The sequence below is a fragment of the Larus michahellis genome, chromosome 12, assembly GCF_964199755.1.
Source record: "Larus michahellis chromosome 12, bLarMic1.1, whole genome shotgun sequence".
NCBI lineage: Eukaryota > Metazoa > Chordata > Aves > Charadriiformes > Laridae > Larus > Larus michahellis.
In genome coordinates, this window is record NC_133907.1 from 11,327,311 (window position 1) to 11,452,619 (window position 125,309).

Sequence of the window (125,309 nt, forward strand, 5' to 3'; positions counted from 1 at the left end):
GCAGGAAAAAATGGAGAAGAGAAATATGTGAGCCCTAACACAATACTCCAGCGCAGCAGAAGGCTTCATACAAGCAGAGATATGGTCTCAAGGCATCGTCATAAAGATTGTTCAGAGGAGAAGAGCTAGCAAAGAATAGTGTGCAGGAGGTTAAACAGGATGAAGGAGGCCTTGTGGGTACTGGGATGTTGGAAAAGTGTTTGTTTCTCAAACGCTTTTGTGGGAAGGACCATCACCCATACATGAGCCATTTTCTGTTTCTTTCCTCTTAGTGGGCTGTTCACAACTTTTTCCTGGGTTGCGTGCAGAATCAGAAAACCTTCCGAACTTTAAGGCAAAGCAATCAAATGAAGGGAAAGCCAGCGGGCACAAAACGGCGTATGTGTGTATCGAAACTGGCATCATTGCAGCCTGCTGAGAAAAGCCACTAAACCACAAATGAGGAAGAGGAACAGAAAAGCAACTTGACATTGCACCTTTATATGACCCGGCACATGCGGATCACGTGGTTACACCAGCTTGGCAAGAGCAGAAACACTTCTGCTCTTCCATATTGTTACTCTGAGGAGCTTATACATGCTCAAATGTTGGCTTGCCCATCTCACTTTGCTTTCCTATTGTGGCAGTAGTGTTCTGTACCCCAGTTTAAGGTAATAATAAATGAAGCAAGACCAACTTTGGGCTGTAGAAGCCCTTCTTCAGATCCACCTGTCCAGATTCCTTATTCCCTCACACCACCACAGCTACAATCCCACTAGGCCTACAAAGCTACAGAAGGGCATACGTGCTCGAAAGCTCATCTGGGGATTCCAGCTCAATCAGTTAGTCTGCTAGAGAATATTGTTCCTCCGGCCCCGCCGAGTTTGCCCGTCCTCTGTCCCTGCAGCTGATGGGCTGCAGGTTTAAGCGCAGCTCTGGGACATCTAGTGGCTGGTAGCACTTGCAGCTCCAAGGCTCACGGCAATTTTGCGATGCTTCCTGCAAGAAATCTGGCAGAAAACTCGTTTAAAACAAAAAGACGCACACTGTCTCAGTTCCTGGACCTACAACTACAGATGACTTCATTCCTTGACACATTTATGTTTGCAAAATGTTTAGGTATGCCTTTATGATGGTTTTGTTATCCCTTTGCATCTCAGACTTGCCCAGCTTGGGGAACCGTCTTCTGCTATTTTCATTTCGTCATTTTTATACCACAGTTGCTTCTTTATTAAGGGCTTTTTCTGTTCCAAGGCAGCTGGCACTAACATAGATAATGAGATAATGTTTTGGCAATCCAAGGGTAAATGCATTAACACGTTCCCATATACTGTCCTGGCCTTTGGCTGATCTGTGAATATTTGATAAATGAATCAGGGATGAAATAAAGATGTTTTACAGAACCAGGCAGATTTTTAATATGAATAGGGAAGTGTCAGCTGGGATTATCAAGAAAGCCCCAGGCTGTTATGGGCCCTAGTCCTTATTCCTGCAGGATTCACCTTAGGCAAGAACTTAGAGGAGTCAAAAAAGAAGCAACACTTCTGGTGTGTTTTTCTGAACCTGGAAAGTCTCAGAGCAGCTGTAGCATCCTGGCCAGAGGTCTGGTGACAGTTGGTGGCTTTCTGGGAATTTGAGCAAAGATTCAGCTACGTCTTCTCTTCAGCCTTCAATGCAGCCTGTTCCTTTTCATCCCTGGTGATACCTATTAACCCTGCGCAGAGGAAAGAGTCTGTCTCAAGCAAGGGGACTGCCAGCCTACCAGGGGAAACAATCCGGCACTGAGAGGAGCTGTGTAACTGTGCCAATCTGTTCTGATTTTGTGTTTGTGTCTGCACCGCTCCAAAAAGGTGACCTGAGGCAGAGCTGAAAGGCCAGCAGATGACCCACAGCAGCCCCCGCCTGCTCTTACCCACGCCGAAGCTTTGGGCAACCCGTTGGGAACCTCCTGCAGTGCCTCCAGGCCCACAACAGCCAACTAACGGCGAATTAAACTCCCGGGTGTCCTGTGTTCTCCAGAGTATGCTCTCTGCTGGGTTACAATTTTTTCATCTATACAAAAGCGAAGAAGAGGATCAATTTTCCCTGTTTCTCACCTAGGAATCCTGCTGAGGAAACTCGGGTGGCCCGTGAGCAGCCCCACTGACTTTTTCCTTGCTCTCCTCCTGGAAAGTGGGACTACCCCATACTGTTGGGAGAACAGTGCTCGTGATGTTAAGGGGTTCATTAAAAGGCAGGTGTCAAAAATGACTCATTTGGGGAGTTTCTGCTAGAGTCAAAGGGCAGTTTAAATTGTTTCTTAAAAAACACAAGTGAATGTGCAAAAGCTGACTTGCACAGAAGACAAAGCTCAGGCCACCTCAACTGTCCCACCGTTCTCATCAAGAAGTTGCCAAGAAGGAACTTTTGGGTCACAGTGTTCTTCGCTTGTGCCTGGGATAAAAATATGGTCTGTGCTTGGAAATCATACCCTGGTTTCCAAATGCTTGTCACTAGAGAAACCTCAAAGCTAAAGTGAATCTTGGTTTTGGTTTCTCGTCCTTGTTTTGCCAGATGAGACTGTCTTACAGTTCAGCAGGGAGGTGACATTTTGTTTTGTAAATACCCACAGACAGAACTTGAGGTTTCCCCGAAAGACTTTACCATTCTGTGAAAAAAGTAGATCCATTCTAGTAACATATTGAATTTGGTTACTGAAATTTCAGGAAGATGGGTGTGATGAAATGTCCTTAGTTTGCCCTTGGGAGAAACGGTACCTTCATTATAACAAAACAGCTTTTGCATATGGAAATAGCAGGTGGCAGGAGTAAAAACAGACTTTCATTTTCAGAGAAACAGACGGAACAATTCCAAGAAAAGTGGAATAGCAGAGCTAGGTTGGAACTGTTTGCAGTTTCATCCTGCAAAAATATTCTGATTTTGCCATGATGGAAGTGTGAAAAGGTGCCATCCCATAGCCTCTGTGTTTATCAGTCCAATCAGTCTACCTCAAACACAAGAGTCTGCTCTAAAGAGCAGAGTTTAAATATAAATTAGGAAGAAATCTAGTTCAGTTTGCTTGGGAAAGCTCTAGAAAGCCTATCCCAGAGCTACACACTGAACTTCTGGGGAGAAAAAGCAATTAAGAGCACTGAATATAGGAAATAATCCTTAGTGCCAGTGTCAGACAAAACAACTCACGGCTCTCGGTGCTGTGATTTATTAATCCTTTTATCAGACCTATGCCATCCTCTGAGTTATTTTCCAGCTCTGACCGCTGGTAAGCATTTCCCTGGAAGCTGTGGACTGTTAAACTATCAGTGGTCTAGAGGTAGGTGCTTATTAAGAAAAAGACATCTTGAACCACAAAGGAGAATAAAGAACAGAAATCCAGTTGGAGACGTGCTGCTTCAGAGCTCTCACCCTGACTTCTCTGAGAAAAATGAACTTTTTGAGAGTCATTTGCACAGGAACGGTCATCTCCTCTTCTGCAATTGATTCATTGCACACTGGAATTTGAGATTTGGGGTAGAAATGGAAGGAGGGAAATTGTTGTCCTATTTAGGAGCAGATAAAACCCCACCCTGTGCTGTAAATTCTTTTTTGAAAGCCATGGTTTGCACAGGATGAAGGCTAAATATTTCATGCATTTATTCTGATTATAAAGAAACTCTTCAGAGCTCCAGGCAGCTTGCATAGCTCTTTAAGCTTCCAATTTTTAAGCCTTCAGATAGTTTCTATTTAAAAGGAGCAAAGCAAACACCAAAAAAGCAGGTTTAACTTTGAAGTATGGCCTGAAACAGGTACATATTGCTGTGAGAGAAGCTGCCCTTCCCCAGAGAAATTCAGAGAAAACATCATGCCAGGCTCCCCGAGGCTTTATACCAAAGAAGGAGCTCCATCACTCCGTGCATTAGGGAGAGGTTTCTCCCATATTTGCCATAAGGGGCCCAGACTTGTCTAAGTTGATCTCATCGAACCCCAAAGGGACCCATCCTCCTGCCAAATGGAGGTTTTTCCTTTGGCTGCGTCTCCCCAGGAAGAGGTCCAGCTGACCTGCACCCGCTGAGGGGTGAAATATTATCACCATTTTAACAGACCTAACTGTGATTACAACATGGAGGTATATTTCTTCCATAGCTACTTTTCTAGCAGAAATCGCACTTCAAAGGAAGCTGGAAGATAGCTGGTTCTGAGGAAGCTGGAGCTCTGTGAGCCCCAGGCAGCCAAGCCCTGGAACCGACACCGGCTTGGAAGAGCTATGCAGCAGACTGGTATTAAATACCAAGGGAGAAAAAGAATGAGAAATCAGGAAATGGAATAGTATTGGTATTTCCTAAAGATCAGAGTTTCCTATAAAATGAACGCTTGCCATGCAATTTCAAAATATCAAGACATTTGCCTTTCTTTAGGGCTTGTCAGAAACAGCTAATAAATAAAGATCAGGCCTTGGGAAATTACCTCTTCATACCTCTCTTAACATGCTGCTTTGAAACTGGATTTCCTTAAGGTCGTTGAGTTGGCAGCTTTGAAGGGCTTGCTATGTGTTCCTTGCCTGGAACTTTTTTTTAGGCATTACCTGGCATCAGATGTACACGACAGCTCTACAGGTCTCAACGGCTACAAAAGTCACAGCAATATATTCGGTTCCATTTCTGCTTGGTTTTTTGCACTGCCACTATTTACGAGCTGAACATAAATTACCTGAGTTTAATCCATGACCCAGAGTTCAGTGCATTTCCCCAGAAATAGCATTCTCTGTTTGGGACGCTACTGCCAAAATTGCATTCCTGGAACTGAATTCCTATCCCATCCAAGGCATTTCTTCTACCCATATTTCCCAACACACTATTTTATGCTGTTTGTGTCATTTATATTTTCATGCTCTCACAGTTTCTTCTTATATGTTGCTTTGTTGCTTTGCAATTATGCTCTTAACTCTGTTCTCTAAAGTCACCTTCAGACCTCTAAACACCTTCAAAATTAAAATAGCCATTTGACTTCAGTCCAAATTGCATTTAATAGAAAAGCTGTACTAACCCACTTGCATTCCTTGGACAGAAGGAAGAACTGAAAGATGCCCAAACAAAGTATTATTTAGTCTAGCATTTAGCTGGCAGGGTCCATGAGGAAAACCTGCTGCTCTTTGCTTTAAATATTGCTTTAATTAAAGTTAACAACAATGCTAATATTAATTCTATCCTCTGCAAGATGTTTATCCCTGATCCCAGTTTGGTTGTAAATTTAATTCTAACTAACCTAATTTTAGTTTTAACTTCATCGCAGCTGTCTGTAATGTCACAGTTTATGTACAGAGAAAATACAAGACAGACATGAAACGTAGAAATTCTTCCATTGAGGCTTTTTTTATTTCCCATTGTAGAAATATTAATGAAAAAAATACCGATTGTTTTCCTTTCTGTGTGTTCTGTGTTGCTTCCTTAACTCCATCATGTACAGTTCAAAGCAGCACCACAACCAGCCCTGACAATTGATGAAATTCTTAATTTCAGACCAGACTTCTGCTGGCCATCCCAGCCACCAGTTCCAGCAGGGCAGCCACGACAGCTGTCACAGACCGCTACGCTAATTCCATTTGGGATCCATCACCTAATACATTATTTAGTGATCTGTGAGATCCAGCTCAAGAACAACTGAAACGTCCAGGCTGTAGACTCTCATACATAGAGCAGAAGATAGAGAAAATAAGTAACAGAAGAAGACAGAAATAAAGTCTGCTTGATAGGTAACGATTACATTTTGTGAGTGTTTTTCCTACAGCATGAAAGTGTAACACCTTCCCTTTTCATTCAGAGAAAGGCTGTTGGGTGGCCAGGGAGACATCGATTGCAGGGACACAGTGATCGTGCAGTGCCATCAACTGTCTGCTTCTGGTATCCACATCACCTGACATCTCTCGCTTTCAGCAAAAAATGACGGAAAAAAATTACGAAAATTGAGCAACTCATCAGGATTTTATTTCTGAACGAAAGTTTATCGATTTAAATACAACATTTTGCTACAAGTCTCTTTTCTTGTGCCAGAAGCCGGACCCCTGAGGGCAGGTACCTGCTGTTTGGAGCAGCAATGGAAGCAGCACTTGTGCCATCTGCTGGGAACAACTGCAGGGGGGCTGCTTGCAGAGGGAGCAGAACCAGCCCTCCTTGTTCGGCAACAGGCCGCCTTTGACAAAGAGGTTGTTCCGCTTCTTTCAACTATTACCGATGCTAAGTAAATTAATGCTAGAGAAGCATTTTGAAGACAGGAACAAACCGTCCTTGCACACCTCAGCTGTCTGCAGAGGCTTCTTCTACAGGTGAAGCCTATTATGTGGCCAGGAAAGAGCATGGGTCTCGGTTCTTGTAATGAACCACTCCTCAAATGAGAGGACTCCTTCTCAGCCACGAGCTGTCTCCTTTTTTTGAGCAGAATCCTGTGCTTTTCGTCCTTGTGGTTTTACTCGGCGCCTGCCTGCAGCTCCCGGTGAGCAGGCCAACAAGTGTGCCCTCAGCGCAGGCGTTCTGCACCCCCCCCAGAGCCACGGTGGGGTTAACGCTGCTAAAGTCAAATACGATTTGCTCTTCATGCTTATTTACCTGAAGAGTGTCTCCAGGAAAATGCAGAGCAGTGCGTCTGCTACGGGAGAGCCAGGTAGGTTGCTCTCTGTGCTGAACTTGTTTATTCATGGATCGAGTCTGTCCCTGAGATAAGGGCTGTTCCTTCACAAAGGTTTGGATCTCCTGTCTCAGATGCTTTGAGACGCCTCAAGCCGATCTGTGCTTCCTCCTCTGAAAGGTGACACTTAAAACACTTGCTGTGGTCGCGACATGTTTCAGAGCTGAGGTTTTTGGTGTTAGTTCCAGCCTTCACCCTTCTGTGCCTGGAGAAACTGCAGGACACATTGCTTATCTCTCCCACCGAGCCAGGCATACAAGGACTAGCAAGACGCCAGAGTAGGACGAGCTCACAGAGGAATGAACTGTATTATTAAGAGTTGTCTCTCGGTGGCCTCTGGCCCAACAGGGACCCAGTGTCAGGAGCAGCAGTGTGCTCTGTAAAAGCAGAAGGTGGTATTTTCACCTCTGTGCCTACACAGCGCTGAACTGCTCTGCCTGGATAGTGGGATGGAGAATGCATGGTCCAAAAATACCAGCGAAGAAGGGTTACCAGCAAGCACTTCGGAGGTGCTGTCGGAATTTGATCTGGACAAGTCGGAGGAGCAGCATGAAGGGAGCTGGGTGCACCTCGCTGGAAGCAGGAGCCTTGAGCTGCGACAACACGGGCAGGGCAGTGAGGAGCTGGAGCACGCAGCGAGGAGGGAAGGTCGAGGGAGGTACAGCAGGCAACAAAATGAACAGGCGTCGACAGCACACTTCTGCAAACCCAGGACTGTATGCAGATATACATGAAAGGAGTGCTGAATGTAAGGAATTCTGCTGTGAATCAGCACTGCCAAGGCCTCAGCAGGAACACTGGGAACAGTCCAGGTGTAAACCTGGAGAATAGGGGCTATGGAGAACATCAGGGGAAAAAACAAGTTTAGCCCAGAAAAGAAAAAAACAAGACAGAGAGAGAGAGAGAGATGACAACTGATCTAGCTGAATCAGTGTTTGCAGCTTAAGATAACTTGTGGGTGCCAAGTAATTTTCCTCCTGACTTTCCACAAGTAATTAACCTTTGGACCAAGGCTAAGCAGGAAACTAATGAAGTCCTTCCATCACCGAAAAGGAATCCGAGAGTGACTTTGACAGGACCAGGATTGTATCTGAAAGTGTAAGAGAAAATCGGGCTCCAAGATACTGTAATTGAAGAGGCTGCCTTTCAGCCCCAATAATAACGCTTTGACAAGCGGTGCTGCTGTAAACTTGAGACTTGGGAGCGGGGGGATTGTGTGTTCAGTCAGTTCCTATCCAAAAGGATTATAAAATAGAACTCTTTTCCTTGGATTCCTTCTTGGAGACCAAGCTAGACTTTTCCTCATGCCCCAAAAATGCTCACTCTCTCTCCATTTCTATAATAAATGTCATTTATTACACTTGCATAAAACTTATCTAGCTGACAAGGATCTTGTTTTTTTCAGTGAAAACATGCAATTTAAATTGTAGGGAGGAGCCACTACTGGAACAGTGTTTAAAGGTGACCTTGCAATTCAAAGTATTTGTGAACTTTTACTGATATGACAGAGCGCAGAATGGCACCCACTGTCTGTGGTCTGCGGAGACGTCCCTTATCGTGAGGTTCAGCCAGAGAACGGTACTGAGAAATGGGAAGAAAACCAGAAATGCTGTTTTCTGGTTGCTGGAGAAGTTGCTGCGCTTCCCAGCCAGCGCGGCTCTCTGCCCTAGAAACCCACCCACCTCGTCATTGCAGCGTTGGCCAGGAACGCAACAGGGATTGCCCTACGTGTGTGACACGAGCTCAAACAAGACAAAGAGCTCACCGTCTAAAGAGTGACAAGGTGTGACAGAATAAGCAGGCCCTCCCTGCTCTGCAGCCTGGGGTGGGTTCACGCAGCAGGCGGGGGCCACCAGGCCTTTGGCTACCTCGGGCCCCCTGTGGGACTGTCACGCTCAGGAGAGCCGTGCTTCCCCCGGCCTGGCCCAGCTCCCTCCGCCGGGCACTGGGCGATGGAGCCGAGGGGGCTGAGGGGATGGCGGAGGCTGAGGGGATGGTGACTGCTGGGGGGGCTGAGGGGGGTGGTGGCTGCTGAGGGGCCTGAGGCGACCGTGGGGGGCTAAGGGGGTTTGAGGGGACGGCGGGGACTCAGGGGACGGCGGGGACTGACGGGATGGCGGGAGCTGGCACATCGCGGGGGGGACGCGCCCGGCTCCCCCCATGGAGGCGGGTGTGCCGGGGAGAACGGAGAGGGCTCAGCCCGCCCCCCCCCCCCCCCCCGCCCGTCGCTACGGCAACCGGGAGCCGTGCGGCGCCCGGCGGCCCAATGGGGAGGCGGGAGGGGCGGTGGCGCCCCCTGGCGCCGGAAGGGGCGTGTCGGCGCGGCCGGAAGCGGGTCCGCAACGCCGCAGGGTGTGTGTGCGTGCGCCGAGCGGCCGCCGCGCTCCCAGTCGCCTCGCCCGCCGGGATCCAGGCCGCCGCCCCGCCGCCGCCCCCGCCAGGTGAGGGTCCCGGGCCGCTCCCCGCCGCCACCGCCCGGGCTTCCCCCCGCCCTCTTTTCCCCGCCGCTGGGGTTGGGCCGCCGCGGCCCCGCGGGAGCGTGCGGGGAAGGCTTCCCCGGCCTGCCCTTCCCGCCCCCCTCCCCCCCCGCCCCCCTCCCCCCCCGCCCCCGGCCGGGCCGGCGCAGCCCCGCGGCGGGGAGGGGCGTCGGAGGCCGCGGGGGCTGCCTGCCTCCCTCCTCCGCGCTCCGAGTAACGGTGTGACCCTCCCTCGGCTGCCGCTGCGGAGCCCCGGCGGGCGGTGCCGCCCCCTCCCCGAGCGGCCGGCCCTGCCACGCCCGGGGTGAGTCACGGGCTCCCCCGGAGGGCGAGGCCGGCCGCGCACACCTGTACCGTGAAGGGCTCCCCTGCCCGACCGCCGGGGAGATGGGGAGGTGAGCCCCGCCACGGGGCAGGGCCAGTGCCGGTCACGGCCCAGGCCTCCAGCACACCGTATCGGGAGAGGGCTTGGGGCGACCCCCGGCTTCACCAGAGCGGGAGCGCTGTGCCCAGCCGAAACGCGGGGCCCTTTCCGTGCCGGTCGGTCTGAGCCTGCTCACCTAGGAGCAGAGGCGATCACAGCAATGCCGGGAGCGCTTTAGAAGGAAACAAAACGATTTTATTGTTATCTTCCAGTTGTGATCACTTGTGTCCTTTTGGGAATAGAGGTGTGTTTAGGGAGGACTCCAGAGGGAAAGAAGGTTGCTTCAAGTCAGCCCCAGCCCACAAGAAGGCTGGGCAGTAACCCCAAACTAACCACCATAGGTTTTATTTGAGGTAGGTATAATCAGATATTAACTGAGATGATCAAATGTCAGTGGCGTACACTCCCTGTGTTAGCATATGGGAGCAAAAAATGCATCAAATGCAAAGATAACAATATAAATCGATTGCTTTCAGCTAAATTCCTTGTTAATAGTTAAAATAACTTTTCTGGTGGTAGGAAAACCAATTGCACATCATCCAGCACCATAAAAGCTAAATTCCTACATAAAAATATCAAAGAGTTTGAGAACATTTGTACAGTTTTGTAACTTCAGTGGCTGTGGGAATATTTGTGTCTTTACACATTCGCTGCTGCAGGACACCTCAGTCAGAAATTTTAATACGTCTTTATTAAAAGAAAATCTTGTTTTTGTTTTAAAATAATAATGAGACATAAACTGTTCTAGAAAAGAAAAAAAGAAAGAATGCTCGTGCCTTTTTCACCCTTCATGTTAAAGGACTGCAAAAATGAACCCTGTATAATATTTTGTTTATTAAATTGGTACCGATAAAGTGATAGGCTCGTTGCACAGATGGGCCTAGTGCAGTTTTCTCAACCTCATTATGTCAGTACCGCATGTTCTGATCTCTGCTATTTTGATGTTGAGTCTTTTTTTTTTTTTCTAAGCAGGCCTTTGCCAGTATGCAGCTTTTTGTGCTGCATGTGAATAAACTCAGATGAGGAGGAGTTAAGTAAATAATTATTTGAATAATGAGGTAAAAAGCTAGCGCTCTAATCTGTCTGGTATCCTAATACATCCCAGTAAGACTAGGCGTTATAGTAGTGTGTCTTTTATATGGCCACACTTTTTGCCCCACCCTGTAATATAAATACTCTCAGTTTATTATTAACAAAAGCGATTTACTTGTGATATGAATACATTAGTTTGGCATGAACTTTATGCCTGGGGGAAGATTTTTTGGGATAACTCACTATTTCCACCTGGACTCTAGCCAAAAACAATTCTGCTAGTTGAAACAAAAAGGTGTTACCATGTAAGTATATTGTACTTTGGAACTGCGTGCTTGTCTCCACCTGCCACTCTCCTGTGCGAAGTGCCATAGGTATGTAGCAGTGCAGTGCTTTTCAGCCTGCAGTCCCTCGTTTAAATGACGTGAAGAATAAGGCTACTACTGTCACTAAATTTAAGTTGTCCATACAATATCGGTATCCCTACATACTATTTCTGCTTGTCATAGAAATTTAACAATTGTCTGTTGAGATTGAAAACCGTTGAATGTCGTTTTATTCAAAAATTATATTGGTCAGTTTTAGGAAGCAGTAAGTAATGATGGCAGAAGATGGCCAGCGCATGTTTAGGCACGGCTTCATAGAATGTTAATTTTATCTGAACATTTGCATAAAGATTTGAGCTGAAGGCCAGGGCATACGGTTAATCAGTAGATGCAGAGGAGGCTAAAGTTACGTGCTGCACAAGGTCAGCAAGAATATCACAACTATGAAGTCATTTTCCTTTTTCCCTCATTGTGTTTGCAGTATATTTTACTGAACTTGCTCTTTACGGTTGTGGAAGATTTCACTGTTCAGATCTCACCAGACACGTTCGTTTTCTAATCAGTTATTTAACAGTATATGGTAGCCTTTGAGGGAACCAAAATAGAGAAACGCAACTAATGAAGTCAAATGCCTAGTACTACAATAAAGCAAGGAAGGTTCCTTGCACTCCATTTGAAGAGAGTTGGTTCCTTTCCTGTAAAGAATATCTACTGGGAGCAATGTCTACTTGACAGTGAATGCCATCAACATCATGCAGATTCTTGTGTCAGTGTGTGTGTACCTGAATTTTGGAGAAGGATTTTCCATTTGTTTTAGAACTAGTATCTCCAAAGCTCTTACTCTGTAATTATAGAACTGTAACTTGAAATACCACTTACCTCATGTGAATGTTTAATTTCGGAATGATTTGCCTATCCAGAAATCAAATAGGGTGTGTTCGCAGATTGTTGGAAGATTGAACTACAAATTCTGTACCAGTCTGCTGCTTTTCCTGTTATAATTTGAATGGACTCACAGAGTTCGTGGCTGAGAAGTACGATTGCATCCCATTTCACCAAATCTGATTTTACATTCATTTCTCACAGTGAAACACGTGGCTCTCTTAACCTGCATCTCTACTTGACTCATTAGGGACCAGTACATCAGACCGGTAACCACACTGCTTTTACTCCAATTTTTTTACAAAGTGGAAGTGTTTGTCTGATAGATTCTAATGCTTGCTATAAAGAGAAAAACAGTACACAAAAATCAATTACTTAATTAGCATCAGAAGAACAGGTCATTGAGAGCAGCAGACTTCAGGCCATCGTAGGCTTATTAGTATTGTCTTGTCAGTTCAATATGTTACATAAGCCAGATTTTTTTTCAGTGTCAGTTTTTGTTTGATTTCTGCAGACTTTAAACACAGTTACTTCTGATCTCTTTTGGCTTTGTCCTAAACAGCTCATCGAGATTGGAAATGATAAAGGCCACGAAGCAGATGTAGTAACTGCTGAGCAGTAAGATGTAGTTCTCGAGCTCCTGCAGTCTTCTGAAGACAGTTATCTGTATGTTTTACTCCTCAGCTGGTACTGAGATGTAAACCTCCAGTTCTCTGTGTCCATCCACTCTTGAAAGATCCGTGGGCGTACTGACTTCAGGTGCTGTTCCCAGGATGGTCGCACCATCCCCTTCTTTCTGCCTCTTCCACTAAAAGTAGCAAGGCAGTTACAAACTACTGTGTTTTACTGGTTCTGACCTTCGCTTCTTTACCTTTGATGCTTTGTAATATGTTTCAGAGTCTTGTCTACACAGGTGTAAAGCTTTTCTGGGGGCTGGAAGTAAGCACTTGTAACTTTTAGTACCTGTATACGTGCTATTCTGCATTTGTAAGGGAGATTGAAAGAACTGAGGCTGTATGGGAGGTAGAGAAAAAAATAATAATAAAAAAAAATTACATTTCGAGTGTGGAATTTAGGGTGATTCAAATTTCTGGCAGCTGGTACTATTGGCTGCAACTGCTGGCTAGTGGTTGGCATTCCTTATTGTAAATAGTGTCCAGCCACTTCTTTTTGGAGGGCTACTAAGTTGTGATTTGACAGATTCTTAAGAAGACAGAATCTTAAGAATTTGAAATGTGTTAACGCATGTAATATGAGAATCTTCTGCTTAGAACAGGCAATTGTCAGGACTCCTCCATGGCTGTGATCTGCACGTCTCCGCTCCTTTCTCCATCTTCCCTCTTTCCCCCTTGCCGACATGGCATGGCTTCCTTAGTGCTAGAATAGATCGTTCCTGTCGGCCTCCCGTTCGTCACCTCTGTGTGTTTTGCTCCTAGCTGCAGGTAACCTTTGTTAGATGGCTTCTGTTTGTGGCCTAGGAGTATTTTTAGCTGTAGGCTTTGCTTGTTTCAGCCTGTGGCACACTGATCCATTGTTAGAGCGTGGCTTTCATCCCCTCTATGGGAGGGACCAGTTATAACTGATAGTTGCTTCTTTGCCTTTTCAAACATCACTCCTTTCCTTGTATCTTTTTTCCTTCTGGCAAACACTTCCCTCTTTTGGAGCTCAAGCCAGCATAGCTCTGCAAAGCTCTCTCCAGGCTTCTAACAAGGTAAGCAATGGAGAATCCAATAAGGATTTTAAGTGTTCCTTTATGCACCACCCTGTGAACGAAATAATGGTAGGCTTTTTGTCTATTGCAGGTATTTTTGGTGTGGACAATGATTTTCTTACTGCATTTAAGTTCTGTTAAATCCATGTTATTGAATAATACTTTGTGTTTCATAGCAAACTTGCTAACAGTACGGGTATTAAGATGAGTTAACTACACAGCTCAAGCTCCTGTATACTGAATTTTTATGTCAAAACTAAGCCAGTGAAGTTCAGAGGAACTCCATCTTCAGTAATCAGTTTGAATTACATTTAAGATGTGCATAAATTAGTTACATTACTAAGGAAAGTTGTTTGGTGAGGAACAACATTCTAATGCTTTGTGCTGGTATTTTGCCTGTATAATTGATATGTTAAACTGGTTTTTGGATCTCTTTTGTCCACTAGGTCTTTATGCCCTTGCAGTTCCCTCTGTGATTTCCTTCATGTGTCCTTATATGAACCCATTGACTGCTGTGAACTGACTTGCATCTAAAGATAAATATGTCAGTGAGCTTGATAAAACAAACTCTGCACTATCTCTAAACTAAACTCTCTATTTTTGTAAACATAATTCTGCACAGATTACTTGTCTACAAATTCGACCGCTATTGGCAAAGTGCAGATCAAAGATAAAACTGACCTTTCAGTGGCAAAATGTAAATTCTGTTGGAGCTACTTGCCTCTGGACTTCAACAAGCAGGCTTTTTCTACATAATAATCACATTCCATAAGAAGGAAAGAGAAGATAAGACAGTTGCAGTGGAAATGCTTCTTGGAGCTGTGCAGACTGCGAGGAAACTAGAACTGCTCTGAAACTGTTTTGTTTAAATGGCCGGTTCTTTAAAGTTGGCTCTTGTAACTTAAAAAGCATTCTTCAGGTGTACTTTGTTCATGTTCAGATTTTAGTTGAGTGAGTAGAGAAATGCCACTCACAAATTACTTCCTGCGCTAAGCACATAGTCTAAATTTAGTGCTGAGTTAAGGGAATGGTTTACGAGGTTTGATAGACTCAACAGTGAAAAGTGGGATGGGTTCTATCAATGGTAAACGGTCTGATGATTTCCTTAGGCTTGTTATGCGTTGGTATTGTGATACACTTCAGAGTAGGGAGAAAAAAAATGCACATCACAAATTCCACTTATGCCTTTCCATCCTCAGGAGCTATCCTTTTGATAAATCTGCAGAAGCCAATGATAATATAGCATATCCCCGTGGTAGAAGCCTCTTGGGGAAGAGAGAGCCAAATTAATCATGCCTTACAAGAACTTGTCACACTACTACCCACAGTCATTCTGTCTTGTTGAGGGCTTCGATCTGAAGTCTGTGTGTCACCTTTTAATATATGCCAGAATCCACTAGTTTATGGCAGTATTTGAGATGGAACTGAACTGCAGCCCAACTTTACTTACGAGTCTGCAAGAGGTCTCTTTCCCGGAGGCTGGTTTTAGCATTGCATATCCTTACTTGAGTGCCTTTCGTGGATGAATGCATTAGGCTAGATCTACAAAGGATCAAATGCAAGCAGGAGCAAGTGTGACTTGAAAAGATATAGCAGGTAGGACATTTGGTTGCTGTGTTTACTTCAGGAACTTTCATGTGATATAGCAATGTTTGGCTTGATTTCTTGGGTGATTTTTATTTTTTTTTTTGCTGAAGTGGAGTATCCTCAGGAGGAGGGATTGAATATGCTCATCTCAAAATAATTTTGTAGTTAGGAGTCCGTCCTTGAAACTCTGAAGCTGTTCATACTCATGATGGGAATTTGGGTCTGCATCTCGTTGTGCTGGTTAAGGATTTAGTATAGGGGGCTAGTTTCCCTGTATAATAGTGGTAGGTGATACTTGGATTAAAATACAAGCTGAGCAGTGTGTGCGAGACGTTCTCCATCAGGAGCCTGTCAGACTGGGATCTTCAAAGGAGAGAGCCAGGGAGAAGGCTACAGCAATCGCTTTCAGCCTATTGGTTCTTTCTAATAGGGCTGTAGATGTTTGTCTAATGAACAGAAGCCTATGAAAGACAGTTGTGAGCTTACTGTACTTGTTTGCTTTTTATTGTTCTTTTGGAAGTTGTTCTTAGGCTGTTAGGTCTCAGCCTGAAAACTCCTCATCTGGACAGTGAGAGTCCTGGTTGGGATTTAGGAAGTAGGAGAGAAACATTATTGCTCGGTACTGCCAATAATTACAGTCCTGGGTCTGTCCAGAAGTAAACCTATGCCCCTGAAGAAATTTTACAGTTGAATTTGGGGCGTCTGGGAGTTTGTGAGGTACCACTTACTTTGATAAAGGCAAAGAAACTTGTTTAAATTCTCCTGTGAACCTGGGCCTAGGTGGTTGAGTATAAGGTTGGTAGCTCAATGGCTGAGTTAACTATATGTTAGCATTGTCTTGTAGAAGTAAGCAACACTCAAGCTGCCTCAGTGGCACGTTCCTTACTAACTTCATTTTTCATTGCTTAAGCTCTTCAGGGGCCTTGTGCTCATGCGATGTGTTTTTCTTGGCTTCGGTTGCTAAACTGCATTATCAGAAATGATAAACAAGTGGTTTCCATATAAGCAATTAGTTTTGCAGTAGTGACCATCCCGTGGGCCACGTCCTATTCGGGTTTTTTGAATGTCCATGTTATTTAGAAGGTTTTGAAAACCTGAGGCTGCAGCCGTCCTAGCTGTGTAGAATTGTCTATTACATGTACGTTGATGCAGGTATAAAACCGCCCAGTTTTCTGGCAGAACAGTATAAATGTATTTTCCATAGTTGCCAACAGCTACATCTCCTGTAGTGTGCAAAAGATCTTCAGTGCCATTTGGTGCTGTCCAGTGCTTCAGTGCTCCGGGGTAGTTGCTGTTGGATAATAGTGGGGGAAAACAAATGAAAGAAAAAAAACCAAAACAAAACAACAAAACCAAAAAAAACCCACTGAAAACCAACCCAAAGTGGTGGTTTCTGAGTTAGAACACGCAGCGTCTCCCAGGCTGGGCTGTGGCCAGTATAGGGAAGGGGAGGGATTTACATAGGGAACATGCTGATGTGCTGTGCTTAATGCCAATAGGAATTTTGCTGCGTTTTGAAGAATAATGCTTCCATATCTTCAGGATTGTGATTAGTTACATACACACAGAAATTACAAATATTTGGCAAAAGGTCAAATAAATTTTTAAAAAGAAGCCTTTCACGTCACTTTATTAGAGTTGATAGATTTCCTACTTATTAGTGACTGTGAGTTCTGCTTCACCCTTCAACACTAACTTCCACAGTGCAGAGAATCAAGAGATGTTTTTCTCTATTTTTATCCCCCACTAACTACAGGAAAGCCATGGATAAAAGTGAGTTGGTACAGAAAGCCAAACTGGCTGAACAGGCTGAGCGTTACGATGACATGGCTGCTGCTATGAAGGCTGTCACCGAGCAGGGGCATGAACTGTCCAATGAAGAAAGGAATCTACTCTCAGTTGCCTACAAGAATGTGGTCGGTGCCCGTCGCTCGTCCTGGCGTGTAATTTCCAGCATTGAACAGAAAACAGAGAGGAATGAGAAGAAACAGCAGATGGGAAGAGAATATCGTGAGAAAATTGAGGCTGAATTGCAGGATATCTGCAATGATGTTCTGGTAATCATCCAACAGCAAAAATAACAGTAGTTAGTACTGCAGCATTCTTCAGGGAGGCTTAAGAAATCTTACTAGTGCTGTAGACACTGCAGCACCTTAGCAGGGGAATAATTTTGCATAGCCACATGCTTGGGTCCAATTCTAGCTCCTGAGTCATCCAGTTTGTTTCTTAGGGAATTTGTTATAAAAGAGCATTTGTGTTTTTTTAATAGAGAGAAACAAACAAGGCAATGTTGAAGACCCCTAGCTGCTGGCTGGGGGTCACCATGAAAACAAACTTAGATCTGGGGCATTGGCATGAGTTTTGCTAAAAGGCCTACCATTTAAATTCTGTCGTGAATGAATGCTGACATCCTGAGGCTGGTTTAGTACTTTCTTTTTCTTTTTGGATGGAGAAGATGTGTACTTCTTCCTGCAAACTGGTTTTAAAAATCAGTCATGAGAAGTTGCTGTCAGTCTCTGCATCTCTTTCTGAATGCTGCAGTCACAGATAGAACCAGTTTGCTGCGGATAATTTCACTGCTTTGTGTAGAATTCAAGTTTGTGGCAGGAAAAGCAACCAGGCTTGTGCTAATGCCAGGCTGCGGCTTTTTGTTGACTTGGTTGTGGACACAGGTTTGCATCAGTTTATTTCAAGGAAAATCTCTGCAGTCTTAAGCCCTGATAGCCATTAGATTCTGCAGGAGGGGGTTGTGGGTAGCCTCAACACAGCAAGTTCTCTGCTTTCCAGGAATTAGGTTGCAAGTAGTTTCGTTGTTTGTTTTTTTTTTCCCCTGAGTTTAGACAACAGTAGGCAAAGTGATTAACACATGAGTATAAGTCATTGTTAATGTGTTTTAACAGTTCATGCTTACCATTGTAACGCAGGCTCTGATTCAGACATTATTTTTATGACTTCGGGGGGAAAAAAAAGTTGATATTTCCTTTCACAGGAACTCCTGGATAAATACCTTATTGTCAATGCCACGCAGCCAGAAAGCAAGGTCTTCTATTTGAAAATGAAAGGCGATTACTACAGATACCTCTCAGAGGTGGCATCTGGGGACAATAAGCAAAGTAAGTAGAGATGAAGTCTCTCATTCTGCTGAGGGCTGAGCAGAATAAACTATAAAAAATACTTGTGTTCTTTTGCCCTAACATTAAGTATTTATTTCTTTTCACTACTGCTCTGTAGTATTGAAGTACAGTGCAAGTCGCTTTTAGAGAAAGACTTCACTGAAATTAATAGAAATGATTCACAGACGTTCATTAAACCAGTCAAATTCTGCTTGCAGCCCCAACCTCAGCGACTGATTCTCAGGCATATTTGGCAGTGTAAAATCCATTCTCTGGAGAATGCGTCTTTTTCTCCTGGAGAATGCTTTGTTCCTGTCATCTCTTGTTTAAACTATGAATTTAGCTCACGAGTCTTCGCTGTTTGCAAGCTTTCTGCATGCAGATATGGGATGTTGGGTTACTGGTCCTAAGTCAATTAATCCCGAAATGTTAAAGCAATGCTGAACTGTGCCTGAATTCCTGTGGAGCGTCTGATGTAGTCCACGTCTGGCAAACTTAGTTTGATGCCATTCTGGAGCTTATTATTACCCATTAGCCAGGAAGGGACTGTTGTTTTTCCTCTGAAACCCCAAAGTGAAATATAAAGTTCATGATCTACCTGCTAAATGTTTCCTTAAGTTTAAATAGGTAATTTAGATACCTCTTCTTCCCCGTATGTTTTTTTCTGGATTTATAATTCAGAACTAATGCTTCTTCAGCTAGGCTGGAAGTGAGTGTTTAATCGCAGTACGCTTTGACTTAGGTAGAGCTTGTATGTATTAAGATTGGTTGGAATTTATTTTGAACAAATTTCATTTTAAGTCTCTATTAAAATGTTGAACTTAATTTCTGTATCTCAAAGCTTATAACTGAACAAATATTTCTGCTTTAATAGCTCACCCAGTGGTAGGCTTTTACGTCTAAAAACACTGAAAGAAGTGTCTGTGTGTATGTAATTGTATGAATTCCTGGTGGCATAATCTAGACCAAAATTATAATCGTTTCCCCCATGAAGTACAGTGGTGTACTGTGCACTAATATGATTGTAATTACTTCTTGCAGCAACGGTAGCAAACTCTCAGCAAGCTTACCAGGAGGCATTTGAAATTAGCAAGAAAGAGATGCAGCCAACACATCCCATTCGACTCGGTTTGGCTCTAAATTTCTCTGTCTTCTACTATGAGATACTAAATTCTCCTGAAAAAGCCTGTAATCTGGCAAAGACGGTAAGCAGACTTTTCATATTACCATTTTTTGTGGATGCTAAGGAGATAATTACACAGTTGCAGCAGCACTTTGTAGATGATTACGCTTTTGCATATAAAATTCCTTTAAAATGCTGTCATCTTTAAACTATTGTCATCATAGTATATTTTCAGGTAAGTTAGTTAAGCTATCTTACCTTTAAGAAAAGCTAATTTGCTAATGCAGTTGATCCCTTGAAAGGGGAGACAAAGTGCCTCTTATGTCCAGGTTATTCTCTTGGAATGCACTTGTGTCAAATTTGAAATTTGATTAATTTAGCACTTCTGAAGTGAAATACTGACTTGAATTTGAACACTTAGCGAATACATGAAGTGTTGTCTTTGTGACTATGGTTGTAGCCCTAAACGCCCTTGTGTATCTGCGTGCGTGTGTACCTGCCTCTCCAAAAAGGGCTTGTGTGATGGGTTGTACCGAGCAAATAGCTAGTCACTTTTTTCCTTAGCCTCCTTCTCCCTAAAATAGGCTTTAGAGCCTTCTAAAACAGAGCTTTTTACATCTGTGAAAATTGTCAGTAGTAACTTGAATAATACTGCATTAGGTGAATCTTTGTGTTCTTAATATGCGCTTCAGTAATATTTCGTAACAGAAGTGACGTTTTGCTGTGTAAAATGCTACTGCTGTTCCTTCTTTTTTAGTTAATATGCTTACATCTGTTTGAAACCTGAATGAAGAAATACCACTTATTCGTGGCTTGCAGCTCTGAAGATTGCTGCATGGGTTGTCATGTGTAACAGATTGATGGGGAGAATGCCTTTATTAATCTCTAATCTGATTTCCTGTGCTGTTTTGAAAAGAAATCCAAAACCTTCCACCCACTGTCAAAATACCCATGTCTTCCATTTTCTTGCCTACTTACTCATGTACGATATATATACCAAATGTTACCTTTGTCTTTTACTGCCAATTTGGACCAGTGAGACCTTCATTTTTAATGAAAGTGTTGCTTTTAAGTGTTGTTCTTAGACCTGTGTGAATCATTTTTCAGTGTGATGGAGAGTGCATTTGCCTCTTCACTCCTTGCTGTTGGCACGGTAGTAAAGTCGTTCTAGGCTTTCATCTGGGTCCCCTGAAGACTTCTGTTTTCCCACCGGTTGTCTAGTGTTTTGGTGCTCCCTTTGGTTTACATTTCTTCTCTTGGTGGAAAAGAAAAATACCGGAAGCTTTTGTCACAGGATTTGCATAGTAATGTGGCAAATTTGTAAGCTGTGTGTAAGCAGAGGTGAATTCAGAGAGCAGAGTGTGAAAGTCTTGTGTATTTTTAGGCATTTGATGAAGCGATAGCAGAGCTGGACACGCTGAATGAAGAGTCGTACAAAGACAGCACTCTGATCATGCAGCTGCTTAGGGACAACCTCACTGTAAGTATCACGGGGCAAACCACGGCACTGTGCGCTCTTCATTCTTTAGGCTGCAGGACTCCACTAAGTGGGACTCAGCAACTTAGGCAGTTCTGTGCCATTAAAAGCCTTTTTTGAGGCATTAACTGCATGTCTTAACTGCACTGCTTTTTGTAACCACGCCGGTTAGACTTGCTTGTTTAAAGCTGAGATCACTTGTTAACCACTGTAACAAACTCGGCTTTTTTGTAAGAGAAAGTGCAGTTTGTCTGTTGTCAACAGCCAGCTTGTTGTTGTGTTGAGCTTGCAGACTTTTTCTGGCCTTTTAGTTGTCCGTTTCCTAGTTCATTATTCTTTAGCTTTACTGTTAAGTTCAGTTCTGTGTTGCTCTTAGCTGAGAAAATTGCACAGCTACTGCTAATAATGCCGTCTTCCCTTTCCTGACAGTTGTGATTAACTGCCTGCCCTCAGCATAAACGTGTGTTTGTGTTTTCTTACAGCTATGGACGTCGGAAAACCAGGGAGATGAAGGGGATGCTGGGGAGGGAGAGAACTAATGGCTGTCACGCTTCACTATATGTTCAATGTCACCCTGTATCCTACACATATATCCCTTTGTGCGACAAGCAAAAAGAATAGTACATCGACTTTCACAACCTCAACGTAGCAAAAACTGTCTGTGGGGTAAAAACGGTTGGTTGGTGTTTTGTGTACTTAAAGCGGAGGTCGGTTATTATAATGGCATTCCGAACTTTCCTATTCTGAACATTTACAGTTATGATTACCGTGTTTATATTTTTAACTGAACACTGTGATTATGGGTTTTGTGATCGCAATTGACTTTACAAAACTCTTATTGGTAGAAAAGTAGACATCAATTATGTAACTCTGGCGAGCTTAATTTGGCACCAAAATAGTCGAAGTACAATTCTCTTGTAAAGTTGTACAGAAAGTTATAGAGATTCTATTGTGACACTGGGGCATGGAAGGAAAACAGTCCGATGTATGGCATTCCAGTTAGTGACACTGCTATGGGTTAGTTTACCGGGCACACTCTGTAGACATTTGTAACCAAGTCTGAGGCACCGCTTTCAGTCAAAAGCTCACTTTGTCAATCCTGTCTTTCTGGGGATGGGGTTTGTTTGCGGGAGGAGGAGGGCGATGGGGGAGTTAGCAGCTCGATTTCCAAACTCTTTACACTGGCAGATAACTGGGATTTGACTTCTAAAAGCGCTTTCATGCTCATACAACATGCATGACTAAGCCCCTTCCCACAGCAATAACGTACCTAATTATACCTTAGATATTCTTCAGTAGTGAGAATTCTTGGTTCGCTACCATGGACTTGCAATAGGAGAAGATTCAATTTTTTGAATGGCCTTATTAGTTTGGATGATACCATGAAGTGATCTCCCGCTTTTGCATTACTTTACTCTTAGCTGAATTGAAATCTCCATGGTATTCCCGTTTTGAATTTATCCTGAAAACTTCTTAAGTAACCCACTGGACTCTGTTCATCCTTGACCCTCTCACCTGTTTAAACTCCATTAAAGCAATTTTGGACTCCCACGTACGCGTCATCCTTTCTTTGATTAGGGGTGATGTCAGGATGGTGGGTGAGACCTGAGCCTGCTCGAGGACAGGTTTCTTTCTTGGATGTTTGAGAGCTGCCAGTGCTGTTGCAGTCTTCAGCTCTTGTCTGCCATTTTTTTTTGGTAGTACTAGGATCTGTCTCAAATATTCAGGATTTCCCATTTATTGTACTGGAATGCAGACCTACACATTCGCAACGCTTGTAACTTGTGATATTTGAGCTCCAGACGTCCTCACCTAGTTACGTTTCAAACATGTCCCATTAAAGCAAACCTAATAAGAGTTGCGTGAATAATGCAGTGGAAAAGATTAGGAATAGTCACCTATCAGTCTCGCGGTCTCATCCCCCTGCCTTCACATTCCACTTAGGTATAGGATCCATCTGTTTGTCTGTCCATCTGTCTGCTGAAGAGAATTTCATGCACTGATTTTAAAACTCCCCTCTACTAGCTGAACAAATTGTGCAGTTAATACTTGGCGCTTGATAAATGCAGTAGTGAATGTGGAACCGAGCCTGTCTGTATATCTGGTAGCTCTTTTCGCTTTGTTTTTACTGACCAGTATTCTGCCTAAAGTTTGCTTCTGTGACGGTTATATTGCCTAGCACACACGTGGTTGTGAGAATAGTATAGCAAAAAGAAATACCTGGTTATTGATGTACTAGATTTGTGTATGTCTTTTAAACAGTTCTAGTTTCACCTTACACGAAATAATCAGGAAAGTGTAAAAGAATTCAAAAGTGAATAATAAAAAAAAATTTTATCAGTTGTGTGTGTCTGTTATCTTTGCCATACCAGTGGCAAAAAAACTCGTGGTAGTAAAATCACTTTATTAAATGCCCAGATCTTGGTTTGTGTGAGTTGATTCATGGTTTCCAAATGGTACCAATACTTAATTACTCATTCCTTTGCAGGGAGACTTTCCCGCACACCCTCCCAGATTTGTAGTAGAGAACGCTGCTTCTCTTCATTGCTGTTCAGGTCATACTTACAATATAGTGTCATTGCGAGACTTAAAAGAAATGCAGCTATAAATATCTATTTAACTTGCTGTGAGTCACTGCACATTGTAGGGTTGGACACGGCATGCATGAGAAAAGCCTGGCGGTTACATTTAAAGGTTTTTCCTCAGGGAATCCTTTAAATGCACCCTTGGGAACGCAGGGTTAGCTCTTCTGCTGGCCCTCCATCAGTCTCCCGCACAGCCGCCGGCTCTGGTGAGCTATACCCTGCCGACGCTCCGGGTAACCGCTCTGCTCGGATGGTGGTGCAAGCACACTACTGGGAGTGTAAAAGCACATTGAAGTGGAGGTCTCTTCCTGGAAATAAAGTGCTTTAAGAGATGGGTAGCCAGAGCCAGGTTAGTTGGTACCAGTCACCCTAAAAGCACCGAGGAGGTTGGCTGGAAGCAAGTGTCCTGCCTGCTCCGGGAGCCTCCCACTTGCAGTGAGGCGATACAGAACTGTGCTCAGTGGATGATGTCTCTCAACTACTTTAGATCAAGCACTGCAAAGGCGTTACACCAAAATCTAACTGGCTGCTGATCAAGCCCTAATCTGTCCTGTGCCATGGCTTCAAATGGTGGTCCTTCTGTTTAGGTCTATAATAACTGCTACTTTGTCATTTTCTTCAGCCTTTACAGACATATGCGCTGTTAAATGATTTTATAGTGTACGCTGTTTCCCAGTCCGATTTATGCTGGTGACATTGTCAGCTCCAAGAAGAAAAAATCCCTTGTCCTGCCTCAGTTCTTTCAGATAACATCTCCCATCCTTGCTGTCTCTCTTGGGGCAAATGATGAGACTAGGAAACTGGTCTGCAGCAGTCATGAGTTAAGGGACTATCTTAATTTCTCTAGTAATTATATCTTTTGGGGAGAGGGCATTCCAGCCAGCCCAGCCACATTAAGAGTCCAGGTGTACTCTACGTGTTTAAACTGATGTAATTGGTGCTGCTGTGGCTTCTCTGTCCTGGCACTGATGCTCATCTGACCCCTGGGTTGAGGCAGTTCAGTGTGGGAAACCACCAGAAGGCTTTTGGGTAAGGTTTTTCCTGATCTGTGCTGCAGCTGACCCTTATGAGAGTACAGGGTGGGATGGAGCTGAGGACACTTGGATTCGTTTTGCTTTAACGCGTGGGAGTGGGGTGCTGCGTGGCGGGTGCTGCCCAGAGCAGGCTGCTGCGGGAGAAGCTGAGTCTCCTGAGCAGCATTCAAGGACACCACGGTAGCAGAGGAGTTGCCTTTTTTCATGAAATCCAGCAGACCTGTTCAGCTGAAGTCAACATGAGACACTTGTCCTGCTGCGCTAACTTCCCTGCTTAAAAGCTTGGAAGCAGAGGGAGCGTGGACATGAGGAATGGGTCTGGCTGAAACCTGGAGGTGCTGGTGGCTCAAACACAGCCCTGCTGGGGAAGCTGCTGGTGGAACCGCCCTGCCTGTCACCCCAGGCTCCTGAGCTTCATCCAGCGTTTCAAGTTGTTTAATGACAAACCATCACCCCTCACACACGTACGATTATGTCCAGCGCATAATGGTGGGATCTGTGGATGAAGGTGACCTTACAACACTCATCTGTCATCAAAGGTAATGGCAGAGGCCGGGTTCTGTACCCTGTGGGTCTCTGCTGGGCGCGGAAGGAGCTCGCTGTGGGGTTTGGGAGTGTGTAAGTGCCTAACGATGAGGCGTTTGTACCAAGCTGTGTGTGTCTTAGAATTGCTGAGGTTGGAAGGGACCTTTCAGATCATTGAGTCCAACCATCGACCTAACTCTGACAAAACCCATCACTAAACCGTGTCCCTTGGCACCACGTCTGCCCATCTTTTAAATACCTCCAGGGATGCCGATTCCACCACTTCGCTGTTCCAATGCTTGATAACCCTTTGGGTGAAGAAATTTTTCCTGGTATCCAATCTTATCGGCTCCCGCCTGGATTTCTCAACTTCAGGGAATCCCCTACGGGAAAATTGCAGGTGATTTCCTAAAAATGCGTGGGTGGGACCCGCGGTGCTGGCAGCGCTGCAGGGCGAAACGCGGGGCCGTTACCCCGCCGTTAATTTGAGAAGACCCGACCTGCCATATGCAGAAATTAGGAGCCGCAACCGCTGGCCCTCTGCCCAAACCCCGGAGCCCCGCGGGGCCGGGGACTACCGCGGGGCTCCCGCTGGCCACCCGGGCCGCCGGGGGCCGCCCTCCCCGCCGGGGGCGGTGCCGGGCCGGGCCGCAGCTGGCGGAGGGCGGGGAGGGCCCGTCCCGCCCCCGGGGCCGCCGGGGGAAGAGGCGGCGGGTGCCGGCAGCCGCAGCGGTGCCCGCCGGAGCCCTCGGCGTGAGTGCGGGGCCGGGGCGGCTTCTCCCGGGGGCGTCGGTGGCCGGTCGGTCCCCGCCGGCGGAGGGGGGTCGGGCGGGGCGAGCAGCTCCTCCTTCCTCCGCCGCCGCCGCTCCCCCGGCTCTGCCCGGCCCCCGGCGGGTGGGCTCAGCCCCTCCGCTCCTGCCGCTGGGGGCTCGGCGGGGAGGGGGCTCCCACCGCATCCCTGCGGGCTCCCACCGCATCCCTGCGGGCTCCCACCGCATCCCTGCGGGCTCCCACCGCATCCCTGCGGGCTCCCGCCTGGCCCTGGCCCGGGCCCGGCTCCGGCTCTGACTCTCTGCCCGGGCCCCACCGCTCCGGTTCCGTCCTCCCTTCCCTCCCTTCCCTCGCCCTTTGCCCCCACCAGCTGCAGGGGAGCGCTGTGTTTGCTCTCTTGACCTGTGGGGCTTTTTGCTGGGAGGGCCTTGGGAGGCTCGTTTCGGTTAATGGTTGGACTCCACGATCTTAAAGGTCCCTTCCAACCTAGACGATTCTATGGCCTTGGCTGTGTGAGGGGCCTCACGGAGCTGGCGCACGGCTCTCCCGTGTTCTGCCCTCGATGTTGACTTGCCTTTGACTGAGGGATTCCTTAATGCACCTCGCCTACGTGCGTGCATTTATTTGGGGCACCAATAAGGCACCTTAACAGGTGTCTCGGGTCTTTTGTGCTTTAAAGTAAGAGCCCCAAGGATGGTTTATAAGCTTTAAGGGCAGAAGCTGCATTTCTGTTTTCCTGGGCAGTCCCTCGGAGGTCTCAAGCAACGACCGACATCTTCACGCACAACTTCATACCCAACTGAAAACAGTGGGAGACGGAGCATCGCTTTTCCTGCTTCGGGGGCCTCGTCAGCAAGCTGAGGCTTGTTGCTGTGGGAAAGGCCGGCTAAAAACCTGCGTTTCCCTTGTTAGAGGTGGAGGCGGTTGCTGGGAGCGCTGGCTGCAGCAGTGGGGGCTGCTGGGGGGAGCTTCTCCCCTGGCAGGGCAGCTCTGCTGTATAAAAGCAAACCCGTGCTCCTTGGGCCTGCTCTGGCCGAGCAGCCGGCTGGAGGGAGCCGTCTAGGAGGAATTAAAATGGAAGTCTCTGGTGGGGAAGGGCTGTTTACCTTCTGAGTAATTAAACCCTATTTTATTTCTTTTGGGGTCTGAGTGTTGAAAGGAACCAATCGGGGGGTGCGCGGTGTGTTGTGTCCCTCTGGCTGTTCCCCAGGTTTGCGGGGGCTCTGACGTGTGCAGGTTGCCCCAGCTCGGCTTTTGCACCAACGTTGAAATGGCCCTGAAAAATCTGGGAACTGCAGCATCCTTGGGGCATTCCTGGTCCTACCACTGCTGGTGGGGAGGGCACGGCTCGCGGTGGGGACAGCCCCAGTGGGGGTCTGTGGTTGCTGCAGGTGATCCGAAACCCCCGTCCTGCAGCCTTGGCTCTGTCTTCTTCCACAGCTGAGCTTTGTGGTTGACCATGAACGCTAGCGGTCCTGGCTACCCATTAGCCTCCCTCTATGTGGGAGACCTCCACCCGGACGTGACCGAAGCCATGCTCTACGAGAAGTTCTCGCCTGCTGGGCCCATCATGTCCATCCGAGTCTGTCGGGACGTTGCCACACGCCGATCGCTGGGCTATGCCTACATAAACTTCCAGCAGCCCGCGGATGGTAAGCTCCCCGTAACACAGCCCCGAGGGGCTGCCTCGCAGCGGGGGCTTGGGGCAGTGTAAGAGAAGGAAGGGTAGGTGGTAGAAATGTGGGGAGCAGTTGTTTGAGTGGATGTATCAGCTCTTGGGGCTGGGGCAATATGCTCCTAATATTGGGTTTTGGTTGTAACTAATCCCAGTCTGTGCTCAGATGGTGACCCATCCCACTCCCGTCTCTGCTCTGACTGGGTTTTGGGCTTGTAGGGGGGAAGAAGGTGACTTGGAAGAGTTGCCTCCCTCCATGAGGTTATGGAGAAGGGCACCACAACCCCTTCTGCCCTTCCCCAGGGCAGCCGGCTCGCTGTGGGCTCGCAGCATGGGTACGCAAGGCCGCTCTCCTGGCAGGCATCGCGGCGATACAGCGCCGCATGGAGCGGTACTCGACAGGCGTTTCATGGTGGAGCCAGGCAGCGGTGATGGGGAAGGTGTTGGGTTAGTTGCCCTGGAGACCAAAATCCTTACTGGGTAAATGAGCTGGGCACCTGCCAAACTGGAGCTTGCAGTGAAACGGATGATCCCGTGGGAGTTGGACATGCTTTGGAGAGGGGAAAAATAAAAAAAAATTTAAAAAAAAAAAAAAAAGGAATGAGTGTTGTGGCTGGAGGGGAGGGTAGGGGAGGAGACCAGCCCCAGCCTGGCCCTGCTGCCCTGGGAGGCAGCGCTGCCTGTCTCACTTAGGTTAACGAGCCCCTGTCCAACAGTATCCCTGATTTCTGTGCCCATCTCAGCTGCTGTAGGATGTGAAGGGGATCTGTCTCTGTTACCCTCCTCTCTCCCCATATCTTGGCTTCTTTGCCAGCTGAGCGAGCCCTGGACACCATGAACTTTGAAGTGATCAAAGGCCGTCCCATCCGCATCATGTGGTCCCAACGGGACCCCGGGCTCAGGAAATCAGGAGTTGGAAACGTCTTCATCAAGAACCTGGATGACTCTATTGATAACAAAGCCCTGTACGACACGTTCTCCGCCTTTGGAAACATCCTGTCGTGCAAGGTACGTGGGCCCTGCCGGAAAGGGCTGGCTGCAGAGCTGCCCCGTGTTCTTGGCAGCGTGCTCTGGCCAGCTGAAATCCACTTTCTTCTTTCACTTCCTACAAAGTTTCCTCTAAATTCCCACCTGCTTTGAAGCCAAAAGGCCTTGCTGCGTTTCCCCTGGGAGTGGGGGCTGTTCCCCTGTCCCCGCTTCTTCCCAGTCCTTTGCACCAGAGGGGTTGTGTGTTGTCCTCTCTGAGCTTGGTGCAGTGATGGCGCTTGGCTCTTGGTGAGCCACAAGCTCTTGGGCATCATATAAGGCACCAGGTGTCTGCCCTGGACTCACCAGGCTCCCTGCCCTGCCGGCAGCACCCAAACATGGCTCAGCCGCTGCAGGAGCAGGATGTCGGAGAGGGCAAATGCACTGGAAAACGAGGGTGGGTTTTCCTGTGACTTACTTAAGAACAAGTGTGGAGAAAACTACTATCTATCTGGTTTGGTTGCTTGGGTTTTTTTCTCCCTCCTCCTTTCTCTGCGTTTGTAGGTGGTTTGTGATGAAAACGGATCCCGTGGCTATGGCTTTGTTCACTTTGAGACTCACGAGGCAGCGACTCGGGCCATCGAGACCATGAATGGGATGTTGCTCAACGACCGGAAGGTGTAAGTGCCGGAGGGGAGAGTGTCTCCTCGGCTCTGCTCTTCCCTTGCCTTGGTGCACTCTTGGGAGCAAACGCCTGCCCTGCTGGGGCTCTCCCCTCCTGCCGCACTCTTTCTCCTCTCTTCCCACCCATCCTCGCTGGGCACGGCGGCTCCGCTGCTTTCCGGGGCAGTGAGTCACTCGTGGTCGGTGCTGGTGGAAGTGTGATAATGGTTTGGAGCCGCTCCTGACGCTGGGGAAGGAGTCCAGCCCCGGGCTGTGTTTTGTTGCTGAGGCGGTGTGACGAGCACCCGCAAAGCAGGGCTGGTCCTCCACCTCGGCTGTCAGCATCAGATAAACCGGGCAGGAAGAGGTTTTGTTGTTCTTCAGCTCTGCTTACATTGCATCACCTTATTCTCTACATCCCTGTTGCCACAGTGGCAAGCAACTGCCCAAGGGGCTTGGGGGTACCTTGGAGGAAGAGAGCTGGTACTTGGTGGCATCTCTTGGGGGTCTTTTGGGGTCTCCTGAGTTGACACCCCCAGTCGCCCCCTGTGTTACCACTCTCCCTGTTTCAGTAGAGCCAAGTGGGGTCTAGGTAGGGGAACCTGGGTGGGGCATCATCAAGCTGCTGGATTTGAAAAACATGGTGGGTTTACGGGCGAGCAAAGCACGGCCTGAGGTGACAGGGTCACTCTTGGCCTCTACCGGGACAGATGTGCTTGTGTCCATCTTCCCTCTGCAGAGGACACGGAGGGTCTCATGTCCCTTTCCTTGCTTCCTGCAGGTTTGTTGGCCACTTCAAATCCCGCAAAGAGCGTGAGGCCGAGTTTGGGGCTCGGGCGATGGAGTTCACCAATGTCTACATCAAAAACTTTGGGGATGACATGGATGACGACAGACTGCGGGAAATATTCTCCAAGTTTGGTGAGTAGAGTTGCTGAAGCAAAATATCCTCGTGTCTGATAAACTGGAGTTGGCGCAACTGCAAAGAAAGCTGGGGAGAGTGCTTGATGGAAACACCGAGCCCCTTCTCTGGGGCCACCCTTCTTCAGATGGATATTTTCCTTTCCTCTTGCAGGAAAGACACTAAGTGTCAAAGTCATGATGGACAATACTGGCCGCTCGAAGGGCTTCGGGTTTGTCAACTTTGAGAAGCACGAAGAAGCCCAGAAGGCAAGAGGCTCCTCACTATCCTTCTCCTGTCTTGGCCCCGATCTCGTTGCCTGTTGATGTTCCCACCTCTCCTCGAGGGGAAACTTACTGGCTTTGATCTTGCCTGGGAGCTTGGATGGGCAGGACCTGGTGAAGGGGAGCAGAGCTGATGTCCTGTCCTCAGTCGGGGGGGGTCTCAGCTCACTGTAGGGCTGGACTGGGGTGGTGGGTGAAGAGTAGACCTATGGCCGTTGGCTTCCCTCAGCACTCAGAGCCCTTCCCTCCATTGGCAGGCCGTGGCTGACATGAATGGGAAGGAGATCAATGGGCGGATGGTGTACGTGGGCCGAGCCCAGAAGCGACTAGAACGTCAGAGCGAGCTGAAGCGGAAATTTGAGCAGATCAAGCAGGAGCGAGTGAGCAGGTACCAGGTAAGGGGAGAGCAGGATGCTCCATCCTGCAGGTCCACACCGGGGACATGCTCCCAAGGGCATCCAGGAAAATCCTCAGCCTGGGGACAGATCAGTGTGCTGGGTCCCTTCTGTCCCTTCTGCAATTAAAGAACACCCATGCAGGGGTCCAGTCATTGCCTGATAATGTCCTGAGAAGCAGTATCAGGAGAGGAGAGAGATCTAAACCCAGGATGATGTCGGCAGGTGAAGAAACATGTCTGCTCTTTTCCGAAAGTCAAAATATTAGCCTGGAAATGAGGCAGCTTCCTGAGGTCTTGGAGCAGCTCCGTAGTGATGGTCTGTGTGCCCCTTTCACTTGGGGTGTCCCGCCTACAAGTGGAGCAGACACGTGGTCCTGGTTCTTCACCATGCCGCTGGTCCTGCAGCAGCTCTGGGGAAGGACACGTTTGGGTCCCCGCCCTCTGGCTGAGCTGCTGGTGAAAGATGCATCCAGCTTGAAAACCACTGTAAGCTTTGGGAGCTCGTTGTGCCTTTGGGAGGAGGCTAAGTCGCTTTTCTGCCCATTTGCAGGGGGTTAACCTGTATGTGAAGAACCTGGATGACGGGATAGATGACGAGAGGCTGAGGAAGGAGTTCTCTCCCTACGGCACCATCACCAGTGCCAAGGTGAGGGAATGGGGCTCTCGCTGGGGCTCCCAGGATCAGCCGTTGGAAGTGGATCGGGATTATCATCCTGCTGAGTTATGGTTCCCTGCTGATGGCTTTGTATTTCAAGCCAAGTCTGAAGGACATGCCCCTTGTACGCCACGCTGTCCTGAGGAGCTTATTGATTCAGCAAATATTTTATATCTTTGCTGAGTTACCCCAGCCCCGGTGAGGTGCAGGGTATGGGACCTTAAAGCCATGTCACTCTGAACATTGCACAGCCGGTCTGTGGTTCAGGACCAATGTGGCACTGGTCAAGGAAATGGAAATGACCCAAAAGTCACCTTGCTCAGGGGAGAGCGGGGTTTGCCTGGCTGACAGGCTGGTGTTTTGCCTTTTGGAAAAACTTGAAAAGTGTCAGTCCTGCCACCAGGACTGGTGTCGAGCTTCTCTTGAAAGCTGGGGTTATGGGTGCAGAGGGATGGTCTGGCTTTAAGGTCGGATACTGGTAACCTGCCAGCTGCTGGGGACAGACACTGCCTGGCCCTCGGGCAGGGCACAGTGTCCCACTGGTCCCCACCCCTTGATGGCTTCTGTGGCATTAAGCACCAGAGCATTGCTGGCCCGTGGGGCGGGGGCACAGACCCCTGGAAGATCACAGGCTGTATGTCTTGGGCTTGCCCAGACTCTGCCACCTTAATTTCCCAAACCTACTGTTTTTGCCCGAGAAAATCCTCCCCTTCCCCGGAGAAACCTCTCCTCGGAGCCCCGTGGGCGCAGCCCCATCCGTCCCACCCTGGGTGTGGGGGCTGCAGTGGGGTGCCTGCGGGTCCCACGCATCCCCCCGCCATGCTGCGCTTTGCGGGTGCTGCGGCGACCTGTGGACTTAGCTGTCTTGTTCTGATCCACTTTTAGGTGATGACAGAGGGTGGCCACAGCAAAGGGTTTGGGTTTGTATGTTTTTCCTCCCCAGAAGAGGCTACCAAGGCCGTGACGGAAATGAACGGGCGGATTGTCAGCACCAAGCCTCTCTACGTCGCGCTCGCTCAAAGGAAAGAGGAGAGGAAAGCAATCCTCACCAACCAGTACATGCAGAGATTAGCCACCATGAGGGCCCTGCCTGGCCCTCTCCTGGGCTCCTTCCAGCCCCCCCCGGGGTATTTCCTACCCCCCATCCCCCAGGTGAGTCCCCGTTCCCGAATGGCAGCCTCGCACGGGGACCCCAGTTTGCCCTGGGCTGGAGGAGGCGGGTGGCAGTGGGGCAGAGGACCTCATGTATCTCCAGTTTGTGCAGACCCAAGCACGCTGGTCTGGTGTGGGCTCAGTGCCAGGCTCCTGCGCAAGCGGCAGGGCTTGCCAAAATGCTGGTGGGGTGCGGATGCTCCAGGCAATGGGCTGGGCATTGAATAGCCACCGGCTGCTCCTCAGAAGAGGGAACCAAGGAGGAGTTTGGTGGGAGGGTGTGAGCATGGAGAAGGAGTCCCCTGATGAAAGGAGGGGAAGGAGAAAGCTTACAGAGGTGCAAAAGCTGGTGGGGAGGAAATTAGGGGAGCTGCTGGAGGACGCACAGGCAGTACGTTGGGGTGTTAACCTTAAAAGCCCTCTGCCACGCTGCAGAGCGTGGCTTTGGCTCGCCTGTCTGTGCACAGCGGCTGCTGAAATACTTTGCGTTTAGATCTGTCTCAGCTCAGCTCCCAAGTCACCTCGGATAACGTGTTCTCCTTTCCCAGCCACAAACCAGAGCTACCTTCTACAGCCCCAGCCCAGTTGTCCCAGTCCGTCCTGCCACTCGCTGGAGTGCGCAGCCTTCCCGGCCTCCCCGTGAGTCCGCCTGCCTCTCCCCAGGGACTCTCTGTGCGAGCTGGGCTTGGTCAGGGACTGAGGGTCTCTAAAAGCAGCAGGAAGCATGTAACCATGGGGGGGCATCACCTGGAGAAGTGCATGGGTGTTTGGTGCAGGGGTCACGGTGATGGGCACTGGGTGATGAACCATTGGGGTTGACCCCAGAGGTGAGGTGCTCCTGAGCTTTCCCCGGCCGTGGTCAATCCCCCGCCACGTCTCCTTCCACACCTTTGCTACCAAGAAGCTTTATTAATCGTGCTCCATCTCTACAGCAGCGTATCCTGCCGCTACCCCCATCCTGAGGGCTCCCGTGCCACCCCGACGCCTGGTGTCCAACATCAGCACCATGAGACAGGCCTCCACGCAGGTGCCCCGCGTGCCCGCCCAGGCCCAGAGAGTGGGTGAGTGGGGGAAGGACCCAGCTTGGACATCGCCATAGCAGCCGGGTGCTTGCGGCAAGCTTGGGTCTGCCTCTGAAGACGGATCGGTCTGTGGGATTGCTCGTGGAGGAGTGTGGATGGTGCCGTTGGGTGTGATGGGACTGGAGCAGTGTCTGTAGTAAATAAGTGTGTAATTTTTGGGGAAGGTTGTGGTCTTTCAGGTAATGGGACAGGTCTCTGACAGGCAGATTGGTCTTGATGGCTGTTGCTCCTTGAATATGTTCATTAAAGATGATGCTGATGCAGCCATGGCAACCTAGGCTTAGTGTTCAGACTGAGGTGAGGTTGGGAAAGGACCTCTTGGGCAGAAACAAAGGTTCTTACACGCTCTGGTGAAACCACTGCCAAGGCCAAGCCTCCAGTAAAAGATGCTCTTGTTAGAGGTGTTTGGAGCCCAAGAACCAGACCTCGCTGGCATCCCCTAATGCCTGGCTGTGCTGGGGCTGTCCCTGTGTCCTGGGGTGTCCCCTTCACCTTGCCAGGACAACACAGCCATGCTCCTGCAGGGCTGGCAGGGTGGTGACAAAGCTGATGTCCCACACGTGGAGTCTAGAGCATTCCTCACCCTGAGAGTGCTTCAACCCCACGTCTATCCCATCACCCCTCTGCCTTTTGTGTGAGTGAGGGAGAGGACGATGCTTGCCAGGGTTTGCAGTGTAGCCCCCTCTGAGGCTCCCCCATGGATGGGCTTTGAGGAGAGGTAGAAGGAGCCCAGGGTGGAAGCTGCTCACCTGGTGAGCAGGTGAAGGTCTGAGGTCCACCAAAACATCTGGTGGGGCAGTGTCTACCTACAACCCTCATGGCTTCGCACCATTTAGCCCAACGTGGTCTTTGGCATTGAGTCTCTTGTCACTGAGGGAGTGACCAGGAAGGCTGGTCCTGGTTTGTCCCCTCTACTTTTGTCCTCGCCCTCTCGTTCCTCTGCCCTTGCCTCCCTGCAGGAGAGGGGCCAGGATGGGCTGGGGGCACTTGTTCTTGCAGCCCGCCCTCCTCGGTGCTGTGCCCATCCTCCGGCTACTGATGCAGACGGGTGTTTCTGGAGGAGAGACAACCAGGCGTAGGTGCCCTTGCCAGCTCTCCTGCCCTCTGCACAAAATCAGCCCAACACGGGGGACAGGACGGCAGTGCCCTGCCGGTCCCATGGAAGATGCCTTTGACCTGGGGACATTTTTCAGGCTCTCTGGTTGAGCACGCTGCCCTTCTGGCTTCAGCCTTCCTGGTGCAGGCATGTGTTTAAGGGGCTCCTCCTTAGAAATGTTCCTGTCCCCATTGCAGCCAACATCGGGACGCAGACGGTCAGCGCTCGGGTGCCCTCCTCACCCACCCTGCCGCGGGGTGCCCCACAGTACAAGTACTCCTCGGCCGTCAGGAACGTCCAGCCGATGGGGCACATGCCGCCCGTGGCGGCTCCGCAGGTAAACAACGCTCTGCGGGCTTCGGCGTGGCCACCGCACCGAGCATCCGTCCTGGTCCCGCTCTGGGCTGGTGTGGCTAATGGCCCCAGGCCAACCCATGGATCCATTTATGACTGGTGTTATGGGGACCATTCCCAGTGGCTGCAGGGGTAACTGGGGCTATGGATCCTGTCTCCGGCTTTCCTGGAAACTGGTGTTTGGATACAAGCGGGCAATGCTGGGTTCTGCATCAGCATCTCGGAAGGGTGAAATGCCCCACTGGGTTTGGGGACCAGCACCGTTCCTGCAAGCCAGGCAGCTTGTGCATCGCTTACAGCCTGATTGCTGCTTTTCTCCATGTTTGTTGTCTTTTCTTCCAGGTGGGGGAAGCTGCTGTGCACATCCAGGGGCAGGAGCCGCTGACGGCATCCATGCTTGCAGCAGCCCCTCCTCAGGAGCAGAAGCAAATGATAGGTGAGTGTCAGGGCTGCCCTGCTGGAGTAAGACCGGCTGTGGGGCTGTGTGGGCGTGCGAGGGCACACGGACTTGCAGGCACCAGGGAAAACTCAGCTGCTAGGAGAAGCTGTAAGCCTTTGTGGGATTGCTCTGATATTATGCTACTTTAACAAAAACTAATCTGGGCCGTGCTGGAAGTGTATGGAAGCAGCAGGACCACTCTCTGTCTATATTACCTGCCTGGCGGTGAGTCTGGCGAAGCTCTGTAGGAGAGGGAGCTCCGTCCTGCCCAGGCCGCACCAGGGCACTCACGATTCCCCTGAGCTCTGAGCCATCCTGCATCGCCGCTCTGGGTGGCCGTAGGGGATAGGGTCAGCCCCAGGTGGGGCTGGGAGCAGAGCAATTTGGGAAGAGGGAGGCATACGCGCAGGGCCAAGGCACCCTGGCGAAACTGTGGTGGGAAAGCTGGCAGTGAAATAATCTGTGTGCTGGAGGATGGGATGGCGGGAGGAGGGCGGTTAGCGTTGTCTCGGGACAGTCAAAGGTGGCTTTCCTCCTCCACACCACTTTCCTTGTATGGCTTTCCTTCCTGGTAAGCGTGCTGCACAGGTAGGGCTAATTCTCCCAGTTGTATGGGACTGGGAGCGTTTTGCCTGCAGACACTATGGCCGTGACGTGCCGCAGCAGGTTTGCACGGGAGCAGTGCTTTTCCCACCACCGTCACCATCCTTGTGTCCCTCCTCAGTTGAAAGGACGGAGCTGGGAGGGCAGGAGGGCTCGCACCAGGTTTGAAAACGCGGGAGGTCCTGCATAGTGCTGATGTCCTCCCTGGTGTTCGGAGCAGGTGAGCGCCTCTACCCTCTGATCCACACGCTGCATCCCTCGCTGGCCGGCAAGATCACCGGGATGCTGCTGGAGATCGACAACTCCGAGCTGCTGCTGCTCCTGGAGTCCCCCGACTCCCTGCACTCCAAGGTAGGAGGCACTCAATGCCCAAACAAATCACATCCCAGAGGGCTAACGACCTGCTGCTGCTGACTGTGGCCCAGAAGATGGGCCAAGGACAGGGATAGCTATGGGAAAAGCAAGTAGCTCCTTTTTCTTAGTGAAAAATGTGCAGCAAGGGCCCCGGGTTGATGGCACCGCACTCAGTGCCTGAAGGCCTGCCTGCCTTCAGCAGAAGAAGCTCGAAGCAGCTCCCTGAGAGAACGGACAAAGCTCTGGGGGTGGTTTGAGGTGGTTTGGGAAGTGGGAGGGGGGGAGAAGGAGGCTGGGTGTCGCTCCCTGGAAGGAGATAGGGAGACGCTCTTTTCTGAGAATAGAAACCAGATAAACACTGCCTTTCTGCAGCATTTCTTCAGTTTCTTCCTTAATCCCAGTGAATATTCAGCTTTAGTTCCCATCAAAACGGTTGCAGTGAATCGACTGCATCTCCTTGTTGCTCCTGGGAGACAGGATTCACTTTCACCCTTTCACCGATGGCTTCTGAAGGAGCCTGGGCTCTGCTGGGTGGCGTCAGGTGGCTTCACCTACGGAGGAGTCTGGTTTCTCTCCATCAAGTTCTGACTCCTATAGAAAAGGAGACATGCCCCAGCATTTCCCTAGGGATGAGACAGAATAGGTCTTTGGACTGCTCAGTCTCCAGCAGAAGCAGCAGACTTGGATTTTTTTAATTATTATGAAGTCCTTTACCTTTTGGAAGTGAGTCTGTGCGGAGGCGCGAGTGGGACCTGGTCCGTTGGATTTCCTGTGCAGTGCGCTCCTGCGTCGGAGCACTCAACTGCTTCTCCCCTGCCTTGTGCTCTCTGTCCTAAGATTGAGGAGGCGGTTGCTGTTCTCCAGGCACACCAGGCTACCGAGACCTCGCACAAGAGCAGCGCCGCGGCGTTCCTGCCGTGACCCCGGGTAGGTGCGGGGACGCGTTCCGAGTGTCGAGGTGCGCGTGGTGGGATCGGGATCTCTGCTTTCTGCCTCTGAAACTGGGGATTGGGTTTCTTGTCCAGACCAGGTATGGCTTGACGAGCAACGCATGTATCTCTGACTGTAATATTCCACTTCTTAAATCACATCCTCCCTTTTCCAGATTTAATTGTACTGCAGAGACATGGTTCTGTGTGTTGTTTGATTGGTTTTGGTTTGTGTTTTTTTTTTTTTCCTATGTTCGGGATGGCAATGACTGCAACCAGAAAGGAAGACAGGGAAGGACCTTGCTTTTCTGTAGGTCCACCAGGGACTGGCACAATCTTTCCTGGGATCTCCCAGTGTTTTTTTGCAGAACTGTGGCAGTAGATACCCTATAAATTGTTGGCGGCCTTGTGTGGGCTCGGGGAGGAGGCCCTGCTGCTGGCTGGGGGGGGACAGACCTGTTAACAAGCAATTCAGACTCTCACACACCCCTTTGAAAACAATATTTATAATATTTTCTTGGCTTGTGATCACAAGGGAACTGTGTGCTGAATCCAAGTTCAGGTGAATTCTTGTCTGGATGAAGGTGTTCCTCTAGCAGTTGAAAATTGCATATGTGGGTTCTTTGGGGTTGTTTTGTTTTGGTTTTTTTTGGTTTTGTTTTTTTTTGTTTTGTTTTGTAGACCTCAGGACTGAGCGTGAGCCCTGTGAACTTTGCCTTTGAAGAACAGCAGCAGTAGCCCCACCGTGCTTGTGGAATCATGCCCGTAGAGTGACCCTGGCTTGTCTTCAATGCCCTGTCCTATTTTTTTTTTTTGTGTGTATTGTAAACCTCGCAGAATTGCTCCCTCCTGCACCTGCGTAAAAATATCCCCACGTTAATTCTCTTCTTGCTACTGAAAGGATCTTGCGAAATGTCGTGTGGAACCCAGCCCGGTTCAGTTGCCCAGGAAATGACAAGTGCTGATGAATCATCACTTTTAGTGAATTTATTGGGTTCTGTAGTTTTATTTGTTCCTGTAGCTTGCACTAATAAAACAACCTGATGCTTCCACCCCCAAAGCATGGGTTAGTTCCCTCTGCAGAAAGACAAGCAAAGAGTTTTCCTCTGTTTCATGCGGGTGGAGGGACGGACTCAGGCCAGGCTGCTGTAATTAGTGTTTGAAGCTTGTGATGCTGGTGGGGCAGCAGTCCTGACGGCTGACTGGAAGGGACGTATAGGATTCAAGGGACAAATTGCCAACAGTCCCTCCTGATCATTCCCGACTCTCTAGGAAGATGGATTTAAGCGAATTTCACACCACCTACCTGGATTTCATCCTTTCTAGCTAGCCATTTTTAAATTCCTTTTAAAAGGCGTCATTTTCCTGTGGTTCTCCTTTGTAATGGACCACGTATGCCTGCAGGAGTACTGGCACCGAGTGTCTTCTGCTGGTCACCACGCTGTGCGTGTATGTCTGTGGTGCACAAGACCCAGCTCTTGAGGTATTATGGAACAGCTGTAACTCAAAAGCTGCTTCTCCAATGTGTGTTCCTGACCAGGGGTTTCAAGGAGTCGCTGATGGGACTGAAAACATTCATAATGGCATTGTGTCCTACTGGGACGCTCCCTGCTCGCAGGAGTAGCTGGGACCCATTATTACTCTGCTCTGCTCTCTTCCAGAGCACGTCGCTGTCGTCATCCTGGCCTTGATGCTCTGCTCTTCCTATTTAGGAAAGGAATTTCAGTCCCTAGAGGCTCCTTGGGACTTGAGACTGGCCAAGTATTGACCTTACTTGACTGCTTCCTTGGGCTGGCAGGAGCGCACCTCCACCGGCACCACCTACCTCCTTTCTGTCCAACTTGTGTGATGCTGCCGCCGCCGTCTCGTCCTCCCTCCCGTGCTGTATCATGCTCTCGCTCCAGCTCGCTGCTGAGTCACCCCTCCTACCTCTTGTTTTCCTTCCAGCATTTTAATAGAATCGCTTACACATCTGCTCCTGCGTGGTGTCTGTTCTGCTCCGCTGGGACTCTTCCCTGGGGCTTTTCATCATTTCTTTTTCTTGTTGGTTTTTTTTTTTATTTGTTCCTCCCCCTGCCCCAGTTCTTCCTCTGAGCTCCCTAAATATTTCTTTTCATAGAAGTTCACAGCCTCAGCTGTGCACTATTTAGAGATCTCCTTCCCAGTGAGATGCTTATAAAGGACTTTAATCCATTTAATATACAGGACCTTCATTTAAGTTGTTGTTTCTCCCAAAGTGTAACTGGCTGGAAGCTTTTATGCTTGGTCTTTAGAGGAAAAATGTATATTTGGATGAGTGTAATGCATATAAGGAGCTAGAATGGAACTGTGCAGGTAAACTTTAATTTGGCTGCTGGCTAGTTTGTCTGCAACCTTTATTCAGGTGTAACGGGCAAGTTCAGCTGTGCTTGTGCCACCATCTGCAATGCCAGATGTCTTGGCTTGAGAAGACAGCCATAAAGCTACAGGGAATTCAGAGTGGGGCCAAGGAACACCGGGACAGCAGCAAAGCCCATGAAAGGATGTGAATGAAGACCAGGGTCTTTAAGATGCTTATCAGAAAAGGGGAAGTTGGAGCTTGGATCCCCAGGTACGCTGGAGGATACTGGAAGCTTTTCAGGGTAGCTCCCTGGCTGAACTGCTCGGGGATGCCTGAGGCTTTAGGGAATTGAGGCAGGAGCAGAAATGCAAAAGTGAATCCGGAGTCTCCGGTCTGGAATAGCTGCTGTGGCTTTTGAAAGGGGGGCATGAAGCTGTGGCTCTGACCCGCGCTCCTCAGCTGCCCATGGGGACAGCACTGCCTGTGCGTGCCTGGGAAGCGTCCTGCTCTGACAGCAGCAGGGGACATCGAGCTGAAGTCACCCTGGGCTGGGGTTAGTGTGTTATTGCTGTGCTTGATCTCTGCCTGCTTGGTGATATTGCTGGGGAAAGTCTCAGAGATAAGGTAGAAAAATGCACTGCCCTTACTGAGAGGGGAAGGAGACAGTGACTGCTGCTGCTTGGAGGTGTTGTAACGAGCTGTGGTTGAACCGGGCAGGTATCTGCTGCTCCAGATAGATAACAGCAGGGCTCTTAAAAGGATAGCTCTTAACTCAGTGAAGCCAGTCTTCCCCTTGTGTTCTGTGACCTTCCTCTGCTTATCAGTGTACCGCTGGCTTGTGCTTCCCCACCCTGAGATCCATCGCACTTCCTCGCTAAGAGCTGGGGCCGCGCTGCCTGCGGGATCGATGGAGCTGTGGCCTTAGAAGTGGGAGCGGAGCAATTCGTGTCCCTCAGGGATGAGTGGTCTCAAGTCCTGGCCCATTATGGCTGATGGAGTACAGCCCTGGGACCTACAAAAAAGCTACTTAATGTCAGGCTAAGGCAAGAAGTCTTTGTCTGTAATGGCATTAGAGAGATTGCTTTTGAAATTCAGTTCAGTGGGGTACCTGCCTGAAACGCTGACTGCAGGGAGAAGTCAGGTGGGAAATGAAGACATTTGAGCCCTGATTTATGGACTAGCGTCTAGCTCCTGGCCTGTACCGAGGTCTAGTGGTGTCCAGTATCTTGACTGTAACAATAATGGTTTTAAAATGAAAGAGGGGAGATTCAGATTAGATATTTGGAAGAAATTCTTTCCTGTGGGGGTGATGAGACACTAGCCCAGGTTGCCCAGAGAAGCTGTGGCTGCCCCATCCCTGGAGGGGTTCAAGGCCAGGCTGGATGGGGCTTTGAACAACCCGGTCTAGTGGGAGGTGTCCCTGCCCAGGGCAGGGGGTGGAACTGGATGATCCTTAAAGTCCCTTCCAACCCAAACCGTTCTATGATTTCCTAGTTAAAGCACTCTACCCCTGCACAGTGTGCAAGGCTGAGCTGCGGTTACAGACCCTGACACATTGTCACCAGCTGACGGATGGCTTCCAAAGCAAGGCTTTGTACAGCAGCGCTTGAAGCCCTCTGACAAAAAGGGGGGACAATGTGAAGTAAAGCGGTTAAAGTGTTCCGGTTCCCCTATATACCGTCCATCACGGAAAAAACACAGCTCTAAAGTGAAAATAAACATGGCTTTAATGAGAACTGGTTTTAACAGTTTGTAAAGTAACACCAAATGTCTCTTTACCTACCCTTTCAAGTCAGTGCCACCACTACCAGATAAGGAGAAGATCAAAAAGTATAAACATGCATTGAAGTAATAAGCCAGACCTCAGCTGGGATGTTACTGCATATCTTCCACCCTGTAACACCCTGTAGCAACTGTTCCAAAAGGCACAGAGGAGCTAAAGTGGTTTTTAAAAAAACAACACAAAAAAACAACACAAAAAACACCCAATTGTAAAATCCCCAAGCACCCAGAATCTCAAAGTAGTAGTGCAGAGTGTAACAAGGCAGGCTTAACTTGCTGCTGTTTTCTTAAATGTGCAGAATAATTAAAAATAAAAGAAAACGGCTACTGCAAACATCTGCCCAGCCACTCTGAGCAGCAGAAACTCAGCTGAGGGCCAGCAGGTGTCAAGAGGGAACATGCTCAGCCCTGTGCAAGTAACTGTCCCGCTGTTACAAGAACAGTATGTGGTGCTGGGGCAACCACAGATGTTCCGGCATCAACCTTCCTTAAGTAATAGCAGCACAAACGCAGCAAAACTGTCACCTGAATAAGGACTAAAAAAACCCAACTCTGCTTGTAGCTCTTCAGAAAGAGAATAGCCACTTCACATGCGTCTTAGCCAACATGGAAAGAGTCCCTGAGGCCAAGAGTTATAGGCAAGCTGCCTTCAGCCAGGGAAGTTAACCTAGATGCCTCTCGGGGAGGAGCATTAAATCTTTGAATCGTCTTGGAGCCAGATAATAGAGTTTGATACAGATTGTGTGTCTTAACATTCACTGTGCTGGCACAGAACCTGTTACATCTTAGCAGCAGTGGGAAGTTGCGTTTCAGTACCCATCCTGCATTAAGACTGGTCCCTGTAACAACATAGAAGAGAAAAAGCGTTCTTCTGCAGTGAAAAACAAAGCTTTCCTTGTTGCTTGGTTACCCTAGGCTCTGTTCAGTTCTTGCAGTAATCTCAGTGCAGCTGTGTTCTTTGGTTCAGTTTTCAACAAGCTCTTGATATCAGCAATACTTGATTTGTAATCCTAGGAGGAGAATATTTTTTTAAGTGTTAACAGATTGAAAATGCAGTCTCTAGCTGCAGAATTACTATGCTGCAACACAACTAAGCCCGTGACTCCCTCTGTATAATTGCTTAAGCACTGGCATCAATGTGGCTGTTATAAAACATGCTTAAATGAGGGCTGAGAAGACCGTTTCATTACTCAAGTGGTTTCTGAGTCCAGCATCAATGCATTAAGTCTTCCAGTACTGCCTAGAGAATCTCTCTCCAGACACAAAAAGATAAAGCTCAGTGCAACACACAGCTGCTGCCAGCATCTCCAGAAATGGGACCTGTGAAAACTCACGAGATCCAACCATCAAATGGTGATGTGAAAGAGAAACCCCCCAAGTCCACACAGGTCTCGGCCATCTGATGGCGGATGCTGTCTAGCACAGAAATGAGTTCTAAAGGGCATCTCTTGCCCTGATCATGCATGAACAGGCTTCTCGTCCTGGCCTAAAACTCTTCAAAACCTCCTGACTTACCTTCAGTTCTTTAAGTGCTTGAGCACGTCTGTAGAGCGCCTTAACGTTTTTAGGATCTAATCTCAGAGCTTCCGTGCAGTCCTGCGCTGCTTCCTTGTACTGCTTCAGGGTCAGGTAACAGAGGGCTCTGCAATACGGATACCTGGTTAGAGACCCTTGGCTAACAGCAGCATCTACTGCTGCAATGAAAGTAGCAGACCTCAGCCAACCCCTGAGCAGCACAAAGCTGGACTCCAAAAACAGTCTTTATCCTCATATGGTGTGTAATCTTATTTCTTGAGCTCAAGTTTGTTTCACTTACACGAGTGGGGGAAAAGAAAACATTTTTTCAGACTGAAAAAAAAAAAAAAGAATTCTTAGAGCAACCTGCTCTAAATCTAAGGACCTGCACCTGAAGGGTGCTATACCTGTCCTGGATATGCTCTGCCTGCTGCAATTGCCTTAGAAGTACTTCAAGTACAGCAGTCTGCAATTTGTGGTTCATGGGGCAGCAGACACTACGCAAAATACCTGAGTCCTGGCAGAGAAGCAGCAAAGGGGGAAAACTCTTCGCAGCCCTAAGCTGAGAGTCTCCAAGAGTTTTTGCAGTACTTGATCAAAGAACGTTATACAAGCTGCGGGGAAGACTGCACTTGGGGCAAATATGTGGGTGGTTTTGTTTTATTCATTTGTTTAGGAGCAAGCAGTAGACAGCTCTGTCAGAAGTACCACGGTCGCTTTTATAAAGGTACTTTTATAAAGAAGGACTTGGGCAAAGAGACGAGTAGTACCTGTTGGTGTAAGTCGCACATTCCTGGCTGAGCTGTAAACTCTGGCTGTACTTCTCCACTGCTTTTTTATGGTTTCCTTTCTTTACAAGTTCATTTCCTTCTTCCTTCAGAGTTCGAGCTCTCTCCGTGCCAGCAGCAGTCTGGTCTGGAAACAGCATGAAAGAACACAGAAGGCTATAAAACTGACAAGATCAGCACAGCCCCTCGGAAAGCAAATATCCCCATACCAGCGGCAAGACACAGAGACATCAAAGGAGCCAGAATCAACCAAAAAAGGCTGTGGCAGAACCAGGCCCAGGTTTCTCCTGGCCTCAGCCCCAGCTGCAGACACACCATGCAGGTGTGGCAGCTGCCACCTTCGTCACTCGTCTGAGCCACGGGGCTCCATGCCGGGCCCCAGGGCACGTTCTCACCTGGTTCTCCCCGCGGTGCAGTCGCAGGAGGAGTGTTTGCCCCGGGGGCTGCGGCAGAAGGAACGCTCCACCTCGTCTGGGCAGAAACAGGGACCGTGGGGATTGGCGGAAGCTTCTGGCGCCAGTTCACACCATCCTTCTCCAGCAGGGCTTTAGTCATCCTGGAAGAGATGGCTGGCCGTCACCCCATCGTTGGCTGGACAGGCCATGCAGCAGGCAGTAGGGTGACTTTTTAACCTGGCTCACGTATCGGGATGGCATCTCTCCACTAACCCCTTTACATGCATCTAAACTAAGCTCCTTCTACAGACAGGACACTGATGAAAGGACCATCTTTGTGTCAGCAAGGCTAAAAATACCATAGGACGAGAGCTGGGACTGTCGGAGCAAGAGATGTGTGGGTCCCTCCTCAGCCTGGCAAGCGATGAAGTGAAGCAGAGAGCTCCAGGATGAGAAAAGGACCACAGCAGCCTGTAAACCCAGTCGGCATAGGGAGGCTTAATGGATAGGGTGCTGGAGCCTGTAGTTTATTATTTGGTTTAAAATAGGCCCTGAGCAAAGCAGAAACAGTCCCTGGGGAACCATTCCCAGCCTGCAACCAGCATCTCGAAGGGAACAGACACAGGGAGCTGGGTCAGGCCTTGCCTGAAGCATCCGAGACCTCAGGTGTCTCATCCCTGTGGCTCAGGACCCTGCTCGCTCCTGCCACGGCTGCAGACGCAGCACAGGGCCCGCAGCCGTGGCTAACGAACCTGCCATACCCCCAAGCCCTCTGGCGTGACCCGCAGCCATGGCTAGCCAACCTGCCGTACCCCCGAGCCCTCCCGCGTGACCTGCCAAGGGCATGGTGTTACCTGTTGACGCCGTCGTGTGCCGCCTGTACGGTGCAGTCCACCTGCAGCACGGTCTTGTAGTCCACGTAGGCCAGCCGGTAGCTCTCCAGGGCCTCGTAGGCGGCCGCCCGCCTGAGGAGGGGCTTGATCCCGAAGGGGACCAGCTCCAGGGCGCTGCAGCAGAGGGGAGAGAGATGGCCGGGGCGGTTTAGGGATGGCGGGCAGCCTCGGAGCCCTGTCAGGGCGCGGCCCCCGTTGCTCCGGGGCTGTCACCGCCGCAGCCGCACCTCCCGCCAGACCCTAACGGCGGGGGGAGCAACGAGACCCCCGCCTCCGCCGGTCCCCCGGCCCCGCCGCCGCTCACCCGCTGCAGTCGGCGACGCAGAGGCGGCAGGCGCCGTCCTTGAGGTGGCAGGCGGCGCGGTTGGCCAGCAGCACGCTGCGCTCCTCGGCGGCGGCCTCCCCTGCACCGGGACACAAGCGGGAGAGAGATTCAGCCTGGATCCTCCCGCCGCCCGCCCGGCCCGGGGCCGCGCCGTACCTGAGGCCTCCAGCAGCGCCAGGGCGCGGGTGTAGAGCGCGGCGGCCGGCCCATACTGCCCGCGGCGGAACTCCTCGTTGCCGGCCCGACGCAGGGCACCGGGCGACGCCGCCATCGCCGCGCCGGGCCGGGACCGGAACAGGCCACGCCCCTCGTACCAGACGGATGGGGGGGGGCCTGTGTAGACCACGCCCCCAGGGGATGAGGGGCGTGGTCTCTGCACGGCCACGCCCCCCAGCCAGGCAGCGGGGCGGGAGCTCCCCGCTGGCTTCCGGCGGCGGGCGGAAGTGGCGGCGCGGCGCGGAGCGGAGCGGCGGGCTGCCATGGAGGGGTGAGGGGTTCGACTGATCCATCGACCGCCGCCCCGCAGCGCCATGGAGACAGTGCAGCTGCGGAACCCCCGCCGGTAAGCAGTGGGGAGTGTATCCGCCGCGGGAACTAGAGGTACTGTGGTCCGGCCCACCCCTGTGTGCGTGCGCGTCGCGGCCCTCCTCTCGCCGGCGGGCCCCGGGCCTGAGGCGGCGGTGAGGGGCCTGAGGCGGCGGGAGCGAGGCAGCCGGGCGGGAGCGGGGCAGCCGGCCGCGCTCAGCTTCTGCCCCTCCGCCTCTCCGGGGCCCGGCCGGTGCTCCCCGCCCGGGCAGACAGCGGCTGACAGAGGGCCGAGGTCGCTTCGTACCGGAGCGAGCCGTGCAGCGCCGTGCGGTGACAGCGCCGAGCTCAGGTGGTGGAAAAGTGGCATAAATTGAAGTACCGGCGCCCGCGGAGGAGGCGCTGGCCCCGGCGGCCGCGGGAGCTCGGTACACTCGCTGTACCGAGGGATGTCCCGGTGGTGACAGAGCCCCCAGGAGCTTATTCTTCCCTCTTTTGGGCGAGTTCCGTGCGGGTTGGTCACCCTCTCGCAGCGGCCTGCTTTTCGGGCACGGCGGCGAGGGCCGAGCCCGGCTCGGCCGGGGGCTTCGGGGCCACCTCGGAGCGAAGCCGTGAGGCACCCGCCTCCGAGCGGCGGTGTGGAGCGGGGCGGCGGGGGTGGGAATGGGGCACCGGGCGGTCGGAGCGCTATCGGTGGTTTGCAGCTGGGGCCCTTTGGGCCGCCCGGAGGAAACAGCCTGCTCTGGGCTTCAGCAACACGGTCTCTTTTTGTTAAACATCACACATGTGGCTTCTGTTTTAAAATAAATTCCTCTGTATTTATTTATAATTGCTTATGCCAGTTTTTAATTGGAAGGTGATTCTGATTAGATCTGAATAGCAACTCAGGGGAGGTGGGGTTTGTGTTGCTTATGTGTACATATAAATATATATCTGTAAACATACACATATTTATTGTATGTTGGGTAAACATACAGTAAAAAGGCAGAGCGTGTCTGACAGCAGCGGCTGCACTGGGCAAACTGGGCAGTGCACAGTAATCGTGCTCCTGGATTATGGCAGAAATGAGGGACTTTGATGCAAGTGCAGGACTTGTCTGTCTGTTGTGTTTAGGTATGTGAAAAGCTGCTTTTTTTTTTTTTAAATAGCATTTAGGCCTTATCTTAACTTCAGCAAGAAGGATCTGCCTCTTGCATCGCCACTTTTTGGGCTCCTTGGAAATGGCAGCTTGTGCGGTTACAGATACATCTTTATTTTTCCCCCTTTTCTTCTCTTCCCACACCTCCCTGTTTTCACAAGGACAAGTGACATTCTGTTGGTTAACACTTATCTTTGCAGGGAAGCTAGTGACTACTTTCAGTATTTCACCACTTCCTGAGTCTGCTGCTTTATAATGTTTCCTTTGCTTCAGGAAGCCATTGTGTGTGCCCCATGCGTGAGCAGCTTCTCCTGTGTGGCTTTTGTGCATAATAGCCAGGGATTAATGAGTGATTTCTCACTCTGTTTCTGAGGAAATTGTTGGGAAAAAATACATATTTAGTATCAAAATTAGCCTGATAGTGGCTGGAGCTGTGATCCTTAGCAGCAGCGATAAGAGCTTTGTGTTGTAATTTGCAGTTCAAGTGACCACGCACATTTCATTTTAAACACTGCTTACTGTGTGACCAGTAAGTTCTGAAAACTCCGAGACTAATAAGTTTCTGTGTTTCAAAAACTTGTATGAGCTGGTTTGAGGAGTTGGTAGGTTTTTTTGTTTGTGTGGTTTTTGTGTTTTTTGTTGTTTCGGTTTATTTTTTTTTTTTTAGTTAGTGTGAGGGTGAAAGAGCGTTTGTTTGTGGTCTGTTGGTTACTGTTTGTTTGACAGTAAAATACTTTGTTTTCAGAACTTTTTTTCTTTAGGTAGTCTTCAGCTATTCGAAGAGGTTTCCTGGTGAACTGCCCTCTGTTGTGGTAGTGGTGGACTGAAACAAATGAGGTTGATCTCATGGCGTTTTGTACGGAATCTCCCTGAAAGTTGTTCTGGGGGTGAGGGGCCCGAAGTGAAGGATCACAGTACAGAGCATGGTAGCAATGCATTTAAAAGAGGGTTGAACCAAGCAGTGTTAAGATCCTGAAAGAGTCAGGTTATCAGTTTCCTTTCTTTTTATTTTTTTTCGCCCTGATAGAATTTTCCTAGTATCTGTCCAGGCCTGCAAAGTTAATATCTGAACTTCTGATGTTAAAAAAGTACAGGCAAGATCAGTATTGCCTCCTTCCTCCCAACAAATGTATTCCATGCATGCTCTGAGGCATCAGGGAAGATGATGTTTCTTTTTGCATGGCTTTAGTATGTATCCTTCCATTCAAGATATTGAGCTTTAGCAGGTAGGTGCAATAGTTGCAAGACTCTGCAGTGCTGTGTTGGGATTTGACCACCAGTGTACAGATTCTGAGATGCGTTTCCACCAAAAGGAACTGTAAATTTGTGTGCCTGGTCAGATTCTGTTCTCTGTAATTCCCAGTCCTCTTTTGCTGTCGGATGTTAATAATATTCGGTCTCCTGGTCAGGTGAAATAAACTTTCTTCATAATCAATTTGCTTCATGCTAAGCCTTGTGTATGTTTAAGTGGTGCTATTTACTCTTCTGTTTCAGCAAAGCCCAAACTGCTCTAAAATTAGATGTAATAATTTCTCTATTCTCACTTATACAGGCAGCTGAAGAAGTTAGATGAAGACAGTTTAACCAAACAACCTGAAGAAGTATTTGATGTATTGGAGAAGCTTGGAGAAGGGTAAGTGTTCTATTCCGGTGTGCCCAATGGACGTTTCTCTAAGAAAAAAATCTATGTAACAGGGATGTGTTCAGTGGTCTCTGATTTTTTCACTTTTGTTATGATCCTGTTACTGCGAAGGTAAGTATTAATGTAGTGACCATGTTTGGTTAGTAACAGAATAAGGAATTTCTTTCCCAAAAGTAAGATATCGTAATCCAAACAGTAGCTTATGGTTCAGCAGCGGGGAGTCAACACTGTTGAAAAATGCCAGCCTAGAGTTGATAGGGCTCTGTGGAAACTCAAGAGGTTTTGTAGTTCATCCCTGGTACCTCTTGTGGAAGACCTGTGTGGTGGAAATGAACTTCTGTTGCATCGTGCCACTTGGTAAGGCAGAGCAGCGTGGGAATGCTCATGTTTTCTGCCTTAAGCAGTTCATTTGAAAGACCCAAGTTGTAAATCTGCCTGGCTGCTGTAAGTAAAGAAGCTGGCAATAAGACAGATAACATCTGACAAGAACAAGCAAACCTCTTTGATCAGAGCCAAAGTAGACAGACGAAGTAGTTCTTACTGATGCTCAGCTGGTACTGTATGCTGGAAAAAGGGAGAATTGTATTTGGTTTTGTGTAAAAGGCCCTTCCAAAGACATGAGCAGCATAATGATGGTTGGCTCATTTCTGACTGCCTCAGTGTGCTGTGACTTACTTGTATTATTACAGTGTTTAGAAGTTAGTGGATTGATTATTTACATTAGAATACAAAATATGTTTAGCAGGATAGTTAATTTTTACCTGATGTCTGCACTTGCAAAAAACAAACCCGTAACATTTGCATTTTTAAAATGTTATTATATTCAGTGTTTGTTTAATATTTTGTTTCATAGTTCCTATGGCAGTGTGTTCAAAGCCATTCATAAAGAAACGGGTCAAGTTGTTGCAATTAAACAAGTTCCTGTGGAATCTGACCTGCAAGAGATTATAAAGGAAATATCCATAATGCAGCAATGTGACAGGTAAACGTATACTACAAAACCCATTATTGGTATGCAAAAAAAAGTATTGTCTGTGATTTGGCATTTAATCAAATAAAAGCCATGATGTTGCCTTAAATGTTTTTTAAAAGGCTGGACTTGTACCATCAAGTTACTTCATATCAGCTGAGTCATGTTAACTGACCATTTGGGTAGTGTTAACCCAGGTAAAGGTAAGACAACAAAAATTCAGCTTCCACCAAGAGAGCGTTAAGCCAAGTCGAATAACCTTGCACTTGCTGCCAGCAACAAGCCACGCGTGCGAGCAGTGACTGCAGTTCCCCCTGTGCGCCATCGCTTGTTGAACAGTGGTAACTTGATTGTGTGCTACAGCAGCAGTTCCCATGCCCAAAGGGGTGATGACTTCTAAATAAGTTTTGGTATGAACATAGAAAACTGATAGAAGTGGGGGTTTTGTTTGTTTTTAAGAGGCACGTGGATGAGAGCCACTAATGCATGACTGCTCTTGCATGTGCGTAATCTACGTGCTGTCATCTGCTTGGGTGGCAGAGTTGTCCTTCCCGGCCGTTTTCTGCCTGTGCAGGTTCTAGTGCGGTACGAGCTGTCTGCTGATCTGAGCATCCCCAGAATAACTCACTGGCAGCTCTGCAGGCTGGTGGTTGGCTCTCTGGGTTGCCTTTGCATGGTTCTTTTGGGAAAAGATGTTGTACTAACTTTGCTAATGAAGAGCTCATGGGTGCAGAAGACCTCCTCTCCAAGTGTGTCCTAGGCCGAAAGTTTAAAATATGCTAAGAAGCCTTAAGAAACACTACTTTGATGGAATTCAGGCATGGAAAACCATTTAAAATAAATTCCATTCGCAATATAAAACTATGGTCCCAGTCCCTTACCTCTATTGCACTTCACTCTCACTATCTTTAAATGAAGGTGACTGTGTGTCAGAGAACAAAATGTAACTTTAAAAGAATTTGTTCGTGAAAAATCTTACTGCGTAACTTGAAAAGCATTACTAGGTGTCTGTTTCTTAAAAGAAATTAAATATTAACCTTGTAAGGCCTAAAATGAGAGCTTACGGTTATGAACAGCAGAGGGAGTTGATCACTGGAGCATCGCATTTTCTGTGCAAGCATTAAGGGACACAGCGCAGTGTGACTGACTTGCTAGTTTTACGGTTTCTCGTTAGAAAATACTCAGTGGATAATAGATTAAGTGCACTTTTGTTCCTTAGCTCCATTCCCATAAAATCAGGAAAAGTCTTTCTGTTAGTTTTCTGCTTTACCTTTCCAGAGGACAGATGGTTATTCTGACCAACATACTTTACTAGGTTATTTGCTTTCTGGGCAGCCAGATACAAGAAGCAGTCTTAGGTTGTACTGGATTCCTAACATACATTGTCAACTAAATTGTAGGAACAAGTAGGTCCATGTGGTAGTGGGGGAACATTCCTCTTAATGAACATTATAGCCGTTTTCCAGCAAACTTTGGACCCTGTTTAATGTTTCCATTTGGTTGCAAATGCTCTGCAGCAGCTTTACCAGGGACTGCCATGGTCCGTTTCTCATTGCCTTCTCCTGCCTTCTTGCTTGCCACAGTGCTGACCTTGTTGTAATGCGGTTCAGGGAGTTAAACCAGGTTGAAGACTAATAACTCCTTATTTCTATAGGATTTATTTTCAGTTTAGCTCTCTGAATTGCCTTACTGGCAGCTCGGATGAGCAGCGCTGTGGGGAAGAGGCTTGGCAGGACTGCAGTAGCCCTGGGCAAGTTCAAATTGTTTTGGAATACTTTCAATCAGGGTTCCAGTGGCACTTCAGCTCTGAATTTCTAAAACATAGGTAGGGACTCTGCAGTTTTTTTGGGTTTTCACTTATGCTGGTTACTGGTATTTGACCCTTTGTTTTCTTCTCCTTTTTTCACACTTCATAGTCCTCATGTGGTGAAATATTACGGCAGCTATTTTAAGAACACCGACCTGTGGATAGTCATGGAATACTGCGGCGCTGGATCTGTGTCTGATATTATTCGATTACGAAATAAAACTGTACGTCACTTCTCCTTTGAGCGTATGAATGTGAAGTACGAGTGTCCAGCAGCTCAAGGAAGCAGAGTAGTTTGGGCATAATTCTCCCGGGGTTCAATGTCTGACACAACCAGTGGCCATGGCTTGAGGTGCTTGTCCTTTGTTCCTCCGAAAATGGGAGAGATGATTGCACTGACTGAGTTTTGGTTATCTGGATAATGTAATTGGTGGAGCAGATTTTTGTTTGTTGGCTTTCCTGAAAACCCAGACTGATTCTGAATAACAGACTGCACTTTGCCTTGCTGTGGTTATTGCAGGGTAGGAATTAATAGTTGAGAAGAAGTTTTGGTGTGTGAAACATGGTACGTGTGTATATGTATGCTGATTGTAATCTAATTCTTCTGCATAGTGCTGTAAGTCGCTAACTGATTTCACAGTAGTGTGGCAACCTTTAGTGAAGGCAATTAAATGGTAATTAGTGAATCTCAGGAAAACACGCTGAAACACCATAGTGTTACACCTCAGCGACTGAGAGGTTGGCGGTAACTCTTCTTTTCCTTAGCTCACAGAAGAAGAAATTGCTACAATAGTGCAATCAACACTGAAAGGACTAGAGTACCTGCATTTTATGAGGAAAATACACAGGGACATCAAAGCTGGAAATATATTACTAAATACAGAGGGACACGCTAAACTTGCAGATTTTGGAGTGGCAGGACAGCTTACAGTAAGTAAACCCAAGATGGTTGTGTACCCTTCAGTTTATCTTCTTAACTTGTATGCAAGTGTGGTGTGCTTGCGAATACTTTGAGAAATTGTTCTAAACTGTTTTTTAGCACTTTATATCAACATAATGAGATACTAAAACAGCAGAACATTAGAGCAGAGCTTCCTCTGTGGAAGCTGCTGTACCTGCGTAATGGTTTGCAATAGCATTTGCTGTTTTCTTCAGGATATTTTTAACTTCTGTAAGCACATTTCAGTTCCTCTTTGCAGCCCCCCTGTATCCCAGTCTTGCTGAATCTAATAACGTGCATCGTGTGCAAGTGAAAGATAATTAGAGTGATAACTCATTAGTGAGTGTTTGTGGCTAATACAATTACTGTTGTCTGGATCTTTATCCTGCTCTTCTCAGGACACCATGGCGAAGCGGAACACAGTTATAGGGACCCCATTTTGGATGGCTCCAGAAGTGATTCAAGAAATTGGGTATAATTGTGTTGCAGACATCTGGTCCTTGGGAATCACTGCAATAGAAATGGCTGAAGGCAAGCCACCGTACGCAGATATTCATCCTATGAGGGTAAGGACTGTGGTCTCTTGAAATGTATTGCTGTATGGAAAGGATTTGCTATTCTAGCTGGCTGAACATCAACGTAACGTCTTGCTTTTAATTTAGAGTAAATGATTTGTTTTCTGTCAGTTCTTTTTACTGTTGATTAAATGAAAAACAGGTCTTTGAGAAGGAAAATCTTAATGGGGAGGAAAATCATGTTCCTCTTTTGCTAAGACGTAGCTGAAGCTCCTTGTGTTGGGTGTGAAGAAACATATTTTTAGCTGTATTATCCAAAGTGATTTCTTTTTTTTTTTTTCTTTACATAAGCACAAATTTTTAAGACTTAAAAATGGCAGATTCACACCTTTTGCGGCATAAAATGGCTCAGACAGAAGTGTAAGCACCTGGTGAGAAAAGTCAGATTTCTGGCTGCTTGATCCCTCTGAGCAAATTTTTGTATAATATTGTCACAAACTCTTCAGAAGCAGCAAACTTGAAATATCTATAGTTCTTTAGTACCAGTGTATGTCTGAGTGTATTTATGTTGTATTGTTCGAAAGCTTTAAACTGAAATCTGGAATATTATTCTGTTTTCAGGCAATTTTCATGATTCCTACCAATCCACCTCCAACATTCCGGAAGCCAGAACTCTGGTCAGACAATTTTACGGACTTTGTAAAACAGTGTCTTGTGAAGAGCCCAGAGCAGCGTGCCACAGCAACGCAGCTTCTGCAGGTCTGCCTTTTCTTACGAGAACGTAAGCTCTAGAGAATTCTTGCTAGAGTAGGCAGTGCTGCCTGTCTGTCAAGCTGTTGGTTTCATTTCTTGCTGCTCTTGCTCACTGCAGATTTTACTTTTTAATATCTCATTTTAAGAAATCTTCCACTAAACTTCAACTTTTCAGTTCTTCTCTGAGAACCAGTCCAACTTCCTATCTTTGTCTTCTCTGGGTTATTCTTTCTTTGTTTGGCTTTTGGAGTTATTTTTACTTTCAATTTTTCACCAGCATGGCCAAGGAACTGCCTCTTAAAGCACTAGAAAGGAGAGGCTAAATTAAAGTGATTGCTCAGAATGGTCTAGGCATGGTGATGACCTGTGTAGTTGGTTCTTGACAATTAAGCTGCTAAGGAAAGAAAGTAAGAGTTGTGGGAGGGGAATGAGCCCAAGGTCCCACAGCAGTAGTGCCCCTGGAGCATGTTTGGAGGGCAGGAGGTCTCCCTCCTCGGCCAAACAGAAGTATTGGGTTTTTATTTTAGTAATGTATTGAGTTAAACCTTAATTTTGATTAAAGGTAGGCCATAGTAACAGTGTTTTACCATTATATCCTGGTTTGGATGCAGTGCTTATTTGTTTTTAATATACTTCTCAGCATCCATTTGTTAAAAGTGCCAAAGGAGTGTCGATTCTGCGAGACTTGATTAATGAAGCAATGGATATCAAGCTGAAACGGCAAGAGGCGCAACAGCGTGAACTAGATCAAGATGATGAAGAAAATTCAGTGAGTATTTAATAGCAACGGTGTACTAAGTCCAAACTCTTGCTCCTTTCATAAAACTTAGCTGCTTTGGGTTTTGGGTTTGCAATATTTTATCCAATTACTCGTGGATTTGACTTAATTCTTGAGTTTTCGACTTTATGACTGCTTGACCCAATGCTTGGTATCTGCTAAATCTTTATATTTGAACAGGGTAGCCAGCATGGATGGCTTACTGCTTAGCTTAGAGTGTAGCTAGAGACTTGTGATTGAACAAGCCTGCAAAGTAGCGTACGCAAAAGACTTGATACATTTTCCCAGTTAAATTATATTATTTATGCAGTAATGAGAATTTTTCACTGTAGATTCAGTTCTTAGACTGCTCTCCTAGTATAAGATAATAATATCGTCTGAAATGCACTATGATATAAGTATGTTATGTTGTTTTACTATTGTTGTGCTTTAGAACCCCCCTTATAGAAACTTTCTACTCCACAAGAGCAGCCGACAGAAACCTGAGGTGAGGGCATGACAAGTGTTCAGGGGATTGCTGTGAATTTAAGCTCGGGCTCCTTGTTTCAGTGGTTCCAGCATGTGAATATGGAAAGCATGTTGAAAGCTGTTTTTTGAGCCTGCCTGCTTCAACCTGAATAAATGAAACGGGCAGCAAAAGGCATTGTATGCCAGAGTCCTTCTCAGAGGTTAGATTTGAATAGCATGGTCCACGGTATCTATGCTGAAGACGTTGTTCGTCTAATTTTCCAGTTTAGGACTGCCTATTTGTTCAGTGTGGAAGTATCGGTCATGTTGCCATGATGTTGACTCTATGAGTATTGTCCCTACCCTCTCTGCTTAATTTCTGACCGATCTGGAGTCACGTTGCTGAGAGATGGTGTCTATGTAATGGAGCTGAGTGGTTTCTGTTGGTGTGTGTGTTTTCCTAAATCTTCTCTGCTCTGTGTCTGCCAGCAGGAAAGTGTTCCCAAGCACTTCCCAAGTGCTGTGGAAATTTCTGCTCTAGTCCTTTGTTAAATGATGTGTAGCTGACAAATGTATTACTTCCTCTCACTCATTCATCCCCACATAAAATTGCTTTTCCTCTGTTAACATCACATGTAGTTTTCTCCTTCTCTTGCAGTTGTTTTTGAGGTTGGAAGTAAATTATATAGACATCCTTGACAGAACAGACGAAATGTATGAAACACCAGAATGTGGAGGGGTGTCCTTTCTTTCAGTGACATTGAGATGGAGTATTAGAGTTTGATGTGCAAGACCTGTGTTTTCCCTCTAGCACTAATACAGATCAATAAGCCCGTGGTCACACCATAACAAAGCATGAGCATCACTGTAAAGCTAGGAAGTGACTTCTGTTGCTATAGTTGGATACCTGGTCCACGTTTCCAAGACTAAACAGATTGTGGAAATTTTGACCTTGTTCTTCATGAAATCCTAGGCACAATATATACCTGGTGAAGCACACACCATCTAATGAAACTACTGTCTCTGGCCAGGGTAACTGTCTGCCAGGAAGTCTTCCTACCAGAATTTGCTTCAGGAGCTTGTGTTTTCCTACACAGTCACTCTCTCAAGCCTTGACAGCAATAATTCAAACTTCTATAATATTAGTAGCTGTTCAGATGAAAATGATTTCTTTTCTTAAAACAATGACTAGACTTTGATAATTTCATTCCTTTTTAAAGATTTGCAAATTCAGTTCATGTTTCTTCAGTGCTTCTGAAGTTTACAGCAGGTAAAACTACCTAAATGTTAAAGACAAACTCCTAAAAAATAGGTAAATCATTTTTCTTCAGTGTGCCACATGCACTCCAGACTTAGACCTGTTGTTGTCTAATAACTAATGACTCCTCAGTGAAGTGTACCATGTGAGATAGGGGGTTTAGGTTAGCTGTTAAAACTAACAACATAAATAGAAATGCGAAGATTGAATGAGTATTGTGATCTACTCCTACAGACAGGTCACCAGGTCAGAAATGAGATACAATTTGCATTGAGAAGCTTTTGCTGATTGTTTATTCGTTCTCTTATTTATTAAGCTGACTGAAAAGTCTGAAGACTTTTCGTTACCTGCTTAGAGATGACAGGGAGAGAACTAATTACATAAAATAAAAATGTTGTTGGCTTCCATGTGTATTTGTAAAAATCTCTGAATTACTAAGACTTGACAGGGTCCTTGCATATGGACACTCTTAATCGGACTTCACCACCATCAGTAAAAATGTATTTACTGCATCCTTGTACAGGAAGAAGATGAAACCGATTCAGGTACCATGGTGAGGGCGAGTGGAGATGAAACTGGTACCATAAGAGCTGTCAACACGATGAGTGACGGAGCCAACACCATGATAGAACATGACGGCACCTTGGAATCCCAGCTGGGTACAATGGTCATAAACACAGAAGAGGAAGAGGAGGAGGGCACCATGAAAAGTAAGAAAACTTCTTTAACTTCTAGAAGATTACTTAGGAGCTACTGTGGGCAATGAAATGTATTCCCAACCTGCTTTGTTATTCTCTGTAGCTTTTTGTGATGTCTTTTGGTTGTAGGGAGCTAAAACTCTGGCAGCAGTGAAGAGATCCTTTCTAGGTCCTAGTTTCAAGCCATTCTTTTTAGTCTTGCACTTGGTATAGCTGATGAGTTGTGCACAATTTCCATGAGCTGTGCTGGTCGAGTAAGAGCTGATTCTAGCTAGTATGGGGGGGGTTGTTGGTTCTTTTTTGTCTGTTTTGTCTTTTTCACAGAATGTAGAGGAGGGACGCTCTAGCAAAGGGTTAGTAAAAAATTTTCTGTTGCTGTAGAAGGTGATCTGGCTGTAACCTGTTACCTAAAAGAGCAAGTCTGTTTCGGAACTGATGCATCAAATCAAGGGCTACTTCTATGAAATGAGAAATACCTTGCACATTTCAAGCGCAGCAAGGCACAGTGGGAGGAGCTAGCATCTCTCCAGGCTTGGTGTTCCTTTAGTGCTACTTTAATCACTAAGGACCACTGAATAAACTATGTGTTGCTGTTCTGAGATATTCAAGTTGAAATCCCTTCTGCCCTAAAATAGAAAAGCTTACTAAAACTACAAGCCTTGTTGTAGGATGTAAGATTTAAAATGATGTGACTCTGATCCCTGATAGTCTGTGGAAGACTTCACAGCTTGACCTGGAAAAGGGTTAAAAATGCTTTTTTGATTAAAGAGATGGCAGAAAGAGCCTTCCTGGAAAAGTATAACTAGAAGAAAAAGAGTCTTTTCTCAATAATGGATTCTCATAGAGATCCATTCCCACTCGTTTGGGTAGTCTGGACAGTATTGAGGCAGAGGAAGATGACTCAGATGGCCAGTGTGGATGTTTGCTCAAGCACTGAAGAAAGTGCTGAGTTGGGGCTCAGCACTAGTAAAATAAAATATGACCATCATAAGGTTGTTCCTTTGGCTCTTGCATGGATTTCCTTGGCCATCGGATTTTTGAACTTCTAGCTATTGTGGGAGACGAAAAAATTCTCCACGGGACTTTGGGATAATCCTTTTCTCGGGAATTTCTGTGTTGAAAGCTTCTTCCATGCGGGGGCCCTCTAGGGCTTGTGGAAAGATACTGGTTTTGAGAGTGAAATTTAAGCAGAACCCGTATAAAGAATTTTGTGAACTTTGGCAAATGCTGATTCAGCACATTAAAAACCAGAGGTGCCAGCCTGTGTAGCAGCCTGTGGCAACAGTGACGATAGACTAATGCCGTGGGGTTTTGTGGAACAAGGTGGCTCTGGCAAGGAGGTGGAGGAATGCCTAGAGTAGCTTAAAGGGACACACAAAGAGTGGGACATGTTAACAGCCTTCAATAAACCAAGTGAAGTTGCTGTTTCTTTACAAATAGACAACACCGTTAATTTCTCATTGTTAGTGTTTGCTGTTCCATTTCCTGATTCACCGTAACAGAGGTTTTACTGGCTGTGGTGCTCCTGCACTGGCTCCCAAAGGTGTGTATGTAAAGTGCCTCTTTTTCAGTTTATCTTCCTGTGTTGAACATGTGCTTACCTTCTCACCATCTTTTCGAGATTGCAGCTCAAAAGCATCTATTGCTCTCTACAAACGAGTGTACAGAGGTTTGAGGAGATGCCTTTGATAGTGTCTCTTTTGCAAGGACACGCTCTCATTTTGAGTAGCATTGGTTATGAGGCTGTTGCAGTGTCTTTAATACGGTGTAGTAGCTAACCTCAAGAGGGAGCTCCAGAACAAGCTCTAAGAGCTCTGGGTGTCTGTGACTAGAAAGTTGAGTTTTTGCTTTTAACCCCTTCTAGTCTTCAGACTTCTTAAAACCACTGTTCTTCTCTGGAGGAAGCGTTTGGAGCCCCTGGGTGCGAGCGCTGGTTGGCACCAGTATCGCGTCCCTCCCCGGTAAAACCCAACTGTGCTCAGCGCTCACAGAATCACAGAATGGCAGGGGTTGGAAGGGACCTCTGGAGATCATCCAGTCCAACTCCCTGCCAGAGCAGGGTCACCCAGAGCAGGTTGCACAGGAACGCGTCCAGGTGGGTTTTGAATGTCTCCAGAGATGGAGACTCCACCACCTCTCTGGGCAGCCTGTTCCAGCGCTCGTTTTGCTGCAGGTTGAATAAGCTTAACTTTTCCTTCATGCCTTATTCCCCTTCCTTCCTCAGTAGCAGGATGCTGAGGTTGGTGCTGCCGCGCAGAGCAGTTCTGTGTGTGTTCCTTGGGCGTGCTGCAGGGCAGCATCTCTGAGCAGCTTGCCCTCCACGTGAATTGCCTATAGCTCCATCTTTTACAGCTTGCCATTTCCATATTTATATTCTCTTAACAGTCAGTTATGTTAATTTAACTGCGAAGCTCATCAGCCTGCTGCAGAACTCTCTGGAGCAAGTTCGTTTTGTAATCTTAAACATAAATGTAATAATCCTGCTTGGAAACCACTGAGTTTGAAGAAGCTTCGTTGATTCATGTTTTTAAAGAAGGCTATATTTCACTTGGCCACTTGTGTTATGACTCACAATAAGACCTATTTTAAGTCAATAAAAAAATTCTGATTTTTTTTTTTCTTGCCTGGCATTAGTAGGAAAATTTAGCTTTCCTGCGTGTCTGGTGCTTTTTAAGTGCAGGCTTCTGAGCTAGTGGTCCAGCCCTTCCTCCTAATTTAAAAAAAAACTCTTTCTCTTTGCCAGATTTTGGGTTGGTTTTCTTTCTTTTTAATGTAAAAAGTGTTTGTAGGACATCGGAATGCGATGCTTTAGGTAGGATTGTCTTTGAAATTTCTAGCAAACGACTTCCAATAGCCTTGAAAGCGACTCTTGCTTAAATCGATTCATAACTTTTCAGGCTCAGAGGAAAAACATTCTTGAATTCTAGTATTTTACATTGCAGGGGAAGTTTTGTTTAGTAGTCAATTGAGCTGTAATTCTGTTTGCTGAAATTCTTTCATTTGCTTGGCTTTTTTCTGGACACTCAATATAAATATCCAGGCGGCATTAAAAATGTCACTATGACATTCTGTTATGCATTTTGAAAGCACTCAAGTGATTGCCTGAAACCGCAGATACTAAATTGCACTGCGACACATTTTACTTATAAATCGATTGCTAACAGATTACTTATGGATTGCAGTTAAACTATTCCAGGAAAACTTTGGGAGTAGCTGAAGAACTACAGATGAACAATCACTTGTAATAACAGACATTTCCATTGTGCTTGAGAGACAGAATAACTTTTGCACTGTGTATATGTCTGAAATCATCTTTTTTTAATTTTCCTATGAGAGAATATATAGTGCTAGTAAATAGCGCGGCATTTTTTAATGTGTTTTTTTTGGGTTTTTTTTTCTGCTTTATTTGCTGTATGTCTTTAGATAGTGGAAACTTGGCATGAGTTTGTCTCTTTGATTTAAAGAGTGGAACATAATTTTATAATAAAGCAGATAAACATATCGTCTTCCTTGGACACTGCAATACAATTGGGTCCAAGTGAAATAGGATCTAGTTTGTCTTATTTTCTATGTTAAAGTGCCTCTGGCTTGTTGAAGCACCAAATAAAACGACACTGGAGAATGTAGAACTGCTGACAGCGGTGTGAGTTGGGCTCTCTGGTTTCTGGGTGGAGACAGACGAGGGGTATGCAGAGGGTGGAAGAACTGGGGGGCCGGGGGTTTTTGTTAATGTGGCGCACGCTCAGTAGAGCATCTGCTGCAGAGGGAGATAAGAAGCTCTAATAATGCTGTTGCCTCTACCTTGATAATGTAACATGTAGGTAAAAATTCGTAATAGTTGGTAAATGTTTAAAAGAAAAAATTCTAGGCTTAATTCTTGTAATAAAGTTAGGGGTGGTTTGGGGTTTTTTATGCTTTTACCGTGCCCACGCTGCTAAGCCTGGTTGTGTCCTTTTAAAAAGCTATTTCCCCTTTTGAGGGGAGATTGGGTTTCATTAGCAAATTAAATGAGCTGAGATGCAAACTCGGCAATTTCCTTTTACAAAAATGATTCCATGTAAGCTTGTTAGTCTTGGTGGCTTTGCGAGACATCCAGTGGGTGACACTGAAACCTAAACCAAAGAAGTGTCGCTGCCAAGGCTCAGGAAACTTTTTGTCTCCGCTAATTAACCTGTAATTTTTCATGTAGAGCAATGACTGTAAAAGCTGTAACGTGGACAGCAGAATGAATTTGGATGGCAGAAGGTTTATGTGACTGCATTAATATTATAATTGAATAAAGTATTCCTGGTATGCAGCTGAGGTAGCTATAGGTGGTGGAATATCAGTAGTTGTCCAAAAAAAGTCCAGATGCGCATTATCCAAATAGCTAAAGCAGGTACTGGAGAGAATAGCTCCCTGCTTTGTCAGGGTTTACATCATCTGTATGTCAGAGATATTGGCTGTGTTTTGCTTCTGTTTTTCTGCGTAGACAATAGCTCTTCAGAGCAGCTTCCTACTGCTTAGTGTTATTAATGTCCAGTGGTGCTTTTCTGTGTTTAAAATAAATTGGTCCATTTAGGCATAACCAGACCATAAAACACTCAGCGTTATGCATTTAAATAACACACTGTTTATAGAAACGCCTACATTGATTAAATCCTTCTCGAACTGTAAGAAGCATTATACTGCCACTCTTGAGATGCAGAGAATATAAATCTTCAAAGATAAGACTTCCAACTGTGTTACTTTTTGACTTTTATCTTAATAGCAGCCTTGCTGGCAAACTTGGCATAAACAGCGGCCAGCACAGTTTGTTTAAAAATATCAAGTTGTGTGGACATGTGGACAGTATTTTTGAGCGATGGGAGTTGTAGATGCTGTCGTTCTTATAGTTGGGTTTTTGCTGCGGGTTTTGTTTTTTTTTTTTTTGTCCTATTTGAATAGTGGTGGCCTGCTGGACTTCTGTGCAGCATGTTAGCAATTGAAATAGCGGTTCTGTGCAGACTGACGCATGAAGAAAAGTTAAGTCTGGGGTCTGAGATGGATGATTGTCCACCTTCGGCTGTCCTGAATGTTTGACAAAGCTTTAATGCTAAGGCAAAGTTCATCATCTGTTAATATTTGTATTTTCAGAGATATTGGAATTGGAGAAAGAGAAGTAGCTGTGTTTAACGTGGCTGGTTTTGCTGTTCCTTACACTTTACTATTAAGCAGCCCTGCATTTGTGATGGTGGGGATAGAAAGTAGGGGGATTTTTTTTTTTTTCTGGGTGGAAGCATTGTCTTGAGGAAGATGGGAAGTATGACCAACAGAGTCCTGAGTAGCGTACGGGAGGAAATATGTTTCAGGAGAGTCAAGCAAGAGGCAGAGTAGTAGTAAATCCCTTAGTAAGTATATCTCTGTCCCATACACATGCATATATTTGCACGTACAGGCAAACTGTAAATCTACCTGTCTCTTCTAAGAATAAACTCACTTCCTACTGGATCAAAATAAACCATGGAGAAGGCTTTCCTCCTGAGCAGGAAGGAGGAAAACTCTGTAAACTCTTAAATTCCTTAATTGCAGAAGTTTTAAACCAATTTTGGTTTTACCAGCAGGTTTTCTAGCTTCAGGAAAAAAAAAAAGTTCAATTTCATTGCTGTGTTGTTTTCTGTTCTCTCTAGATAATGAGTTTTTAGGTTGTGAATATGACAGATGAGTTTCTGTGTTATGAATAGAAAGGGTGTTAGAAAATGCCATTTGGGCAGCCTGAGCTGTTGCCCACGGGGCACTGGACCTGAAGACTCACAGCCCTGTTGATGAGGTTGTTTCTCATTAAGATTCATCAGGACCTGAGCCAGATGATGCAGAATATGAAATGTTCACTTCTTTTCCTGATGTACCTTCACATCTCCCTGCCTCTGTCATGGACTGTACTTGCTGGACTAAATTAGCAATTCAAGCTAATGAGGTGAAAGATATAGGTGTCCACTGAAAATTTGTGATGGAGAAAGAAAGCTGCTGTATGTTTATAATCTTTTCTGAGGTTTTATGTAAGAGAGATCCAAAAGGCGATCCAAACTTGGTCTTAAACAGCTTTCATTACTGTGAGGATTTCCTCCTCGTTCAGAAAGTCCTCAATTATATACACCACAGCTTTTGACAAGTGTTGCTGCTCTTTTCCTTAGATGACTTTGATGTCTTTTACTCATTAAAAGAGATTAGTTAGGATACCTAGCGTTGATTTTTATGGTCATTTAGGAGCTCCTTCTTAATAGCAGGACCTGTCAGGTGTGTTCTGCTTTGATTTAGTTTGAGATAGGCCGTAATTATGGAAAGGCTTGTCCTTATAAGCTTCAATAGATATGAAGTGTTATGTGGGCTGCTTTTAATGTGAGGAAATATCAGCTTGTGTTGCCATGGGGTGAATTCATTAATGATGGAGCACTTTTTACTCTGGTTGAATAAATTGGTATCTCTCTGCTTTGCTGCATAAAACGACTCAGTCCTGTTACAAATTATGCTGTCCCGCTGCTAAAGTTCATCTCTGATATCTAAGAAATAGCCTGAAGTGAATAAAACTGCAGTTCCAGTTGAAATTTAATATTAATGAAGTGTTGCTTGCACATAATCATCGGGCACTGTTTTGTGCATCCTAAATGTGTGCATTTTCAGCTTTAAAGTTCCATAATTCAATCCAAAGCAGACAGAAGCTTGCTGAGATTGGTGGGGACGGAGCCTGCTATATGAGAAGTCAATGAGAGAGCGATGCTTGTTTAGACCACTAAAATGAAAGATGTCATCGGATATGAGAACTCTTAAAAAAAAAAATAAAAAAGGGGATGGAGGTAAGCTGAATGCTGTAGAGGATGATGGTTTGAATGCCGAAGAGCTGAGGCTTGCTCAAGAGCAAGCACTCATACACTGTTTACCCATAAATTTCGGACTGGAAGTGAGAGGGTTCATAACTCCAGGGGAACAGCGAGTCTGTCAACAGCAAAGACAAAGCAAACCAACTGCTTTATAACAGATCTTGATCCCGCAGTGAAAGGGACTATATAATCTTGTATAGGGTAGTAGAAGACTGCTGTGTGTCCCAGGGGATCCTTTCTGGCATTAATGTCTGACTAAAGGCAGTGATAGCTCTGCTTGCTTTAAAGTTAACGTGAGTGCTCTTCACTGCATCTCTACAGAGCTGGTTTGAGCTCCTGCTCACAGGGATGCATCTTCCTGGGCTTTGTGCAGGGCATTTGTGATACCTCCCTAGCACAAATAGACTTCAAAATTTTTGGTTTTGTTGCTCCTGACACCCCACTGTCACAAACACAAGTATTCTTCAGAGCTGAGCCCAGTTGTCTTTCTAAAAAGTGCAACCTCACGTCACCTTGACAAATAGGTATATGTGTACCAAGTACCACATTTTAGTTTGATCCTGCTAATTTAGCAACTGATCACTTCATTGTTGTTGCTTTACATTACCTTCTTCGTAGATGCATTTGTGGCACGATCTCCTGACTGTTCCCAGCCACAGCTTGAGCACCGATCTTTGTGATATAAGGAAGGAAATCTCTCACCATAGCTTCAATAAGAAGTATTTTAAGTATTAACTGACTTGAACAAAGAGCACACAAAATGTGTTGCCGAGGTTATCTTACTCTCTCTCGTGATAAGCTTTGTGACTCTAGAATATTCACTCTAGGTAGATAATAACAATCTCTTTCAAGAGGAAAGAATAACAAAACAGGGATTCTTCTGCTGCCAAGTTTGAGTAAAGAAGAATAATTTTAGAGAAAAGCAGAAATTGTAGTTTCGTTACTCGGCAAGCTTGTTCAGATGGATAGAAGGACTTTGTAAATCCCACTTTCCTTTTGAGGCATCCTTTGAAGCTCATGAGCTTCTGAAAATTCTCAATTGTGAGAGCTAATTTGACAAAATCAACAAAATGAGTACTTTGATTTCTGCGACTAGATGATACTGAGTGTTCTGGTTTCACAGATATTCTTTACTGCTGGGAAAAAACCTAAATCTCTTGCTGGCTTAATTGACTGTTCTATTTTTTTCTTTATCATGCTGCTTTCTCTGCAGCATCCTATGGAAATACGAATGGCTTGAAGGCTCTCCACACTTTCTTTGTCATCTTCGGCTTGATGTGAGGATGTCTGTGTGCTGCAGTCAGCCACTAAGATGGACCTCTTCCATTCTCTCAAGTATTCAGACAGGTGACGTTTTTTGACAGGGAGCACATTGTTTTTTAAGTTCTTCCGTAAAGGAAACAAGGGCATGTTGCAGCCTGGCAGAGGAGAGGATCCAGTGTGCCGAGGCCACCGGCTGTTGCTGATGTTGCCTCGCTGGCTTCTTGCAGTGCCCTGCCTGTATCTGTCCGTTGTCTTTTGGCTTGTCTGGGCTATTGGCTCTTTGGGTAAGGACTGTCCCAATTTCCATGGTACCACATGCAGTTGGACTTGTGCTTTCCATTGCTGAAAGGGTAACACTATTGCTGAGGTAGTAAATTCCTTTAAAAATCAAAATCTAAGGGGGTATTTGTTGTTCACAACTTATGGTATTCTCTGCCTTTGGACCCACCAATTTCACATCCTTTCCTGTTGTCACACACAACAATACTGATGTTCTTACACTTGTCTAAATGTGACTTTATACCAGGCAGCACTCGTGAGTTTTTCGTGGAGGGCTTCTGCTCTTCACCGCCCGGCAGGCTGGACGCTGAGCGGCCGTGCCAGCGCCTGCACAGCGAGCCCAAACCCGCCATCCTGCAGTCAGCTGGACAGGCTCCAGCAGCGCCGTGCTGTTCCATTTGTGTAATTAATACAGCTCCTAAAAAGATGACTGCGTATCTAAATGGTAGACCGTTAATGGCTCTGGGGAGCTCTCGTGGCTCATCCTTGTAAGCAACTCTTTAGGTTCCAAAATAAATGCATGGAGAAGCCTTTCTTGTCACCTCAGGGTGACCTTCTCTTCTCTTCTCTTGCTCTTCTCTGCCACACTTGTGATCTCATTTTCTGTTAAATGTTCATATTTTAGTCTAACCCTATAGAATTAGGAAGTTAAATGCTTTTTGGCACAGTGCAGTGTCATCTTTCAGCAGCTTCTGCAAATAGCAGTGATCGATTTGTGGTTTTTTTTTTTTTTTTTTTTGGTCTTCAGCTGCCCGTTATCAAAATCTTAAAGATATAGTGGGGTGACTCTTGTGTTAGATTAATAGCGGATCGTCTTTGGAAAGATGACGCTGCTGTTAAGTGCCAAGATTGACGAAAAGAAATCCAGTCATGCTGAGATGATAATTGATTTGGTGTAATGTCTTTCTGTCTCCGGGAATGTTTCTGTTGGTCTTGCTGCATGCACACCCCTACTGAGATCATAGCGGCAACTAACATTTCAGACCCCTTAGATCTGTGTTTTGCCTATTTTTCACTTTATATTATCTTTTTTTCCATTTTTTTGTTTGTCAGTTAGCAATATCTGTTTTAATCTGTTTAAACAGAAAACAAACCAACACTAAATAAAGATGCAGTGTAATGTGCTGATGTGTAGAAATGTACTAAAGTTGGTGACTAAATGTGGCGTGCAGTTGAAAGGCCTATGGTGACTGCAAGGTTGGAGGTGTCTGACAGCGAGTGTGAAAAGTGCGAGTTGCAGAATCATAGAACGGTTTAGGTTGGAAGGGACCTTAAAGACCAGTTCCAACCTCCCTGCTGTGAACAGGGACACCTCCCACTAGACCAAGTTGCTCAAAGCCCCGTCCAACCTGGTCTTGAACACCCCCAGGGATGGGGCATCCACAGCTTCTCTGGGCAACCTGTCCCAGTGTCTCACCACCCTCAAGAGTGGCTTGGCAGGAACAACTGAAGCCCATCAGTCCAGTTCCCCCTGTGATGGCTGGGACCAAGTGCAGGGTCAGATCTGGTTGCTCAGGGTCTTGCACGGCCGCTCCAGCCCCACTGCATTGCACAACCTTCCTTCTTGTGGAAACTTTCTTCCTTGCGTTCAGCTGCAGTGCCCTTGCTGCAGTTCAGACCCTTCCTGCCATCCTCTCGCTGGGGAGAGCGGGGCTCTGATGGCCTGTTGAGGTGGGAGACTGCAGCTAGAGCCCCTCCTGCCCTCCCACCCAAGGCAGGGAGCCCTTTGGTGTCCCAGCAGCCTTCCGCTGCAGCCCCCCAGCTTTTCCATCACTTGTACTGGTGGGGCTGAAAATGCAGTTGTACTCTTCAGGATTATAAACTGCCACCACCACTTCATGTGCGTCCTTCTTTGTCTGTTTTATTTCTGCATGAAAACAGAAGTTCTATTAAATATTGAATATCAAAAGGCGTATCCAAACACAAGCTTTATTTAGTAAAACTTGGGATGGTTATGCCTTTTGATAACTCAGTGATGTTACAATAGGTGGTTGTTCAGTAGATGTAACTAGTTGTTTATGAATGTTGCAGTTCTTGGTGAAATACAAGGTGTGGGGAAATGAGCATGATTACTTTAAGTGATGCTCTGAATTAAGCTCTGGTATGAGCGAACAGTCTTTTAAAAAACAAAACAAACCCAACAAAAAACAACCAACCAAAAAAAAAACCTGAATAAGCCAATGTCACTGGAGTGAAACACTTGCTTTCCAAGTCTCCTGTGCTGCAAACAACTCTTTTCAAAACGTACAGTACAAACTTGATTTAGATTTTCTTTTTTTCTCTCCTAGGAAGCCTAAATTACTGCGACCTAGGCTGGCGGTCAGTAAGCTGTGTATAGATTAGCCTAGGTGGTCATGAACTCCTCTATTTCTGCAAAACTTGTCGGTGTTAAACATTGCTGTGATTTGCCATAACAACTTACCTCCCGCTCCAAACAGGCTGCACTGCAGCAGAACGCAAGGGGTGTATTTACCTCGTTCTAAATAAATGTTTTATCGCTTAGCAGTAATTGGATTGCTATTGTATTTCAGTAATTATTCCCAACAGCAAATCTGTTCTCCACTTCGCAGACGTGTTTCCTGACTGACCTTCACGCAGCCTGTCTGAAGGTGTCTTTCTCTATGTAATTCTGTATGATGAGGTTTTTGTTTTTTTAAAAAAAGGGGGAACTACTGCCAGGGGTAGAATAATTTGTCTTTGCTCCAGTTGTCATAGTGTAAAAGTATAAGCACTTTAGTTCATGCTTGAGCTTTTAGCTGACCCTGGAGAGGCAGCGCGAGGCAGGGCTTTTTCAAAATGCATCGTGACATTTCAGGCTGTGGAGAACCACCCATCCCTCGGTATCACAACCCAAATATCCTGCCAAGATTTCTCGTACTTTGCGGAAATTTGTATTTAACATGTCTATAGACAAATAACTTCCTCAAGTATCTCATAGCTGACCAAGGAATTCATCCACTTGTCTGAGGATCAGACAGAGTCTGCCAGGGAAGTTCTGGATCACTGGATGGCAATTTTATGTGGAAGAATAATATTCTGTGATTAAATCTTAATGGGTTTCCAGAGTAGCTAATATTTTTTCGAGAAGAAAGAGCTGCTGGATGTCCTCAGTAAGGATGTCTTGCGATAGCCTGCCTTCTGTACAAACTGTGGTAGGAGAGTCTCTGCAGTACGCAGATCCCACAGACCCATCAAGAGACGGCTCCATCCCCTGGGTGTTTGTCTGAAGCTCTAAACTGTTGGTCGATCGCCTGCCTGACATTATATTTATTTCAAATGTATGGCATTGGACAGTGAACTTATTTACCCAGTCCAGAATTAGGCTATTCTGATGCCATTTTCTGTTAAGTCTAGTCCTGATCCTGCTTTCTGAAAATGATGGTTTCTGCATTGACAAAAACATATGTTTCAAGTGTGATTAACCTACTCCAGTGTCTAGAGAACTGTATTTTATCAGAACAAACCTGTTTTACTAGGTATTGTTACACTGCTTATTTCCATAATGCTCACAGGTTTTTATGAGGTGTTTTATCCCAAAGAGCAGCACGGTGGCGTTGAGCTGCGCGTAGCCTTTACCCGCGGTGTCAGCTCTCCTGGTGGTGTGGTGTGGCCCTGGTAAAGCACATCTGCTATGTGAACTGGCCTCTTCATTTGGATTGAGACTCTTGACGAGGTATTAACAGCACTGTAAGTCACGGGACAGGCCAGAATTAAGCGTGAGTAGCCCGGGCAGCATGCGATGCTGTACTGGCTGCACCAGTGCAGAAATCTTCTCTTGGAGATAGTGAAGGTCATCTGGTCTTCACTGTCTGCGAAGTTAAATTTTGTGTGTTATTCCTGTATTGACTTTTATGCGGGCTCTGTTAGGAATCAGTATTTTCATCCTCTCGCTTTTCATCACTTCCTCCCCTATTTCACTGTCGTCACCCTGCAGCTGGAGCTGCCCTCGGTGATAGAGCCCAGCACTGGGGATCTGCTTTGATTTGTGAACTTCTGACCCCGCGTTTCTTCCTTCAGGGATGGAAACCTGTTGGCTGAATGGATTGCTAGATTTATTTGTATGTAATGGTGCTTAAATCACAAGAGCAGGGATTTGGATGGTGCAATGGCTAAAGGAAGAAGGACTACATTGGTGCTTGTATCCCTGATCCCACCAACCACGCAACATACCTGGGCACCCGATGAGAACATAGTTTTACTGGCTCATTAATCTTAATGGATCAGCAGCCTTCGTCCTTTTCTGTTAACTTCTGCTTGTTCTAAAGAATAATTTAGACAAATGAGAATAATGTAAATCTAGATGTGCTAAAGCTTTGTGCTCTTGGCTGTATCCTTTCTTCTACCATCGGTATGGGTGAACTCTTTGTTATTGAGAATGGTGCTTGGGAGGCTTATGAGACCTGCTCTTAAAAATCAAAGTATTCATATTTAGGGGGTTATTTTGACTCCTCTGTCTCTCTTTATACCCTTGCCCATTTCTTATTACCCCAATTTTCTTAAGTGCAGTCTAGAATTGAGTGGTTCATCTCTATCTCTGGTTTATTTGAGTAATCCACTCAGAAGGTGTGTTCAGAGGAATTAACTTAGAAAAGAAAACTAGGGCAGTAAACTTGAAAACTTACTGACTGCTTATAAAAAGAAGAAATACCAGCTCTGCAAACTAATTAATCCGTTCTACCCAAGAAGTGTAGAACATGACTTCTTCTACCCAAGGTGAGTGATGTGACATTTGCATGGTAGACATTGTCTTTGAAGGCCTTGCTTTTGTACTGTTCCTTTCATAAATATAAAGGTGAGTTTCTGCTTGTAAAACAATGCTGTTTAGTTTTGGAACGTTGTGTATTTCGCAGTGCTGGTTGGGATGAAAAAAAAAAAACAACGTCTGTAGTTGGTCGCAGTTTAGTTCTTGTGTTCAGTGGATGAAGCTCGGTTGCCTGGTAGGGAGCTTTGATGGAGGGGTTGCAGGTCCAGAGGCCAAGGCCTCCAGCATTGTAATCAGTTGTTTGGTGCGCTTTGAGCTCCCCTTCTCCAATTTTCTCGCTGTACAATCAGTTTTATGGTTGAAAACCTTCTGAAAAAAATAGTGCTTTAGCAGTACTACGTGATTTAGTGTGTGCTAAAAAAAACAAAATCACTTTTGGGCATGATGTAAAGCTGTATAACTGAAAATATATTTTTCAAAACAACATATATTTTTTTAATTTTTAATATTTCCAGGGAGGGATGAAACGATGCAGCCAGCCAAACCATCATTCCTTGAATATTTTGAGCAGAAGGAGAAAGAGAATCAAATCAATAGCTTTGGGAAGAATGTTTCTGGCCAGACAAAAAATTCATCTGATTGGAAAGTACCACAGGATGGAGACTACGAATTTGTAAGTCTATACTTTGAAATTCAATCAATGTGACAATCTTTAAGAGTTTTAGTCAGAGCTGCTCTAAGATTATTTCTTGTTTTGACAGACTAATGGAAACTTGAGGAGAATCTAATTGCTAATGCATTTGGATGGGGCATTTTGAAAAACTCATTTTCTTTAGGTATTTCTTGGTAATCATAACCAGTCATTATCTGTATATTGTCCTTGTTTTAAAGCAAACAAACGAACAAAAAAGCCTAAGGACATGAAGGTACAAGTGATCTTGCTTTACTTCCTCATTACGCATTTAAAATAAAAAAAATAGAATTCCAGATGGTAGTTGGAAAATGCAGATCCTGAATGTATAGCATTTGACAAAAAACAGTGTTAGAACCATTGAATTTCCTTGTTTTTCTCAAGCTTTGGCACTGGGTTTTGTTTTATTATATAAACATCGAGCTTGTCTTCATTTCTCTTTCAAGTCCTCAACTTCAGCCTTCCTAACTAAGGTTCACATGCTCAGAGTCTTCAGGAACTTTTCAGAAGTCAAAAGAAAGATCTATTACTCATAAAATGGATTTAATTTTTTTTTGTGTGTGTGTGAGGATGGAAAATTTATGGTTTGAGTTCAAAATGCCGGTAGATGCATGCTCCGCTGAACAGAACGCCGCATTTTCTTTCAATGATATTTCACTGCAAGCACTTTTTTTTGCTTTAAGCGCACTGTGCACCCGTATGCTGGCTGTTTGCACTGCCCATGGTCGGGGTTGTCATGCTGCGTTCAGGAGCTGCTGAGATTCACTCCACCTTCACAAAGCAGCGTGGAAAGCGAATTCCCTCTGCCAGTCACGACTCGAGGAGGTGCTTTACTTTAAGGCTGGAATAATAGCTGGAGCCTTTCATTCTCTTTGTACAGATTGTATAGACTACTGCTGTTACATATATTTTTGTTATCTTTTCTTTACTGCTGCATCCCAGATCTTTGTATTTAGACTGAAAAGGACGGCTAGCGGAGGGGACCTGCTGCGTTCTCTCTCTTGTAGCCCTTTGCACTACATTATGTTTAGCCTGAAGGCTTAAAGCCACTGCATAAACATGTTTTGCAAAAATAACCTGCAAGCTGCCTGCGTATCACAGGGTCTGGGCCAAACACGATTCTAGTTGAGTCAGATACTCGGTTTATCTCATTCACCTTACATGCTGTAACTTAATTTAATGATAAACAATCATTTTTTTGACGTGTGGTATTTCCCAGGAAAGATGGTCTGGTTTGGAGTATCTTTTGTAGTCTGCAGAAAATGGCCCAAGGGGAAACTTGCTGTAATTATTTTACTTTCTAATTCGGTTGATAACAAGTTTAGCAATTACCCTTATTTCCAGCGAGCAGGATGTATTCCACCCCGCGTACTGCGAGCTGTAGGTGCAGGCTACAACCCAGCGAGCGGCACAGGCAACGCGGATGACACAGGGAAAGGTCGGTGCTGTCCTAGCAAACAGCACCTACAAATATTTTTAGAAAGTGCAAAGCAACTGTTTGACACGCCTGTGACCTTGTTTACTGATTTCCATTAGTACTGAAGTATCGCCATGTGCGTAGATTACCAGTGCGCTGGAAGCAATAAAAGGAAGCGATAAAAGCTTGCAATAAATCGGGCTTTAGGTCACCTTCATATAGTAATTTGCAGAAATTTCGCTTCCCGGCTATATGTATTTCTCTAGTTCAATTGTGTATGAATGTACCAGCCTGTCTTGCGTGCAGATTTTGTAACAGAGCTACTTTCTTTTCTGTAGGGTAAGAAAAGTGCTTGAAAGCAACCTTAAGAAATGCACATGGGTATTTGTATAGCGCTTATCTGAGCGTTAGTAGGAGTAACCTCAGGTTGCGTAATGTATTCAGAGACTTAAAACTGGGTATTTGGCTGAAAATAGATCAATTTGGCTAGCTATGGGTGAAAGTCACGTTTACTGATTGAAGGCATCAATGCAATAAGCATTGCGGAATAAGAAAATACACATTCGCTAGTAGGTGCATGAAGTGCATCTGTCCTAGACGTGCCTGCGGCTATGACTTATTTCTGCATTGTCAAAGTAGGCAGGTTTGAGCAGCCGTTGCCCATAGAGTTTGCAGGATTCCAAGTAAAGATGAGATCAGCGAGATGCTGGGTGAATACTAGTTCCTCCTGGGTCTTAAGAAATGATTGAAATATTATTGCTTTGTGCTACTGCAGACTGCGTAAATATGCTTTGGCTTCTCTTCTGTATTCCTCTCCCTCCTGTGTGACCAGCACCTGGCATCTCCTCTCTTCCAAAAAAAACCAAAAAGGGCAATATTAATTTACAAAAGATTTTTGCTCTTTTCCTCTGTGGCAAAACCATTTGACCTTTTCTTGACTAACATCGTTCCTCTCAAGCAGGCAAATAAGACACTATTTATATCACAATGGCCATGTCATGTTAGATAAGGGTAAGACCGAGCCAGCCCCATCCACTGCAGCACTGAAAACCCAGACATCCTCTTCTAAAAGGTGATGAACTCCATTCCTCTCCAACGTGATGCTCTGGCTATTCCTGGTTGTGGTCTGGGATGGCATAAACCCTGTGTATTCCAGCAGTGTATTTCCAGCATTGGATTTCTGAGGTAGACGTTATTAACTGATTAGTCAATGCCCGGTAATGTTTATCTCCACTCATGTTTCAACAAGGATCTCTAAAGTCTTAAGCCCTGCTTGATTGTGAAAAATGTTTTCAAGAACATTGTTATTTATTTAACATGGGGAAAAAAAAATACTAATCATGGGCAAGAATTCTTGCTTTCAGGAAGAATATAACAAACTAATAGGAAAATGCTGCAGGGTAGGCTGTTAATGGGCAGGCTGCATTGTATGTAGGATTCCTAATTGCCATAATCAGATCTCAAAGTTTTTGTAGTTGAATTTAATTTTGCCAGTGAACATTAGTTGCATACTGTTGCACAGACTTAAATTAATAATGATAGAGGATTTGTTTAGACCATGCCGTACATTTTTTCACTTTAATCTTTCAGTAGCTTGCTGTAGCACTGTAACATACAGCAAAACTTGTTGTGTGGTATTTCCTGCCCTTAGACACAACAGACTCTTTGCCTATTCCTATTTTAAAAGCCTTTTAACTGCTCTGAGCAGGTCAGTGTTCTAGTATCACGTGTGGCTAAAGTGGGATCACTTTGTTTTATATTCTGCCCCTGCTTGAAAGGCCGTCAGTCTTGACAGACCTATTGTAGCAAGTAGGTGTGGATCATCCAGTCATAAATGTTGGGTATTCTATCACTAATCGTTCTATTGAAAGCCTATTTTATTGGCAAATTAGCAGGTTCCAGCCATTCATGGCTTATGGTAGCTATGACAATACTGAAATATTTTCATTTTTATTTAATGAGTGTGATTTCACTGGTGAAAATGAGTGGAGGTAGAGCCCCTGTCAATCTTGAATTTTGCCATCGTGATTCAACTCCCGTTTCTTTAATACCTGTAGTGTTGAGCTTAGGTTTTGCCGTAGGTCTAATTCATAATTCTTCATGTAATCTATGCTAATTAAGTATTCTAGGGGCTTGTTTTGTATGTGGAGTAAAATAGGACTAGACACTAGAGCGAGAGCACTGCAGGACGCCAAGTGTTTCCGCAGGCTTTACGCCAGGAGTTGAAGCTGTTTGCTCGAAGGCTTTTTGCTTCCAGCACCCGTGTATCTGCTGACCGTTCCTGGCCTGTGTAAGCCTGTCAAGAGCTTAATTGGTACAGACACTTTTATGTTGTCTTCAGCTGCTCTTGCTCTCTCTGCTTCACTGGAAGAGCACCAGGTGATAGCTGAGTGTTTGAAGGGGAGTGATGTTGATCACCTGCAGGACCTCGGTGGAGAACTGCAGCCATCAGCAGTCGTCTTCTGCCCTGGTGATCTCCATCCTGCTGCTGCAGCTCTGGGAAGGAAGCTGACCTTCAGAAACAAGGTTTATGTCTTCTTTCCTAAGAAGTATCCTACTTCCTTTGGGAAGACTTTGATTAGCTTGCATCTGCTAAGTCTTGGTGAATCAGACCTTTCCTGTTCCTAGTTATTTGGGTCTGTCCTTCTCACTCCTTGGCTGAATGAAGAAGATCCGCCTTCACAGGTTCTCTCATTGAAGCAGAAAAACTTTGGAGCAGAGCTTTTTTTTCTTTACAAAAATAAAATTGATGTATATCCTTGAGAGTGTCAAGGTTTGCAGAAGAAGGAGGAGTAGACATGGCAAATCCTTCAGCTGACTGTTGATGGCTGCTGTCATGGCCTTTGTTCGCAGGTTCACCACCCTTCAGTCTGCTGTGAGCGAACCTGTGTTTTTCGGGTCTTGTGTCTCCGTGCTGGGAGTGCTGTTCTCACACTAGCTCGTCTTTTTAGCTCCCTTTGGGAAGTGTCTCGTTGGCTGCTGATGGGAATTTCGTTGGATGGGAGAGATTGCTGTGATATTACCTAGTTCCAAAACAGACTTTATCACTTTGCAGCGCAGCGTGTCATCCATTTCTCCACTGCTGGGGAAGACTGTCCTGCAAGCAGCAGAACTGCTGCTTCTGAAATTTTTGCAGGGCAAAAGAAGGAAGGATGAGCAGGAGGTGTTAATGTTCTCTAATTGGGGGGAAGAATGAAGGTGCTGATCGGCTGCCACTTTTGCCAGGGCTGCACAGCCAGAGCCCTCGTGTACAAGCTGATGTTCTTGTCTCCACCTCACCATCTGCTAGAGAGAGATGGGCAGAGAAGGGACTTTGAGTTACAGGAGCTGGAGGAAAGGCTGGGTTTGATCCCGCAGCTACAGTTCTCTTTCCAGTAACCAGTTATCTAGCCTGCTGCTCCCAAAGTGCTTGGGCCACAGCTCGCTGTCGATACCCGACTTCTCTGTGGATTGTGCTCCTTAAAGTTCACTCACTTTGAAATGAGGCGTCTTTGTTTCAAAAGTGGTTTTGTTTAGGAGCTCCTGCTGCAGACAGCGTCCCTCTTCCTTATGCCGGGTCCTGTCAGGGGCTCCTTGGAGCATGAGGCTGTTGGAGCGGGATGCTTCACTGAGCCGGTGGGACAAAGGAGCGAGCAACAGAGATGTATTTCACTCTCGCGTTTGCAATTTGTGCTGGTAAGAGACAAAGAAGTAGTCTGGCAAACTGTTGAAGCAAAACATCAAGAAAACACTTACATTTTAATGAAATCCAGTTTCTAAAAGTATATTCACATCTTTTTGAGTTCTTGAATTAGCTGCAAGAGTTCGTATCGCAGCTGCAGCCTCCTTTAAATAACTTTGGGTAACTGAACGTCCATTTATACTTACTTGGTAGGAAACCGTGGTAGTTTTTGTGTCTGTCTGTAAGCAGCTTCTAGCCAGAGCTTTTAACAGCTACTGCTTTGATCTTTCTTTTTTACAAGTATAACGTAAATGAAAGTGAGCTTTCTTCTTAGCGGAGTGGGGGTATAATTCCTTTGCTTGAAGTAGTAAAGAAAAATACAATTTTCTGTTTATTGAGACAATGTTTCATTATGCTGCTCTCATCTGGGATATAGTGTTTTTTATTAACATCCTCGTTTCTGTGCTTTTACTTAGTAGTTTGAAACATTACATTGGAAACAAAGTAATTAAATAAGTAGAACAAACAACTTCTGGTTTCTTTACTAGCAGAAAAGGAAAGTGTGTTAAGTCTAATGGTGTTCAGCTTGTTCAGTTGGACAAATGGCTGTTGGTTGCAGTGAAATCGTCAATGTGAATCCTTTTCCTTCTAGTTAGACAGATTAAGTATTGGTGTGATAGCAAGAGATTGAAGTTCTTACTGAAAAGTTTTATAGAAAGCTTAATTCTTTCAAAGCAAGTCAAATCGCATTAGGATCATACTGTATTTTTAAGCCTGGTGGTAGACACCAGCCTGACAACGCCCGCAGATCAGTGGCTACTTATGCATATCAGGTGTGGTCCAGGCGGTGGGGATGCCAGCCAGGATGGACAGCTGTGGGCTGGAGTCCAGACAGGGTGCTGCGGGGAGGGATGGAGGGATGCGCCCTGCAGGGAGGGATGGAGGGATGCACAGCCTGGGGAGGGATGCACGCTGCAGCTCTGGGTGCTGCCCAGCCCTGCCATGAGTCTGCAAAAGCCGCAGCTGGTATTGCACGGTGTTATGTCTCTTGCATTGCCCTGCTGCTTCCCCTACGCCACCGTAGAATGACTACAGTTAAAAGTAGAGATCACTCAGTGCAGTATATTTCTTCCCCCAGCTCAGCACTGTGGTGAAGAATGGTACTGGAACCATCTGTTTCTTTCATTGGAAGTGATTTATAGGGAGGAACTGCTGGAGGGCGAGTGATTTATTGCTTATCAATAAGAGTAAACACGTTCTGCTTTGCAATGACCAGAGTCTCTAGTTCATTGTATTCTGTCTGTGAAGGTGTCATTTGTCTTGTGAACAGCTTGTTGTCTACCAGTACCTGGAACATTTGATGTCTTTGGTTTCTCTTGAACATTCATTTGGATAGCATTTATTAGCAATCTAATATTGATGCTTTATAGCTTTATTGCCTTTTGTCTGTCCTTCTGAAAGTTCGATCGATTCAAAACTTGGGAGTATTTTCTGTACAGTTGCAGGCTTTGAAAATGATGACAGGCTAAATAATTGGTACTCATTTTGTTGGAACGGGGCTTTGGGTCTCTTCTAGCAGTAGGAAGAAGCATGCTGAGGATACACAGATAGGGTAGAAGCTAGAAGAAAAGTACTTGTATTATATGGGTAAGCTGCTGTTGTGTGACTCTCTGTAGTTTATCATTTTATAGTGTTTCCTGATTCTACTGTGATCCCCTGTGCTTTATCTTCTTTTTACTTCTGTCTTTTAAGCAGCTTGGTAAAGGTGTCAGATGCAGCCTCTACACTAATCTTTCTGTTCCTCCTTTACCCCATCCAAATTATTCAAGTGAATAATCTGAGCTGGTTTCTAAGACTCCAAGAAGTCTATCCACTTGGACAGGCGTGAAAAAAAAAAAAAGCTTGATTAGAGTGCGCACGCTTGCATGTCGTTTAAGTGGGATTATTTGGGAACCAAGTAATCTTGAGACTTCTATTGAATTATTAGGAAACTTGCAATACATTCTTTCTTTTCTAAGAGAGCAAGTTACTCTGACCCTTGTGAGATGAATGAAGATTGACTGTTCCGAAAATACATTTGAATACGTATAATTTTACACAGAAGAAAAATAATGTTTGGTTAAAGCAGAGCATTTTTCAGTAACATTTTTTCCAAGACTAAACCAAACACGTTGAGTGAATCTTCAGGGATTTCTCTGTCCAAAAGTTTCTTCCCCTCATCTGTCATGAGCTCCTCCTTTTCCCAGTGGTGGCTGGAATAAAAATTACTTCTCAGGCACTGATTTCTTCCAATAGTCTTATCTTGATTATAAAATGAATTTATTTGCCGGGGCATTCATCAGTTTGAGAGAGAAAGCCAGATCTGGGATGGCTGATAGATAACCCTGTCTAGGTCCTATGGAACCGGGGCTGATTCCTAGTTGGGAAACGAGTCAACTTGTTTGTGCTGGGCTGAATCTAAAATAAAGCTTTTGTTCAGTGGCAGAGTAATAATACCATAATTTTTTTGAGGAAAAAAACCAGACTCTGATCTAAAGAATGTTCTTCTGACAAGGGAAGACAGTCCAGAATAGACAACTATTAATTTCCAAACCCCACGGTATCTCCTGCTAATTGAGGGAGATCTTAAAGTGTAGTACCTAGCTGTAACTTACGCTGTGAAGTATGATTTATAAAGAGACAGGTTTTTGTGATGTTTTATTCATTGGTTTTAAATGTCACCTGCCTTGATTCATAACATTGATATCCCTTAAATGGATTTCCTTCTTTTTTTTTTTCCTTCAGCCATCTGCCAAGAATTTTTAAAGCTCTGCTAATTGTTTGTGTTTCTCTTAAGCATTACCTCTTCAGTATATTTGGTATGTTCTATCCAGCAAATACTTTTAACTAGTGACATCTTTATTAAGGAAAAATGGTTCATTTTATCCCCCTGTAATCACACATACAGTCATTTTAAAAATAAGCCCAGGAATAGCTTGTTTGTCTCTTTTATTGTTTAAGTGGTCTTGAATCTTCTGTAACATTTGCATAAGGAAGATGCTCTGAACCTCACTGCAAACCTCATCAAATTCATGGCTGCTTCAAGCCACCGATGTGATTTACAGCAAGCTCTATGTACGTAGGTTTTATAAACCATTCTAAATTCCTGTTATAACAACACCCAAAAAAAAGAAACCAACCCAGAAGGTACCACATTTGGTATTAAGATTTGCTAGCAATATTTGAAACTGGAAAAAGGTGGGTCAGTGGCTTGACTCTTCTATCTGTTGGGAAAGAGAATAGATTTCTCCTGTCTTACGTTTGGTAACAGGGTCGTTGTTCACCGCCTGCTTTCACTTTGGTGCATACTGACATTGATTGCAAAGCACTTACTGCCACAACTTGCTGTCAAAATTTCATTTTTTTGCTATATTTTTGTGTATAGCAGGCCTTCTGTGACATAAGGCTTTTTAAATGAAACTTGCGGTGAGTGGGAAGTAAAATGAGTTGCTGTTGTTTGTGTTGAATTGCTGAGGTCATAGCCCTTAATGGAGAATGAAATAATGTAACCTGAAATCAACTTTCTCTGAGAGTATTCCGACTTGTAAATTCAGCATCCTGGGCTATCTTTGAGGCCCCTTTGCTACCGTAGCATTCAATCAGCGGAGACCTTGACTGAAAGTTTTGTGGATGAGCTGAATAACCAGCAGAACTTCAGCCGGGGTCTTTGATCGTGGGATTTGTTCCACTACTGCCTTATGTTTGAGGTCAGGCTGCAACGTGCATTTCTGCTTTGGGAGAAAGGGAAGAGGAATTAATAATTGACAGTGCGATGCTGGAAAAATCTCCGAGCATGCTGAATTCTTTAGAAAAACCTGTTTGAGCCTTCTTATGCCTTGAGATCTGTTTTCAAGGCTGGATGTGTTCTTGGCACAGCATCTCACTTAAAGAAAGAACACTGCTGCTCAAACGAGAACTATTTGAAATGCTTCTAAAATCTTCTTGCAACTCATCTGTCAGTACAAATGTTTGTAAAGGGTAATGTAGCTTAAAAAGACACGCTTGTCCAGGTTTTTCTCATCTGTAGCAAAAAGGGCTCCTTTTGGGGACTCTTTGCATCAGGAACCTAATGGAACTGCTCTGGATTGCCTCTTGGAGGATGGAGTCTCTGGACCATAAGGGAAAAGCCTGGGGATAAAGTCTCCATCAAGCCTCTGTGAACACTTTCCCGTGGGCAGGAGCTCATCTGGACAAGTGCCTGAAATGAAGCACTGGAGGGGCAAAGTTACGTCAGCTCTGACTTCTGGGCCTGGTGCATTTGCCTTTATGCACCCTCTTGTATCACTATAAAATCTGCAGAAAAATCTCGATGCTGTTTGGTGCGTGGAATTACTGGGTGTCTCCCTGAGTACCTCACCAGGAGGCTTTGCAGGGAGGAGTTTCATTGTGTGAGAGGCATGTTTGAGGTCTTGCTCATCCAGAGAAGGTGATGCAGTGGGCTGTGGCTGCTTCCAATGGCCAGGGTACCCTGGCAGGTTTGCCTACAACTTATTTTAATAACCTCAGTGACCAGATCGCTTCACAATTCAAGCTTTGACCTTCAAGAAAGAGGGAGAGAAGAGTAGCTTAATACGTAAAGACTGATATAGACTGAAAGGAATATTATTCAGAAATTAAGTGCTTGATTCCTCCTTGTTTTGTGTCTTGCCATCATGCAGGATCATTATAAATAGATGCCCAAGTAAGAGGCGAACGCTTGGGAAAACCATGCATGGCGAGGCAGGCAGGTTCATGCAACGTGGATTTTATGGAGGTGGTTCACTGGGGCCTTGTCCCAAAAAAATACTTGTCTCTGAGATATTAAACATATGCCCCTGGTTTTAAAGACAACAGCCTTTCCCACGGTCATGCAGCTATTCATTTTTCAAAATGCCCTGGAAATCTCTGTAGTTCATTCTTTCCTCAGAAAGCTTTTAATTCTCTCTCCTGACTTCCTTGCCTTCAAATTGTGGCGATTTCTGCCTTTCCCTTAGTGAAGGAGGGGAGGTAGACCAGTGTTGGAGTGGGGTTTTACAGTCAGCCACGAGGGAGGGAACTGGTGTGGTTCTCCTGGAAACAACCCCCCATCAGCAGCTCTCCTGGAGGTGGAAATAAATTGGGAGACCAAGACTCAAATTAAAAACAGTTGTTGAATGATGATTAATACTCTTAAGTGTTAAGACAGGCCAAATTTGTCTAAAACTATAACGGTTCCTTACCATGGATGATACAGTCTTAAGCCTTTGAAACTGAATCTGGGTGTCTTAAGCCTTCATTGTGCATTGCAGGTTTAAGTGTGTGAAGTTTTCAGATAAGTTAATGACGTTAATATACCAGGAGCAAACTTCTCACTCCACGTTCTTAACAAAGACTACATTCACATACTGATTTAGTGTTAACTAATTGGTTACCACTTCAGTTACATGTGTGTTTCACGGTAACAGTACACTGAGCAATATTGTGTGAAGGTAGTATCGCTCTTACTTTCAATGTATTCTTACTACTTATTCTTCAGGAATTCTGCTTTATTCAGGATAAGTGATCCTGAATGAGTAAATTAATTGTTAATCCTTAAGGGAGTAGAGCTGTTAAGAGCAAGGGAGAGAGGAGGAAAGGGTATGTCGGGTTGGAAGGAAACTCCATTACAGACCCATGTACCCTTCCTAGCAGAACGTAGTTAAGTATCTCAGATTTGTAGACAATTTTATTTGGTTTAAAGGAATCAGCGTTTTATGACAGATTGCTCTTCTTAAAAAAGAAAAGAAGAAAACAATAAAAACCCACATTGGTCAGCTGTGTACTTTACAGTTGATTTGTGCAGCTAGCTAGATCTTCAAAGCCCAATGACATGATTTATTTTAGCATGTCCAGAGGTATTTTGGTACTCTTACTTAAGAAAATTAAAAGCATAATCACTTAGAGAAGGAAAAAAAAAAACCAAAACCCTCTGCTGTGTTTTTCCTTAATCAAATCTCAGGCAAGTGTTTTTTATAAGCAAGTGATGCTGCTTTTTTTTTTTCTTTTTTCCTTTGTCCAGACAGGCTGACCTTTTATCTTGATTTCTAATTCAGTTGCTGAAAAAAACCCAAAAACCAGGGAGATATCTTGCCTTTGTGGTTACAGGATTAGTCAGACACTTTCTGAGTCTCTGAAGGATTTTAAGGTTTGGACCTCTTGAAGTTCAGTGCTGCAGAATGCCACTGACACAATTTGTCATTTCCTTTGTTTGGATTAAGTGTCTATGGTCCTTGGGATGATTTTTGGAAGTGAATAAGGTTATTCATACTCATAATTGATACTAAGGCTAAAAAAGGAAATTTAATCTTGAAACTCAGAAGATTAAAATGCATTGGTCTTTTTAAAAAAGACTTCTTTTATGACCACTCATATCTCTGAGTAGAGCTTTGGATGGGTTTTCTTCCTTAATATAATTCCTGTACAATGCAGAAGGTAATAACAGTACAGCAAAAGCTATACGGATGTGCTGGCTGTAACACCAAAACTTTCTTGAGCCTTTTACGGATTACAGTAAGGCTTGATAAAGTCCAATTCTTGGCTGAGAGCATCTGGGGGATGCCAGTGTTATGGATGCAGGCTGCGGTGCTCCCGCAGTTGTGCTGCTTTCTCTGCTCCGTGGATGACCGCTCTGCGTAATCTCTGTGTAGTCACGTCTGGAGTGGCCAGGGAGATCTGTGTGTTTGCTGTAATCCTCTGAAATCTGTTTCTGTATTGGGAATTTTCTGACATCTTGCCGACAGCAGAGCTCCCCCCTGGCTCTTACAGGCTTCTGGGAAATGGGGGGAAACTTCCAAACTGTGGGTAGGGCGAGAAAGCAAAGATGCCTTTTAGCTGGTGAAGAGCAGTTGTGTGTCTAAAGCATGTATGTATGGAGGTATTTAAAAGACAGGTAGACGTAGTGCTTAGTGATGTGGCTTAGAGATGGTTTTTGTCAGTGTTAGGTTGATTGCTGGACTTGATGATCTGAAAGGTCCCTCCCAACCTAGGCGGTTCTATGATTCTATGGATGGCTCTTCCATAGCAGTCACAAGAATGACCTACTGAAAGTGCATCTGAGGAAGGTCCTTGCTGAACCAGCAGGTTCAAACAGTATGGGTGTAAATATACCCTCAAATAAAAGATAGTTGAGTAATAGTACTATGGCAGCTCTTGCTATGGAAGAGACAAATCCTGAGCATGGTGTGGGACTTAGCGGACATACATACACGTATACTCTTGCTCTCATATAGACCCTGGTATCAGATGATCAAGTATTAGGATAGGATGTATCAACCGAGGAATGGGGGATGACTGGGAAAATGTGCGAGTAGTTTCCATCGAGGAGCTGTTGGTGACTGTGTAGCTTGGGCTAGCAAGCCAGGGTGCAGCAGAAGCCCCCAGCCTGAAGACAAGCTGGGCGGGTGGTTGCGGGGGCTGCCTGGCCCCAAGGTACAGCAGAGCGGTCATTCAGGCTGAGCTGCATCCAGGCTCAGCTTGAATCCATGGTACAGCATTCCGCTGCTGCCACCCAAGCAATAGCCAGCAAGATGGTATTGACGAAGCTTGGGCTTTTTTCCTTGTCCGCCTCATCGGCTGCTGGTGAGTGAGGTTCCATCAGTAAAGTGGTACTTGGCGCTACAAGTGGAGGGGCAGCTTCCCAAGAAGCCCATCAGACTTCATCGTGTGGCATGTTGAGAGAAGCCTTGCTAAGCTCGCAAGCTGCTAAGCTGGGGAGAGAGGTCTTGGCAGCAGTTCTTCTGTGGATGCAGGAGAGAGGGAAGTTTCCAGTTTAGACATGGTCTTCACAGTGTGTCTGGCAGGGAGCAGAATGGCACACATCGCCTTCCAGTCATTCTGTGGGAACAGCACAGACGCAGCGGCCTGCTATCACGCACCTTTATTTCAATCAAATAAGCAGAGCTACATAGACAATAACTAGGGTCCTCACTGGCATTGTAGCAGTAACATGTTTCGCTTTCAGTAGCCATAAAACATAAAGGTAGAGCTAGCCCAAACACGCCATCCGAGAAGGTCTGGGTCTCCTCTGATGTAACTCTATTAAAATATTTTTTCCAGTTCACCTAGAGACCAAATGCTGAGTGGCTGTTAGTGTCTGTCTTTCCTCCACAAAAAGTCATGTTGTGGTTGTTCTCACTTAACTGTTTCAGCTGCCGGACTTGCATCGACTTAAGTTGACTTGGCCTCTAGAGCAGATGCTGATCTCGTTGAAACTTGGGAGTTATTTCTTTGTGGGAAGTCATCTGCTGTCCAGATGGGGTGGCCTGAAACAGCTGGCTCCAGATGCGCCCTGATGGAGGATCCTGTTTGCTTTCTTTGGGAAGTTGTAGCCGCAGTGCTGTCCTGACTTGTGCTGGATGCTGCAGCCCATCATGTGTTTTGCTAGCACATTGCCTAAATAATTAAGATGCATTAAAAGCAGAAGCTTGTGCTGCTGAGACTTATTTTTCAAATCCTTTGAAAGATTAATATCTGTATTTTTAATCTTGCATGAAATCCCACGGTGAGTGCATTTCATCCACCGCTTTCATAACAGTGAGAAACTTCACTGACATGCTATGGCTAAAAGGGAGGGAAAATCAAGATAATTAATGTTTGTGTAGGCACTGGGGTTTGTTCTGATTTACTGTAGCCCCTTTGTAGCATGGCTCCTTGACAGATTTGTGAAGTTGTAGGGACCTGACAATCATGATGAAAAGTGGGTGGTGAGTTGCCTGTAGGTTCTTAGATCCTTGTGTCCCTTGCATTGGACAACTTACAGTGAATAAATAGTTAATGCCTGCTCATACATTGCATCGAAGTCTCCTTATGCTAGAAACAGAAATGAGAACAAGGCACTTAATTTTTAGATCGGTGATTGAAAGTATGCCAAATGGTATTGAGCCAGCATTTCAGGAAAAATGCTAAGGAAAAAAATGGCATGCTATTCCAACACCAATTTATATCACCGTTTTCGAGACCTAAAGTCTGGAGCACTGCTTAGCATGAGAAATCACCCTCTACATTTAATTTTGGCCAGAGAAATTGAATGCTTTTTTAGCTGATTTAAAAAAAGTGCATAGTACTATTCACTAATCTGTTCCCTCCGAGTATATTTGATACAAGCGTTTAATTGATACCGTGTTTAACCAGTCTTTCAAGTTACGGAAGGCTAATTCCAGAATAATCTCGGTTCTTACACTTGTCAGAGCTCACATTCATGAATTCTTGAGTTCTGACACCTCTCCCCAGCTCGTGGTCTCTCGCACCCGTGCACTCTCGCACGCCGCAGCCTGAATTACGCTGCGAGGTGGTTGCTACAAATAGTTGCAGCAAGTGGCATCCAATGGGTGATCGCCTGCCAAAAATAAAACCCTGCTTGGGGAGGTGAGAGAAGAACAGTTCAGAAGTTGAGGTGTGGATATGCATCGAAGGGGTCTGCAGGATCCTGGAGAGGATCTGCCAGGGTGCCCTTGGCTTTATCGGAAGGGAAACGTCTCGACAGCGTTGCTGATAGCCAAGGTCGAGTGAAGCAAGAGTTTAATTAGCCTCTTCTGTGAAGAGCCTCCCTTCCCAAAGGATACCTGGACACTTAATAGACTATTTGCAGGAATTTTTTCTGCTTCTCTCTAATACGTAGCCACTTCTGGTGTGGAATGTGATAATTAGAAGCCCTCTATGAGGGGCTCAGATGTGATTCCGTGCAATTGGAGTCCCGGTTGGCTGTTTTCTTTTTCATTTTGTTTTTCCAAAGAAGCCTGTTGCTACTGTATTACAGTGGTAATATTTTTCATTCTCTCTAGCAGCAAATTTCTATTTTGCATTTAATGTTTAGCACAGCTTGGATAACTTGGTTTGGAGGAAAACCCTTTTCAAGCCCTGTTTAGATTTTGCCTGTCAAAATACACACAAGTCAATGAGTTGTGCTGCCTATTACTGTGATTCAAGATGTTTTGAGTTTCTTGGGGGGGCTTTGATCACTGGGCACGCAGTCAAGAACTGTTAGGTAACAGTGTAAAACTAAGCAGAAAAGGAAGATATGACAATAAAAGCTGTGCTAAATAGACAATTAATCTGTTGTTTTTTTTTTCTTCAGTTCCCATCTAGCTCATATCTTTGCCACTAAGAATTTATTTCCCTGTGTAGCGTAGGAAGCTGCAATTTTATTACTTCTGTATTTTAGTCGTCAAACTCCCACTGCCCCTTATGAAGTGATAATTGCCGAAGCCATTTTTTTCTAAAGGCTATTTAAAACTTAAAAGTTTGACATCAAGTTAATGTTGAACAGTAAATGCCACCTGGAATATTTGGGTTAAAGGCAGAGCAATTGCTGCAGCCGGGTGTTTCCTTCCTAAAAAGCCACGGGCTATTGGTGGTAAAGGTGGGAGGATATTCAGAAAATACTCTGTGTGAGCATGTGGAAGGCAAGTGTTCAAACTCGCAGAAAGTAGAGGGTATGCGGGGTATTAGAAGGTAGAGGGTTATGACTGGAGGGCTAAGGAAGCAAAGAACAACTTCCTAATTTTATTTGTAGGATTTGCTGTAGTATCAAGACTTGAAAACGTCCTCCTTCTGCAAAACTGTTCAAATACTTTCACCATGAGGAAAATAACCCCATCTCACCAATATCATGTATATTCTGATTTTGTTGCAGAAGTCAGGGTCCATCTGCGCGTTTCAAAGATGATGGCAGAAGACCTGCATCCCCTCCCTGGAGATGGAGGGTTCATGTTTGGCACAAGCTTCAGGACTTCTAAGACGCTATTTAAAAACAAAGCCTAGATAGCGTGAAACCTTGCAAAGATGCAAAGAAAAGACTTTGTGCTAAATCCAGGGATCGGATTCAGTGTCAACAACTAAAAAGAAAGTTACAGGAGAAACGTGTTTTTTCACTTGCCCCAAGATAATATTTTCTGATTCCTGTGCAGCTGGTGAGTTTGCTCTGCCGAAACCCTTTGTTGGGGAGAAATGAGTGAAAGCTGCTGGGAAACAGCTCCTTTCTATTTGATGCTCATAATTCATGCAGCAGGAGGTTTTTGCCGGCAGTGTTTTTGGTAGAAGAGCAAATAAGAATGATAGCAGAAGCGACTTGGGGATTACTGGGTGCCGTGGTATTTATGTCGGTCCGAGTCAGTGGTGACCTTGTGCTGCTGAAGGGCCACTGAGGGACCAGAGGAGCACACGAGGTCCCAAACTGGACAAGCTCCAGATCCTGCTGTAGGAAAACCAGGCACAGGCGCCCTTCAGCGTAAGGACTGTGGGTACCAAGAGACCTGTGATAAATCATTTGCATCGGCTTCTAATTCAAGAAGTTTTCACTGAGGTTTTTGTTTGTTTTTCCTGGGGACAGGGAAGGGGCTGAGGCAGCTCTCTAGGCTTTATGTTTTACACTGGATCTTGTGTGAAGCATAAATCTGGCACGGTCTGTTTAAAAATACCGTGGCAGGTTTTTAGACAGCCTCTTGCTCAGCACAGAACTGTACAAGTATAAATTTCAAGACCATGGTGCCCTTGAGTATTGAACCTGTGGCTCTGTCTAACGTGTCTGCAGAGAGCCTTTATTTATTCTCCTTTTGCTGCTTAGATTCATTTACATTCAGCAGAATATCATGTTGCAGTGACACTTTACCTGACTGTAACAAACGCAAGCGGAATTTTTTTTCTTTCCCCCCTATTTTTAAAATGCTGATTTGAAAGGAGGGTAACTCAGAAGCAGCTTGCTGAGGTGAACGTTGTTCAGCGGAGTAGTGATCCCCAAGTCTGCCCGAAAGGCCAGCAAAGGGATGTCATGAACAGCTTACAAATCTCCTTCAGGAAGAAACTGTATATCAAATGATCTGTTCCCGATTTTTCTATCATTGCTACATATGCATGGAAAGGCCGTAGGTTATGTCCTTCTGAAGGATGTGATGATATATGTCCTTCCGAATTACATAGTAGGAATCATCAGCATATTAAAATAAGATGTTTGTGCCAGTGGTGTCCGCAGCCTGAGGATTCCAAACGGCGTGGTCATGGGCTTTCAGGCTTTTGTACCTCTGACTTTTGTCTTCAGTTGGGCGTTTTTACAGAGTTAAGATCATTCTCAAAACATTGAGTAATAATACAGCTGTTAATCAAATGGTTAAAAATTAGCTTTCTGCACATACAGCCTTGCTTGAACAGTTTTTCTGCACTGCCGCCTCTCCCTGTTGATAGACGTCTTTGACCAACCTTAGAACAAGTATTTCATGTTGGTCTTTACATTTGAAATGAGATTCCTTCCTTTAAAAGTTTGTCTTGGCTATTTGATCGCTGTGGACAAAAATAGCTGGCTTTTACAAAGACACTTACGACTTCTTACAACAGGATTGCCGAGGAGAAGGGAGGAGCGGAATGGGACTGAGCCCGTGGCTAAAACCCGCTCTAATTGCAGCTCTTCAGTGCTGAGATTTACCCCGAGTAACCGTCTGTCATGAGATGCTCTGTCCTTGTCCTTCTTTTTCTTATTTTGCTTCTGGCATTTCTCTCGGAGAATAATGTCAGTATCCCAGGAGCCTACCGCTGCGGAGACAGATATGCCAGAGTTTAAAAACTTCATTTCTGGGAGAAAGCCTGTCTGTGGCACTGGCTCGCAGTGAAATGCCACACAGCAAAGTGAAATGGAGGCCATCACATTTTAAGCAGTTCTTTTTTTGTGTGTGTGTGTGTGTGGCTTTTTTCCTTTTAAAGATGCGTGTGTGCGTGAAGGACAAGCTGGGTAATAGCCCAGCCCAGGTCGTAGGGTGGTGGTGTGGCAGGGCTGAAGCATGGAGGGAGCAGCGGGCTGGGTGTCCTGCGACTGCATGGGCGCTCATTAGTAATTAGGCACTCATCAGTCCCTCGTCAGCTCATCTGTGGTGAGCAGTCGTATTTGGAACCTTTTACTAGTGTTGCACTTTGGCTTCTGTGCCTCTTTTAGGAGCAGCAGGAGTTTCTGGATGAAAACTCTGCAATTAGTTCATCCTTATCAACGTGCAGCATTGTGCACGGGATGTGTTCCTCTGCCCTTAGATTTTTCACCCGGCGTCGCCTTGCCTCTCTTCCTTCTCCCACTGGCCCCGTTCTGTTCAACCCGTGATCAGTCTCCTTAAGTAGCTACTTTGTCCTGCATCGTGCGTCTGCGCAGGTAACCCACGTCCCGATTTGTTCATATTAATACATATCTGTAGGCTTTTGCCCACTCCAGGCTCAGCTGTACTTCCATACTGTTAGCCATCTGTCCTGGCAAACACACAGTCCCAGGAATTGTCACAGCCGCCGCGTCCCTTGGCAAGCAGTGGCTTACAGTTAGCAGACAGGCTTTGTGTGTCGGTATCCGTGGATGCTAGATCCTGTTGGAGAACATTGGTAGGGCAGTCTTTTCCTCTTACTGCCACCTTCTCGGGGTCTGGAGAGACTGTCGCTGTAAATCTGCTCTGCCCTCTAGCCCGCCAGCTCTGGCAGTTTGTTTCTGGCACCCAGCACTTCGGGAGGATGGTGGAGGAGGCTCAAGGGGCATCCATGGAAAACCGCAGCCCTAGGACAATTTCTGACATCTAGTAGTTGGCTTAAGCCATGAGCGAGGTATTTCAGATCTGTTCCAAAACTCTCTTTTAGTATTCTAGCACTGGGTGCTCTGGGAGAGCTGGCAGCCATTTGCTCTGATACAGCTGCTCGGTGTTCAGTACTTGAATTAATGTTTGCTTCTTTTTTTCACATTTTTATTTGACTGTTCAATTCCCTGGACTGTAAGGAAGGGGAATGTTGAATAATTACCTGCTCCATAATAAATTAGTGTGAAAAGGCAATGGGTGCCATGCATCAGCTTAAACTGCTGTCTGGTAAAGTTGCATTAATGTGTATAAATAATGTATATCTTTGTGGAGGAAGTGCTTTGTCTTTCTAATGAACAGTTGCCTGATTAGAGAGGCCGAAAGACTGCATACCCTTGCAAGAAAGGTTTTGTTACGCGTGTGCCTAGATTATTAAAGTGGCTTCGTGATCCTGTAACTGCAACTAGGAAATATCTTTAGCAGAATATGCTGAAGAATTTCAAAAGACCTTGTGAGAAATCCGCTGGCAGATGACTTTGTGGTTTGGGGACTGGTATCTCTTCCACCGCAGGAAGAAGGGTCAGGATTTCTGTATTTTAGTATTTACATACGTTTTAAGGACTGATGCAAACTGTACAACTGCCATTAAACAGCCAGTAATTCAGTGGTTGCATTATAATGGGCAGCGAGCGTTTCACTGTGTGTTTGGCTTCAGAAATGGCTTGAAGAATAACCACGATAGCTGACTAATTAACAGCTAAACCAAGACAGCGGCATCACTTGCATTTAACTGCTGTAAAGATAAGTTGCTTGATGACGATGTTTGTTGAAAGTCTAAAAATCGACACTTCTTTGTTCGCAAAAAAAACCCAAATTATTTTGTATGTTCTTAGTGTCCTCAGCAGGTGGTCAGTGAAAGCAGGTGGTGCAGATGGTCATTCCCATCCTCTGCAGTGGCTGTGAAATAGTGTCTCCATGTGTTTCTGGGGGTCACTTGGTCTTGGATGGGAAAAGGTGAAGATTTGAACGCTTCCAGTGCCCATATTTTTTAACATTGTCCTAAAATCCTGTCTGTTCCACAGGTTATATTATTATAATATTACATAAAGGGTGTAGCTCTGGCCAGTGTAGACTGTCCCAGGCCACACTTGGCATCTCTAACCGCAGAATAAAACTTTCCTGTGCCAGTGCTTGGCAAACTGGCAGGCAGAAGACAGCCAATTAAACAAAGGGCAGGCAGATAGGGAATTCGGTGAAGGAGAGATTGTCCAGACTAGCCTGACATCTTCACGTGTACAGTAAAATACAAATTGTACTGGCATATTATGTCAGCATGAGGCTGACCCAAAGTGACCTGGCATGTGTGTGTGTTCTGGGATTTCTGGCTTACAGGAGTCTGAATTCCTCACCGTGACTGAGGTTCAGCCTGATTGTATATAAATGCTTTTTTCTTTTTTCAAATGCAACTTTTGTCAATTATTTTTTTTCTTTCTGTTCCCTTCTGTCTCCTTTTGTCACAGCCGAAGGAAGTTTAGTTGCAGAGAAAGGGGAGGGGGAGAGAACTTGGCTTCTGCTCCATCTCAATGTAGTATTTCTCTTTGAAGCCTGCAAAATGAAGCGTTAGAAAAACAACTCAATGGGGGAAACATTTCACCGGTTGTTTTATACACTCGTGTTGTCACTAAACAGAGCATGTAATGTATCTATAAAATGAGCAAAAGCAGCCCAGTATCCTGAGGCTCGCGCCAGTCTGACTGAGAGCGGCATCTGGAGCAGAACTCTTCTGCCTTCTCCTGCTGGAAGATGTGTTGCGAGTGTCGGGTGGGCGGCAGAATCCCTCTGGGTGTGTGGATGGTGGCTGTACTGACGCCGATGTCTGTTCTGTTGTCTCCCTGCTAGCTGAAGACTTGGAGTGTCGATGAACTTCAGAGGAGGCTCTCGGCCCTGGACCCCATGATGGAGCAGGAGATTGAAGAAATCCGCCAGAAATACCAGTCAAAGCGGCAGCCGATCCTCGATGCCATTGAAGCCAAGAAGCGGCGGCAGCAGAACTTCTGAGCCACTGGTAGAATATTCTTCCATCCTCAAACAATCACCTCCTCGCTTTTATGACTACTAAACATATTGATTTCTATTGAAATACGCTAGCAAGATAGAGGGCAATACTTCTGCTCATTTATTTTTCCATAGCACCTTTGTGAACTCAGGAATGCCATTAAGTGCAAAATCCTGATGGTATGTTTTAATGTTAGACGTATATTTAAAACCTTATTCCGAAGGAGTTTTTGTTACTGGTTTTAGGGGGGTTGTTTTTAAATCAGAGGAACAGATAGAAATAGGCTAATGAAAGTTGGCTCACTCTCTTTTCAACTGAACTTTCAGTAGTCCATTTTGTTTTAAGTTAATATGGATTGTGGTATTTAACGGCTGCATCTTTTGTGGGTTTTGGTTTTGTTTGTCAGTGCACAGACACAATTCCAAGCTGTTAAATGTATCTTTCTACTGTTAAGGTACTGATAAGTTTTAGGTCACTGAAGAGAGCAGGTGAGAACACGTGCAAACTGTTCCAGCCTTTTGAAAGAAACTTAAATCTCATTTTTTTTAAAAAGCCTGTAATAAGCCCCATGCCTTACACTGTGTGCTTTTTAAGCAAGTGTGGTTTCTTCAAGACTTCAGTTTTGTCTTTTTATGTACTTTACAAATTAATACAAGTAGATAAAGCATGTTGTGCCTCCATCAGAAATTACATTCTGCAATTTAAAATCCACACCAACTTAAAAAAAAAAAGCCAATCGACGAGACCATTTCTCTTCGTCTGTTTGAAAATGTCCTTCAGGGAGACCCTGCTGACAGTGGAGTACAGGAAAAAGAAACAGTATCGGAATGGGTGGAAGCGGTGTGAACCTCTCTCAGGAATTAGGTACTTCTGCTGTGTCTGAGAGGATTTAATAATCTCCACAGTTTGAGAAATATTTTATAGACTTCATTTCAGATTTACATCTTTAGGTGCTTGAATAAAAACCTAATTTCACAATCCTTCACATTTCTGCAAGGTTTAGCACATCAGAAAAGTTGAAACTGAAAGTAAAGACTTTGTTGAATTAGCGAAGATGAGCATTTATGGTGGTGGAGCGAAGGCGGAGTTGGTCTGGATGAGAAGACAATTACTGCTGTCCTGCTGGAAGGGATTCAGTCTCTTCCTGTTCCTCTGGATGCTCTTGTGTTCTTTCTTTAAATTTCCCTGCTGTTCCTGCCCGGTATAGCTCAATCAACGAAAATGCCCCAGCGTGTACAATCGCTGTGACGATGGTGCAATGAACTCACTCCGGTAGAGTGGAGAGTAAAAGAGAAGCAACGAAGAAATGAGCCTAATTTGCAGGGCAGAGACCAAGTGACGCCCCTGCCGCATGGGCTGTAACAGCAGAATTACGTAGTTTTAGATTTATCTAGCATATGGTGAAATATTTGGACAGAGCAAGTATTTCTACCGATTTATATTTATTTTGCTCTGATAGAGGCAACAGTTCCCATGTCGTTCTTCTGAAATAGGCCTTGGTGCATCACCTAGATAATTAACTAAATAGCAGTGTCTCCTGAATCAAATGCTGCTAGAGAGGTGAAGTGTTCATTTCACACCTCCGTAGGCTCTTTTTTTTTTTTTCCCCTTGGAGCAGACTCTTGGCTACTGTTACCAGTTATACACCATTGCTGTGAAAGGAACCAAGCCATTTTTACCCCCTCTGCAGATCTGGTTGCATCGGTTTGTCTGAGTTTGATGCGCAGTGCGAACACGGCTGTCCAGAGATCAGCAAACCAGCTCCCCGAAGGGAAAAGGGAGGCGGGGAGCAGCGTATCCAGGGTGCCGAAGTAAGGTACATCCTGGGATAACCCAGCTATTTGATAGCCTCGAGTATTGGGAAAGTTCTGAATTAGGAAAACGAAGTAATTAAAAGCTTTGTTGCTATTAAAATCCCTTAGTCCGGGCTCTCTAAGGGTCTGGTGACGTGCTGTGTGAACATCAGGGCTCATACAGTGCTCCTCTGAAATCCGTGCAATACATTTTGCCCTAAACGTGTGTTTATTATGAGCAATATTCGTGAGCGTCCTTTGCGTCAAAAAAACTCCCACAACTATGATTCTGTAACTTAGGAGGGAGTTCTCTGGTCAAGTGTTGATCTTGAATTAGTCACTTGGATGGCTCTGGCCCAGCATCTCCGGTGGGACAGGCGTACGGATATGTGACGTGGTAAATGGCGCACTGCCTGCGTGCGGCGTGGATCAAGCAGATTCTGCTGGGAGTAGTTTTACCTCTGCACTGTGTAGGTAACTTTCGAGTGATCGGAGGGCATTAGAAAACCCAAGTTTTAGGTGAAACACCACAGGGTGGTGTCTACTTACAGAATATGCAACCCATGACTGCTGTAACTGAATGTAAGCACTCTTGAAATGCTCTGCTTTGCTGATGTGATTGTCTTAAAATACAGCAAATGAACCAAAATAAGTACAACTGGTCCAATGGCTTAACTGTCTCTGAACCTTTCTTAAATGCTTGCAGTGGCTGAGACTTGATGATGTTTCTTGCACTTGGAGCTCTAATGCAGAGAAATTATTTTCTCCTTCGCTGATTTTTCAATCTGTTAGAGAAAATAATTCCCTTTTTGGTCCCTTTGTAGAGCATCTGGGAGCATAGTAACTGCTCACTTTCAGAGTTCTCCAGGCTAAGACCAAGGCTCGTACCGTAAGAGAAAGCTGTTCCGGCCAAGTTTTTAAGCAAAAAAGCTTACTTAATTGTGAAGCTGCATTTGTGTGCTCCTGGGGTCTGTCTGCCATTGCTGAAAGCGTTCTGGACACAAACCATTATCTTTGCTTCTAAAACCCAGAGATACTGATGATGTCAGTCATGTGAGACTTAAAAATGTGAAGTTTGTAGCTTTAACTTTTTTGTAACAAAGAAATTAGCAACACTGGCATAAAGTGCTGACTTGAAATGCTATTTTGTAAGATCTGGCTGTTTGTATATAAGTGTTGGGTCATTAGTTTGTATATGTATGAAATAGTAACTTTTATTGCATTCCTCTGAGTTTGATACAGGAGACTTTGTTTGATCTTTCTCAAATATCTTGCCTTATTTGTTCAAAGGGGCAAATAAACTGTCCTTATCTGAAAGCATTGGTGTCGTGAGTCATATTTATGCATTAAAATACTCTGGTTTATCAGGACAAGTTGGAACGTGCCATGCCTCCAGTCAGCCAGGACTATGTAAAATTCTTGAGTATACAAGCTTTAATAACCACAAGCAGTAAACATGTCAGATACACATTTATTTTATTTTTTTTAATTTTTTTTTTGATCAGGCAATTCGTTAGCCTTGAAACGTTACTAATTCTGCACCTTGAGGAGAGATTTGCTTCAGTTTGGGGGCAGCTCCGTGTGCTGCCGGCCCCGGGGCGGTTCCGAAGGATGGGCGATGGATGTTCAGGCTGCTTCCCTGCAGCGAGGAGTGTTGGCAGCCCCTCCTGCAGCTGCAATCCCAGGTTCTTTGCCCCCAAGGGATGCTCCGGGAGATGGGGAGGGTGCACTCTGCTGTAGATACTTGCTATTTCTGCTCTGATTTCACACTGCACTTTCCGGAGCCTGCAGTCAGGTTTGGGACTAGGTACGCACCAATTTATCCACCTTCCTACACACCAGGTGAGGCTAGAGGCTTGCTCTCCTAATTCTGGCTGACTTGCTGCACTTTCAGCTTTCTAGCTCGGGAAAAGATGAAGTTGACAGTGAGTGGGTGCTGCCTTCCACCAGTGAACTGTTGGCTTCTACGTGATTTCCCTGAGCAGTTACTAAATCTGTCCTGGAGGGATGACTAACCGAAGCAGAGACAGAATTCATTCAGGAGTCAGCTTTGGTTAGCAATCCCGGAAGAAACAAAATAGATCTGAGCTTTTAAATGTTAGGAAGGAGCGTGGAAATCAAAGGGAGGGAGACTACGGGCACTTCTAGTGACTGGGAAAGCCTGGAGCTCTTGCATATTCTCAGTAACGTTACCAGGATATGGTGGAGCCCCAGCGCGAAGGGAGGGTTGTACTCCCAGTGCTGCAGCAGCTGCTCCTGGGGGAGCTTCATGCTGGGAGCAGGGCACCTGCTGCACAATTAATCGCGTATCGCTGAACAAAACCCACACCTGACAGGTAGCCATGAACCGGGGCTGATGTTCAGCCAGGTTTTTCCCCACCATGGGGAAAAGTCAAGTTCCCATGAAGCTGTAGCACCGGCAGTTCTTCTGCTGGTGAATGATTATCAGAATTAAGGTACAGGTGTTGCCGGTGTCCTTTATGCCCAGCTGCTCTTTCCTACACCCTCGTTTTGTCCCATTTCCTCCTGTCCACAGGCCAAAGAGTCTGAGCATGTGCTTAGATAAATGCTTTGAGTGTTGGCTGACAGCCCTGACTTGAGAGTTGACAGTTTTTCATCGCGTTCATCACTCTGGCAAAAATCTAAAGAGTCAAACCAGGAAAACACCCATTAGCTCTTTCCAGACTGAAAGTGACTTAATTGCCCTTTAATTTAAGAGGCCGGGAAGACAGCCAACTTGTTTAAAAACTTTTAAAACAATTCAATTCCATCTATGAAGCACAGTCTGTTCTGCTCCCCTCTGGGTTGTCGCTATTAAAATCGATAACAGTGGAGGGAGCCCAGAGTCCCTGAGTCCCATCCAGGGTGGCCACAGAACGGCCTCTTGTGGACCAGTTTGTGCTCCACCAAAGGGTGGCCGACCTGCAGGGTGGCCTTTCCTCAGCCCTGAGAGGCTGACGCGCTCCGGACCGTCGCTCGTTGACTGTAGAGGGGATGATCTTGAAAGAAAAGACACGGGGCAGGTTCTCCACCCTCTGCCGCTCGGGTTCGAGGTCTGGCTGTGAACACGTATCGCTGGTGCTTCCCTGCGCGCCTGGAGTCGTGTGGCCTGTCTAGGCGTATTCGGTTACCTTAATTCCACCCCTTCAAGGCTATTCCTTTCGCTCTCTCAAATGATTAGAATGAAAGCCTTGAGTTTACACGTTTCTTACAACTAAGTTAATAGCTGTGGTTCAGATAAAGGCTGAAGTGAACCCATGAGGATATACAGACCTTGGGGATTTCTTGCTACCAGGAGAAAGTGTTTTAATCTTGTTAAAAAAAAAAAAAAAAAAAAAAAGAATTGCGCTGTTTGTCTTTACTGGTCTCCATACACAGTTCAGCAAATACAGGAATTACAAGTAATGCTGATTTAACAGGTACACGCTTAAACAGTCAGCTCCGATTTTCACTCCCTGAGCTGGGATCGCAGGGCGGATCCCAGAAACTCTGCTGGCCAGTCGTCTTTCCTTCCTACAGATCCCTGTAAAATCTCCTGGGTTTTCCCATAACCAGCCGAGCCCACAGACCACGCTCTGGATCTGGAAGTTGGCAAAGAAGTTTTAAAGAGAAGTAATGACGTTTACTTTGTCTCTTTGGAGCGGAGTTGTCTAATTCTCCGCTGCGGGGAATGGCTTAATAAGGTCACTCCTTAATCACCATTCCCTGGGGGCAAGAGAGTCACTCTTTCATCAATCATCTCGTGAGTGCGCAGAGCAGTTTTTGTAGAAATAACCTGATAAAGCGTTTAATTGATTTACCCACTGTACCAAATGAAAACGCAGGCACCCTCAGGAAAACTGCTTAGGGATTGGCGAAAGAACACAAATTTCCTCCTTGCCTTAGGAATAGTAAGTCGGACCAGTCCTGGCAACCCGTCGCTGCACAGAAGCGTCTCGCTGAGGCGAAGGTGGGCTGCGATCACCCACTCCTCTGCTGCTGGGCACCTTCCCGCACCCGGCTCTTCCCGGCTCTGCAGAGCTCCGGCTCCGCTGGCTCTGCCTGCGCAGCAGTGGGAGGATTTTCCTGGTGCGGTTACTCACAGCCATGCAAACCCCGACGCCTTCGACAGAGAGCAGGAGGCTAAAAAAAGAAAACATCTTCCCTGGCTTTCCCCATCCCTGGAGCTCTGGCACACCAGCCCCGCTCCCCGGGCAGCCGCCGGTCGCAGCGCGGCAGGAGGCGGGGGGGGGGGTCCTGCCTCGCTTTTAACCCCCAAACTGGGGGGAGCTTTGGCCTTGGAAAGATTAGCGGCATGCAGATTTTATTTTTTTTAATGGAAAAACTCTCAAAGGAATGAAGATTAAGCTATTTTTAATCCTCCCCTGCTATCGCATCTAGCAGAGGAATGCACTTGACGTGGGGAGAGCGGCGGTGAGTCTCCCCCTGCCCGGCCAGATCCCTGCACACCAGAGACACCCCCCCCTCATTTCAGAGCACCAGAGAGGCCGCCTGCAGCATCGGCAACAAGCTCAGCTTTTTATGCTGCCTTCAGGATAAAGGAGGATAAAGCCCAGGCAGCATCGGAGCACAAAGTACACCCCCTGAAAAGCGGGACAGCCAGCTCCCCAAGAGCAGCCTCTCCCCCCTTGTCCCAGCGGGGCGTGCTGGGGGGATACCTCCTCCCTGGGAGAAACTCCATGCTGGGGATGCTGCTCCCGGTGTGCGCAGCACCTGCCTGGGGGCCTGAAACCCTCTGCAGGTGCAAAGGTGTTTCCTTGGGCAGCCTGGTGCTGCGTGCTGCTCTCCCCTGGGCTCTTCTCAACCTCCCGAGGGGCTACCCAGCTCTTCGAAGTCTAAACGCAGCGTTGGGCAGGGCCGATCTGTGATAACGCAGCTTAATTGGTGATAGCTCTCATCTGCTGATGACCGCGGTCCCTGCCACGGGCAGTTTGCTGGCTGGAAGCCGGGCTGAGCTTTGCCTTGGCAGCAAGGAAAGCAGCGGAAGCTGGATGCGATTAGGGCCACTGGAGCCGAGGGGATGTTCTCCATGGCAGGAGATGGGATATAATCACAGCTTTGAGCAGCTGCTGGCCTGGGCAAAACGGCATGAATTTGTCTGGGTGGGCTTCAGCCCTCCCGGCATTAATCCTTGGAGCCAAGGAAAGCAGCAGGGATGGAGCAGGGATGAACCATCGGTGTGATGGACTGGCTCCTCCCGGGTCTCCGGAGCTGTGTGTGCTGTATCCGCTCCTCATCCCGATCACTGCTCCCCTGCCCTTGCTGACAGCCAGCGGAACAGCTGGGACACGGGCAGGGAACACACACACACACGCCCTCCAGCCTTCTGCTGGCCAAGGCGTGCCTAAAACGCTGCTTAACCAAGTTAAGCAATTAACTCTTGCTTCCTAAACTATATTTTCTATTAAAATGGAGCCTTTTCTACCTTCAGGCCAAAACACGGCCCACAAGCCTGGGGTTAAAATTAATTCCTTAAAACCAGAGTGGCTATTTGGGGAAATAGTGGCTGGCGGTGGCTCGGCTGCTCCTCAGCTCCCAGCGCTGGGTCTGCTCACGCCGGCAGCTCAGCTCTCGTGTCCCATGGTGCTGCCGATCCCAGTGTGTGCCTTTCTGCCAATTCCTCCTCCTCCCTGCCTGCTTCCCAGATTCCATGGGTGCAGAACGAATGGGACGGAGGAACGCACCGTGCTTGGATGGGGCAAGCTCTTGCTCTGCGAATCATCCTGCATTTTTAATGTTAATTATGAGTCTTTCCTTCTCAAAGCTGCTCTGTGCTTCCCTCCTTCCATGCGGCTCGTGCTGGACCCCACCAGCTCCCAACCATTCCCTCCCACCCCAGGGGATGCCCATTCCTTTGGGCCTCCTGGGAGATGGGTTATCCAAAATACTCCAGCCGGGATGTCGCCAGTGGTCCAGGCATGAGGAATAGCTGTCACCCGCCATAGGGGCAGGGATGAGGTGGGGACTGTCTCCGAGACGGTGCTGGATCTGGCTCTGGGGACCCTGCAGTGGCTCCGGGAGCAGCCTGGCACCGACCCACTGCCCCATCCCCAGCGCGGCTGATGAGCTGTACGAGCACAGGCGCCCCGAGCCGCCGCGAAACACAAAACCAGCCTCCAAAGCGGGTCACTGAGGTCTTTAATAAAATATACAGTATGCATCCCATGCATAGATAGAAAATTCATTTACATGCTCTTTTAATTATTTGCATAATGCTTTTTAATTAATACATGTAATTCAGTCTTCACATTTTAATATACTTTGCTACTGGAATATTTATGGAGAGAAGGGGAAACTCCTTCCTTTATTCAAGTAACAGTGCAGCGGGAGCTGGCCGGGGCAGGCGATGGAGCTGGCCGGTCCCTGCTCGCGGTAAGAAGGAGCACAGAGCGGACACAAACCGTCGATACTGGAAGACTCAATGCTGCCGGGGGCTTGAACACCCTCCCACCCCACACCGCCGTTCCCTGGGGACCCCTCCCCGCGTCCCACGGGGGTTCAGAAAGGCTGGACCCGCACCGGCGTTGGTTTGTCTTTCCTTCCCCGTGACCAGCAGGTCGCTACAGGCAGAGCCAGAGCCGGCAGCTGCGGCTGTGCCGAAAGCCAGCCGGGACAACCGGTGGCAAACACCGCCATCCTGCAGCCATCAGCCTATTTTTGAGCCGATGGGGTGACTGCAGGGCGCACTTTTCTCCTGCTGGGAACGGGCAGTGCTGGGTGTATTCCTCTGCACGCCAAGGAGCTGCACGGGTTTCCAAACAGAGAACTGGGGATCCAAGGGAAAAACTCCAGAGGGAATTAACGCTGTGCTGGGAGCAGCCCCGAACGTGCCCAGCCGGGTCGTGTGTCTGGGTGGGAGTGCCGGACCTCCCTGCCCAGCTGCGGGGTGCTCAGAGGCTGCGGTGACGAGGAGCAGCGCGAGGCCCCCTCTGCCCCGGCTCTCCCGCGGACATGGGGGGTGCTCCCCCCGTGACGGAGGGAAGGCGAGTGCTTTGGCACCCGGGGAGCTCGGCTTCCTGCGGGGACATCGGTGATGCCCGGGGTGGTGTGACCCCCCTCCTGCCCCTGCCTGGCCCCAGGGTGGGGAGGGACGAGGCGGCAGAGCGAAGCCAGGCTGGGGGTTGTGGTGAGAGGGACCGGGGCATGTACGCAACCTGGCTGGCTTTGGTCACCTCCTCCGTCCCATCATGGGCTGCTGCAGCCCCTGGGCTCTCCGGCAGCTCTTCCCGCAGTGGAAATCACGAACACACAGCAATGGCAGAGGCAGTTTCTCTGCACCCAGGAGCATCCCCCCCATGCCCGCTCCCTGGCAGCCCTTTGCAGGGACTCTGCCTCCTCTCTGCCGTGGGGCTGGGTGCCAGCAGCCGCAGAGACCAGACGCTCCTCCCAAACAAACACCCCATGGCTTGGGAGCCCCGTGGAGCGAAGGGCTTGGGGAGGAGACCCCCATCAGGGGTGGCCCCCTGGTGCCCCCAGGCTCATCCCCTCTGGCTGTTCCTGCCTCGGAGGACAGGGTCCTTTTTGCCCCGCAATTCCCTGCAGGTGTCCCCCAGCGCTGCCAGCTGTGCCACACACCCGGCACAGTCCCAGCCCCTGATTCCTGGGCGTCCCAGCAGCAGCAGCACAGGACAGGGGTTAAATCCCACCTGCAGCGGAAGGAAGGTGAGGTCCATCTGGTCCCACCGCAGGGACTGGGGACAGTGGGACTCACCCTGAGCTGGACACGACACCTTCTCCCATGCAGACTAGTTTCCAGCCCCCTCTCCCCCAAGACAAGTGGGGCAGCTGAGCCTCTCGAGGCTGTTTCCAGCTGGGGGTAGGACGAGGTTGGGGCTGGAGTTGACGCCGACCTGGCACAGGACCTGCAAAGGCAGCCAGCCTGGTTGGGGGCTGCATCACCCTCAGGCTATTTAACCTCACCCTGGACCCCGGGTGCCACTGGGAAATCCCCCTTCACGCAGCCGGGGCAGTGCCTGATTGGGGGTCACCTCTATTTCTTTTTCTTCTTGCCCCTTTTCTGGCAGGGGTACGTCCAGCGCCGCAGCCTCCATGTGCAGCCACGGGGGAGCAGGGCCGTCGCCGGGTGAAGGCTGAGACACGTCCAGGTGGACCCGGCCGCTGCGTCCAGGGGGCTGGAAGCACCTGGCACCCCCTGGGCATCCTCTCCAACCCCTCCTGTCCTTGGCAGGGCAGGGGGGGCGCCAGGTGCAGTGCGAGACAGGGAGAGCCCGGCTCCTCCGCCGTGTCCCGGTGCCACAGCCGTGCCGTGCTTGTGGTGAGCGAGGGGTCCCCCGTGCGCCCCGGTGCCGCTGCTTGGTGGGTGTCAAGGTGTGGGGTGGGCGCCGGGGGTCAGACCGCGGCGGTCAGGGCTGCCTCTGCCCAGGGAGGTCTCGCTCAGAGCCTCCGAGTCTCGGTCGTGGCTGGAAATGCTCTCCACGTCCTCGGGGTCTTTCTTCCCGCTGTTCCTCACGGCCGCCTCCAGCGCCTTCTGCTTGCGGTAGAAGTGGGAGAACTTGTTGAAGATGATGGTGATGGGCAGCGCCACGACCAGGATGCCCCCCAGGATGCAGCCCGAGGCGGCCAGCTTGCCTGCCACCGTGACGGGAACCACGTCGCCATAGCCCACGGTGGTCATGCTGACCGTGCCCCACCACCAGCACGCCGGGATGGTGTCGAAGCCAACGTCTTCCTCCTTCTCAGCGGTGTAGGCCACGCCGGAGAAGACGGAGACCCCCACAGCCAGGTAGAGCAGCAGGATCCCCACCTCCCGGTAGCTGTGCTGGAAGGCAAAGCAGAGCGGTGGTCAGTGGGTGCCACCGCACCCATCACAGCCAGGACACCGGGATCCCACAGCGCAAATACCACCCTGCACAAAGACTCCCTGCATGCCTCCATCGGGGGTCTCGGTGCCTCTATCCGTCTCTACTGTGGGACGTCCCGCTGCGGGGCCGGGCTGAGACGGGTTGGGGGTTGCGTGGGTGACCCACACCTGGCGCAGCCGGAAAATCAGCCCCGGCACCCCCAGCTGCCCCTCCAAGCAGCCCGCGAGGGGCGGGCAGCGCTGGGAGAGGAAGGGGAGCTCTGCTCCCCGGCAGGGGCTGCCCCCCTGCCTCCAGCACTCGCGCCAACCTGATCCCGGCTAACAATATTTAGACACATTTTCCTTTTATCTTGGCAGGTCCCCAGAAACCGCCTCATAGGCAGCCTCTAAGTGGAGTGATTTGTATTTTCCCGAGGCGCGGGCGATGCGCTCGCAGTGGGGACGTGCCTCTGCTGCAGGCGCAGCTCCAGCCCTTCGGCCCCGGGCTCCCCACAGCCAGAGCCCCAGGGACCTCGTCCTTCCTGTACCCCAACACCATCTACAGGCTCACCAGCCATTTAACCCTTTGTTACCCACATGGAGGGGGGAGGAATTTTCTTGCAGAAATTACCGTTCCTGAGATAATTACATTTCCATGCAGGTTTTGCATGGGAGATTCAAAGCGAACCTGAGAGCTGACATGAACCAAGCAGCCCTGGTCATCGGATCGGTGCGGGGATCCATCCAACTTCAGCGCGGGCTGGTCTCAGCTCCCACTCTCATGGGGTGCTGCACCCCCTGGCTCGCCAAGCCCCACACCGAGGGGTCTGGGAGCCCCAGTGGGAATGGGACCATGGGACACTCAAGCTCCCAGGAGGGCTTGCAGGACCTGGGGGGACAGACTGATGGCAGAAGTGTCCAATGCTCCTTGAAGAAGCCATGGTTCCTCTGGTTTCACACTAAAACATTTACGTTGCGATCTTTCTTTGGATATTCTTAATTTTTGAGAAAAGTATAAACCTGTGCCAAAAGCCCAGGGGGGGGGAGGAGGGAAAGGCAGTGGGCACAAGGGGACAAGGCAGCAAGTGATAGTGGGAAGGGGACTGCTGGAGGACAAGCTGGGACCAGGCAAATCACTCTGGGCCGGCGCTGGGCCAAATCCAGCACCCAGCTCCTGCCCTGGGGCTGGCGAGGGGTGAGCCGAGAGCCCTGCACACAGCAGGGACGGGGACCCCAGCTCTTACAGCCTCTCAGATCGGGGGGGGACCGCAGAGCCCCCGTTTACTGGCAGGGCCAGGCCAACAACCCGCCAGTGCCAAAGCCACCGCCGTCCTCACAGGCCACTTGCTTTTTGATTGTCACAAGGGAATATCTGGGATGTTATTGCCCACTGATGTGCCGGCTTGCTCTTCATCTTTTGGGGAGAGGAAAGCAGAGCTCTCATCATCACCATGGCGGGGGGGTTCCAGTCCCCTAACAGCCAGAGAATGCTTTATTGGAGACCACATGATGACTAAACAAAACAACATTTGAGCAAAGCAAACAGCAGAAGAAGTGGGAAAAGAGCTTCCACGGTCAAGATGAGACATAAAGGAAGTGGATTCACGGCAGGGAGCGAGAAGGCTTTGCTCAGAGTGCTGGCAAAAGCTGCTCAGCTAATGCCAGTAATACCAAGGGGAAATAACACCCTCCGCTCCCGCCACCATCGCCTGTGGCTGCAAATGCCCTGTAGCAGCTCCGAGGGAGCTCCTTGAGAAGGACAAACAGCTCAGAGCCACCGAGTTTCAGGGATGTATCACTTGGCCATGAAAGGCTTGCTCCTGGCTGGAGCTTAACAGCTCCTCTGTGCGTCCCAGCCGGGGAGCAGCAGAGCCGAATAACCTTATACATTTTTAAAGAGTATCAGTTATGGCCCTGGGATGTGTCGGAGGGCGAAGGCGAGGGGGAAGTCAGGCAGCTCGATAGCTCCTACTGCTTTAATTTACAAGCAGGGTCAGGGCGTGCGGCACAGGGCGGCTCCAGGAATCTCCCAGCTGGTCCTCAGGCACTGGCTGCCACCTATTTGCAGCCATTTATCCTAAAAACGTGTCGTGGTTGGCTCATTGATCCAGGGACAGGCAGCCACAGCTGGGGTCCGGGTGGGGATGCGGTTTTAGCTGTGGTTTAGGTGGGATGCGATTTTAGCCGTGGTTTGAGTGGGGATGCAGTTTTAGCCGTGGTTTGAGTGGGGATGCAGTTTTAGCTGTGGTTTGGGTGGGATGCAGGCTTAGCTGGGGTTCAGTTGGGGTGCAGGCTCAGCAGGGTTCAGGTGGGGATGCAGTTTTAGCCATGGTTTTGGGGGGAAGCAGGCTTAGCAAGCAGCCTGGGGAGGCGATGCTGGGTAATAAAAGGCTCCAGCGAAGCAGCCCTCCCGGCAGCTGTCTCTTTGGGCTCCTGCCCTGGGAGGAGGTTTGCTTGCCCTTGCAACAGCCATGGGCGGGCTCCTTCCCCAGCTGAATGCACACCTTTTCTCCAGTACGGCAGAAGACAAATGAAATGGAAGAGCCTGGTTTGAGGCTGGACGGAGACAGCAGCGTGGGGACGGAGCACGGAGACGGCCCACGGAGGTGGCTGCGGTAGCAGGGTGATGCATCTGCTGTCTGGAGACGTGCAGCTCCATCCCTTCCAACCTATTTGTGTATTTAGGCCCCTAAGGGCACAGACGGCAACTCCTGTAGATCCCTGCAGACGCCTAAATTACTCGGTGCCTGACACCTATTGACTGCCAGTGGGATAGAGGCCACCAAGCCCGCACCCGGGAAGCTGCAATAACAGTAATGGATGTCGTGCACGGCGGGGAGGAAGGGCAGGGACGTGTGGGAAGCCTCTCCTCAAATTAAATAGACCCTGGATCAGGCCCCAGGCAATCTCAAGACGGTTCGGGGTTTATGATGCACAAATGGCAGAAATCCCTCTGCTAGCACTTTCGTGGCAGGGGAACAATTACTCGCTTTGCCAGAGCCATCGCTCCCGCTTCCTGGCTGTTAACAGCCTTTACTCCTCTGCTGCTGCTTTATGCTCCTGCAATAGGAAGTAAATTATGATTAACAAGACGTTGTAATTTATGTGCCCAGTAAATCACAACGCCAGGCTGCTGCGTCAGATTTGTGTCTTCGCTCATCCCCATTTACAGCTGGCTCCGGAGTTCCCGGGAAGCGGCACTTTCCAGCACGTCACTCGGTGAATCAGCGGCTCGGCAGAGGCCGGAGCCGGGATGCTGCCGGCTCCCCGGATCTCGTCTGCTGCTTAATAACATGCAGATGAGCCCATCAGTCCCTGCTCTGCTGCAACGTGTTGTTCACGCTTAAATGGAGCACAGAAAGGGTTCAGGGAGCCGTTCCCACGTGTGCAATTTCATTTAAATTCCACAAGGTCCGTCACTTGCTAATTGTTCTCTCAAGGTGAGTGTTCAGAAGTACGGTGAAGGTAGGACTTCAGTCATCTTCATTTCAAACGATCCCCCCCGGACCCTGTTTCCAGCAGGCTTTGAGGATGCCAGGAATTTCCCCCCCCCCACCACCTCATTTTTTCTGGTGCTCTCTGGGCTTTGCAGGATCGATGCAGGGCTGGTCCTGCTTCACAGCAGAAGTTGCCAGACCTTTCCTGTCGCCCATCCTCATCCCCAGCCGCAACTGGGGGTTGCTTTTCTCCACAGCTCACCCATGGGTCCAACCCCGGCAGTCGAGTCCTGCCGACACCAGGACATCCCATGCTGGCCCAGCCGCTGCTGCAGCGGCGAGAAAGGGGGTGTCCCCAGCCGCAGCTGTGCCCGCTTCATCCCTGCGGTGGCTCTTCAGAGGGAGCAGCACCAGGAGCTGCAGCTCTGGCCCCTGCCAGGCGCCGAGTGGGAGGAGAGCGTCCCTTTGGTTGAATTTCAAGCTCTGTTATGAAGATTGCTTTCCTTGGCCATTTGTTTGGCACACCTTTTGTTTGAAGGGAGAAAAAGCACAGGGATATTTGTATGAGCAGTGCTTAAAAACCAGTCTTCTGGTTTGAATGTGGGGACCAGAGGCAGTCCCACCAGCAGAGGAGGTGTGTGCCCTGGTGACCATCGCCCCACGCCCAGCACGAGCACCACGTGTAGTGGGGCACTGGGAGCGCGTGTCACTCTGTGTCTTGGCGCGCTCGAGGACCGGCTTTCGTGTTTGTCTTGATGTAGTCGCCAAGAATCAGAGACAATTAAAGGCTGAGTTTAACTGGCCTCTGCATCAAGCTGGATCTTCCTTGTGAGCACAGGAGGTGAGGGCAGAGTTTCACCCTCCCCAGATCTGGGCACGCAGCCCCCGGCAGGAGAGGGATGGAGGATGGAGGGGGAGAGCAGGGAACTGCGCAGGGCACCACGGCTGGTCCGTGCTGCACAACCGCTCTGCAGCAACGGGGGTCTGGGCAGCAGCACCAGGCTCTGGTGAGGATTCCGTGATGGCTTCGTGCTTACTCCTGTCACAGCTGCTCTTGCCTCTGTTTAAGGCGGCTGGGGGTGCTGCAGAGGGGGTCTGGAGAGACACAGCCTTGGGGCATGCCATGGAGGGTGAGGAGCTCCTCTCACCAAACCTGCAGGGGTGTCACCTCTCGGCATGCCTGGACCCTGGTCCTTCACTGTCTCAGCATCTCCTCATCCAGCTCTTCCTCCTGAGGACCGTGTTGTCCTGGGGCCGGCTTGTCCCAGTCCTGAATACCGTGCTTTCCCCGAGCCTTTTCAGCACGCTGAGGAGCAGCTGCTGGTAGCCCAGGTTCTGCTGGGGGCACAGACCCTGCCTTGGGCTGGTCGTCCCTGGCCCTGCTGCCCTTTGCTTTTCTATCGCCGCTCTGCGCTACCCATGGCTAACCATGTGCCAGTCCCAACTTCATCATCCCCTGGAGCATCCCAGTGTCGGCTCAGCTGGACCTGGATCTCCAAGTCTCCCTAGATGGGCAGACACCAAGGGTTGGACGCTGGCCTCCGGCCACCTGGCAGCACGCCCTTAGGAGGCTCCCCCTTCTCCCAGACTGGGGACAGGAGCAGCTCCAAGCCACGCACCCTGGTGCTGGCATACCCAGCAGATGCTGGCTGGCCGGGTCCCTGCTCAGCAGGGCGCTTGCAGCCCAGCTAGGCCCTGACCTGCTTCTGGTGGGACATCACCACCCACCCATGCATGGCTGAGCCTGTTCCAACACCGTGCGATGGGGCTTGCACACCATGGTGGGGAAGGGATGGCTGAGTCCCCGGAAACACCCACTCTGCATGAAGCAAAGTCTGCGTCCCTGGAGTGACTTGCTGTTTGCTGGGGGCATGTGTACAAAGAGGATTCATGCTGTGCTCTCCATGCTTGGTTGCTTTAGCAGACACACAAACCAACAACCCAGCCCACCACCCCAAGCAAGCTCATCAGACACCAGCCAGAGCTGGTAACTCACTGGGAACGGGAATGTCCACATTCCCTGTTTGTACCAGAGGTCTCCTTCTCACCCATAGCCCAGGAGCAGATAAGGAGATAGAGAGCCAGTTTACCTTCAAGGTGGCCCCCAGAGACCTCAGTCCAGTGGAGTGCCGAGCCAGCTTCAGCACCCGGAATATCCTCATGAGTCGAAACACCTGCACCACCTTGCCCAGGTTGCCCAGCTCCGAGTCACTGCCCATGGTCACATCCACCAAGAGGGTGAAGTAGAAGGGCAACACTGAGACAATGTCAATTATGTTCAACGGGTGCTTGAAGAACTTTCTGGGATTTGGGGAAAGCAGGAGGCGGGAAGACACTTCGAAGGTGAACCAGGAGATGCAGAAATACTCCAGATTGTGCAGGACGGGTTCATCGAGCATGTTGCCGTTCTCGTCCACCTCCTGGTACTCAGGCATGCTGTGGATGCACATGGTGGCTATGGAAACCAGCACCACGCTGATGGACACGAAGCTGAAGAGCTTGCTGGGGATGGAGTAGCCGGGGTTCTCCATGGTGAGCCAGAGGCGTTTGCGCACGTTGCCGCAGCGCAGCGTGCTGTAGCGCAGCAGGTCATGGTTGATATCAGAGATCTCATCAGGGGACGTGTCCACACTGCTGACCTCGCTCTCCTCATCCCAGTTGTGATGCCGGCTCTCCAGCTTGCGCTCATGGTAGCGGTAGCTGCAGCAGGAGTCCAGGAAGAACTCATTGATGCCCCAGTACTCGATCTCCTGGCAGAAGGAGAAGACGCAGAGCTCCTCCATGACGTGCAGCTTCCCCGTCTGGTAGAAGTGGAGCACGTAGAGGAAGAAGCCGGGGTTTCGGTCAAAGTAGAACTCCCTGGCACTCACGTCGTAGTCATCGCAGAGCTGCAGGATGGACTCCTCCGAGTCACAGGAGAGCAGGCGTCCCAGGCGGGTGTCGGGGAATTTGGAGAGGGCACTGGAGCTGAGCCGCCTTCTCAGACCCCCCACATTGATGTTGATAACGTCCTCCTCAAAACCAGGACCCCAGTAATTTAAGGTCTTGTTGACCATGATCAGCAGAGCGGGAGATGGTTCCACCTGCGGGCGAGACATAGCGGGGCTGGAGGGGACACAGGGCTCCCCCCGGCCCGGGTGCTCCCGGGGGGCAGAGGGCCAGGAGCACCCCAGGGATGTGAGGGGGGACGTCTGCATTTTGAAAAGTGAGAACTAGGGAGAAGGGAGGGAAACAGCTTTGGACAGTTGTTCTCTGGTTGTATGGAAGTGGGGGGGGGGAAAGAAAAAAGTCAATGATTTTTCCAGGTCACACTTTTCCTTGCTTTTTTTTTAACCTCTTAAAGTTTCCCCCTTTGCTAATGGCCTAAGGCAGGCAGTTTGCTGCACCTCCAGCACCTCATCCACGGGGCTTTCCTTGTTCAGACAGGTAATTAGTCACTGAGGAGGGACTTATCCCCCCAAAGAGGCTCCTGGGTGGAAAAAACAGCTCTCATCAAATCACCACCCCAGCGATTCCGCCCAAGAGCTTTGTAGCCTAGCTACCTATGTTGCTAATTAGACCTGGTCAAAAAGCCCTCAGATGGTGCAATCTTCCCATCATCAAAGGCAGTTTTGCCAAAATCAAAGTGTTTTCACAGAAGGTGTCAGCTTTAGGGAGAGTTTCAGCAGAAGAAGTGTCAAAACAATTCATCTGCCTGCTTTGTTTCCTCTTGTGTGTTCTGCCATGTAAAATATTAAATTATTTTTATAATGTTCAAACACAACAAAAACATGATTCAGAATCATTGATGACTGTGAATTAAAAAATCTGTACATTGGTAGGAAAATAAAAACCAAAGTTTTGGTTTCTATTGTGTTTCAGGATTTTAAAAGTTTCAGGGAGCCGGGCTTTTCCGTGCGGCAGAAATTCCATTTTCTAACGAGCAGCAGTTAAAGCATCTAACAAAGAGAAGCATTCCCACACCTCCAAACGCATTTACCCGTCTTGACCAGAAGCTTAGAATAAAAAGGCAAATAAAAAGGTCTGTGATCTTCCTGCATCGCCTTGAAATCAGCTGTTCTCCACCTACCTTATTCACCAAAGCGCCTGGGGACGCGCAGAGCAGCACCGTACCTGCACCGTCCCCTCGCTCCTGCCGTGGGGGCGTCAGGTGTCCTCAGGAGGGACACCACCTTTGCGCTCTTGGCTGAGGAATTACATTTTCCCCTGCACATTGGCTACTTTGGAAAAATCCCTCTGTTAGGCATGCCTTGCTGCTGAGCTCCTCTTGCCCTTCAGGGTGGCTGCTGGTACCGACGCGACTTCTGCAGCCGCTGATGCTTTTGCTGCAGCGGTCACTGAGGCATTTGTGACCTCCAGACTGGCCCGTCTCCCATCCCAAAGGCTCCCCTCCCCGGTTTTAATCAGCCAGCAGCTTGTTGAAGAAACCCCTCACCTTCTCTGCCTGGTGTCATCCAGTGAAGTTTTCAAACTTTTAGGTGATGCAGGGACAGAGACCACAGACAGGCAGTGGGAGAGGAGGGAACCCCCGTGGTGATGCTGAGATGCCACCAGACCCCTCACAGGACAGTCCGGACCAACAGCAGCCACGAGGGGCCGTGACCACGTCAGTGACATGAAGAGGGTCCCCCCCACCCAGGGGAATCCCGGTTCCCCTGCAGACCCCATTGCACTCCAGCCCTGCGTTGCTCACCGGACATCTCATGGGGTTTACTGGGATCACCAAAGCAGGGAACGGGCTCTGCGTGTTTTCCAGTGTCTGAGAAATGCAGCGTAAAAGGTTTGTCAGACTGGGAGGGACCTGGGGGACATTTTCACATCTAGATCTGGAGGTCAGAGCAGCACTGGAGAGGAACAGGTACCGGAGTAATGGTTAGAAATAAACCCCAGAGGTATGTTTTTAAGCTGAGCCGGGCTGTGGGGGCAGCAAATGCCAGATTTGTGCCAGGCAGAGGCATCTGCTAACCCCACTGCATCTCCCAGCCAGGGCTCCTTAAAGACACAGGCTTTGCACCACAAAGCCAGCACTTCCCATTACACCATGTCTGGAGGAGGCAACCGGTTTGGTTTGTGATAAGCCTCGGAGCTTAATGGACTCACTGCCTTGCCCTTTCAAAGGGGAGGAAATAAAAAGAAGGGTCAACTTTTTGAATGCTTAAGACAAAAGCAAGGGAGAAAACGGGGTGTAAAGACTCCTTTTCAGGGATAAATTGGAATTTCTGTGACAGATTAGCTTTTCCAGGGAAGATATCACACAGCCCATCTGTGGGGTGGGGATGACTAATCCAGGTTCCTTCCAGAAGGATGCTCATGCATTCAGGCTACCAACACACACACACACACACACACACGGCTGTGGGGGTGGGTCTGTGGGATCCAGCTCATCCCACACCCGTCCTCACCCTCTCTCTGCACCCTCCCTGTACACCAGCCGCTCAGGGGGACAGGCCAAACGTCACCGAAATCAAAGGCAAGGTGGTTTGGGGGCTGGGCTGGGGTACCCTGGTAGCTACGGGGGCTGCGCTGGGATGGTGGGACAAGTCTGAAGCGTGGTCCAGCTCAGCAGGACCGTCCCCCGCGCACCGCTGTGGGTGAGACGGGCCAAACCCCGAGAGCCGGGAGGGAGCCGGCTCCCACCTCTCTCCCAGCTCAAGAGAAAAAAGTGGGTGTCAGGACCCCGCAAGCCTTTGTACCCCCAGGAAATCCCTCCATCCATCCCTCCCTCCATCCCTCCCTCCCGCACAGGAAGCAGAGCGAGGAGAAGGGTCGCGAACTGTCTGAGATGCTCCTTTCTGATGTCGGCTTCTGAATAGAGCAAATTATTTCTGCCCACATAGAGCTTTCAACTAGGTATCTAAAGCAGCAATTAATAGTTTTATAACTCTTTTCCCGACTCATTTCATGACGAGCTAAGCTCCGTTTTGGAACAAAACTGAGGGTTGAACTAAGACCTGGCGTGATCTCCCCCATTGGATCATCAAAGCACGCGCCCATCTCACATTTGCAGGGGTATCTGCTGGGAAACAGAAGCTTATGTCGGGAAGATCGGGTGGTTTTTTATTTCAAAACACAATAGACAGAGAATACAAATGTGTCTGTCTGGAATTATGTGAATTTGCAAAATTTTCCTTTAGTTAAAGAAAAATTTCCATAAATGACTGGCAAAATAGAACAGATAAAGCCAGTTTCTTTCTGATAAATTTTGCAATATATTGTAAGCTATTTTAAGGAGACAACCATCAGAATTACACAAGCCCAGTGTGAGCTGGGTGTTGGGCATTCAAATGAATATGTATCTTGTGGAGAAAAAAAACTCTGATACATGCATTTATGACAGCAAAAAATATAAAAACAGATCAAGCATATCTGTAAGAAATGCTAGAAGAGTTTCCCTTGACAACGTATTTTTTTTTCTTAAAGCCTTTCAAATGGAAGTTATGTATATTTATTCTAACTGGCAGAGGGGACCCAAGGGAGTGGGAAGGAAGATGCTAATAGACATTCAAGAGAGGATGCAGCAAGTGCAGGGATTATTGCACACAGGGGCTTTTCCAGCCAGGTACAATGGATTTAGATTAACAGTCCAAATAAAAAGCCCTGTACTTACAGCTCAGCGAGGCTTCCCAGTGGGGAGTCGTGTGCCTTGTCTCAAAGGAGCCATTAGAAATGCGTAGAGAAGGAGGAAACCCTTCATCCTTTGCCTGTAGCCCAGTCCTAAATGCCCTGTCACCCCCGGCTTGCGACCCTGCACGTCCCAGTTGTGCGGGGCTGGTGGCTGCGAAGTGTTGGAGGAAGTCCTGAGCGGGATGCCCATGGGGCTGGGGTAGGGCTAGGGGTCCCCTGCTGGGTATCTGGGGGGGCAGTGGGGCTGGGTGATCTCCCAGCTCCTGCAGGATGCTGTCCTCATCAGCCATACGCTGGGGCAGGACTGGGGGGGGAGATGCCTGCTCTCTGGTCAACAAAAAGTGCTCGTGCGGAGCCCCGTCCCCATCGCTGAATGTCCCTGTACCCATCGGCCTGAAGATGCTCAGGACCAAGCCTTTCCTTTGGCGGTGGGGGAGGTTTGCCAGGCGGGCAGTGGGGAGGATGGAAGGGGGATTCCCAGTGCTGGCTGCTCCCCGCAGGCAGAGGATAACCTGCTGCTGTACACTGAGAGGCCACTGAAACGCCCAGGGCTGGGGATGCAGATGACGGGGGGACTCCCTGCTCTCTTCGGGGTGCAGAAGGGGGTGATCACCAACAGCTCCGGCTTCTACTGCGAGCGGGCAGCCCAGCGCCTGCTGCAGATGGTGCCCTGCCCTGTGCCAGCCGCCGCTCCCAGGTCCCAGGCAGTGGGTGCTTCTCTCTGCAGGGGACCCCCGCGCCCTGCCCGGCTCCCTGGGGAGGGGGAGATGCACCCCGCCGTGGGGGGAAGGCTTCGGGGAGAGGAGACTCCCCTACACCCGCCTGCAGAGGCATGGGAAGGAATATCCCTGTGCCCGGGATCCCAGCAGCATCCCGGGGTGCGGGTGCTGGCACGGCGGCTTCCTGCTCATCCCGGGATGTCGGTGCCTCGCTTGCCAGCTCATGCCGGTGTGCCGCTGCCCCCGTCCCTGCTCAGCCCCGCATACCGCTGCTCCGGTTGCCCTCTCACCCCGGGATGCCGGTGCCCCGGCTGCCTACCGCGCCCCAGAGTGCTCATCCCCGCGGTGCCCGGGGATGCCGGTACCCGGGAATGCCTGCGCCCCGCTCCCTGCAGTTCCCTGGGTTGCCGATCTCACGGTCCTCGCCGCGCCCCGGGATGCCCGTGCCCCGGGTCCCCGCCTCTCCCCGGGATGCCCGTGCCCCGGGTCCCCGCGATGCCGGTGCCTGCCGCACCCCGGGTACCGGAGCCCGGCCCCGCACCGCCGCTCACCTGCCTCGGCGCCGCCCCCGCCGCAGCGTGCGCGCCCGGCGCGGAGCCGCGGAGCCCTGCGGGGCCGGCGGCGGCAGAAGCTCGGCGGGGCCGGAGGAGGAGGGGGTCCCCGGGGGGGTCCCGCCCGCCGCCCCTCCCGAGGTGCCGCCCTCCGGCCCGCCCGCCCGGACCCGCGGGGTGGGAGCGGGGAGGAGAGGCCGGTCCCCGGTCCCCCGGCGGCTGCAGTGGGGCTGGAGCAGCGCGGTCCCTCCCGGTCCTCTGGGGAGGCCCCGGGGGCGGCCCCCGAGCTCCGTGCAGGGGAGAGGGCTGGGGGTGCCTGGGGATGCCCGGGGATGCCCGTGGGGAGCCCACCCGTTCCCCCGGGGAAGCCCACCGGGATGGCAACACAGGGGACCCGATTTTGGCAAAACCAGCTGGCGGGTTGACGCAGCTCCGGTGCGAGGCAGGTGGTTTCTGGCAGTGGGGACGGGAAACCTGGGCCAGGCGTGGGTACGCTGCCCCGATCACATTTCCTTACCTGCTGGAAGCGCCCTTAGCAGCCGGGACAGCCTGCGGGACGGCTGGTGGGAGCCGCGGTGGGGGTACGGGCCTCGTCTGGCACTTGCCTATCCCGGCTCTTTGCAAAGCCACCCAAGTGGCGAGCGCTGCCCTTGGGGGGCTGAGCCCTCTGGAGCTGTGTGGGGTGCAGCGTGCTGTCCTGTGTTGCAGGTGTTCAGGCTGAGCAGGGCCCCAGCAGTGGAGCTGCCCTGTGCCAGCCGGCTGATATCCTTCTGCCGTCATAGTCACCCTCCATGCGATCCAGCTCCATCTTCCTCCTTGGGACTGGGGGTGCGTAGAGCACAGCAGCAGCCCCCCAGGGAAGAGCCCCCCTGGCTCGCTGAGCTCCCCGTTGTCTCTTTAGATGCTCATTGGGAGGTGGGCGAAGGCAGAGAGTCCCAGACATGGCACATGCTGCGGTTCAGGTCAGTGAGCAGCCACCGCCACCCGAGGCCATCCCTGCACGGCCCGGGCACTGCTGCAAGCACACCAACTCCCCCAGAAGTCAGCCGCCAGAGCAGAAAGATGAGAAAGAGAGGATGGAAGACCTTCCTGGGGTGACGGCAGGGGCTGCATGTCCACACAGCGATGGCTCATTGCTCCGGCAGCTGGCACAGAGCCGCTGTGTCAGACAGGCGGCTCGCACGGGGCGAGACTTCACACCACCCTCTGCATCGGATCGCATCGGCTTGATGATTTCAGCCCGAGGGGCTGGAGCCTGCGGCTGCTCACCATTCTCTGGGCTTGCATGTGGCTGGCTGAGAGCTCTTTTCGGTGGCGAGCATCCTTCCCCCTGCCCGCACGCCCGCCTCCCGCTGCCGCCCTTGCTGCCAGACCCATCCCTGCGCCAGGCAGCGCTTGCCGCTGCGGGGCCATCAGCGTGTTTCCATGTGTGTGATGTGTCAGACTGTGTGTGCCGTGTGCTTGTTTACATGGGAAAGGAGGCAGCGGAGGGAGGGGGAAGGGACGACTTTGAGGGAGGCCTCAGACAAAAAAAAAAAAAAAAAACCAACAAGAAAAAAACCCAAACCGAGGAAAAAAAAAAAAGAAAAAACCTGAGGGAAATTCCTCTGTTCAGTGATATGAAGCAAAAAGCATTTATTTTTATGGCAATTAGGGATGGCTGAGCATCCCTGGAAGCTGCAAGATAAACATGCCCAGCTTTGTCTGCTCTGGGTGCTTCCAGCAGACACCTCCAGCCCAGCTCACAGCGGGTGCTGAGCCCCGGCGGGGTGCAGCCCGTGGGGTGGGAGGAGGACTGGCTCCCATGTGGGGTTTTCTCTGCCTGTCACTGACATCCTGTGACCAGGGGACCAGGCTGAATTTTCTGTTCCCTTCTGAAAATATGGCTCGGCCAGCCATTTTTCAGGGCAGGAGCCATACCTCCCGCTGCGAGGGTGCCCGCTCTGTCTGGCACTTTGTCTCTGCACCAGGGCATCATTTACACATCGCCATAGGGCAGACCTGAGCCCTGTCCCCCAAAAAACAGCTCTCCCAGCACCGGGAGGTTTGCTGAGTGTTCCCAGGGCTGTGCGGAGGAGCTGAAGCGTGAGTGGGAAGCAAGGCAGGGAGCTGTGGGGGGTCTGTCCATAACGCCACCAGGCTGGAGGGGTCACCCTGGGGAGGGGCTGGGGAGACACAGAGGGGAGACACCTCCATGTCTCCTACGGCAGCTCAAAGCCCTGCCTGGAAGCGGCTGCAGAAGAGAGAAAATCACCTTTTGGGCTGCAGAGGCCCCGCGTAGGCTTGTGCTGGCATCACAGCATCCTTCAGAGGGGACTTGGCTGCAGCATCAATGGTACCCAAGGTGAATTTTCCCTTCGCTGCACAAACTCAGATGTGAATGGCCAGACTCCTCCATTAGCCGACCAGAGCTTGTTGGCCTGACTTCGCGCTGATGCTGGCAAGCCATGGCATGGGAGGGAGACTCCCGTTTTAAGGCTCTTTCCCAGCAAATTGAGGTGCAAGGGCCCTTCCTCGGCGCAGCCGGGTTTGCAGCCATGCTGGGATGCTGCAGGTCCCCATGGCACGGGCCAGCCCTGCGCCTCCGCCACCACTCCTGAACTAACTGGCCGTGATGTGGAGATGGGAACAGGCAGAAAATCAGGTCAGCTGGAAATGCCTTGCCATCTCTTCCTTTCACTTCTCCCCCCATCTTCCTCTCCTGGGGAAGGCAGGTCTCCTCCTGCCGGAGCCCGGGGGGGATTATGTCGATAACCACACGGCAAATCCTCCATGCAGGGACGGGGGACGCAACCTCTTGCCGTGGTCTCTTCTGCAGTCTGGAAGCAAATCGCAGAGGCAGGGTGAGTCTGAAGCCAGCAGCCATTTCAGTACTGCAGTGAGTCATCCCGAAAGGCGCTCAGCTTGTGGCAGCTCCGTTCCTTTCTTCTTTCTGTCTTTTTTTTTTTTTTTAATAGCTGATGTAGCAATAAATTAAAAAATAGGGGAAAATATATATGAACATAGCCTGTCTGCAGAGCTCCTTTAATTAAAAGAAAAATGTTCAAGCACTTTTCAGCCCTTTGGACACGCGTTGTGAAAGGCTGGAGCTGCTGGGTACCTGCCACGCAGGAGGGTGGGATGGAGTGAGGTGAGCACCTGAGAGCGCAGGGGGATCCATGGAGCCAGCTGCCGGCGGGGGATGATTAATGCTGGGGACACGAACACAAAGCATTTAACAGATAGCCCTTTCCAGAGGGAAGGAGTTAAATTAGGGCAGACGCGAAAGCCTGCTCTTGCGTTTCTGGGTGGCAAAGGCATTTGGGCTTGCCTTAATACTCCTTTTTTTTTCATGGTGGGTTCTGCGCTCGCTGATGTGTTTGTCCCCCACGGCCTTCCACAGGCTCTGGGAGGGGATAGCTGTGGCCGGAGGGGTTTGGGCTTCTCCTTCTTCCCATGCCATCAGCTGTCCCCATTCCCATGCCACGGGCTGTCTCCACGCAGCCCTGCCTCTCCCCAGAGCTGGTCCACAGGGTGGCGGGGAGGGAAAGCCGAGTCGTGATGGCAGCATCCTCTGAGCAGGATGAAGGGAGTAGGAGACCACCAGCTCCAGGGGTCCCACCCCCACAACCCTCATCTTCCTCCCAGAGCCACAGGGTGTCTGTAGGTGCTGCTGACGGGGGGGATCTCAGCCTGCTCCATGCCAGGAGATTATTTAACTAATTTCCTTCAGATTTGAGCCTCCCCAAGGCTGTGCCAGAGCCCTTGGATGCACCCGTGCCATCCAGCCCCTGCAGGAAGGTGACTGCTTTGCCATCTGTCTGCGGTGGCACGGGACAGGCTCTTGGTGTATTACCTGGCTACAGCCCATGGCTCTGACAGCCCGGGACTTTTTTGGCTTGGAGTTTTACTGAGCCCACTGGGTGCCTAAGCCAGACAAGATTAATGAACGTTTGCTGAACTTGCTGGAGACCTTGGCTTCCAGTTGGGCTCTGAAGCTGTAAACCAGAAACATGAGAAAATTTGGAGAGTCTTAATGCAGCGGTGGCTATTTTTTATATAAACAGTGGACCTCTGGAGAGGGAGCAGGGAGATGCTGCAGTGTAAGGTCAGGCACTTCAGAGCAATGATTTACTGTCTGGAAGGCTTCCACGTGCCCCGAGGACAGGCTTTGTCCCCATCTTACAGCAACTTGCAATCTCTCCTGGGCTGGATCCCCTCCCTCTGCTCTGTCTCTGCCCCACGTTGTTTCACTGCCCTCTAACGCCCAGGATGTGTCCCAAAAATCAAATTCAAAAAAGCCGAGGGCCATTCCCAGGCTCATCATTAACCTGCTGGAACATCTCGGGCCAGGGCTTCCTGCGGGGCTGGTAGCCCTCCACAGACCATTCCCAGCAGGGCTGGGAGCCACGGTGGGCAGGGATGCTGCAAGAAAGCAGCGTGGCGTTAGAGGGGGGGTTAATAGCAAGGACTCGGTCTGCTCCCTGCCACCTGGATTTGGTAGGGATAAAGGGAGATGCCATTTTCCTGAGACAGTTGATCCTGCAGGAACTTTCATCCCATAGCAAGCACAGGCGAGGGGCTGGCGTCGGCGGGAGCAGGGGCAGCAAAGTCCCTCGGAGCTGGGTCGGAGAGCGACCGCTGGGTTTGGGGCCCTTTAGTCCTTGCCCAACTGTGATGACACAGTTGGAAATTCCAAGGCAAAACTACAAATTGCTGATGAATTGTCACTATTCTTGTTACTTTTTCAGGTGAAAGTGCCCCGGTGGTTGGAGGCTCTTGGTGAGTGCCCGGCTCCCGTTGCGGCTCTGCCTCCCGCCTCTGTGCCGGCGAGGGTGTGAGGGCAACCACAGCTGGAGATTAACGGGGCATGGGCTGAGGGGCTGAGGCTCTCCTGCTTGGGAAGGATGCTGTCTTTTGGGCTCCCTGCGGGAGGTTTTGGCAGCGCAGGGGGTGGTGAGAGGGGTTCTGGTGGTGGAAGGTCCTCGGGTCTCAAGGCTCCGAGGGATGGTGGGGGACTTGCTGGCTTCCTCCATCCCCTCTCTGCCTTCTCCCTCCTGCAGAGATCATCCCTGTGTGGGCAGGACACCTTGGTCCAAGGAGGAGGAATTGGGGCTGATGGAGCTGCAGAATCGGTGATCTGCCCTTCGAGATGCTGGGGAGTGGGTGGCTCCGGGGTTCCAGGCTGGCACAGGACCCCCACGTTGCTCCCCCCAGGTGGGTGTCCTCGGACACAGATCAGCCCTGCCGTGGTTCAGGGTTGGTGCCCCACTGCCAGCCCCAGGGAGGCTGCAGAGTCACAGCCGAGAGGAGCAGGGGTGTCTGGTGGCTCCTCGGCCTCCTGATAGATATTCCTCTGCTGCTGCATGGAGAATCGCTGCTGTCTTCATGTCAGAGCCCAGATTCTACAATGCCAGCTATGGATTTTTCCTGCTGTACAGCTGGTCTGGCTGCTTGTTGCCGTATTTTTGTAGTTTTAGGGGTTTTTTTACCAGGATTCTTTGAGCAGGCAGTAAAGGAGCAGCCGGGGATGCAGGGGCAGACCCAAGGATGGGATCTCGCTGGCGGAGCCTGGCTGGTCGAGAGAGGCACAGGCACTCGCTCCTGCTACATGCACACAGCATCCCACGCTTCATCCCCTCCTGCCACCAGCATCACCACGTCGCGGGCTCCCCTCACTCTTTGATTGATTTACAGGATCCAGGACTTGCCTTTTTAGGTAGATTCAGGTACCGAGAGAAGACACATCTACCTTCTTTCCAAAGTCTGGGAGCAGCGGGAGAAGCATTTGCGTCCCAAGAGAACACCCGGTGGTGGGCAGCCCATGCTGGGGCGCAGTGTGGCATTCAGGCAGAAGCCCCGCTTCCCTGGGCGCTGGAGGGAGCCTCCCGATGACATTTCGGGGAAACATTTTTTCTATTTTTAGTGGCCATAGTGCACAGAGCCAGGGAGTCAGTACGTGAGTCCCGAGCGCTGGCCCAGCCCCGTCCTGGAGACCGGGGCTAATGAGAAAAGCAGTCGCGCATCTCTGAGGATGCTCGGAGCAGCGGTGGGCTGCCCTGGGCTCATTAACGGGATCCAGTGACAGGAGATCCTGAAGCAGAAAGGTATTTGGGCAAGAGCCAGTTGCCTGCTTTTGGTCTCTGCTTGGTCAAGCTCCGATCATGTCGGGACCAGGGTGTTTCTCTGATTTGCACTATGTCTCTGATTCGTGCCTTGAAGGTCCAAACCTCTCCATTTGCCTGTCTGTGCAAGAGCGCGACACGGCGGTCTGCGACGCTGCGCTGCTTTTGCCCATCTCTCCCTCATTAATGTGAAACCCAGCTCCATGAATCATTCATGAAGCTTTATTTAGTATAATGATTTCTGACATCCAGTGCCTGGGAATAGCATTTTGGGACAGACCGTTTGCGACCAGCGAACTCCAGAAATAATGAGCTGACGTTTATCCCATCTGAACCGGGAACATACAGAAGGGGAGGAAGAGGGGCGAAGCTGCCGTGCCTCCTTCAGAGGGAATCACAGGTTGCTCTCTAATTAGCCAAATGTGTAAAAGCTAAATATTGATATAGCTCTGCGGTTCCCTGTGTCTTGCAATCACATTGCATGTTATTAACCTACATAGTTGTCGGGGAAAGGAGCATCTGTGTGCGCCTTGGCACAGGCAGGGCTGAAGAGGCAGGAATTCCCCCATGTGATGCTGCTGGCACTAACGGGGAGCCGGTGCTGGAGCCCGAAGGAGCTGGGAAATGGCTTCTCCTCCGCAGCTGGAGCCAGGGAGCAGCAGGAGCTCGTCTGGGCTGCTCTAAAGCATAAATAGCCCACCCTCCATCTCCAAGTGTGTTGGTATGGGGAGGTGTTGGAGTCAGGTGAGCAGTTGCATGTGGGAGGGGGTGTGTGGTTACCCTGGTGCCTCTGCTGGTGGCTTTGGGGGTGATGGTGAGTTTATGACCCTGACTCTGCCCAGGACACACGTGTTGGCTGTGACTGGGATCTGGTGGGTACACGGGGGCTGTTGCAGGGCAGGTGCTTAAATGAGGTGCTTTGCTTGGTGCTGGTGCTTTCCTCTCTGCAAACTATTTCATGTGAGAGTCCTCAAGTGCTTTGCTAGCCTTTGCAAAAGCTGTTATTTTTGTGGCATCCCAGCTGCTTGTCTGAATGCAGACCTCAGCCTGTCTGATGGACTGTGGGTCTGGCCCTGGAGCAGAGAGCTGGGGCTGCAGAGGGGGTGTGGGAGAGGGAGCCGGGCAGCCCCAGCCCTCCCTGCGCTGCTGCCCAGCCTCCTGATCAAAGTCACACATGCTTACTGCAAAGGAAAGAGTTTTCTATCTCCTCTGCCCCATTTCTGCTTGGGGACAAGGGGCTGCCGGCATGCAGGGATCTCCCCCAGGTACAGGGTACTGCCAGTGCCTTGCGGTTTTTTGCCTTCCCTGAGCCAGGGAACCGAAAGGAAAGGAAGTCCTGCCAGCATCTGACAGGCTTCCTGGGTGTGCAGCCTTGTGCTGCCGCAGCAGAGAGCTGCCTGGTGAGGATTCCTGGTGGGATGAAGGGAAGGATGGAGCCAAGTGGCTCAGCTGAGCAGGGCACAGCTCCGCTGCCTCTTGGCCATCATGGAGAATGTGGCTTCTGTGCCAGATTGAAGGACCTTCTCACAATCTGCTTGTGAGGCTTGGAGGCACTTTAGGCAGGAGAGAAATAGCAGTGGGCAGCTCCGGCATCCCTGGGACCACAGTGCCATCCTCTGCCAGACCCTGGGGCTTCCCACCATGCTGGGGGCTGGGTGCAGTGCACCAGGGTGACATGTCGGAGCCAGACAGAAGGGACAGCTTCCACCCTGGCTGTCCCAAAGGCTTCCCAGTGACAGCTACAGCCTCGCTCACCATGCCAGCCTGGGACCTGGCTCCCCTGCTGCCCTCCCAGTGCTGTGTGTTCCCCCTCACTGTGTCTGGGGAGGGCACTGGGAAAGGTTACCAGTCCATCGCATCCTGGCCAGGAAAGGTGAGGTATGGTCATGGCAAGATTCCAGAGCAGGAAAAAAGGCATCCCTGTGTCTTCAGAAAGAAAATGCTGGAGGGCAGCAGCTGGTGTAAGACAGCTCGGGCCCTGACCGCCCTCTCCCTGGGGCTGGGGAGTGACTCAGTCCAGGTGAGGAGCTGAGTTTGTATAAATCATCCCACAGAAGAAAGCACAGAGTGAATTCATACATCTGTTGACCTTCAGCAGTGTGAGGATCACTTGTTTTTCTGCAGAGGTGTATATATATTTCTTTTATGGTGGGGACCAGAATGGTATTGACTCTTTTCCCACAGAAATACTGCTGGCTGCTTCTCTGCGAGGAGATGGGGGTTGTGTGCAGCACCCGACCACGGGCAGAGCTGCTGCCGGGTGGATCTGCTCAGCCAGGGGTAATTTCTCCTCCGGATTTGATGGGATTGCTGGATCCTGCTGGGACTACAGCTTCCCACTCCTGGGCCAGGCTAGTTAAATAATCTTCCCTTTTCAAAGCTGTAGTAATTCTTATTAGACTGGTTTGAGTCATCTCTTGAAAAGGTCTCTCATCACTCTTGAGCATCAAACTGTTCTGTATTCAGACCCCGATCACCCAGTCTCCTGAGCCAGAGCATGAAATATGCAGGGAGAAGGCACTGAGAAAATATTAAAAAGACATTCAGGTGTGCAAGGAGTGTGCTGTGGGTGAGCCCTTACTTCTCCATCCTCTGCCCTGTCTCCATCTCAGAGTGGACCAAAGTGCGTTTCTGTGTGGAGCAAGGCTGCCTCCGTGGTGCTGCTGGCTCCCTGGGGAGCCCCTCTGGATCCCACCCTCTGGGATGTCAGGGAGTGTTGGATGTCTCCTTTGGGATCGGTCCAAGGGTGACTGGCCCCCAAACCCCTGTTCTGAGGGAAGATGGAGTAAGCCAGACCTGCCACAGGCAAAAGGAGCTGAACGGCTCCTGCCCTGCAATGGTGCTGCTGCTGTGACATGCTGTGATGGACATTCCTAACCCAAAGCTGGGTCCCTGAGTGCAGCCTTTGCCCACGTTCCCAGCACCAGACCTGGTGGGTTCGTCACAGAAAAAGGTCCCACAGAAGCAAGTCCTGAGCTGTGGTAAGCCCCCAGACAGAGAAAACCAATCCATCCATCCCCAGGCTGCTCTAGCCCTGGGGAAGCAGATGTTGTGGGAAGAATCAGCAGGGAAACATCTCCTCTCTGGCACAGGACTTGATGCTTTTCCTGATCTCTCCCCGGCACGTACCTAGGATGCAGAGGGGAACTCTCTTCCTCCCCAGAGACCTGGATCCAAAGGATTTTCAGTCAAAGCACGCTGCCAGGAGCTTACCACAATCAGTGATCCAGCCCTGCTTGTGTTTTGGTGTGCTGCCCACCTCCTCCCAGGTGGGCGCTGGCTGCATGGGGATGGTACAGGTGAGTCTAACCCCTGGTGATGGGAGCTCCCCAGTACACTGCTGCACCGTGAGCTGGGTGTTGCTGGAAACACTGTGCACGGTGCTAGGGACCTGTGCCTGGGGAGAGGAGGGCAGAGGGTTTGTTGAGGCAGCTGCAGGTGGACGTACACAGCCGGAGCGTTGCCCCAGGGCTTTCTAACTTGCAGGGGTCCCAAAGAGAAAGAAGCAGGACCCAGGCAGACCAGATGTCCCCATAGCATCCTCTGGCCCCACAGCCATCTCCTCCTGCTGGCCTGGGGCAGCAGCTGGGTGACAGCAGTGACACGGGCAAAGCTGGCTCTGGCTCAGGGCAGGAGGAGGGACCTCTCCAGGCCATCGCATTGGGATCTGGAGGCCCCAGGCAGCAGTTTTCTGGGAGGATGTACCCCTCCTGGTCTGCTGCCTTGCCCTTGTCTCCGTGGAGGAGCTGCTATACTGCGAGGGCATGAGAGCTACCAGCCGAGAGGGACCCCATGCCTGGAGCTCTGTGCTTAATCAAACCAATTAGCAATTTAATCTTGTTAACAAACCAAGATAATTGCAGCATTATCAAATTAGCCAGCTGTATGGCAATGCCTGCTTAATAGCTGATAATAGCTGGTCCTGATGGAGGAGGGAGAGCTGTGATCTGTGACTAATGACCAGCGGGAGGTGTAATCAGGCTTCTCTGCCCTTGGCCCCAGTGCCAGCCTGGGCTGCCTCAGGGCAGGGATGGCCAGGGGAGCACTGAGGCTCTGCCCCTGTCACCCCATGGCTTGTGTGGCACAGTGCTCCCCACTCAGGGGGGTGGGATGATATAAGGGCGGCAGAGTTATTCCCCCCCCCCCAGTAGGACACTGCACTGGACAGAAACAATGTCTGATTTTTACACTGAATTTGGCTGATGAGCTCCCAGCCCGTGTTCTGCCTGTTCCTTCCAGGTCACCTGGCGTTTCCAGCCTCCTGCGCAAGCTCTCCATTTAGCTCTGCCAAGGGAGGGCAGAGATAAGCAGAGAGGTGGTCCTTCACCATAGGACTTCTTCCTTCTCAGTCACTGAACAATTTCTGGGTCTTTGCCTCCCTCCCTCCAGTTCCTCCGTGGGGGTGGCTGTGGAAGGACTCGCTCCAGCAGATGCTCTCCCCAGCCTTGGCCAGGGAGCTCCCAGTGTCTGCCCTGGCCCACGTGAGGTGTCGATCCCGCAGCCAGAGGTTTCATCCTGCTGCGTTTGTGGGTGGTTTAAATATCTGGCCAGTTCACGCTGCTCTCCGGGCTGCCTGGCTCGTGCCTGGCAGCGGGGATGGCTGGCTCAGCCCTGGGGCAGCAGCAGCTCCTGCAGCAGCACCTTTCGGGCAGCACCTGCAGGATGCTCCCCCCGGGCAGGGAGGTGCGAGGGGCTGGAGCCGGGCTGCCTGCGGGGTCTGTCCGGCTGGGACCTGCAGGTCGAGGGCCATGGAGGCAAAGTGCCTCCTCCCAGCCAGCCCCCCGATGTTCCTTTCCCCCTGCCGTCCAGTGCTCGCTCGTTTTCCTCTCTCTTCTCTCCGGTGCGTGCAGACAGAGCAGGCTCCGCTCACAGCCTGGGCTGGGTCTGCTGCTTGAGAAGACGATGATGGGACACGCGAGCCTGGCATCAGCCGTGGCTCCATGTAACGTGGTCGGGGTGGGCTGGCGGGCACTGTCTGCTGGGCATCGGCGCAGGATGGGCGATGCTCTGCCCCTGCTGTGCCTGGTGGCAATGCCCGGCTCTGCCGTTTTGCTGGGCAGAGGCCAGGCAGGTCCCTCAGGCTGCACACACTTTCTCCTGCTGGTGCTTCTCAGCATTTCCTGGGTTTTTGGCCCCAGCACTCAACTGTACAAAAGTTAGAAGAACCCCTTAGAGCTGTGTGTTTGTGCCCTGGCTTGAGGCTTTCCCAGGCAATTCTCTTCAGCTGAGTTTTCCCCACCAGCTCGGGATCGGTGGGTGGTGAGGGGCTCAGCACCTCTCGGGGTTTAGGTCTATGTAACCCTCCTCCAGCCGTGCCCCAAGCGGGTACCCAGAGGGATGCTCTGCCTCCTGCATCCCCTGGGCAGCAGGGTCAGTCCCCTGCCCACAGCCCTGCCTGTCCCGGGGTGTGCCCGGGGGGACACGCTGCTCTCCAGGGCCCCCCACAGCCTGCCAGGAGTGTCCCCCAAATCACCCCGTCACGTTTTGCTCCAGCCACTTCCCATCGCCCTCTCCTCCCGGGGTTTGTGTGCCTCTGGATGGATTTGCTCCCCCGTGCCAGCCCCTACCCACGCTCCGGGTGCGCAGACGGACTGTTTTCCTCCTCTTCCCCAGGCAGGAGTGCTGGGGTGAAAGCAGCAGTGGGAGCATGTGCCAGGATGAGCCTGGAGAGAGGCACAAGGAGGTGGGGAAAGGAGGCGCACATCATCAGCATCCCTAGGACGAGTTCTTTTATTTGTTAAAAGAGCAGCGGGGAAGCAGAGGGAGAGGGCGAGCGGGCAGCACGTGACACCATGCGGCAGCCTGGGAGCAGGGTGGTCCTGGAGCCGGGGTGGTCTCTGAGCATGGTGGCTGTCCTCATCCTCCCAGGAGCTGGCATCGGGCAGGACAAGCCTTAGCGGAGGCGTGGGCAGCTGGCTGGTGCCAGGGTGGCACGGGGATGCTGAGAAGGTCCTCGGTCTGTCCTGGGAGCAGGAGCTCACGCTGGGGAAAGGGAGAGAAAGCAACAGCTTGGGTCTGGTGCTCAGAGTGACCCCAGCCCACGCGTTTGGCCATCGGTCACCCCACTGGCCT

At 48.6% G+C, this 125,309-nt stretch overlaps 5 protein-coding genes across 15 annotated transcripts; 3 read left to right on the top strand and 2 right to left on the bottom strand.

Moving 5' to 3' along the window:
* Positions 1-8,937: 8,937 nt before the first annotated feature.
* Positions 8,938-23,125, top strand: YWHAB (tyrosine 3-monooxygenase/tryptophan 5-monooxygenase activation protein beta). Of its 2 annotated transcripts, none has more exons than XM_074604970.1 (6): positions 8,938-9,074; positions 16,829-17,129; positions 18,062-18,185; positions 19,227-19,390; positions 20,693-20,788; positions 21,268-23,125. In XM_074604970.1, exons 2-6 carry the CDS (start codon positions 16,836-16,838, stop codon positions 21,322-21,324), a joined length of 735 nt encoding a protein of 244 aa, XP_074461071.1. In that variant the 5' UTR covers positions 8,938-9,074; positions 16,829-16,835; the 3' UTR covers positions 21,325-23,125. The 2 variants fall into 2 exon arrangements, with proteins under 2 accessions (XP_074461071.1, XP_074461072.1); XM_074604971.1 differs by lacking the exon at positions 8,938-9,074 and adding an exon at positions 9,747-9,887.
* A 2,542-nt stretch (positions 23,126-25,667) lies between these two features.
* PABPC1L (poly(A) binding protein cytoplasmic 1 like) lies at positions 25,668-38,576 on the top strand. Of its 2 annotated transcripts, XM_074604838.1 has the most exons (16): positions 25,668-25,682; positions 27,141-27,352; positions 28,190-28,383; positions 28,906-29,021; positions 29,786-29,925; positions 30,080-30,174; positions 30,447-30,584; positions 31,137-31,232; positions 32,127-32,393; positions 32,942-33,032; positions 33,326-33,454; positions 34,769-34,908; positions 35,268-35,361; positions 36,188-36,318; positions 37,159-37,248; positions 37,932-38,576. In XM_074604838.1, exons 2-15 carry the CDS (start codon positions 27,160-27,162, stop codon positions 37,240-37,242), a joined length of 1,908 nt encoding a protein of 635 aa, XP_074460939.1. In that variant the 5' UTR covers positions 25,668-25,682; positions 27,141-27,159; the 3' UTR covers positions 37,243-37,248; positions 37,932-38,576. The 2 variants fall into 2 exon arrangements, with proteins under 2 accessions (XP_074460939.1, XP_074460940.1); XM_074604839.1 differs by lacking the exons at positions 32,942-33,032; positions 33,326-33,454; positions 34,769-34,908; ... (2 more) ...; positions 37,159-37,248; positions 37,932-38,576 and having other exon boundaries at positions 32,185-32,315.
* Positions 38,577-41,279: 2,703 nt separating this feature from the next.
* On the bottom strand, positions 41,280-45,654 carry TOMM34 (translocase of outer mitochondrial membrane 34). The gene is made up of 7 exons (XM_074604779.1): positions 45,425-45,654; positions 45,248-45,347; positions 44,905-45,057; positions 44,051-44,211; positions 43,638-43,782; positions 42,868-42,994; positions 41,280-42,362 (listed from the first exon to the last, which is right to left on the bottom strand). Exons 1-7 carry the CDS (start codon positions 45,537-45,539, stop codon positions 42,264-42,266), a joined length of 900 nt encoding a protein of 299 aa, XP_074460880.1. The 5' UTR covers positions 45,540-45,654; the 3' UTR covers positions 41,280-42,263.
* Positions 45,655-45,697: 43 nt separating this feature from the next.
* On the top strand, positions 45,698-94,316 carry STK4 (serine/threonine kinase 4). 6 transcript variants are annotated; one of them, XM_074604777.1, is made up of 13 exons: positions 45,698-45,830; positions 48,484-48,564; positions 49,427-49,555; positions 49,666-49,746; positions 51,460-51,574; positions 52,116-52,280; positions 52,689-52,856; positions 53,427-53,564; positions 54,199-54,327; positions 54,770-54,823; positions 56,565-56,751; positions 70,335-70,492; positions 91,053-94,316. In XM_074604777.1, the coding sequence occupies exons 5-13, from the start codon at positions 51,518-51,520 to the stop codon at positions 91,209-91,211; spliced, it is 1,215 nt and encodes a 404-aa protein (XP_074460878.1). In that variant the 5' UTR covers positions 45,698-45,830; positions 48,484-48,564; positions 49,427-49,555; positions 49,666-49,746; positions 51,460-51,517; the 3' UTR covers positions 91,212-94,316. The 6 variants fall into 6 exon arrangements, with proteins under 6 accessions (XP_074460878.1, XP_074460875.1, XP_074460874.1 ...); XM_074604774.1 differs by lacking the exon at positions 49,666-49,746 and having other exon boundaries at positions 91,053-91,218; positions 92,900-94,316; XM_074604773.1 differs by lacking the exon at positions 49,666-49,746.
* A 4,807-nt stretch (positions 94,317-99,123) lies between these two features.
* On the bottom strand, positions 99,124-114,585 carry KCNS1 (potassium voltage-gated channel modifier subfamily S member 1). Of its 4 annotated transcripts, none has more exons than XM_074605385.1 (3): positions 113,651-114,585; positions 107,330-108,322; positions 99,124-101,781 (listed from the first exon to the last, which is right to left on the bottom strand). In XM_074605385.1, the coding sequence occupies exons 2-3, from the start codon at positions 108,293-108,295 to the stop codon at positions 101,326-101,328; spliced, it is 1,422 nt and encodes a 473-aa protein (XP_074461486.1). In that variant the 5' UTR covers positions 108,296-108,322; positions 113,651-114,585; the 3' UTR covers positions 99,124-101,325. The 4 variants fall into 4 exon arrangements, with proteins under 4 accessions (XP_074461486.1, XP_074461484.1, XP_074461483.1 ...); XM_074605383.1 differs by lacking the exon at positions 113,651-114,585 and adding an exon at positions 113,134-113,221; XM_074605382.1 differs by lacking the exon at positions 113,651-114,585 and adding an exon at positions 111,847-112,000.
* Positions 114,586-125,309: the final 10,724 nt, after the last annotated feature.

Bases quoted from the DNA above. Each gene is read 5' to 3' on its own strand.
- YWHAB (XM_074604970.1), top strand. From the start codon at position 16,836: ATGGATAAAAGTGAGTTGGTACAGAAAGCCAAACTGGCTGAACAGGCT. The intron at 18,186-19,226 runs GTAAGTAGAGAT...TACTTCTTGCAG, and splicing joins ATCTGGGGACAATAAGCAAA to CAACGGTAGCAAACTCTCAG. The intron at 19,391-20,692 runs GTAAGCAGACTT...GTGTATTTTTAG, and splicing joins CCTGTAATCTGGCAAAGACG to GCATTTGATGAAGCGATAGC.
- PABPC1L (XM_074604838.1), top strand. From the start codon at position 27,160: ATGAACGCTAGCGGTCCTGGCTACCCATTAGCCTCCCTCTATGTGGGA. The intron at 28,384-28,905 runs GTACGTGGGCCC...CTGCGTTTGTAG, and splicing joins GAAACATCCTGTCGTGCAAG to GTGGTTTGTGATGAAAACGG. The intron at 33,455-34,768 runs GTGAGTGGGGGA...TCCCCATTGCAG, and splicing joins CGCCCAGGCCCAGAGAGTGG to CCAACATCGGGACGCAGACG.
- TOMM34 (XM_074604779.1), bottom strand. From the start codon at position 45,539: ATGGCGGCGTCGCCCGGTGCCCTGCGTCGGGCCGGCAACGAGGAGTTC. The intron at 45,348-45,424 runs GTACGGCGCGGC...GTCCCGGTGCAG, and splicing joins GGCGCTGCTGGAGGCCTCAG to GGGAGGCCGCCGCCGAGGAG. The intron at 43,783-44,050 runs GTGAGAACGTGC...TGCTGTTTCCAG, and splicing joins TGCACCGCGGGGAGAACCAG to ACCAGACTGCTGCTGGCACG.
- STK4 (XM_074604778.1), top strand. From the start codon at position 45,799: ATGGAGACAGTGCAGCTGCGGAACCCCCGCCG. The intron at 52,281-52,688 runs GTAAGTAAACCC...TGCTCTTCTCAG, and splicing joins GAGTGGCAGGACAGCTTACA to GACACCATGGCGAAGCGGAA. The intron at 54,328-56,564 runs GTGAGTATTTAA...ATCCTTGTACAG, and splicing joins AAGATGATGAAGAAAATTCA to GAAGAAGATGAAACCGATTC.
- KCNS1 (XM_074605385.1), bottom strand. From the start codon at position 108,295: ATGGTCAACAAGACCTTAAATTACTGGGGTCCTGGTTTTGAGGAGGAC. The intron at 101,782-107,329 runs GTAAACTGGCTC...TTTGCCTTCCAG, and splicing joins CTCTGGGGGCCACCTTGAAG to CACAGCTACCGGGAGGTGGG.